The 121,896-nt window shown below is 44.0% G+C and overlaps 4 protein-coding genes, 2 long non-coding RNA genes and 1 pseudogene across 9 annotated transcripts; 3 read left to right on the forward strand and 4 right to left on the reverse strand.

Annotated features, from left to right (window-relative positions):
- Positions 1–14,834: 14,834 nt before the first annotated feature.
- On the reverse strand, positions 14,835–24,174 carry LOC121584517. The gene is made up of 4 exons (XR_006003730.1): positions 24,087–24,174; positions 15,997–16,056; positions 15,581–15,658; positions 14,835–15,289 (listed from the first exon to the last, which is right to left on the reverse strand). It is a non-coding gene; the product is annotated as an uncharacterized LOC121584517 (long non-coding RNA).
- A 29,647-nt stretch (positions 24,175–53,821) lies between these two features.
- gal3st1a (galactose-3-O-sulfotransferase 1a) lies at positions 53,822–62,625 on the reverse strand. 4 transcript variants are annotated; one of them, XM_041900437.2, is made up of 3 exons: positions 62,447–62,625; positions 56,135–56,281; positions 53,822–55,558 (listed from the first exon to the last, which is right to left on the reverse strand). In XM_041900437.2, the coding sequence occupies exons 2-3, from the start codon at positions 56,260–56,262 to the stop codon at positions 54,403–54,405; spliced, it is 1,284 nt and encodes a 427-aa protein (XP_041756371.2). In that variant the 5' UTR covers positions 56,263–56,281; positions 62,447–62,625; the 3' UTR covers positions 53,822–54,402. The 4 variants fall into 4 exon arrangements, with proteins under 4 accessions (XP_041756371.2, XP_041756370.2, XP_041756372.2 ...); XM_041900436.2 differs by lacking the exon at positions 62,447–62,625 and adding an exon at positions 62,155–62,438; XM_041900438.2 differs by lacking the exon at positions 56,135–56,281 and having other exon boundaries at positions 53,823–55,558.
- Positions 62,626–64,590: 1,965 nt separating this feature from the next.
- On the reverse strand, positions 64,591–81,106 carry LOC121584520 (pescadillo homolog). Its single transcript, XM_041900440.2, has 15 exons — positions 80,952–81,106; positions 80,293–80,372; positions 79,897–80,050; positions 79,638–79,747; positions 79,264–79,435; positions 78,800–78,889; positions 75,990–76,106; positions 75,583–75,660; positions 75,285–75,374; positions 71,645–71,775; positions 70,898–71,023; positions 68,861–69,045; positions 68,448–68,584; positions 68,102–68,287; positions 64,591–65,203 (listed from the first exon to the last, which is right to left on the reverse strand). The coding sequence occupies exons 1-15, from the start codon at positions 80,973–80,975 to the stop codon at positions 65,120–65,122; spliced, it is 1,764 nt and encodes a 587-aa protein (XP_041756374.2). The 5' UTR covers positions 80,976–81,106; the 3' UTR covers positions 64,591–65,119.
- A 5,523-nt stretch (positions 81,107–86,629) lies between these two features.
- p2rx2 (purinergic receptor P2X, ligand-gated ion channel, 2) lies at positions 86,630–94,670 on the forward strand. Its single transcript, XM_041899896.2, has 12 exons — positions 86,630–86,825; positions 89,219–89,354; positions 89,670–89,741; positions 89,977–90,052; positions 90,185–90,281; positions 90,415–90,495; positions 90,780–90,927; positions 92,561–92,691; positions 93,004–93,094; positions 93,226–93,291; positions 93,410–93,487; positions 93,740–94,670. Exons 1-12 carry the CDS (start codon positions 86,686–86,688, stop codon positions 93,845–93,847), a joined length of 1,224 nt encoding a protein of 407 aa, XP_041755830.1. The 5' UTR covers positions 86,630–86,685; the 3' UTR covers positions 93,848–94,670.
- Positions 94,671–98,658: 3,988 nt separating this feature from the next.
- Positions 98,659–116,805, reverse strand: LOC121584288 (annotated as a pseudogene).
- A 61-nt stretch (positions 116,806–116,866) lies between these two features.
- LOC121584067 lies at positions 116,867–118,979 on the forward strand. The gene is made up of 5 exons (XR_006661845.1): positions 116,867–117,108; positions 118,087–118,175; positions 118,419–118,565; positions 118,686–118,831; positions 118,940–118,979. It is a non-coding gene; the product is annotated as an uncharacterized LOC121584067 (long non-coding RNA).
- Positions 118,980–118,984: 5 nt separating this feature from the next.
- On the forward strand, positions 118,985–120,742 carry LOC123492760. The gene is made up of 7 exons (XM_045225952.1): positions 118,985–119,076; positions 119,201–119,294; positions 119,385–119,496; positions 119,585–119,808; positions 119,900–120,071; positions 120,204–120,331; positions 120,458–120,742. The coding sequence occupies exons 1-7, from the start codon at positions 118,985–118,987 to the stop codon at positions 120,740–120,742; spliced, it is 1,107 nt and encodes a 368-aa protein (XP_045081887.1).
- Positions 120,743–121,896: the final 1,154 nt, after the last annotated feature.

Genomic DNA, 121,896 nt, shown 5'->3' on the forward strand with positions numbered 1-121,896 from the left:
GCCGTGGTGACTCCTTGCTGTCCCCAGTCCGCCTGGCCTTGCTGCTATTCCAGTTTAAACTGTTCTGCCTGCGGTTATGGAACCCCTACCTGTCCCAGACCTGCTGTTTTAAACTCTAATGATCGGCTATGAAAAGCCAACTGAGATTTATTCCTGATTATTATTTGACCATGCTTGTCACTTATGAACATTTTTGAACATCTTGGCATGGTTCTGTTATAATCTCCACCCGGCACAGCCAGAAGAGGACTGGCCACCCCTCATAGCCTGGTTCCTCTCTAGGTTTCTTCCTAGGTTTTGCCTTTCTAGGGAGTTTTTCCTAGCCACCGTGCTTCTACACCTGCATTACTAGCTGTTTGGGGTTTTAGGCTGGGTTTCTGTACAGCACTTCGAGATATTAGCTGATGTAAGAAGGGCTATATAAAATAAAATTGATTGATTGATTGAGATGTGAATCGCCACCTGGTTATCAGAAGGGGGAAAGGAGAAAATTAATTGTGTGTCGTCTGCGTAGCAATGATAGGAGAGACCATGTGAGGATATGACAGAGCCAAGTGACTTGGTGTATAGGAGAGGGCCTAGAACTGAGCCCTGGGGGACACCAGTGGTGAGAGCACGTGGTGCGGAGACAGATTCTCGCCACGCCACCTGGTAGGAGCGACCTGTCAGGTAGGATGCAATCCAAGAGTGAGCAGCGCCGGAGATGCCCAACTCGGAGAGGGTGGAGAGGAGGATCTGATGGTTCACAGTATCAAAGGCAGCAGATAGGTCTAGAAGGATAAGAGCAGAGGAGAGAGAGTTAGCTTTGGCAGTGTGGAGAGCCTCTGTGACACAGAGAAGAGCAGTCTCAGTTGAATGACCAGTCTTGAAACCTGACTGGTTGGATCAAGAAGGTCATTCTGAGAGAGATAGCAGGAGAGTTGGCTAGAGACGGCACGCTCAAGAGTTTTGGAGAGAAAAGAAAGAAGGGATACTGGTCTGTAGTTGTTGACATCGGAGGGATTGAGTGTAGGTTTTTTTGAGGAGGGGGTGCAACTCTCGCCCTCTTGAAGACAGAAGGGACATAGCCAGCGGTCAAGGATGAGTTGATGAGCGAGGTGAGGTAAGGGAGAAGGTCTCCGGAAATGGTCTGGAGAAGAGAGGAGGGGATAGTGTCAGTAACCGGCTGAGGTGGATGTGGTGGAGGAGTCACACGCAGGACACAGAAGCTAAGTCAACCGACTTTTACTGCACAAAACAATAAACAAGACACTGACCTCAAACAAAACAGGAGGCGAGTGATACGCACCAGTGCGTAAAATACAATACTCCAAGCGCACGAAAACACACAGTGCGACAGACCAGGAAAATACAAAAAAACGAGCAGCACCAAAATGACAGGCGAACAATAACACACAACACACGACTAACAAAACGAGAAACTTATAGGGGACATCAGCAACCCAAACGGAAACAGGTGTACAATAAAGACAAAACCAACCAAACATCGATAACATACAACGGTGGTAGCTAGTACTCCGGGGACGACGACCGCCGAAGCCTGCCCGAGCAAGGAGGAGGAGCAGCCTCGGCCGAAACCGTGACAGTACCCCCCCCTTGACGCGCGGCTCCAGCCGTGCGCCGACCCCGGCCTCGGGGACGACCAGGAGGACGCGGAGCAGGGAGCGTGGGGTGACCACGGTGGAACTCTGTCAGGAGAGACGGGTCTAGGATGTCCCTCCTCGGCACCCAGCACCGTTCCTCGGGGCCGTACCCCTCCCACTCCACGAGATATTGGAGACCCCCCATCCGATGTCTCGAGTCCAAGATGGACCGAACTGTGTACGCCGGAGCCCCCTCGATGTCCAGTGGGGGCGGAGGAGTCTCTCCTATCTCACCTTTCTTGAGTGGACCAGCTACCACCGGCCTGAGAAGAGACACATGGAACGAGGGGTTAATGCGATAATCATTAGGCAGTTGTAACCTGTAACACACCTCGTTCAATCTCCTCAGGACTTTAAAAGGCCCCACAAACCGCCGACCCAGCTTCCGGCAGGGCAGGCGGAGGGGTAGGTTTCTGGTCGAGAGCCAGACTCGATCTCCAGTTGCGTACACCGGCCCCTCACTGCGGTGGAGATCGGCGCTCGCCTTTTGTCGACGGATGGCCCGCTGCAGATGGACTTGTGCAGCGTTCCACGTCTCCTCCGAGCGCCGTACCCACTCATCCACCGCAGGGGCCTCGATCTGGCTCTGATGCCACGGTGCCAGAACCGGCTGGTACCCTAACACACATTGGAAAGGGGTTAGGTTGGTGGAGGAGTGGCGGAGAGAGTTCTGGGCCATCTCTGCCCAGGGAATATACCTCGCCCACTCCTCCGGCCGGCCCTGGCAATACGACCTCAGAAACCTACCCACATCCTGGTTCACTCGTTCAACCTGCCCATTGCTCTCCGGGTGGTACCCCGAGGTAAGGCTCACCGAGACCCCCAAGCGCTCCATGAACGCCCTCCAGACTCGGGAGGTGAACTGGGGACCTCGATCAGACACTATATCCTCGGGTACCCCCGTAATGCCGGAAGACGTGGGTGAATAGTGCCTCAGCGGTCTGTAGGGCAGTAGGAAGACCCGGCATTGGGAGGAGACGACAGGCCTTAGAGAACCGATCCACAACGACCAGTATGGTGGTATTCCCCTGAGAGGGGGGAAGGTCTGTAACAAAATCCACCGAGAGGTGAGACCAGGGTCGTTGTGGAACGGGCAGGGGTTGTAACTTCCCCCTGGGCAGGTGTCTGGGTGCCTTACACTGGGCGCACACCGAGCAGGAGGAGACATAAACCCTCACATCCCTGGCTAACGTTGGCCACCAGTACTTAGCGCTAAGGCAGTGCACTGTCCGGCCAATACCTGGATGTCCAGAGGAGGGTGACGTGTGAGCCCAATAAATAAGTCGATCCCGAACCTCGAGCGGAACGTACGTCCGACCCACAGGACACTGTGGAGGGCTAGGGTCGGTACGCAACGCCCGCTCGATTTCAGCATCGACCTCCCACACTACCGGTGCCACCAGACAAGACTCCGGTAGTATGGGAGTGGGCTCAATGGACCTCTCCTCTGTGTCATACCGCCGGGACAGGGCGTCTGCCTTACCGTTCTGGGACCCAGGGATGTACGTGATTTTAAATACGAACCGGGCTAGAAACATGTTCCACCGAGCCTGGCGAGGTTTCAGTCTCCTAGCTGCCCGGATGTACTCCAGGTTACGGTGGTCAGTCAAAATGAGGAAAGGGTGTTGAGCCCCCTCAAGCCAATGCCTCCACACCTTTAGGGCCTGTACCACGGCTAACAGCTCCCTGTCCCCTACGTCATCATTTCGCTCCGCCGGGCTGAGCTTTTTGGAGTAAAAAGCACAGGGGCGGAGTTTAGGTGGCGTGCCGGACCGTTGAGATAGCACGGCCCCTATACCGGCCTCAGACGCGTCCACCTCTACCTGAAATGGTAAGGCGGGATCCGGATGCGCTAGCACCGGAGCCGAAGTAAACAGGCCCTTCAGTCTCCCAAAAGCCCAAAACAGTAAACATGCATTGATAAAACCAATGATAGGTGGCGACAACGTTCCCTCTAATTTATTTTTGGCATTTACATTTACATTTAAGTCATTTAGCAGACGCTCTTATCCAGAGCGACTTACAAATTGGTGCATTCAACTTAGGATAGCCAGTGGGACAACCACATATTGATCACAGTAAGTACACTTCTTCAAACAAGCAGCTGTGAGCAAAGTCAGTGCAATCAGGGACAACTACATCTCGATCACAATAAGTACATTTCTTTAAACAAGTCAGTGCTAGCAGGTGAAATAAGTCAGGTGTTAGTTTAGACAAAAGACAGTGGTAGTAAAGGGGGGTAGAAGGATTACTATTATACTATTCCAGGTATTCCTTAAAGAGGTAGGGTTTCAAGTGTCTCCGGAAGGTGGTCAGTGACTCCGCTGTCCTGGCGTCGTGGGGGAGCTTGTTCCACCATTGGGGTGCCAGAGCAGCGAATAGCTTTGACTGGGCTGAGCGGGAACTGTGCTTCCGTAGAGGTAGGGGGCTAGCAGGCCAGAGGTGGATGAACGTAGTGCCCTCGTTTGGGTGTAGGGTCTGATCAGAGCCTGAAGGTAAGGAGGTGCCGTTCCCCTCACAGCTCCATAGGCAAGCACCATGGTTTTGTAGTAGATGCGAGCTTCAACTGGAAGCCAGTGGAGTGTGCGGAGGAGTGGGGTGACGTGAGATAACTTGGGAAGGTTGAACACCAGACGGACTGCAGTGTTCTGGATAAGTTGCAGGGGTTTAATGGCACAGGCAGGGAGCCCAGCCAACAGCGAGTTGCAGTAATCCAGACGGGAGATGACAAGTGCCTGGATTAGGACCTGTGCCGCTTTCTGTGTAAGGTAGGGTCATACTCTGCGAATGTTATAGAGCATGAACCTGCAGGATCGAGTCACCGCTTTGATGTTAGCAGAGAACGACAGGGTATTGTCCAGGGTCACGCCAAGGTTCTTTGCACTCTGGGAGGAGGACACAATGGAGTTGTCAACCGTGATGGCGAGATCATGGAACGGGCAGTCCTTCCCCGGGAGGAAGAGCAGCTCCGTCTTGTCGAGGTTCAGCTTGAGGTGGTGATCCGACATCCACACTGATATGTCTGCCAGACATGCAGAGATGTGAATCGCCACCTGGTTATCAGAAGGGGGAAAGGAGAAAATTAATTGTGTGTCGTCTGCGTAGCAATGATAGGAGAGACCATGTGAGGATATGACAGAGCCAAGTGACTTGGTGTATAGGAGAGGGCCTAGAACTGAGCCCTGGGGGACACCAGTGGTGAGAGCACGTGGTGCGGAGACAGATTCTCGCCACGCCACCTGGTAGGAGCGACCTGTCAGGTAGGACGCAATCCAAGAGTGAGCAGCGCCGGAGATGCCCAACTCGGAGAGGGTGGAGAGGAGGATCTGATGGTTCACAGTATCAAAGGCAGCAGATAGGTCTAGAAGGATAAGAGCAGAGGAGAGAGAGTTAGCTTTGGCAGTGTGGAGAGCCTCCGTGACACAGAGAAGAGCAGTCTCAGTTGAATGACCAGTCTTGAAACCTGACTGGTTGGATCAAGAAGGTCATTCTGAGAGAGATAGCAGGAGAGTTGGCTAGAGACGGCACGCTCAAGAGTTTTGGAGAGAAAAGAAAGAAGGGATACTGGTCTGTAGTTGTTGACATCGGAGGGATTGAGTGTAGGTTTTTTGAGGAGGGGTGCAACTCTCGCCCTCTTGAAGACAGAAGGGACATAGCCAGCGGTCAAGGATGAGTTGATGAGCGAGGTGAGGTAAGGGAGAAGGTCTCCGGAAATGGTCTGGAGAAGAGAGGAGGGGATAGTGTCAGTAACCGGCTGAGGTGGATGTGGTGGAGGAGTCACACGCAGGACACAGAAGCTAAGTCAACCGACTTTTACTGCACAAAACAATAAACAAGACACTGACCTCAAACAAAACAGGAGGCGAGTGATACGCACCAGTGCGTAAAATACAATACTCCAAGCGCACGAAAACACACAGTGCGACAGACCAGGAAAATACAAAACACGAGCAGCACCAAAATGACAGGCGAACAATAACACACAACACACGACTAACAAAACGAGAAACTTATAGGGGACATCAGCAACCCAAACGGAAACAGGTGTACAATAAAGACAAAACCAACCAAACATCGATAACATACAACGGTGGTAGCTAGTACTCCGGGGACGACGACCGCCGAAGCCTGCCCGAGCAAGGAGGAGGAGCAGCCTCGGCCGAAACCGTGACAGTACCCCCCCCTTGACGCGCGGCTCCAGCCGTGCGCCGACCCCGGCCTCGGGGACGACCAGGAGGACGCGGAGCAGGGAGCGTGGGGTGACCACGGTGGAACTCTGTCAGGAGAGACGGGTCTAGGATGTCCCTCCTCGGCACCCAGCACCGTTCCTCGGGGCCGTACCCCTCCCACTCCACGAGATATTGGAGACCCCCCATCCGATGTCTCGAGTCCAAGATGGACCGAACTGTGTACGCCGGAGCCCCCTCGATGTCCAGTGGGGGCGGAGGAGTCTCTCCTATCTCACCTTCCTTGAGTGGACCAGCTACCACCGGCCTGAGAAGAGACACATGGAACGAGGGGTTAATGCGATAATCATTAGGCAGTTGTAACCTGTAACACACCTCATTCAATCTCCTCAGGACTTTAAAAGGCCCCACAAACCGCCGACCCAGCTTCCGGCAGGGCAGGCGGAGGGGTAGGTTTCTGGTCGAGAGCCAGACTCGATCTCCAGTTGCGTACACCGGCCCCTCACTGCGGTGGAGATCGGCGCCGCCTTTTGTCGACGGATGGCCCGCTGCAGATGGACTTGTGCAGCGTTCCACGTCTCCTCCGAGCGCCGTACCCACTCATCCACCGCAGGGGCCTCGATCTGGCTCTGATGCCACGGTGCCAGAACCGGCTGGTACCCTAACACACATTGGAAAGGGGTTAGGTTGGTGGAGGAGTGGCGGAGAGAGTTCTGGGCCATCTCTGCCCAGGGAATATACCTCGCCCACTCCTCCGGCCGGCCCTGGCAATACGACCTCAGAAACCTACCCACATCCTGGTTCACTCGTTCAACCTGCCCATTGCTCTCCGGGTGGTACCCCGAGGTAAGGCTCACCGAGACCCCCAAGCGCTCCATGAACGCCCTCCAGACTCGGGAGGTGAACTGGGGACCTCGATCAGACACTATATCCTCGGGTACCCCGTAATGCCGGAAGACGTGGGTGAATAGTGCCTCAGCGGTCTGTAGGGCAGTAGGAAGACCCGGCATTGGGAGGAGACGACAGGCCTTAGAGAACCGATCCACAACGACCAGTATGGTGGTATTCCCCTGAGAGGGGGGAAGGTCTGTAACAAAATCCACCGAGAGGTGAGACCAGGGTCGTTGTGGAACGGGCAGGGGTTGTAACTTCCCCCTGGGCAGGTGTCTGGGTGCCTTACACTGGGCGCACACCGAGCAGGAGGAGACATAAACCCTCACATCCCTGGCTAACGTTGGCCACCAGTACTTAGCGCTAAGGCAGTGCACTGTCCGGCCAATACCTGGATGTCCAGAGGAGGGTGACGTGTGAGCCCAATAAATAAGTCGATCCCGAACCTCGAGCGGAACGTACGTCCGACCCACAGGACACTGTGGAGGGCTAGGGTCGGTACGCAACGCCCGCTCGATTTCAGCATCGACCTCCCACACTACCTGTGCCACCAGACAAGACTCCGGTAGTATGGGAGTGGGCTCAATGGACCTCTCCTCTGTGTCATACCGCCGGGACAGGGCGTCTGCCTTACCGTTCTGGGACCCAGGGATGTACGTGATTTTAAATACGAACCGGGCTAGAAACATGTTCCACCGAGCCTGGCGAGGGTTCAGTCTCCTAGCTGCCCGGATGTACTCCAGGTTACGGTGGTCAGTCAAAATGAGGAAAGGGTGTTGAGCCCCCTCAAGCCAATGCCTCCACACCTTTAGGGCCTGTACCACGGCTAACAGCTCCCTGTCCCCTACGTCATCATTTCGCTCCGCCGGGCTGAGCTTTTTGGAGTAAAAAGCACAGGGGCGGAGTTTAGGTGGCGTGCCGGACCGTTGAGATAGCACGGCCCCTATACCGGCCTCAGACGCGTCCACCTCTACCTGAAATGGTAAGGCGGGATCCGGATGCGCTAGCACCGGAGCCGAAGTAAACAGGCCCTTCAGTCTCCCAAAAGCCCTGTCCACCTCAGCTGACCACTGCAAGCGCACCGGACCCCCCTTCAGAAGAGACGTTATGGGAGCTGCCACCTGTCCAAAACACCGGATAAACCTCCGGTAGTAATTCGCAAAACCCAAGAACTGCTGCACCTCTTTAACAGTGGTTGGGGTTTGCCAATTACGCACGGCTGACACACGGTCCACCTCCATCTTCACCCCTGACGCGGACAACTGATAACCCAAAAAGGAGACCGACTCCTGGAAAAACAGACATTTCTCTGCCTTGACATACAGGTCGTGCTCCAACAGCCTCCTCAACACTCGGCGCACCAGGGCTACATGCTCGGCTCGGGTAGAAGAGTACACCAGAATGTCATCTATGTACACGACCACACCCTGCCCCTGCATGTCCCGGAAGATCTCATCCACGAAGGATTGGAAAACTGAAGGAGCATTCATCAACCCGTATGGCATGACGAGATACTCGTAATGACCCGAGGTGGTACTAAATGCTGTCTTCCATTCATCGCCCCCCCTAATGCGCACCAAGTTATACGCGCTCCTGAGATCCAGTTTTGTGAAGAAACGCGCTCCGTGCAATGATTCCGTCATAGTCGCAATCAGAGGGAGTGGATAACTGTATTTCACAGTGATCTGATTGAGACTACAGTAATCAATGCACGGGCGCAACCCTCCATCTTTTTTCTTCACAAAAAAGAAGCTCGAGGATGCAGGGGAAGTGGAGGGCCGTATGTATCCTTGTCTCAGAGATTCGGCTATGTAAGTCTCCATAGCCCTCTTCTCCTCTTGAGACAGAGGATACACGTGGCTCCGCGGAAGCGCTGCTCCTGCCTGGAGGTCTATCGCACAATCCCCCTGTCTATGAGGAGGCAACTGCGCCGCCCTCGATTTACTGAACACAAGTGCCAAATCCTCATACTCAGGGGGAATGTGCATTGCGGGCCCCTGGTTTGGACTCTCCACTGAGGTCGCCCCCACGGAAACACCTAGACACCGCCCCTCACACTGGGCAGACCACTCCTTAAGAGCCCTCTGTTGCCACGAAATGGAAGGATTATGGGTACTCAACCAGGGAATTCCCAGCACCACCGGATACGCAGGAGAGTCGATCAGATATAGCTGAATAGTTTCCTCATGACCCCCCTGCGTACACATCCTAAGTGGCGCTGTGACCTCCCTAATGAATCCCGATCCCAATGGACGGCTATCTAGTGCATGAACGGGAAATGGGGCGTCAACAGGGAGGAGGGGAATCCCTAACTCTAAACAAAATTTCTGATCAACAAAATTCCCAGCTGCGCCTGAATCTACTAGCGCCTTATGCTGGGAATGAGGTGCAACCTGTGGAAATCTTACAGGTATACAGAAGTGCACAACAGAGAGCTCTGGGTAAGTGGGATGCCTACTCACCTGGAAGGGCTCCCCAGTGCGTGGCCTGTTGTCCTCTCCCCTAGGAGACCCTCCCCAGCACCTAGCCGCGGTGTGCCCTCCACGGCCACAGTTGGTGCAGGGGACGGCCCCCCTCGGGCTCCTCCTCCTCCTCTCTCTAGCGCCAGCACCCCCGAGCTCCATTGGGCTCGGCTCGGAGGTGCTGGAGGGTGGAATGGACGAACCCCACTCGGAACGTCCGCGGGTGGCCAGCAGGGTGTCCAGCCGGATGGACATGTCCACCAACTGGTCGAACGTGAGGTTGGTATCCCTGCAGGCCAGCTCTCGACGGACGTCCTCCCGTAGACTACAACGGTAGTGGTCGATGAGGGCCCGCTCATTCCACCCTGCATCCGCCGCTAGGGTCCGGAATTCCAGGGCGAACTCCTGTGCGCTCCTCTTCCCCTGTCAGAGGTAGAATAGACGCTCCCCCGCCGCTTCCCCCTCAGGTGGATGGTCGAACACGGCCCTGAAGCGGCGGGAGAATTCCGCGTAGGTGATGGTGGCGGCGTCTATCCCCCTCCATTCAGCGTTGGCCCACTCCAACGCCTTGCCGGTGAGACAGGAGATGAGGGCGGAAACGCTCTCGTGTCCCGAGGGCGCCGGGTGTACGGTGGCCAGGTAGTGCTCCACCTGCAGAAGGAACCCCTGACACCCGGCTGCGGTGCCATCATACGCCCTCGGGAGCGAGAGCCGAATTCCCCTGGATTCCGGAACTTGGATGGCAGGACTGGTCGAAGGTGGAGGTCCGGAAGGTGGAGGTGTGGGTACCCCTCTGTTATCCCATCGGTGGAGCGTGGTGATTACTTCCTGCAGGGCGACCGTGAGCTGTTGTATCCTCTCGTCCTGCCCGCGGACGCGCTCCTCCATAGGATCGTGCGCTGCTGCGGTTCCTGCTGACTCCATGGGGGTGTGTTATTCTGTCAGTAACCGGCTGAGGTGGATGTGGTGGAGGAGTCACACGCAGGACACAGAAGCTAAGTCTACTGACTTTTACTGCACAAAACAATAAACAAGACACTGACCTCAAACAAAACAGGAGGCGAGTGATACGCACCAGTGCGTAAAATACAATACTCCAAGCGCACGAAAACACACAGTGCGACAGACCAGGAAAATACAAAACACGAGCAGCACCAAAATGACAGGCGAACAATAACACACAACACACGACTAACAAAACGAGAAACTTATAGGGGACATCATTAACCCAAACGGAAACAGGTGTACAATAAAGACAAAACCAAACAAACATCGATAACATACAACGGTGGTAGCTAGTACTCCGGGGACGACGACCGCCGAAGCCTGCCCGAGCAAGGAGGAGGAGCAGCCTCGGCCGAAACCGTGACAGATAGGGTCAAGCGGGCAGGTTGTTGGGCGGCCCGCCGTCACAAGTCGCAAGATTTCATCTGGAGAGAGAGGGGAGAAAGAAGTCAAAGCATAGGGTAGGGCAGTGTGAGCAGGACCAGCGGTGTGATTTGACTTAATAAATGAGGATCGGATGTCGTCAACCTTATTTTCAAAATGGTTGACAAAGTCATCCACAGAGAGGGAGGAGGGAGGGGGAGGAGGAGGATTCAGCAGGGAGGAGAAGGTGGCAAAGAGCTTCCTAGGATTAGAGGCAGAGGCTTGAAATATAGAGTGGTAGAAAGTGGCTTTAGCAGCAGAAACAGAGCTTTAGCAGAGGGAAGAGATGATAGGATGGAAGAGGAGAGAGTAAGCGGAGAGAGAGAGAGTGAAGGTTGTGATGGCACATTACCATCTGAGTAGGGGCAGAGTGAGTAGTGTTGGAGGAGAGCGAGAGAGAAAAGGATACAAAGTAGTGGTCGGAGACTTGGAGGGGAGTTGCAGTGAGATTAGTAGAAGAACAGCATCTAGTAAAGATGAGGTCAAGCATATTGCCTGCCTTGTGAGTAGGGGGGACGGTGAGAGGGTGAGGTCAAAAGAGGAAAGGAGTGGAAAGAAGGAGGCAGAGAGAAATGAGTCGAAGACAGGTGTCGGCAGGTTAAAGTCACCCAGAACTGTGAGGGGTGAGCCATCCTCAGGAAAGGAACTTATCAAGGCGTCAAGCTCATTGATGAACTCTCCAAGGGAACCTGGAGGGCGATAAATGACAAGGATGTTAAGCTTGAATGGGCTAGTGACTGTCACAGCATGGAATTCAAATGAGGAGATAGACAGATGGGTCAGGGGGAAAAGAGAGAATGTCCACTTGGGAGAGATGAGGATTCCTGTGCCACCACCGCGCTGACCAGATGCTCTCGGGTATGCGAGAACACATGATCAGACTAGGAAAGAGCAGTAGGAGTAGCAGTGTTTTCTGTGGTAATCCATGTTTCCGGCAGCGCCAAGAAGTCGAGAGACTGGAGGGTAGCGTAGGCTGAGATGAACTCTGCCTTGTTGGCCTCAGAACAGCAGTTTCAGAGTCTGCCGGAGACCTGGAACTCCACGTGGGTCGTGCGCGCAGGGACCACCAGATTAGAGTGGTAGTAGTCACGTGGTGTGAAGCGTTTGTATGGCCTGTGCAGAGAGGAGAGAACAGGGATAGACAGACACATAGTTGACAGGCTACAGAAAAGTCTACAATAATGCAAAAGAAATTAACTAAACATCTGGGGAAGCGAGAGAGCGGGGCCTCCCTCGACTAACTCCCGCAGAACAACTTGGCAGAACTGTCTTTGTTTCAGGGACAGTCTTCATTTTTGGGACAGCTGCCGCAGACAGCTGCCGCTGAACAGAGCAAATTTCAGGTCTGCTGAGTGCAAACTTGAACATTGTGAAAATTCTGTGCAACTTCCAGCGCGTGTTTACTGTGAACACTGAGGCTGTACCCACTTTAAGTTACAGTTTTTTACAGTGGCCAAGTAGGAAATGTGGCTATTTAATCATAATGTAGGCCTACCAGAGTGGCCTACCTTCAAAAACAATGGAGAAAATGCATCTCATAACACTGTAACATAGAAATAGCTGTTATATCATTCAGTCTACAGTAGCCACCAATGTGTGGTCTTCAATGTAGGCCTACATTCCATGAGACTTTTGAAAAAAACATGCAGGGCTTGACATTAACCTGTTTATCCACTTGTCCTTCAGACAAGGAGGTGACTGAAAATGTTGTTGTGTTGTTTGATGCAAGAAACCACTTTACAAAATAAAATGCATTATTATTCCCATACCATTATTACAGAGAATCAGACAAATGATGCTACCCTCTGCATATTGGCTACTTAGCTTATTCAAGCCTGTCTCAAAATACAACACAAGAAAACGCTATTTACCTGATTTGCTTTTCAAAGATGTCTAGAAATTTACACGTTTTGTGCCCTTGTAGGAAGCAATCACTCCCCTATTGCTGACTACAAATGATCTATAACTGGGCTAATAACTCACTAACTAGCAAAGGATATGAACAAAATGTGCACACGTGGCTACATGCAGCTCTTGCTTTGATCTCAAAACAAGCGCATCTACTCACGAACGCTCATGCTGTAAACACAGTCCAGTTCAAAGTAAATGGCACAGATCCAGATATGGCAATGTCTATTTGCATATAGGCTTACTGCAGCTCTGATTGGTTAATGCCGCACGGGACTGTGTAGAGTATGGGCTGAGTCGTGCGTGTCAATGCAATAGAATCTTACTCCGATGCGCTCTGCCTACAACACATCTCTTGCATAGTTCGTTTTGTTTCGGTATGTGGTTAATTTTGCGTTAATTCTTTCACAATTCCCACAGTAAAGGGAAACGTTGATAATGTTAACTAACAGGGAAAACTCTAGAAAGTTGAGTGAAGTTCAATCTTGTGCTTTTCTCCATGGGTTGATATTTCGACTGAGCCGCAGTCCCAGTGAGCTGCGCAGCAGAGGGAGCATTGGGTGGCGACATCAACCATTTATGAGCATCTAGTGCCTTTTGCTTCCCAAAAAAATAAGAAGGCTGTCTCCCACAATGCTTTGGTTCCGACCATAGAGAATGATGGTCGGCCACTAGAGGCCTAAAGTGTCCAAAAGGCTATATTAGCATGGGCAGCGCCATTGAGGGCTTCCATTATTTTAATGTAGTCAAGTAAGTGGGACTTCCAACTTCATTGGCTGATCCCGGCTGATGACCCTGTTGGAGTCATGTCAAGCCGTGTCATCAGGAGGGATCAGCCAATCGTGAAGAAGACAATTGACTACTTAAAAATGGAGATTGCCTCAATGGCGCTGTCCATGCTGTCACAACACTATAATGGCACAGATACAAAGATGAGTCCTCTATCTCTATGGTTCTGACTTCTAGTTGCAGTTGGTGAGGAGCAACTGCAGACATTTCCAGTTGACTGCAGTTGAAAGTTCATGATCTTTGATCACATGGTTGTTGTAAAGGTCATGCAGTCGACATGTAGTTGCGAGTTGGACAAATGTTATACCCATAATGCAGCACACCTAGAAAGGCAATGATCAACATTGGTCAACGTCTTGACAAAGTGTTCCGCTCCAACGTGCCACTGACTTGGAGCTGTGGTTGTCCATGTTGTCCTTAACATCAGGTTTTCTGGCCCTGGGTGTGACTTTGACATGGCCTGTGTGTGACTTTGACATGACCATTATGATGTGTTAGGTCTCTATAGAAACCAATGATGCAGTACAAGTAATAACTTAATGACATTGTGTTTGGGCTCTATTGACAATAGTGTTGCAGTGATAACTTCACAATACCCAGTGAGCAAAACTACATTGAAGTCACATTCATTTTCAGTTCTAAGTGAAAGTTGAAAAAACTTATTTTAAGGAAGTTGAACATTTATTTTCAATCCTACATAATTTCAGTTGTATCTACATGTCAGCGAAGCAAGCATTGTGTCATGTTTATTGCGCCCATCTGTCACTTGCACTTTTGTTAGCCTTTTCAAAAGCTTCAGAACTGGCAATGACCCTGTTCAAAAGTTCCCTGACACAACTAACAGAACAGTTTAACTACAACAAAATTCTCAGTTAAGGTTACAGAAATGTTTTACTTGCTATTACTGTGATATATGTGGTTGTTTATCTGTCTTAGTTGAATTTACTGACTGTAAGTCGCTCTGGATAAAAGTGTCTGCTAAATTACCTAAATGTAAATGCGGATGTAAAAATGAACACTTGCAAAGCACACTGGGTATTATTCTAATGAGCTCCGCCATCAAACAAGACCAGTTTGGGCCAAATCAAGGCTGGTCTGGACCGGACCAAACCTGAACCATTTATAGATGTCTATTTTTGGGACGTAAAAAATGAAGGCCAGGGCAGACAGATCCTTGAATTGCATTTTTCCCCTGTGTGCTGTTTTAAAACCAAACTTGCTGCAACAGAGAGGGAAATTACCCTACCTTGTTTATTTTGTTTTCTCTGGTGATTTCATCCAAACATAGTTTGGCTAGAATGCAGAATGCTTCTTTGTCATAGAAGCACTTATACTCCAATACTTCTTCAAACATTTGTAGGGTGCTCAAAACATTTAAAACATTTATTTTTGGGGCTTATTTTCTCCATTACTGTGAGGAATTTCATAGTCAAACATGAATGTTGCCTTTGGTAGAAACAATGCCTTGAACAGACACCTTCCTGAGGTTCTGACTGTTCAACAGTCAGTAAATGTTAGAGACAGGGTGCACATCAAATAAATATTTATTCATTTGGTTTAAACAAAAACAAAAAACAGAGATTAGCCAGACTCTTCATCATACATGTTTTACGTTTTACAATCAATAATGTGTTATACAGATAGACTGGGAGAAGCCGTGAGACAGAGACCGAGAGAGACAGAGGTAAAGAGCATGGGAGAGGGGAAGACTCAGAGAGAGAGTGACCACAAGATGGACAGAGAGCAGAACGTCAGAGGACGAGTGTGACGATGATGATTAAGAGGTGATAGATGTTGGTTGTAGGGAGAGATTAGGTTTTTACAGAGCTTCAGAGGAAGAGTGTGATGAGAGCTGTAGACGCCATCAGGATGACCACACTGGGACCAATATGCTTTGCACCGTTGCACAGGTCTTCCGCACAACATGAGATTGTTTTTCCACAGTTAGAATCCATTGTACAGGTAGTTTCATTACTCGAAGCTGAAAAATAAATGAATGTTATACCATCATCCCATCATCTTCCGGGTCTTTGTTTAAAATAAAGGTTAAAACAAGGAATAGGACAAAGTCTACATAAGGAAAGTTTTGTTTTGTTTTCAAGTTTATCACTGTACAAACTTCATCACTTTGCAAACTTTGGACTGATACAAAAAAAATTATACTGTATGTCTCTTTGTTACATAAACAAGTCCGCAACATGATAGAAGAGAGATATCCTCACTCATTGATTATTATTATCAATAACATAAATAATGTAATAGTTATTGTTACTTGAACAGTGGTCCGTGGTGTGGAGACAGGTCATTATTAAGCCGGCACAGCCAGAACAGTAGCATTTTAACCCATAAGCTAGAGAGAGAAGAGGTCAGCCACAGGACATAAGGATGTTAGAGATATTGGAGGACAACTTTATCTTTGTGTTTATTTCACCTTTATCTTTAAATAACATTTCCTTTCTCGTTCATCAGCTACTGTATGTAGTCATCATGACTAATTTGTTTGAGTGCGCTAAATTTGTATCAAATGTTTTATTCATTGACCTTGCATTTTTTTGTACTCTTTTATTCACCTAATTACTTTCTTAATGTTGTTGCATTGTCGAGAGGTGAACCTGTAAGCATTTCGTTGCACTGTGTACTCCACGTACATCATGCATATATGACTAATAAACAAACTTGAAGTCTTACCTGCAGAGAACAGCACACAGACGACAGCCAGGGATAAAAAATACTTCATTCTGAGTAAGGCTGTGAGGGTCAGAGAGAGAGAGAGCAAATAAACAAACAAAAAATGTAATGAAAAAATATTATTTACGTTTTTCATACCAATTCTCAATTATTTTTACATCTGTGAGAATTGAGCATGTTTTGTCTGTTTTGGCCAAAAGGTAAAGACCTATTGCCAAAATGCTTAGAGTAGGGCAAGCATTCAATCCAAGGCACATTATAGAGCAGCGTACTATAACAGACTTTTAAAGGTAAATTAGGCTACACTTGATATTTTGTGCCCGTAAATTCGGGATGGAGCCAATGGTTTTTCAATGGGAGTGATCCGTTGCCCGATGTTGGACAACAGAGACTTTTGATGTACAAAAACATACAATTGATGAATGCATATACAGTGGGGGAAAAAAGTATTTAGTCAGCCACCAATTGTGCAAGTTCTCCCACTTAAAAAGATGAGAGAGGCCTGTAATTTTCATCATAGGTACACGTCAACTATGACAGACAAAATGAGTAAAAAAATCTAGAAAATCACATTGTAGGATTTTTAATGAATTTATTTGCTAATTATGGTGGAAAATAAGTATTTGGTCACCTATAAACAAGCAAGATTTCTGGCTCTCACAGACCTGTAACTTCTTCTTTAAGAGGCTCCTCTGTCCTCCACTCGTTACCTGTATTAATGGCACCTGTTTGAAATTGTTATCAGTATAAAAGACACCTGTCCACAACCTCAAACAGTCACACTCCAAACTCCACTATGGCCAAGACCAAAGAGCTGTCAAAGGACATTAGAAACAAAATTGTAGACCTGCACCAGGCTGGGAAGACTGAATCTGCAATAGGTAAGCAGCTTGGTTTGAAGAAATCAACTGTGGGAGCAATTATTAGGAAATGGAAGACATACAAGACCACTGATAATCTCCCTCGATCTGGGGCTCCACGCAAGATCTCACCCCGTGGGGTCAAAATGATCACAAGAACGGTGAGCAAAAATCCCAGAACCACACGGGGGGACCTAGTGAATGACCTGCAGAGAGCTGGGACCAAAGTAACAAAGCCTACCATCAGTAACACACTACGCCGCCAGGGATTCAAATCCTGCAGTGCCAGTACATGTCCAGGCCCGTCTGAAGTTTGCTAGAGTGCATTTGGATGATCCAGAAGAGGATTGGGAGAATGTCATATGGTCAGATGAAACCAAAATATAACTTTTTGGTAAAAACTCAACTCGTCGTGTTTGGAGGACAAAGAATGCTGAGTTGCATCCAAAGAACACCATACCTACTGTGAAGCATTGGGGTGGAAACATCATGCTTTGGGACAGTTTTTCTGCAAAGGGACCAGGACGACTGATCCGTAAAAAGGAAAGAATGAATGGGGCCATGTATCGTGAGATTTTGAGTGAAAACCTCCTTCCATCAGCAAGGGCATTGAAGATGAAACGTGGCTGGGTCTTTCAGCATGACGATGATCCCAAACACACCGCCCGGGCAACGAAGTAGTGGCTTCGTAAGAAGCATTTCAAGGTCCTGGAGTGGCCTAGCCAGTCTCCAGATCTCAACCCCATAGAAAATCTTTGGAGGGAGTTGAAAGTCTGTGTTGCCCAGCGACAGCCCCAAAACATCACTGCTCTAGAGAAGATCTGCATGGAGGAATGGGCCAAAATACCAGCAACAGTGTGTGAAAACCTTGTGAAGACTTACAGAAAACGTTTGACCTGTGTCATTGCCAACAAAGGGTATATAACAAAGTATTGAGCAACTTTTGTTATTGACCAAATACTTATTTTCCACCATAATTTGCAAATAAATTCATAAAAAATCCTACAATGTGATTTTCTGGATTACAGGCCTCTCATCTTTTTAAGTGGGAGAACTTGCACAATTGGTGGCTGACTAAATACTTTTTTTCCCCACTGTACAATTTAATCTGTGTTCAGGCATCTCAGTGTGGCCATAGCCTCAGGCTCAATTGTTGGCTGTCTAATGTGCTGCTCTATAATGCGCCTTGAATTGAATCCCAGCCTAGGTGTTCCATATTTGAACCCAGCCCTTGGACATGCCAATTTAATAAAGGACTGGTGGCACAAAATAATCAAAGTTCTGACTGCACAGAGATGTTTGGGTAAATGGTCACAACGGGGGACCAGTGTGTGTGTGTTTCAGGGGAAGGGGGTGTATCTGAGCTCCATCAGCTAGGACTTGACATTGGTTAATCAAATCTCCCCATTCTTGCTCAATTTTGTGTGCCTTCTCAAACAGCTACAACTGTATATACATTCGCACATCAAGTATTTTCTTGAGTTGGGCTCGGGGATGGAACAACTATTGAACATCTGAGCTTGTGGTTGTTTGTGTATGAGTGTGTGTGTGTATCCCACATCTGTTGTTATGGGGTAACGATGTTAGGGACAATATAGGATCCATCACAATAATTGTTTTCCAAAATAATAATTGCTTGCCAAAAACGTAATTGTTGTAATGGCAATCCTGGTTATAGGTAACAATCCTTTGCATGAACTGCCTATATTATTATAAATATTATTTGTTGATTGTGGAAATAAATTAAGATACCAGTCAAAAGTTTGGACACACCTACTCATTCAAGGGTTTTTCTTTATTTTTACACTTTTTTACACTGTAGAATAATAGTGAAGACATCAAAACTATGAAATAACACATATGGAATCATGTAGTAACCAAAAAAGCGTTAAACAAATCAAAATATATTTTATATTTGAGATTCTTCAAATAGCCACCCTTTGCCTTGATGATATCTCTGCACACTCTTGGCATTCTCTCAACCAGCTTCATTAGGTAGTCACCTGGAATGCATTTCAATTAACAGGTGTGCCTTCTTAAAAGTTAATGTGTGGAATTGATTTCCTTCTTAATGCGTTTGAGCCAATCAGTTGTGTTGTGACAAGGTAGGGGGGTATACAGTGGAGAAGTGGAGAACAATTGGAGGTTTACTTAGTAGCAGTGCAAATATCATGGTACAGCTATATGGACATTCAATCATTATGGTACTTTTTAATGGTACATTTACAAACATATATTATTCCTTCTCTTTTAGGCAGGTAAATACTGATCGTCTTTTCTTATTATCTGCTAAACCATTACAATTATAACTGGCTATACTTATTTTGGGTTTGTTTGTTAACGCGTTTGTTTTTTTATATAAATAAATGTGGGACACAAAGAAAGGCAGTGTAGAACACCATTGGCCAAAATGCAATGCTCCAATAACTTTCAAAAGATTGTTCCGAAGTTTTCCCCCAAAAAATTTATTTTCCTATTAATTAAGTCGCATAAACATTTGTGTATTTTCCTACGAATTAAGTTGCACAAAAATGTGTGTATTTTCACACGAATTAAGCCACACAAAAATGCACGAAATCTGCTGAAATAGTTTTTGTACATATTTGTCACACCCTGGCCTTAGTTATCTTTGTTTTCATTAATAATTTAGTTAGGTCAGGGTGTGACATGGTGAAGTATGTGTTTTGGTTTGTCTAGGGGTTTGTAGGTTTAATGGGGTAATATCTTGTCTAGGTGTTTGTATGTTGATGGCTGCCTAGATTGGTTCTCAATTGGAGACAGCTGTGGTTTATTGTCTCTAATTGGGAGCCATATTTAAGGCAGCCATGGGCATCATGTGTTTGTGGGTAATTGTCTATGTTGAACGTTTGTTGCTTGTCTGTGCACTTACGTTATTTAGCTTCACGGTCGTTTGTTGTTTTGTTAGTTTTGGATAGTGTTCGTTTTTGTGTTTTTTCTCTCTTCCAAAATAAAGAGATGTATTTTGCACACGCTGCGCCTTGGTCCAATATCTCACAAGAAGACCACCGTGACAATATTTGCTCAAATTGAGTGTGAGATTGTGTTGCATATACATGGCGGAGGCTCAATCAAGCTAGTCGTCTTGACTACTTTCTTATGTCATTCTCTACTTTCTTATGTAATTGTTACGGATACAGGTATCCTGTGTCTTTTTGTGTTTTTCCTCTCCTTCTGCCCTAATCACAGGTGTCCTATATGTTCCTGATTGGTGGTCGTCGGGGTGTCTGCTGATTGCTGAGGTGGACCAATCAGTGGACATTCCTCTGCATTGCACCACCTGTTTTTGGTTTTTCAATCACATCCCATTGTTTAAAAGCCGGTCAGTTGTGTTTGTTGTTAGAGAGACTATTTTCCGTATGTGAGTATGGATACTGTGGTGTCCTGTGTTTTGTGTACGCACTCATTTGCTGGTTACTCTGTTTGGTAACTTTGTGTGTTTCTGGGAAAAGGGGAATTTAAGCAAGTTGCCCTTGGGCGTACATTACCCGTAGGAAGAAAACTGTCTAAAAACACTAGTTAGACCTGAGCGGACCACCCACTGTAATTTTTGTATGATTAGCAGTAGCTTAGCAGTTCTTGAGGCAGGCAAGATCAGTTTAGTTTTTTTTTTTACACTATTGTTTCATTCCTTGGGTCCTGCTCAGCCTTTTTCCCAAACCTTTACCGTGTGTTCAAAAATAAACCTTTTATGTTTGACGGTAGTTTATGGTTGTCATGTAGTTTTTGTTCTCACTGTTCCATGTCACGCTTCTAATTTGCATGAATTATGTTACGGGTCTCTTGTCCATCCACCCTAGACGTTTAAAGCCACGGGGTTCGTAACAGTCATTCTCGCTGGCACCAAAAGTTTAAAAAGTGTTGATGGGGGACATATACAGTACCAGTCAAAAGTTTGGACACACCTACTCATTCCAGGGTTTTTCTTTATTTGTACTATTTTCGACATTGTAGAATAATAGTGAAGACATCAAAACTATGAAATAACACATATGGAATCATGTAGTAAACATAAAAAAAAATAAAAAAATCCAAATATATTTTATATTTGAGATTCTTCAAAGTAGCCACCCTTTGCCTTGATGACAGCTTTGTACACTCTTGGCCAGCTTCACCTGGAATGCTTTTCCAACAGTCTTGAAGGAGTTCCCACATATACTGAGCACTTGTTGGCTGCTTTTCCTTCCTTCCTTCGCATTATTGTATGGGAGTTTAGAGGCCAGGCAATTCAATACTCATCTCTAAAACAAAAGCAATTTAGGTAAAAAGAGTTCATATTAACAAAGGAAATAGAAGGACTAACAATACAGATAGAAGAAGAAAAAAATACCATAGAGGCACAGAGTAAGTTAGAGGAAAAAGAAATGGAGGAATTATTCAAGAAAGGTCAAGTGTAATATATTATAAAAAATAAAGCAAACTGGATGGAATTTGTGGAAAAATTTACCAAATTCTTTTTAAATCTTCAACATAGAAATGCTACCAAAAATAATTTACTTAAACTTGTTACAAATGACAGTCACCCATGATTCACCAAACAATATTTTGAAAGAGGAAGCAAAGTATTTTAAGCATATGTTTCATTTCAGTCTCCATCTCCACTAACCGAAGTTAATTGTATGGATTTTTAAAAATATTAATAATATAAAATTAACAGCTGTACAGAAAGACTCATGTGAAGGCCAAATTAGAGAGGAGCAACTTCTTGATGCAATTAAAGCCTTTAAGTCTTGGAAAACTCCAGGGCTGGATGGCATACCAGTTGAGGTAAACCAAACCTTTTATGTACTCAGAGGATCGTTATTAGCATGTTTTAATCACTCCTATAAAAATTATAGATGATCAGATACTCAACAAGAATATCTGATTTCATTATTACTGAAACAGGACCCAAGTGGTAAATACAAAGATCCATTTAAAAAATTGGGAGGCCCCTTACACTTCAGTGTTGTGATGCAAAAAATCTAGCAAAACGCATAGGGCATAGAATTAAAGGTATTGAAGGTATTGTCGGATATTATTCATCCTAATCAGAAAGGTTTTTTACATGGACGATACATTGGAGATAATATAAGACAATACTGGAAACAATAGAATATTATGAAAAATCTGGGAAACCAGGCCTGGTGTTCATTGCTGACTTTGAAAAGGCTTTTGATAAAGTACGACTGGAATTTATATATAAATGCCTGGAAAATTTCAATTTTGGAGAAACTCTTAAATCAAATCAAATGTATTGGTCACATCGTTGTTGGTAATCGAGCCTACTACTGTTGTGTCGTCTGCAAACTTGATGATTGAGGTTAAAGTTATGTATAGTAACCCTAGTTGTTAAATAATGGCTACTTCTCAGATAGTATTAAACTGTCAATAGAAGTAAAACAAGGTTGTCCACTATTGGCATATCTATTTATTATGTCCATCGAAATGTTAGCTATTAAAATCAGATCCAACAATAAAATCAAGGGGCTAGAAATCCAGGGCTTAAAAACAAAGGTGTCATTGTACGCTGATTCATGTTTTCTTTTAAATCCACAATTTGGATCCCTCCACAGCCTCATAGAGGATCTAGATAATTTCTCTAACCTCTCTGGAATACAACCAAATTATGATAAGTGTACTATATTACGTATTGGATCACTAAAAAATACAACTTTTACATTACCGTGTAGTTTACCAATAAAATGGTCTGATGGTGATGTGGACATACTTGGTATGTATATCCCGAAATAAAGAAATGTTCTCACTACAATACATTTGAATAGAAAGTTTGCAAAAATAGATAAGACCTTGTAACCATGGAAAGGAAAATACCTGTCTATTTGTGGAAAAATCACCCTGATTAACTCTTTAGTCATATCCCAGTTTACCTATTTGCTTATGGCCCTGCCTACACCAAGCAACTTGTTTTTTAAATTATATGAGCAAACAATATTCAATTTTATTTGGAACGGCAAGCCAGACAAAATTAAATGGGCCTATTTATGTAATGAATATGATTTCGGAGGGCAGAAATTATTAAATATTAACGCATTAGACCTCTCACTAAAGAATTCAGTCATACAAAATGTATACTTAAATCCGAACTGGTTCTCTAGCAGATTAGTAAGAACATCTCACCCCATGTTCAAGAATGTCCTTTTTCCCTTTATTCAGATTACAACCTCTCACTTTCGGTTATTTGAAAATTAAATAATCTCCAAAATATCGCTATTTTTAAAACTAGCTATAGAAAGTTGGTTGCAATTTCAGTTTAATCCACCAGAAAATAAAGAACAAATAATACAACAAATATTATGGTTAAACTCAAATATACTAATTGATTTAAAAAATATAAATAAAAGGTATAATTTTTCTAAATTATATCATAAATAGGACTTGTGGAGTGGTCACACATGCAGCTAACAAAAAAATATGGAAATGTCTGCTCTACCCAAAATTACAACCAACTAATTGCAGCATTACCGCAAAAATGGAATAGGCAAGTAGAAGGGGAAAAAAGTAAGGAACTTGTCTGTTGGCCGTGCCTTAAAGACCAAAATTGGTTAAAGAAAATTGTGATAAATAAAAAAGTATACCAGTTTCATTTAACAACAAAAAAATTGACAGCTGTGCCATATAGATTCCAAAATAGTTGGAAAGAGATTTTCAATGTACCGATTCCATGGCACATGGTTTATGAACTGATACACAAAACGACGGCAGATTCAAAACTTAGAATTGTTCAGTTTAAATTATTATACAAAATTCTTGCAACCAATAGAATGTTATATACAGTGCATTCGGAAAGTATTCAGACCCCTTGACTTTTTCTACATTTTATTAAATTACAGCCTTATTCTAAAATTGATTAAATAGTTTTTTCCGAACTGTGTGCCAACTGCTTGAACAGACAGTTCGGTACCTTCAGCACAACCTGAGAGTCAAGTTTGATCCTTATCTGTCCTTCGATGCCCATATGAAGCACATACTGTATGTAAAACATCCTTTTTCTAACTAAAGAACATCGCCCAGCTCAAACCATCGCTCTCCCGGCCTGAAGCAGAGAAACTAATCCACACCTTCATTCGCCTGTATTTACTACAGCAACGCTCTGTTTGGGGGCCTTCCAGCTAAATCACCAATAAGTCAGATATTTTTATATTTAGAAAAACATAAAATATATATATATCCAGATTAGTCAAAGAAAAATAGCTAAAAGGAACTTCTTACCCTGTCTTTGAGAGTTGAAAGTAGATTAATCAAAAAAGGTTGTAGGATACGTGTGAGTATAAGTGATGCTGATATTGATGTTAAAATGTTATGATGAATATGCTATAATGGATCGCAAAAGGTCTCTTCTCTTTTATAGTCTAGAAACTATAGACGTCATTAGTCATCAAATTTTGTTTTTCCTTATTTGGGTATTAAACTTTGAACAGGTCTGCTATTGGCTATCAGGTACAGTGTCTTCTGAGACCTGCACCAACAACCACTTCTTCTTCTGTTCACTAAGATTAGGACAAACGTGTGTGCGTGTGTGTGTGTGTGTGTGTGAAAATCCACAAGTTAACAACTGCACTGCTATTTCCTTTTTTCTAACCCACAAAATCAGTTCATTAAGTGTTACCGAGATATGAGAGATGTGTCACGTTCGTCGGGTACAGAGGACCAAGGCGCAGCGTGGAAGGTGAACATATTTTATTAATTTGAATGATAACACGAACAAAAACAACAAACGATAACGTGACGTCCAAAGGTGCAAAACACTAACCTATACAGGAACAAGATCCCACAAACACTGTGGGAAAACTGGCTGCTTAAGTATGGTTCCCAATCAGAGACAACAAGCAACAGCTGATACCCGTTGCCTCTGATTGAGAACCACACTGGCCAACATAGAAATACTAAACTAGAACGAAAACAAACGAAAACTCACACCCTGGCTCAACATACTAGAGTCCCCAGAGCCAGGGCGTGACAGTACCCCCAAAGGCGCGGACTCCGACCGCGCCAACCAAACACCACAGGGGAGGGACCGGGTGGGCACTCCGCCTTGGCGGCGGATCCGGCTCCGGGCATGATCCCCACCCCCTCTAACCCCCCAAAGTACCCCTGGTCCGGTCTGGCCCTGCTGACCGGAGCTGGACTGCACACTGGTGGAGCGGATTGCTCTAGCTCCGGCGTGAAGCAGCTGACCCGTGTCGAACCAGGCACCGGTGGAACAGGCACGGGCTGTGCCGGACTGACGACGCACACCACTGGCTTGGTGTGGAGAGCAGGAACGGGCCGAGCCGGCTGACCAAACGCACCCCTGACTTGGTGCGGGGAGCAGGAGCGGGCCGGACCGGCTGACGGGCGCACCACTGACTTGGTGCGGGAGCAGGAGCGGGCCGGACCGGGCTGACGAGGCGCACCACTGACTTGGTGCGGGGAGCAGGAGCGGGCCGAACCGGGCTGACGACGCGCACCACAGGCTCGATGCGAGGAACAGGAACAGGCCGGACCGTACTGGGGATACACACCACTGGCCCTACGCAGGGATCAGGAACGGGCCGGACCGGACTGGTAACACACCCCAGTACCTCTCGCCGTGCCTCTACACTTTCCCTCTCCTCTGTGACCAGTGGCCCCCTTAACCTGGCGGCCTCCTCTGCAAACCCGCTGGACCGCTCTATCGCGGTCTCCTGCTGCCCCGTCGTCCATGGCATGAGCCCCCCCCTAAAAAATGTCTGGGGGTCTCTCCTCCCCGTGGGCCAAGCCCAGTCGAGGTTGATGTCCTTTAGCGATACCTCTGGCGCTGGCTCCTGGACACGCTGCTTGGTCCAGTGTTGGTGGGATCTTCTGTCACGTTCGTCGGGTACAGAGGACCAAGGCGCAGCGTGGAAGGTGAACATATTTTATTAATTTGAATGATAACACAAACAAAAACAACAAATGATAACGTGACGTCCAAAGGTGCAAAACACTAACCTATACAGGAACAAGATCCCACAAACACTGTGGGAAAACTGGCTGCTTAAGTATGGTTCCCAATCAGAGACAACAAGCAACAGCTGATACCCGTTGCCTCTGATTGAGAACCACACTGGCCAACATAGAAATACTAAACTAGAACGAAAACAAACGAAAACTCACACCCTGGCTCAACATACTAGAGTCCCCAGAGCCAGGGCGTGACAAGATGGTGGTTTGTAGACTTCCTCCACCTGCTTTCCACACACACACACACACACACATTCTCCTCAGCATGAGATATGTGGTTAACCCTTTAACCTTTAACTCACACACCAAGAAAAAATATAATTCAACAGAGGACAGAACATATTTTGGAGACAGATTTGTTCATCAAAATCAATTTGCGGGACAGCAAAAAAGGCAGTTATTTCAAAATATATGGTCCATTATCACTTCTACGTACTCTCTATGTGGTTTTAGACTTTCAAGTTAGGGATGCACAGATATGGAGATTCTGAGCTATATCGATATCCAATATTTACTTCCATTTTATGGCCTTTTTAACCATTCTAGCACAGATAGAAACTGCAACCAAGTTTCTATGTTTATAAAGGCTAATAAGAATATATGTAAAATTACTTGAATATGGGAAAGGGGGAACAAGAGTGACTGAACTGCATCCGAAAAGGTATGTATGTATAAATGGAATGTATTTATTGTAATGTCAGTTGAGTACAGTTACTGCTTTTACTTCCTGCTTTACTGCTATGGGGACCATAGAAATATAAATAGCACCAATGTTCCCTCTAAGCTGCAGGTGTGCAGTACCTCCGAGACTGCTATGCAGCTCCCCTGGGGACTGCCACTCAGTAGAAATATCAGCCCACTGAGAGAAGCACGATACTGAACTTCACTCAACTTTCTAGAGCTTTCCCTGTTAGTTAACACTATTAACGTTTCCCTTTACTGTGGCAATTGTGATCGAATCAAATCAATATTAGCCACTTTCAATGCAACATACCGATACAAAACGGTTACTGCAATGACACTCATAACTGTTTTGAGATCAAAGCGAGAGCTGCATGTAGCCACGTGTGCACATTTTGTTCATATCCTTTGCTAGTTAGTGAGTTATAAGGCCAGTTATAGATAATTTGAAGTCAGCAATAGGGGAGTGATTGCTTCCTACAAGAGCACAAAACGTGTACATTTCTAGCAGTGGAGGCTGGTGGGAGGAGCTATAGGAGGACAGGCTCATTGTAATGGCTGGAATGAAATTAATGGAACGGAGTCAAACGTGATTTGATACTGTTTGATATCGTTCCATTTATTCCATTCCAGCCATTACAATGACCTGTCCTCCTATAGCTCCTCCCACCTGCCTCCACTGATTTCTAGACATCTTCGAAAAGCAAGTCAGGTAAATAGCTTTGTTTTTTTCTTAAAGGGGCAGTGTTGTATTCTGAGACAGGCTTGAATAAGCTAAGTAGCCAATAAGCAGAGGGTAGCATAATTTGTCTGATTCTCTGTAATAATGGTATTGGAATAATAATGCATTTTATTTTGTAAAGTTGTTTCTTGCATCAAACAACAAAACAACATTTTCAGTCACCTCCTTGTGTGAAGGACAAGTGGATAAACAGGTTAATGTCAAGCCCTGCATGTTTTTTTCAAAAGTCTCATGGAATGTAGGCCTACATCGAACACCACACATTGGCTGCTACTGTAGGCTGAATGATAGAACAGCTATTTCCATGTTAAAATGTTATGGGATGCATTTTCTCCATTGTTTTTGATGGTAGGCCACTATGGTAGGCGTAAATTATGATCAAATAGCCACAGTAGCCTACTTGGCCACTGTTAAAACTGTAACTTAAAGCGGCTACAGCCTCAGTGTTCACAATAAACACCTGCTGGAAGTTGCACAGAATTTTCACAATTAACAAGTTTGCGCTCAGCAGACCTGAAATATGCTCAGGAAAAATTGATTAGTACTAGTAATTGTTTCTATGATGCAGACAGAGATGGAGTTATGGGTGGGCCTTAGGGGGCCTGGCCCGCCCTACTGTACCTGTCACGAATTCAGCCGAGGCTGCCCCTCCTCCTTGCTCGGGCAGGCTTCGGCGTTCGTCGTCACCGGAGTACTAGCTGCTACCGATCCATGTTTTTATGTTCTACTTGTTTTGTCTGTATTGGTCTCACCTGTTTCCCATCATGTAATTATGTCTTCCCTATTTAACCCTCTGGCTCACACTGTGTGTTGTGCGTGTTTGTTCATGTTTTGGTTGTCGTATGTGAGCGGATTTGTTCCTCCCTGCGTGGAGGTATGTTCATTAAGATACCTACGAGTAAAGTACGTTTTTTCTATTAGCTCTGTGTCCTGCGCCTGACTTCGTCCTACTGCATTACACTGACGCCTTGACAGTACCTCCTTGCCCATCCAAATACAATATTAAAATATTGATAATTTATTTGACCGAGTGGAGATTATAAGAGTACATGGCCATTAAGGCCAGATCGTTCTTCAAGATGTTCAAACGTTCATAGATTACCAGCAGGGTCAAATAATAATCACTGGTTATAGAGGGTGCAACAGGTCAGCACCTCAGGAGTAAATGTCAGTTGGCTTTTCAAAGCCAAGTATTCAGAGGTCGAGACAGCAGGTGCGGGAGAGAGAGAGAGCGAGAGGGAGAGAAGCAGGTCCGGGACAAGGTAGCACAACCGGTGAACAGGTCAGGGTGACATAGTTGAAGGCAGAACAGCAGAAACTGGATCAGCAGCACGACCAGGTGGACTGGGGAGGGGGACAGCCAGGAGTCGTCAGGCCCGGTAGTCCTGAGGCATGGACTTTCTTTATAGCACTTTGTGACATCTGCTGATGTAAAAAGGGCTTTATAAATACATTTGATTGATTGATTGATTGATTGACTTAGCCACAGAGGAATCGAGGATCATTAGCTTCTATTAAAAAATACCTGTGGATTGTTTCAAATCACAAGCTTGTAGGCCTATGCCAATATGGGCAGCCCGTTGAATATTTTAGATGCAGAAAAGCATCTAAAATATGTATAATTAAACATGTTGAGACAAGAAGGGGAGGTGTGTGTGGCGAAGATATAGGTGTCTCTCTCCAGAATGCATGTGTGCAGCTCTCTAGAATACCTCAGCTGTCTCCCGCCAATTCTTGTGCCTTCATCGTTTCATTGTGTGACTTGTTTGCCCTTAAATTGTTTATTTTTGTCAATTCCCCATTACATACAATGCATTCGGAAAGTATTCAGACCCCTTCCCCACATTTTGTTACATTACAGCCTTATTCTAAAATGGATTAAATAAACAATTTTTCTCATCAATCTACACACAATACCCCATAAGGACAAAGCAAAAACACGTTTTTAGAAATGTTTGCAAATGTATTAAAAATAAAAAACTGAAATATCACATTTACATAAGTATTCAGACCCTTTACTCAGTACTTTGTTGAAGGACCTTTGGCAGCGATTATAGCCACGAGTCTTCTTGGGTATGATGTTACAAGCTTGGCACACCTGTATTTGGGGAGTTTCTCCCATTCTTCTCTGCAGATCCTCTCAAGCTCTGTCAGGTTGGATGGGGAGCGTCGCTGCACAGCTATTTTCATGTCTCTACAGAGATGTTCGATCAGGTTCAAGTCCGGGCTCTGGCTGGGCCACTCAAGGCCATTCAGAGACTTGTCCCGAAGCCACTCCTGAATTGACTTGGCTGTTAGGGCTTAGGGTCGTTGTCCTGTTGGAAGGTGAACCTTCGCCCCAGTCTGATGTCCTGAGCGCTCTGGAGCAGGTTTTCATCAAGGATCTCTCTGTACTTTGGTCCGTTCATCTTTCCCTCGATCTGACACTCTTTCCTCCAGACATGACACTTGGCATTCAGGCCAAAGAGTTCAATCTTGGTTCCATCAGACCAGAGAATCTTGTTTCTCATGGTCTGAGAGTATTTAGGTGCCTTTTGGCAAACTCCAAGCGGGCTGTCATGTGCCTTTTACTGAGGAGCGGCTTCCGTCTGGCCACTCTACCATAAAGGCCAGATTGCTGCAGAGATGGTTGTCCTTCTGGAAGGTTCTCCCATCTCCACAGAGGAACTCTGGAGCTCTGTCAAAGTGACCATCGGGTTCTCGGAGCCGACTAGGTGAAAAATCTGTCGATGTGCCCTTAAGCAAGGCACTTAACCCTAATTGCTCCTGTAAGTCGCTCTGGATAAGAGCGTCTGCTAAATGACTAAAATGTAAAAAATGTAAAATGTTCTTGGTCACCTCCCTGACAAAGGCCCTTCTCCCCCGATTGCTCAGTTTGGCCGGGCGGCCAGCTCTAGGATGAGTCCTGGTGGTTCCAAACTTCTTCCTTTTAAGAATGATGGAGGCCACTGTGTTCTTGGGGACCTTCAATGCTGCAGAAATGGCTTGGTACCCTTCCCCAGATCTGTGCCTCGACACAATCCTGTCTCGGAGCTCTACGGACAATTCCTTCGACCTCATGGTTTGGTTTTTGCTCTGACATGCACTGTCAACTGTGGGACCTTATATAGACAGGTGTGGGCCTTTCCAAATCATGTCCAATCACTTGAATTTACCACAGGTGGACTCCAATAAAGTTGTAGAAAAATCTCAAGGATGATCAATGGAAACAGGATGTACCTGAGCTCAATTTCGAGTCTCATAGCAAAGGGTTTGAATACTTATGTATCACGATCGTCGAAGGAGGAGGACCAAGGCGCAGCGTGGAATGCAAACATACTTATTTTATTAAGTGTACACACGACCAACAAAACAACAAACGATAACGTGATGTCCTCGGTCTAACACAAACCAACACGGAACAAGATCCCACAAACACTGTGGGAAAACTGGCTGCTTAAGTATGGCTCCCAATCAGAGACAACAAGCAACAGCTGATACTCGTTGCCTCTGATTGAGAACCACACTGGCCAACCTAGAAACACAATACTAGAATAGAACGTAGAACCAAAACACATAGACTCTACACACCCTGGCTCAACATATTAGAGTCCCCAGAGCCAGGGTGTGACAGTACCCCCCCAAAGGCGCGGACTGCGACCGCGCCTAAACATAACCGAACAGGGGAGGGCTGGGTGGGCATTCCTCCTCGGAGGCGGTTCCGGCTCCGGGCTTGACCACCACCCTCCAACAATCCCCCCGTAGCGCCCCTGGTCCGGTCTGGCCCCGCTGGCTGGAGCTGGACTGGACATCGGTGGAGCGGATTGCTTAGGCTCCGATGTGGAGCAGCTGACCGGTACCTGACCCGGCACCGGTGACCCAGGCACGGGTTGTGCCGGACTGACGACACGCACCCCTGGCTTGGTGCGTGGAGCAGGAACGGGCCGGACCGGCTGACGACTCGCACCCTGGCTTGGTGCGTGGAGCAGGAACGGGCCGGACCGGACTGACGATGCGCACCCCTGGCTTGGTGCGGGGAGCAGGAACGGGCCGGACTGGGCTGACGACGCGCACCCCTGGCTTGGTGCGTGGAGCAGGAACAGGCCGGGCCGGGCTGGCGACGCGCACCATTGGCTTGGTGCGGGGAGCAGGTACAGGCCGGGCCGGGCTGGCGACGCGCACCCTTGGCTTGGTGCGGGGAGCAGGAACAGGCCGGGCCGGACTGGCGACGCGCACCATTGTCTTGGTGCGGAGAGCAGGAACAGACCGGGCCGGGCTGGCGACGCGCACCATTGGCTTGGTGCGGGGAGCAGGAAATGGCCGGGCCGGGCTGGCGACGCGCACCCCTGGCTTGGTGCGGGGGGCAGGAACAGGCCGGGCCGGGCTGACGATGCGCACCATTAACTTAGTGCGGGGAGCAGGAATGGGTCGGGCCGGACTGGGAACACGCACCATTAACTTAGTGCGGGGAGCAGGAACGGGTCGGGCCGGACTGGGAACACGCACTACTAACTTAGTGCGGGGAGCAGGAACGGGTCGGGCCGGACTGGGAACACGCACTACTAATTTAGTGCGGGGAGCAGGAACAGGCCGGACCGGGCTGGCGACACGCACCCTTAACTTAGTGCGGGGAGCAGGAACGGGTCGGGCCAGACTGGGAACACGCACTACTAACTTAGTGCGGGGAGCAGGAACGGGTCGGGCCGGACTGGGAACACGCACTACTAACTTAGTGCGGGGAGCAGGAATGGGTCGGGCCGGACTGGGCACACGCACTACTAACTTAGTGGGTTTCTTCATAACCCTCCGCTCCCTCAGCTGCCTACTCAGTTCCTCTCGCCTTGCCTCTACTCTCTGCTTCTCCCTTCTAGCCTCCAGTAGCTCCTCCCTCTGACCCACTAACTCCTGCTCTCTCCTTACCAATAGCCCCCTTAACCTGGTGGCCTCCTCACCTAACCTCCTAATACACCCTGTAGCTGCCTCCTGCTGCCCCGTCGCCCATGCCGTGTGCCCCCTCCTAAAAAATTTTTGGGGTTGCCTCTCGTCCGTCCGACGACGACACTGTTGACGCCGTTGCTCCTCTCTCCGGCGCGCCTCCACCGTCTCCTCCCACGGACGGCGATCCATCCCGGCCTGGATTTCCTCCCAGGTCCAGGACCCCTGCCCGTCCAATATCTGCTCCCATGTCCAGGCTGCCTGCTCCTGGACACGCTGCTTGGTCCTGGTTTGGTGGGATCTTCTATCACGATCGTCGAAGGAGGAGGACCAAGGCGCAGCGTGGAATGCAAACATACTTATTTTATTAAGTGTACACACGACCAACAAAACAACAAACGATAACGTGACGTCCTCGGTCTAACACAAACCAACACGGAACAAGATCCCACAAACACTGTGGGAAAACTGGCTGCTTAAGTATGGCTCCCAATCAGAGACAACAAGCAACAGCTGATACTCGTTGCCTCTGATTGAGAACCACACTGGCCAACCTAGAAACACAATACTAGAATAGAACGTAGAACCAAAACACATAGACTCTACACACCCTGGCTCAACATACAGTGGGGAGAACAAGTATTTGATACACTGACGATTTTGCAGGTTTTCCTACTTACAAAGCATGTAGAGTTCTGTAATTTTTATCATAGGTACACTTCAACTGTGCGAGACGGAATCTAAAACAAAAATCCAGAAAATCACATTGTATGATTTTTAAGTAATTAATTTGCATTTTATTGCATGACATAAGTATTTGATACATCAGAAAAGCAGAACTTAATATTTGGTACAGAAACCTTTGTTTGTAATTACAGAGATCATATGTTTCCTGTAGGTCTTGACCAGGTTTGCACACACTGCAGCAGGGATTTTGGCCCACTTCTCCATACAGACCTTCTCCAGATCCTTCAGGTTTCGGGGCTGTCGCTGGGCAATACGGACTTTCAGCTCCCTCCAAAGATTTTCTGTTGGGTTCAGGTCTGGAGACTGGCTAGGCCACTCCAGGACCTTGAGATGCTTCTTACGGAGCCACTCCTTAGTTTCCCTGGCTGTGTGTTTCGGGTCGTTGTCATGCTGGAAGACCCAGCCACGACCCATCTTCAATGCTCTTACTGAGGGAAGGAGGTTGTTGGCCAAGATCTTGCGATACATGGCCCCATCCATCCTCCCGTCAATACGGTGCAGTCATCCTGTCCCCTTTGCAGAAAAGCATCCCCAAAGAATGATGTTTCCACCTACATGCTTCACGATTGGGATGGTGTTCTTGGGGTTGTACTCATCCTTCTTCTTTCTCCAAACTCGGCGAGTGGAGTTTAGACCAAAAAGCTCTATTTTTGTCTCATCAGACCACATGACCTTCTCCCATTCCTCCTCTGGATTATCCAGATGGTCATTGGCAAACTTCAGACGGGCCTGTACATGCGCTGGCTTGAGCAGGGGGACCTTGCGTGCGCTGCAGGATTTTAATCCATGACGGCGTAGTGTGTTACTAATGGTTTTCTTTGAGACTGTGGTCCCAGCTCTCTTCAGGTCATTGACCAGGTCCTGCCGTGTAGTTCTGGGCTGATCCCTCACCTTCCTCATGATCATTGATGCCCCACGAGGTGAGATCTTGCATGGAGCCCCAGACCGAGGGTGATTGACAGTCATCTTGAACTTCTTTCATTTTCTAATAATTGCGCCAACAGTTGTTGCCTTCTCACCAAGCTGCTTGCCTATTGTCCTGTAGCCCATCCCAGCCTTGTGCAGGTCTACAATTTTATCCCTGATGTCCTTACACAGCTCTCTGGTCTTGGCCATTGTGGAGAGGTTGGAGTCTGTTTGATTGAGTGTGTGGACAGGTGTCTTTTATACAGGTAACAAGTTCAAACAGGTGCAGTTAATACAGGTAATGAGTGGAGAACAGGGGGGCTTCTTAAAGAAAAACTAACAGGTCTGTGAGAGCCGGAATTCTTACTGGTTGGTAGGTGATCAAATACTTATGTCATGCAATAAAATGCAAATTAATTACTTAAAAATCATACAATGTGATTTTCTGGATTTTTGTTTTAGATTCCATCTCTCACAGTTGAAGTGTACCTATGATAAAAATTACAGATCTCTACATGCTTTGTAAGTAGGAAAGCCTGCAAAATCGGCAGTGTATCAAATACTTGTTCTCCCCACTGTATTAGAGTCCCCAGAGCCAGGGTGTGACATTATGTAAATAAGGGTTTTCAGTTGTTGTTTTTTATAAATGTGCAAAACAAATCTAAAAACCTGTTTTCGCTTTGTCATTATGGGGTATTGTGTGTAGATTGTTGAGGATTTTTATTTATTTTATCCATTTTAGGATAAGGCTGTAACGTAACAAAAATTGGAAAAAGTGAAGGGATCTGAATACTTTCCGAATGCACTGTATATAATAGGCAGGGAAACTAATTGTCCTCACTTTATGATAGAATATTCCGATTTTTCTAACAAGAACTGAAAACGAAACAAGAACTGAAGCATAGTGTGTGTGTGTGTGTGTGTGTGTGTGTGTGTGTGTGTGTGTGTGTGCAAATCAAATCAAATCAAATTGTATTGGTCACATACACATATTTAGCAGATGTTATTGCAGGTGTAGCGAAATGTGTGTGTGTGTGTGTGTGTGTGTGTGTGTGTGTGACTTGAGGGGGAGAAAGAACCAGAGGAGGCAGCAACAGGCAGGTAGCAGGTAGATGGGGCCCAGGTGGGATTGGGCCAAGCACATCCAGGTGTCAGACCAGGGTGTCCTCAGTCTTGGTCCAAGAGCCTCAGGCACTCTGGAAGGGGAGACAGAGACAGAGACCGTGAAGGAGAAAAGATGAGGGTTAGTGAGAGCATGGCTAAGACCATAGTACATCACATGCACTGGGGGTAGAGAATAATCAATAGTGTTGCTGTGGACACAGGATAATCTGACTGACTAACACACATTTGACCTTGCTGTGATACTGTAGGGCTACATATGTTACTTTTCTAAGTCAATTCAGGTACCCTACATTGTCTTGTGTTTGTGTTAACTATGGCAACCAGCATTGTAGAATGATAATCAACCTCTGTGTCTGTGGATCCTTTCCCCTTAATGTATTTTTCAGGTCAGCCATGCCCAGTCTTTTTAAAGAAACACCATTTATTTCAATCTCTAGTTGAGTAAAATAAATCGTTTTGTTATGGTCACAAGATAATCCAGGAAATTGTAAACAGCGCCACACTCACGCAGAAAACAATGTTCTATTCTCAGCCAGCCATCTTTTCATAGAAAACACAATTTAAATATATCTCTTTGTTATTTATTATATATCTTTGAACAAAATAAGTAGTTTTGTTGTGATCACAAGAAAATCGTAACAAATCAGGTAAAGAGCGCCACAGTCAGGCAGAAAAATCTGAAGGTTCTATCATAATGTGAGAATAATTGGTTCCCCTGTTATACGTAGGCAATAGCTGCTACTTAAAGCGTTGCATGGTCATCTGCTTTCTACATTGGCCGTGCAGAATTTATGGTGATCTGGCCTCTGCAGAAGTCAGGGCATTCATACTTCTTGAGCTTCGCTGAGCAGTGCAGAGCTGTTGTGGAGGAAGTTGTCAAGGAAGTGAATTTCTATTTACACAGGACCTCCCGCTCTCACCTACGGTCAACCAATCATGTCAATGCGGAGCTACAGTTTATGGAGTCCTCCGCATTGTTACAAAATGTAAGATGTGCACGGCGATGCGGTACAGAGCTCCATTTGTCCTTTGCATGCCTCCAGAGGCTCCGCAATTTGCGTCACACAAATGCGCCTCCGACCACATTTTTGGATCAAGCATAAATTGGCTGTTAGAAATACTATAACTGTAAATTAATATATGACATTCACTGCTATAAACATGACAAATAAATCTCAGTGTGAAAAGGCATCCCATGGTCTGTTTTGTCAACGCATTAGGGGTAAGGGAGTGAACGTTGTTTCTATTGAGGGATACCTGGAGGTAATCGGACCTCTTTGAAATGAATATAGATAGCCCTCCCTTGAGGAAAATATATTTTTTACATGTAACCATCCCCTCCAAAATGATCATTAAAACCAAATAGCAGGGGATATTAAATCCCTTTTTAGTAGGCTATCAATGTTGCAGTCGTGATATCTATCAAATCAATCTGATTTTTATAAGGACTGCTTGTATTCATACCATATTCATGTTATCCGCTAGAGGGCGGCATTTACCAATTTAAGCGTTAAGGGCCGTCCACACCAAGGACGATAACTATAACGATACATTATACATAACTATAAAACGTTAGCGAGCATGCACACTAGAGGAAAGTGTATCGCTCTACAGTAGTACACCTGTCAATCAACTGATCAACCCATCCTACTGCACGCTGTATAGGCCTATTATTAAGGTGATAACACAGACCATTCAGTCACAGAACAATGGTTTAGTTATAACAAATCTTTGATTCAGTGCTTCAGGGTGTGTTCATTGTCATGACAACTGCAAATAATACTTAAATGTAGGTTACATGTATTTCAATTAAATGTAGATATTCAACAACAAACGCTGTTTAGCCTGCGTACATCATGTCATTGATTGCCTCTTGGTCAAGTGGTTTGCAAGTGATTTCCATTTTTCTAATGGATGTCAATTCCTTTGGATCTTATTTTTCTCTGTGCTCATCACTGTCTGTCCTGCGCAACTTCATTTGCGTGCGCTATTTATTACAGTAGCACAAGCTAATCAATTCCAGTCTAGAGTGACTGCTTGGTAAATATTTGGTGCATGTGCAGTTTAGAAGGTACTAATTTAGCAAAATCCAAGTAATCTTAACACAAGTGTTCACGTGTGTAGGGAGTAACTTTTATGTATTGTATATGTACAATTTATTTCAGCATATTGATTATGATTTTGTGATGAGGTGATGTCGAAGGAGTCAGAATTGATTAGCTTGAGAGAATTGATTAGCTTGTGCTACTGTAATAAATAGCGCACGCAAATGAAGTTGCGCAGGACAGAGGGTAAATCACAGAATAACAGGCTTTATTCCGTGTTATGCAGAAATGCGTCAAACACTCTAGTGCGCAAAACAGACGCACTGGAAAATACAAGGCACACGGGGAAATATCCCGGCGATACAAAATACACGAAGCGCCACCGAGCTTAGCTATCCTCCACAATAAACCATCACACACAAAGACAAGGGGGCAGAGGGAACACTTATACAGGTACTGATGAGGGGATATGAACCAGGTGTGTGTAATAAACAAGACAAAACAAATGGAATGATGAGCGGCAGTGGCGACGAACGCAGCAGCCTGCCCGAACAAGGAGAGGTGGCAGCTTCGGAGGAAGTCGTGACAGATTTGAACATCTAAAACTCGTGTTTTGACACTCAGCCATAAACCAAAAAGCCACGACAACAGGAAGCAGCAACAGCATCATTTTCAATGTATGTTTTAGCAATATAAATGGAACTTTTAACAATTTTTCTACAGGATTCTACTTTATCAGGTAAAAACTACTGAATGAGCCCCAAAACGTGCTATGATTTATTGATTTCAGTGACATTAGTGAAATCTTGAAAATACGTTTGTCCTGGCTATTAATACAGCAGTGCATTCTGACACCATGGATTGAAATAGATTTCACCTCATTCATATTCTTGGCAGTAATTATATGGGATTAAATATATACCAGGTAAATATAGAGGATCTGCTAAAATAAGGGTATGTTACTAATATCATCTACGTAGGTAGCTAGCTAGCTTCTTTGCAAAAACTAGCCTAGTATTCAAGGCACATTGTAAATATCTGACTGCTAATAGGATAGTATTCTGTACAAGACCGAATGCATAAATAAACCAACAAATATTATTTAAATAAAATATGAAACAGTAAATGAAAATGTTCAATATATATATTCGTTTTGCATCAAGGTAGCTAGCTTGCTGATAGCAAATGTGTCAGCTATAGATGACATGCAGGAGCTTGCTGCGATTTGTAGTCTTGCATCTTGTCTACTTTGATGCTAATTAGCATTTTCGAAGCTGAGAGTAACTAGAGCCGAATATATTGATAAAAGTCACCTTGTCCTACAGATATTTACACGGTTATCAAAACGTCACGCCATGTAAAGCCTACCTGAAACACAGACCTTGTTTAAAGTGGTTCTAAAATCCCCTATGGTAAAAATGGATTGTGAAAACTTTTGGAACAATTTCCGTGTTTGACCGCTAGGTTTTATGGGTGTTATGACAAATCCACTGTTTGGCTCTATATACACTGCTCAAAAAAATAAAGGGAACACTTAAACAACACAATGTAACTCCAAGTCAATCACACTTCTGTGAAATCAAACTGTCCACTTAGGAAGCAACACTGATTGACAATAAATGTCACATGCTGTTGTGCAAATGGAATAGACAACAGGTGGAAATTATAGGCAATTAGCAAGACACCCCCAATAAAGAAGTGGTTCTGCAGGTGGTGACCACAGACCACTTCTCAGTTCCTATGCTTCCTGGCTGATGTTTCGGTCACTTTTGAATGCTGGTGGTGCTTTCACTCTAGTGGTAGCATGAGACGGAGTCTACAACCCACACAAGTGGCTCTGGTAGTGCAGCTCATCCAGGATGGCACATCAATGCAAGCTGTGGCAAGGTTTGCTGTGTCTGTCAGCGTAGTGTCCAGAGCATGGAGGCGCTACCAGGAGACAGGCCAGTACATCAGGAGACGTGGAGGAGGCCGTAGGAGGGCAACAACCCAGCAGCAGGACCGCTACCTCCGCCTTTGTGCAAGGAGGAGCAGGAGGAGCACTGCCAGAGCCCTGCAAAATGACCTCCAGCAGGCCACAAATGTGCATGTGTCTGCTCAAACGGTCAGAAACAGACTCCTGAAGGGTGGTATGAGGGCCCGACGTCCACAGGTGGGGGTTGTGCTTACAGCCCAACACCGTGCAGGACGTTTGGCATTTGCCAGAGAACACCAAGATTGGCAAATTCGCCACTGGCGCCCTGTGCTCTTCACAGATGAAAGCAGGTTCACACTGAGCACATGTGACAGACGTGACAGAGTCTGGAGATGCCATGGAGAACGTTCTGCTGCCTGCAACATCCTCCAGCATGACCGGTTTGGCGGTGGGTCAGTCATGGTGTGGGGTGGCATTTCTTTGGGGGGCCGCACAGCCGCCATGTTCTCGCCAGAGGTAGCCTGACTGCCATTAGGTACCGAGATGAGATCCTCAGACCCCTTGTGAGACCATATGCTGGTGCGGTTGGCCCTGGGTTCCTCCTAATGCAAGACAATGCTAGACCTCATGTGGCTGGAGTGTGTCAGCAGTTCCTGCAAGAGGAAGGCATTGATGCTATGGACTCGCCCGCCCGTTCCCCAGACCTGAATCCAATTGAGCACATCTGGGACATCATGTCTCGCTCCATCCACCAACGCCACGTTGCACCACAGACTGTCCAGGAGTTGCCGGATGCTTTAGTCCAGGTCTGGGAGGAGATCCCTCAGGAGACCATCCGCCACCTCATCAGGAGCATGCCCAGGCGTTGTAGGGAGGTCATACAGGCACGTGGAGGCCACACACACTACTGAGCCTCATTTTGACTTGTTTTAAGGACATTACATCAAAGTTGGATCAGCCTGTAGTGTGGTTTTCCACTTCAATTTTGAGGGTGACTCCAAATCCAGACCTCCATGGGTTGATAAATTTGGATTCCATTGATAATTTTTGTGTGATTTTGTTGTCAGCACATTCAACTATGTAAAGAAAAAAGTATTTAATAAGATTATTTCATTCATTCAGATCTAGGATGTGTTGTTTAAGTGTTCCCTTTATTTTTTTGAGCAGTGTATGTAATATGATTAGGCCCTAGCAGTGTGTTTGTGAAAAATGCTTATAAAGACATATTTCCGTATGAAATTAATTCTTAATCTTTATTTTCAAGGTGATGACTGCACTTTTCTTACACTATAAATACAAAAGAATGTGGACATCCCTTCAAATTAGTGGATTCGGCTATTTCAGCCACACCCGTTGCAAACATGTATATAAAATCAAGCACACATCCATGCCAGGAGAACGCTACCTGCCTGAATGCATAGTGCCAACTGTAAAGTTTGGTGGAGGAGGAATAATAGTCTGGGGCTGTTTTTCATGATTCGGGCTAGGCCTCTTAGTTCCAGTGAAGGGAAATGTTAAAGCTACAGCATACAATTACATTCTAGACGTTTGGGGAAGGCCATTTTCTGTTTCAGCATGACAATGCCCCCGTTCACAAAGCGAGGTCCATACAGAAATGGTTTGTTGAGATTGGTGTGGAAGAACTTGATTGGCCTGCACAGTGCCTTGACCTCAACCCCATTGAACACCTTCAGGATGAATTGGAACACCGACTGCGAGCCAGGTCTAATCGCCCAACATCAGTGCCCGACCTCACTAATGCTCTTGTGGCTGAATGGAAGCATGTCCCCCGCAGCAAAGCCTTCCCAGAAGAGTGGAGGCTGTTATAGCAGCAAAGGTGGGACCAACTCCATATTAATGCCCATGATTTTGGAATTAGATGTTCGACGAGCCGGTGTCCACATACTTTTGGTCATGTAGTGTATCAACACAATGCTGCAATGAATGTAAGTCCACAAAAAATAAAAAATAAATAAGAAACATGGGGGATTCAAACTCATGCCACAAGTGGAAATAGATGTCAGAAACTCAGTGCCTTCCCACTGTGAGCTAACTGTCCAGATACACATTTTCACGTGATGTAGTTTATTGAATTATCAGAACGTGTCAGTGGACTTCTAATAAGTATGCTTTAGTGAGAAAGTGTTGGGATCAGGTACAACTACGTTCTCAGCTGGACGCCCCCAGCACCGTGGCTAATTTTGCCACGTTGGCCTATTAGAAAAGCGAGCAGCTAGCCATGGCCTCTGCGAGATTTGAGCCACATAGAAATGGGGAGTATACCTGTAGCACACTTGAAATTGTTTACCCACCTGCAAAATAAATATTAATGAGCAATTCCCCCCTCCCACAACTTCTCACCTGAATTCATTTTTTATTTATATGAAGGGGTTGGGCAAAGGCTGAAATTGGGGTAGGGAGTTGCCCTTTATGCATGTAGCAGCTATTTCTCAATGCCAGAAACACATATAATAGTAACTGAGACCACCCCAAGAAAACATTCCCAAATTACAAACTCTTATATCAATTTTTATAATACTGTAATATTGTTCTAAAAGTTAGGTTTGAGGTTTTCTCCAAATCATCTCTAACTTCGGAAACAATCCCACAACGGCCTGCGGTCAGCGTCACACAGTGAGGAAATAAAAATCCATGCTCACCATATACTGGTGGGGGTTAAATAAATAATGAATAACTTGTGGGTTAGTATATAATATGGAGCAAGCTAGAAATTACATTTTTATTCATCAACATGGCCAAGCTTTGTGTGGTAGCAGGATGTAGCAACACTTGCTATGCAATTGTGAGTATGCTTCTATGGCCACGCAAATTAAACATTTAGTAAAAAGTGGGATACATTTGTGAGAATGAGACAGGTGAATTGGGCATCTACCTGTCAATCTGCAGGGCACATTTCATCCTTGAGAACCTCCATGGCTATCAACAATGGAAGAAGGGCTTCACCAAAACATTGCTTTTCAAAGTGGATGCTGTTCCTACCAACAACGTGGCTTATAAAGTATCACAAACAGCCAGCAGTACCAGCAGAGACAGAGCATTATTAGGGCTTCACCGGGTAAGTGAAAGAGATAGTTTACTACCTATATGCTAATGTTAGCTAGATATAGAGCTACCACATTTAGCTCACGTCTTCCATCTAAATAACACTGATTAACGCTAAAGTAACCAAATTAACATGTCTGTCAGCTGTTGGTATCTAACTGCTGGTGCTGTCATACTATAGATAATACAAGCCTATGGGAAAATAGTAGTTCTTGTCGCGATGGAGGTCAATGGATCTGGTGGCATTTCAGAGAAAGGAGCCAGGTTTTCTTTAGAGGGTGGATTGTGCATTTTGTTCAATGCTTGGAATCAATGCTGTCACAGTTGGTTCTTGTTGAAGAGGAAACTAGCGTTATCTTGCTATAGCTAGCTATCCTCTTTCTCTGTTTCTGAATTCATTTGTGGCAGTTTTTTTCTAGCTGGCAAAATAAGTTAGCTAGATTTTGTTTGTGTACTTCCAAGTTTGTCACTGGTATTGGCTAGTAAATATCCTAAAGCTAGCCAACTAGATAGTGATAGCCGCAACTAAAACCAGGGAGAGAGGAAGGAGGGAATTCACTTTCTGTTTCATCTGCTGCTGGCTTGATAATGTTTACTCAAATATGTTTTTCCGCATGTAATTGATGAAAAAACAATTCTATAAAGATTGAAATTGTGTCAATATGATGTGAATATTGTAGAAAAATTGTTGGGATTTGTTTTCTAATAATTGGATTGAAGTGATGAATAGCTTAGAAGGAATGCATTAATGAGGAGCATAGGTTTGTACTATACTGATATAAATTGTTTCACATAACAGGCTGTGATTCATGTGTGGAACGTTAGGGGAAGGACAGATAAGACTTGTATTTCTTACAGATACGAACACTGCCTCTTTGTTGTCTGTGAACCGTTGTCTGTGAACCGTCCTTGGATGTAGGAACGCACAGTCTTTTGGGTGCTGACTCTACAGGTTATTATGATAGCAACTTATGCCTGGGAACGGTGGAGCGCCAAGGGGTGGGACTAACCCGTGCGCCAACGGATTGGCTGAGTAAAGTCTAAACCACACTCAGTCCTTTACTCTGATTGGCCAACAGAAGAGGTGGGAACTCTCTGTCAGAGTATTTGAGAAAGTACCTGTAAACAATGGTTTAGTTCTCTGTCTGCCCTGCGTGGTTTTTCAGTGAGCCCGTATACGAACCTTCATACTTATCATACATACATTTTGCATATAATAAATTTAGCTTGGATTGAATATCTCTTGATTATGTTTTCTCTTATTCCAATACCAGATTAGAATTACGCAATTTCTAACAATTGGTGACCCCGACGTGATCTGGTAGCGGATCTTCGCTGGGATCCATCCAGCCTATTGGACATCACTGTCGTCGAACTGTGTGTTTCACAAAGTGCCCGGGCTTCTAAAAACACAGGTAAGCAGACACCCATTGTTAAATAACTAAAGTTCTGCATATTGGCTTTATCCAAATTAATTTTGTGAAACACCTGTTTGATGTAAGTGAACCCTATTGAACTATAAATAACGATTACAGTATACTATTTCGATTTCATAATATACTATGCAAATGTTTGATAATTCTGATGGTTAAACCCATGGAATAGTAAAGGTGGCTGTGTGCCCCATAGTAGAGGTGGCTGTGTGCCCCATAGTAGAGGTGGCTGTGTGCCCCATAGTAGAGGTGGCTGTGTGCCCCATAGTAGAGGTGGCTGTGTGCCCCATAGTAGAGGTGGCTGTGTGCCCCATAGTAGAGGTGGCTGTGTGCCCCATAGTAGAGGTGGCTGTGTGCCCCATTGTATACCTTTGTTATCTGTGTGTCCTAAGAAACTTTAGTTGTGTGACAAAGAATTACGATTGTGTGTCGAGTGTAAGTGTGACATATTTGACTGTGTGATAGGATTATGACTGTGTATTGTGAGTGAGTGTGATAACTGTGTACTATTTTTGCTGAGTGATAACTGTATACTACGTTTAACTGTGTAATAACTGTGTACCATTTTGGCTGAGAATACAAACAATATTTTAAAACAGTAAATAATGAGAATTACAATTAGGAAATAAAGTTTATAAATTCTGCAAACTTTAACAAAAGACACCCATAGGAGGTACTTTAAATAGATGGGCAGTGCGACGCTATGGCACATATCAGTTTAGACTAGATATGACTAGGTTCAAAGGAGACACTTAAAATTCTTGAAGACAGGGGTGACGTATGCATGAGAGTGTGAATGATAAACCTGTATACCTTGATAGAAAACTAATTGGGAATTAAAACGTCTGTGGCTGTCCAAATTGTATATAATTTGGGGATGACTGTTGGGTTTGTGGTTGCTTAAACCATATAACCCGTTAATAACAATTAGGAACATAAAGCTAAAGTGATTAATTGGGTGACTGAACTGAAACGTTTGAGCTGATATGATTGAACTGTGGCATTTGATGTTTGACCTAGCATAACACTGGTTTTGAATAGTTGTGTTGAAACAATTCGGTTTATTATTTGATTCAGTGTTTGTTGTTTGACATAGCATAATACTGGTTCTAGGTGTTTGGGTTGAAGCTTTTTGGTTGATTATTTGATGTAACGTTTGATGTTTGACCCTGCAAAATACTGGTTAAACAATTAGACTGAAATAATTCGGTTTATCGTTTAAATATACACATGCACCAACTTTAACTAATTAGGTGGGAATAATTTGATTTAAATAAATAGATTAAAGTACTTTAAATAAGGACAGAATATTGGAAACACTAACACAAAACACAACTCCTCAAAAGAGCCTACTTCCACAGGAGAGGAAGGAAGAGAGAGTTGCAAGGGGAGGGGCTGGAGACAGGAGAGAGAAGGGGGGTGATTTAGGTTGATACAAACAATTATTGAGGGGGTTAGGACTGGGGATATCTGTATCATGTTTTGTGTGTACTAACATTTTAATGGTATTACTATTACCCATTTCATTACTATTACCTATTTCAGTTTTTAAAACTAAAAATATTAAACCATTAACATTAAAAGCACTTTTTATACAAAATATTGGAGTCAGTAAGGTTTTAAATTACAATTAAGAATAAATAATAAAGTTCTTAAAACGAAAGTATAGATACAACAACATTGGCAAAAATGACAGATAAAGTAATTAAAGTGTTGAAATCCACCCTCGAGATAAATGGGGGATAAGACGGGAAGGAATGGAAGAGGATAGGAGAAAAGTTATACAAAGAATGGATAGCAGATGGATGGATAATGGCAATGAATGGAATCCCAGGGGAAGGAGAACCGAGGACAATACTGACAGCCCTGAAGAAGAGAACAGAGAAGGCAGTAAGTGAGTGGAAAGAGGAAGGAGAGCCCCTCAAAGGGAAGTCCAAAGACGCGATGGAGAAAGCCAGGTTAAAGGAGCGGATTGGTTTGGCTATGTTGGAGAAACTGAAGAAAATGTGGGAAGACAAAGCACCACCCAAGATAACAAATCGGTTGTATCCAGCCCTGCCATCGGCCCCACCACCGTATGAAAACCCTCCAAAAACAATGGCACCAGTGTTGGAACTGACTGGGCAGGTACAGTATCAGCAGAAAGACGGCGTGCTGCAGGATACATGGGTGGGTGAAGAAGAGGTGAATAGACGAAGAAGTGACATCGAACAGATGTTGAAAACCGCACGAGAACTGAAAGAACAGATTTCTCAGCTGAGTAGACTGGATAAAGAGGAAGAAGACTCAGAAGTACAGAGTACCGGGACTTGTGTCGAACCGGAGCAAGTGAGAGAGAGAATGAGGAAATAGGAGGTAGAAGTACAGCCAGTTCAACCATTTATGACAACAATGCCGAATTAAGAAAGGAACTGAAAGTACTGGAAAAGCAGGTGAGAGAAGACAGAAAGGAGCTGGCACTCACATCACTGCAAAGAACACCAGAGCCAAGGGGGGGCCATTGTATTGATTTGGGAGAAGAAGAGGAAGAGTATGAAGACGTAAAGCAGACAAAAATGCTCTATGGAGCTTTTCAAGGAGATATTTGGGATGAGGAAGGGCCTGCACAACGCACACGGGCCAAAACTCAAGGGAGAGGGGGTAACTGTGGGGGTCAGTACCCTCTGAGAGAAACAACAGGGGGAGCTTCAGTATACAAGCCCTGGCCACACAGGGATGTGCAAACTCTGGTTGACAGTTTACCCCAGCCTGAAGAATCAGGACACAGGTGGGTGAAGGCTTTTGAGAGCCTTACTGCAGCAGATGAACTCACCATAGGGGATATGGTGGCAGTGATGAACAGGTGCATGGGAGATCATGAATGCAAAGAGATACTCATACAAGCAGGCCTGAGAGGAATAGTAGGAGCAGCAACTGGTTTTGATCGATACCGAACTGTCATATGGGATGCAGTTAGAAGGAAGTATCCCACTCAGGCAAGGCCAGATCTCATGAGAACACTGACGCTGATTGATGATGAAACCATACCAGCCTACATGAAGAGGGCAAAGTGCCTCTGGAGACAAGCATGGAATGAAGAGCCCACCAAAAATACAATGAGTCACCTCTTCCTTGCAAACTGCCTGGGGGGACTCCCAGACCAGGCCCGGGTAGAGTGTGAAAAGGTTGTGGCACTCACAGCAAAATCCATCCCAGAGTTCACAGAGATAGCCCAACATCATGTGGAGCGATGGAGGGAAGGCAAGAGGAAGGAGGAAGATGAACTAAAACAGCTACAGAAGAAAGTTTTGAAAAAACAACTAGCTGAAGACAAAACAGGCAAACAGATGGTTGTGACCAGTACCCCGAATCCACAGGGTGTGCCAGGTGTTGATCCAGCTGCAGCCGCGGCTGCTGCAGTAGTACAGGCAATGGCTGGGATGATGGCACCCCAGATGATGGCTCCTGTGGGGCCAAATGGGTATTTCTCTGTCGGGATGTACACAGAACCAGATTTACCCCAACATCCTGGCTACGTACCCCGTCACAGGAGGTGTTTCAACTGTGGCAAGGACGGACACATGGCTAGAGACTGTCAGTCACAACCCTCAAACTTCAAACAACCAAGAGGACGAGGTTATGGAGGACAGCAAGAAGGGGGTGGGCCCAGATACCCAGGTCAAAGGCCAACCTGGCAAGGCACCCAACAATTCCAACCACGACACTTCCAACCAGCACCCCAATATCCTGGAGGGTCAAATATCCAGCCACAGCAACTACCCAACCCTGAAATGCTGCCAAGTATGTCATGGATGGCAATGCAACACCCCAACGAGGACCCCCAATGAAGCTGCCCAGAAACCCAATATAACCACACCACCAACATCTACTCATTTCCACCAGGGTTAGAACCGGTAGTGTAATGTTTAATTGGAGGAGGCTATTTGTGGTTGTTGTTTTTCAAATTGGGTTTTTCAAACAAAAAACAACACACCTAGTATGATGTTTATAAAGCCTTGTTGTTTCAATTTTGGGGGGTTTTCAGCAGGTCAAGGGTGATAGGTAGGATTAAATAATAACTATATATGAAGGAGAGGACAAAATACTTTTAAAAAAAGATTAGAAATTGAGAGCTGAACATGTATGTGTGAAGATAATTTATTAACCACACCTGTATGTCAGAGGTTTTGTGCCCCACAGGTGAACTAAAGGAGAAGGTGACCCACTCTATCTAACCAGGAGACTGAAGCAGGCCTGGCGGGAAGGGCCCTACCAAGTACTGCCTTTGCCAGCAGAATAGCTGAGAGATCCATCTGGGTGCATGTCACTCACTGCAAAAAGGTAAACCCAGCTACACCTGACGAACAAACACAGAGTTAGGAGAAAGAACCGATCACCACTAGGGCTCGGGGGTTGGCTCCTTAACGAAGATTCCCTTACCCTGTCTGATCATCCCTGTGTGAGTTCGATAGAAGGTGAAGCAATGGGTTGGCCTCTGGCGTCTGACATGTTCTCAGGGCGAGGGTGGGGATTCACAGGTCTCCCGACGGTAGGTAGCTGTCTGATTGTGGGGGCCATATTCCTAACACACAGACCCTCCTGATCAGCCAGAAGTAGTAGGGAAAGGGGAAGTACTAGGGACTTTAGGGAAGGACATCACCATATGTATGTCACCATGTACATCCTGGGACTATGTAGTTGCTTATACCAAGCGGGGGGGGGATATGTCAATCTCCATACACAGTTTAGGGACAGGTGTAGTATTGTGAAAGTAGGGAATTATCAGAAATGGCAGTGTACTGTCTGAAAGTAGGTACTGTCTGAAAGTCTGAATTATGCTAAAACAGATTACAGACCTGACAAGTGAGATATCCTCTTCAACTGGGGCACCCTATAGAGTAAACCTCTCTGAGGGAGGTAGTGAGACAGTGCAAACTATAGACCTGAAGGAAGTAGTACAGATGGAGACGGAGTAAATAGATTTTAACCTGTGGTTGGAATGGATTCAGTATACGGTCTAAAGAGGACTGTTGTACCTGTAGGACAGCCAAACCAGGGTTCACAACTACTCCGTTCCCCTTGACAGGCTTTAACTCTCTGTCAGGTTTATCCTCCATGCAAGCCACCTGGGAATGTGGTGAAAGAGTCTTGTAGTAACTTGCACTATCTGTATCCCCCGATAACAAAGTCATCCCGACCTGGGTTGCCTCAGTTTGAAATCACAGGGGATTCTAATTGTTTTTCTAGGACTAGTAAGATAGGATACAGGGTAGGGCCTCTTAGCTCCTGCTACCACACAGAGAATATCACAACTAAAAGAGACCATGACTAATCTCTCCTCTTTGTTGCAGCCAGAGGATTTTAGGAACCAAAACCAGGCCCGTGCTGACATCTGATGGATGTGTGGTGATAACTGATTGTGAACTCACCTACATATGTAAACAATCAAACGTGTCAGAGACTGGTGAGTTGTCACGTAGAAAGTAGGACCTCCTCCCGGGATCCTTTGATGAAAGGATATATATATATTGATGGGATAGGAGTACCTCGAGGGGTTCCAGAACAATTCAAAGCTAGGAATCAGATCGCAGCTGGGTTTGAATCAAGTATTTTCTGGTGGTCAACAATTAATACAAATGTAGATTGGATAAATTATATTTAATATAACCAGCAAAAGATTTATAAACCACACTCGTGATGCAATAAAGGGATTAGCTGAGCAGACAGCGGCAACTAGCTTAATGACATGGCAGAATAGAATAGCTTTAGATATGCTTTTGGCTGAGCGGGACGGGGTTTGTGTTCTGTTTGGATATATGTGCTGTACTTTCATCTCCAACAACACAGCACCGGACGGGTCCGTGACCAAAGCGCTTGAGGGACTCACCACGCTGGCGAACGAACTGGCTGAGAACTCTGGTATTGATAGCTCGATAAACGGTTGGTTTGATAACATATTTGGTAAATGGAAAACTATTGTTGTAACAATTCTGGGTGAAGTTATAGCTTCTATGGGTATACTTGTTCTTTGTGGATGTTGTCTTATTTCCTGTGTCTGAGGGTTGGTGAGAAAAGGAGATGGAGAAGGTGGTTTCCAAACAGATGGTGAGATACGGCCCAATCCCGGACTCCGACCTAAGGAATGAAGGATATGACCTACCAAAATTTACTTCCCTGTTGGTGTTTTATGTTTTAATAATCTTATGTTTTGTGTTCTATTAATCCTGTGTTTTATGCTTTATTAATCAAGTTAACCATTGGGAATGTTTGTCTTTCCTTATGTGAAGGTTTGAAGTGCCTGGGTGACTTGTAGCCAACCGTTTGCAAGTTGGGTGTAGATGGAAGGACTGAAGGCCTTTTATTATCAAATTGTCTATTAATAAAAGTGTGATTCTATTTGTTTGTATTGTATTTTAATGAGCGACACCCTAGAGGGTGTCAAAAGGGGGATTGTTGGGATTTGTTTTCTAATAATTGGATTGAAGTGATGAATAGCTTAGAAGGAATGCATTAATGAGGAGCATAGGTTTGTACTATACTGATATAAATTGTTTCACATAACAGGCTGTGATTCATGTGTGGAACGTTAGGGTAAGGACAGATAAGACTTGTATTTCTTACAGATACGAACACTGCCTCTTTGTTGTCTGTGAACCGTTGTCTGTGAACCGTCCTTGGATGTAGGAACGTACAGTCTTTTGGGTGCTGACTCTACAGGTTATTATGATAGCAACTTATGCCTGGGAACGGTGGAGCGCCAAGGGGTGGGACTAACCCATGCGCCAACGGATTGGCTGAGTAAAGTCTAAACCACACTCAGTCCTTTACTCTGATTGGCCAACAGAAGAGGTGGGAACTCTCTGTCAGAGTATTTGAGAAAGTACCTGTAAACAATGGTTTAGTTCTCTGTCTGCCCTGCGTGGTTTTTCAGTGAGCCCGTATACGAACCTTCATACTTATCATACATACATTTTGCATATAATAAATTTAGCTTGGATTGAATATCTCTTGATTATGTTTTCTCTTATTCCAATACCAGATTTGAATTACGCAATTTCTAACAAAATCCTCACAGCCGTTTTCCATACTAAAACGTGAAGTTGTACAGTAGGCTCACGGTGTGAGTCAAAAATTACGATCTTGCCTTCGTGCCTTTCCGGCAGTCTTCATGGTTTTTATATGCGGAGAGCATACATTTTGTAATTGTAAACTAACAAATAATTGTTCAAGTTAGAACCCATATACACTCAATAAAAATAGGAGCGCAACATGTAAAGTGCTGGTCCCATGTTTCATGAGCTGAAATAAAAGATAACAGATATTTTCCATACACACAAAAAGCTTATTTCTCTCAAATTCTGTGCACACATTTGTTTACATCCCTGTTAGTGAGCATTACTCCTTTGCCAAGATAATCCATCCAACTGACAGGTGTGGCATATCAAGAAGCTGATTAAACATCATGATCATTACACAGGTGCACCTTGTGCTGGGGACAATAAAAGGCCACTCTAAAATGTGCAGTTATGTCACACAACACAATGCCACAGATGTCTCAAGTTTTGAGGGAGCGTGCAATTGGCATGCTGACTGCAGGAATGTCCACCAGAGCTGTTGCCAGAAAACATAATGTTCATTTCTCTACCATAAGCCGCCTCCAATGCCATTTGAAAATTTGACAGTATGTCCAACCGGCCTTACAACCACAGACCACGTGTATGGTGTTGTGTGGGCAAGCGGTTTGCTGATGTCAATGTTCTGAGTGTCCCGTGGTGGTTGGGTTATGGTATGGGCAGGCAGGCATAAGCTACGGACAATGAACACAATTGCATTTGAATGCACAGATACCGTGATGAGATCCTGAGGCCCATTGTCATGCTATTCATTCGCCGCCATCACCTCATGTTTCAGCATGATAATGTACGGCCAAAGATCGGTACACAATTCCTGGAAGCTGAAAAATTCCCAGTTCTTCCATGGCCTGCACACTCTCCAGACATGTCACCCATTGAGCATGTTTGAATGCGTGTACGACAGCGTGTTCCAGTTCCCGCCAATATCCAGCAACTTCGCACAGCCATTGAAGAGGAGTGCGACAACATTCCACAGGCCACAATCAACAGCCTGATCAACTCTATGCGAAGGAGATGTGTTGCACTGCATGAGGCAAATGGTGGTCACACCAGATACTGACTGTTTTTCTGATCCACGCCCCTACCTTTTTTTAAGGTATCTGTGACCAACAGATGCATATTTGTATTCCCAGTCATGTGAAATCCATAGATTAGGGCCTAATGCATTTCGTTAAATTTACTGATTTCCTTATATGAACTGTAACTCAGTAAAATCTTTGAAATTGTTGCTTGTTGCATTTATATTATTGTTCAGTTAATATACACTGAGTGTACAAAACACTATGAACATTATGCTCGTTCCATGACATAGACTGACCAGGTGTATCCAGGTGTATCCAGGTGAAAGCTATGATCCCTGATTGATGTCACTTGTTAAATCCACTTCAATCAGTGTAGATGGAGGGGAGGAGACAGGTTAAAGAAGGATTTTTAAGCCTTGAGACAATTGAGACATGGATTGTGTATGTGTGCCATTCAGAGGGTGAATGGGCAAGACACCATATTTAAGTGCCTTTGAACGGGGTATGGTTGTAGGTGCCAGGCCCAGGCGCACTGGTTTGTGTCAAGAACTGCAACGTTGCTGGGTTTTTCACGCCAGTTTCCTGTGTGTATCAAGAATGGTCCACCACCCAAAGGACATCCAGCCAACTTGACACAACTGTGGGAAGCATTGGAGTCAACATGGGCCAGCATCCCTGTGGAATGCTTTCGACACCTTGTAGAGTCCATGCTCCAACGAATTGAGGCTGTTCTGAGGGCAAAAGTGGGGGTGCAACTCAATATTAGGAAGGTGTTCTTAATGTTTTGTACACTCAGTGTACAGCACCAACTACATAAATATATGTTAGGGTCCATTATCTGCTACCTGGACTTTAAAGGTTGACTTTGGGCATGTAAAACTGTCCAACTCCTCTTTCTAAATTTTCTAACAGAAATGGGGTGTGCCTTTTGGTGATTCATCGATGTCTCATTCTGGTCATGCGCGCTGTGCCACGCCGCGACCGACGTAGCTAGTTCGTTAGCTAAGCTAGCCACTTGTAGCTAGCCAATAACTCCTCCAGCATGTGTTGACATCATTTCACAAGATTTGTTTTTGGACCAAAGCTGTAGAGATCGGTAAGAAATGGTACTTCTGTAGCCAAATATCTTATTCATCAATTTCTTTGTATTTAAGCATTAAATTACCTGGTATGATGGTGCATTGATCAATTATACAGTTTAAAGACAACCTAAAGACAGAAAAAAACGCAAAGTTCCTGGGGGTGACATTCCAGCAAGATATGAAATTGACAATACACATTCAAAACCTCGAAACCGAAGGATAAATAAGAATAAAGCATCTAAAAGCCCTGTGGGAGGAGTCCTGGAGCAACTACAATACTGAAAGTGTACCGGAGCTAAATCAGGCCTGTTATCGAGAACTCCTCCCCAGCCTGGAAAACGTCATCAGCCAAACTCAAAAACAAACAAACTACCAGTCATGCAGAACACCGCAATAAGAGCAGCCTACCGCCTCCCAAGCAACTTACCTGTTACCTACCTCCATGATATCTCTGGCATGAAAACCATCACTGAATGCCTGGACCTGTTAGGAAAACAATACATTTCCAAAGCAAAAAATAACCCATCAGTAAAGAAAACAATTGAAGAAGCATTAATTACAAGGACACTCCTCTCTTCACCCTACTGGACACCTGACCTACAAGAAAACCCAACTATACCCCTTAGTTATCCTAAATCGAGTCCATACCCAAACCCCCCGTATCCCTTACCCTAAACAAGGTTCCTATCTAAGCCCCCACCCACCAGACACCTTCCCTGACCCAGGCTCAGATCTAAACACTCAACCTTAAACTCAACACATGAAAGCCAAATGAAACCCATCAAGAAGAAAAGAAGCAAGACAATTCACACACAAAGGGGCTGTAGCCAAAACATTTTTAAATGAAGAAAAAATCTTATATTTCTACCTTTTATCTTATCCTATACTCTTCTACTTACAATAATTTTGTATGTCTTTTATTTACTTATTGCCCACACCTGTTTCCCTTGCCAACCACGCTCCTCCCCCTCCACGAAGCCGACCAATCAAAGACATAAGCAGTGGATAGAAAATAGCCTTTTACATGGGCAGCCTATTTCTGATCTTTTTTCTACAAATGTTCTACTAATTGGTCTACTACTTTTTTATTTACAGAATAATCACAGAAAAATGTAATGTTATCAAGAAAAAGTTATGTTATCTGTTCAACAATTACGTTATCTGGTGATGTATAACATTATCCAGAAAAAAGTAGTACATTATTAAAAGTTATTACATAATCTGGTGTTATTAGCATGACTTCTAAAATGGGTGTAAAATAGAGATATTGTGATTTCTAGATATCTGTCTTGAAAAGTAAAGCAAAATGCACATCAAGACATTAACTTAACTTTGCGAACAACCTTGATAAAGCAAATCAACAGACATCTTTTTAATTTAGTCTTTATTTCAAAAATACTCTAAGATTGGCAGGGCTGAGGGTATAAAGGGTATTCAGTATGCTATACCTATAAACACAAACACGTTTTAAAGAGGTATGCTTATCTTCAGATTCTAACGCAAACGTTGCGGTTCTCAAGCACCTGTCAGGTACATTACATACTACAAACATGTACTGTATTTAAGGCAAACAAGTCAATACTGCTGACACAGAGGAAGAGTTCATCATGCGATGATTGAGGAGGCTATGCAAAACAAAACCCCCTATGATCTTATGCAGGCATTCAGGCCATGGAGGTCATATGCGATCCAATAGGGGCTCTCACACAAGCAGGCACACAGCCACAGCCATGCTCTCTTGGCCCCTCTTGCTCGTGTCTCTCTAGTGACCCTCTAGTCACCAGTTGATAACGTCTCTCACATGACCCCACAGTTTAGTGATCCAAAGGTTGACCCCCAGCTCTGTCAGGTACTGCAGCTCTGGGGTGAGCATCTTAAGGCACAGCTTGCGGTGGGCCTTGTCCACATTCTTTTTCAGGTTGTAGCCCATGATAGACTTCTCCCCGATGGGCTGCCAGGGCTGCATGGCTGTCTCCTGGATGCTCCCTGCGTCCACAGCATGGCCTCCCTCGATACAGACGGCCGCCATCTCTGCGTTCCTCCTCTGGAGCTCCGCCACATCGTCGGCCATCCGCTGGCGTCCGTATGCCTCCACCTTCCTCCAGAAAGTGGCGTTGAAGTGTTGGTAAAGCCTCCAGTCCACGGCGTTCCACTCCAGGGCCTTGGCCCTCAGCTCCGGGGTCAGTTTGGACACGGTGGAGCCCTTCCGGGCGTTGAGCTTGAAGAAGAGCAGGTCGTCCATTTCCCAGCAGAGGGCATCCTTGAGCAGCATGAGGGACTCGTCAAAGTGCTCCACCAACATGACCAGCTGGAAGCGGCCTGCGATGGCCCGGATGCCCTCCTCCACCCGCGGGTCGCCTAGCTCCAGAGTGTTGTCCTGCCCAAAGTCGAAGAACAGCAGATTCTTGAGGTAGAAGGAGTTGAAGCCATTGGGGTCAAAGTAGTGGCGGGGGTCGCGCAGGAACTCCCCCACCTTGTCCTCGCCTGGTATTTTCCAGGTCATGGGCACCAGGCGGCCAAAGTAGTGGAAGGAGGATTCAAAGAGCTCAGACGGGTCTCTGAGGATGGTGATGTAGGAGGTGTCTGTAGGGAGCACCTTGGCCACCTCGGGTGCATTGAAGCGCATGTGGTTGCAGATGATATTGAAGCACATGCCAGGCCTGTAGTCCTTGACCTGGGAGCTCTGGAATGGAGAGGGGTAGAAGAAGTCGTTACGGCTGTTTGGGAAGGCAAACTTGAGCCGGTGCTTTTCTCCAAATCGGAAGAGGATGTTGAGGAGCGTGCTGCTGGCTGTCTTGTGGGTTTTCATGAACATGATGTCCACTTTGGGAGTGCAGATGCCTGTCTGCCCCGCTGCATGGTGGGAGCTGTTTGTGATAAGTCTGGTGTGGGCTTGAGCAGGTCGATGGGCACAGGAGTAAGGCACTGGACCCCTATGGAGAGTAAGCGTACAAATACAACACATTATGAAATTACCAACATTATAGACTGATTTACTATTATGCAATGTTGTAGAAGACTGCAAAACTCCTTTTGCCTCTCATAGTACAGTAGATTACTACAATCATTAATATGGCAAATAAAGTTATCTGTATCATCTGTGGGCTATATCATATACAGTGCATTCAGAAAGTATTCAGACCCCTTCCTTTTTTCCACATCTTGTTACGTTACAGCCTTATTCTAAAATGAATTAAATTGCCCCCCCCCCATCATCAATCTACACACAATACCCCATAATAACAAACCGAAAACTGGTTTTTAGACATTTCCACAAAAAAATAGAAAAACCTGTTTTCGCGTTGTCAATATGGGGTATTGTGTGTAGATTGATGAGGGAAAAAAGTAATTTTATCCATTTTAGAATAAGGCTGCAACGTAATTTTTTTTTGGGAAAAGTCAAGGGGTCTGAATACTTTCAGAATGCACTGTATAATGCTACTGAATGTTGTTGATGCGTTATCTACTGCAAAGGATGCCCAACCATTGCACCAACATCCCCTGCTTACTCAGGCAGGTTGAATTGGGCCTGTGGCCCAGAAAGGCAGTAGAGCAGGATCATACAGCTAGTGAGTAGGGTACCCAGGACAAGGCCTTTGCACAACGACCTCCATTGCCTCCCCTGTTTGCCAACCATGGTTCCAAATAGAAGTTATCTGAAGGAAAAATAAGTTGAAGTTATCCAGTGTACCAAAACAATGGACTGGCAGTCCTGAAATCTTCTAAGATTATGGTTCATCGATGACCTCAACTTTATAATTGACATGGATTGTGCTAGTCCCTTGGATCCACTGTCTCCTGTGGCCAATTATTTGGGAACACACCCAGCAGCTCAGTCAGATGGCTGTTTCCAATCAGGACATTGTGTGCCTCCGGTAATGGAACAACTCTTAGACATCCACTCTGTTCAATACGTTTTGGTTATCTCTAGGCTTAATTGAAATTTGGGTAACACTTTACTTGACACCCAGCACCTAACACGTTATGACACGGTCATAACCATGTCATAATGTCACAACAGTTGACATAACTTGTCATAACCTGTCATAATATGGTCATAACACTGTCATGACCCATATATTTACACCTGTTGTGATAAAACATAACACAATATTATTTTATGGCTGGTTATGACACCTACATAAGAGCGTCAAACCCACATTTATTCAAATGTGTTTTTTCCCTGCAAATAAGTTTCCTTTCATTTGAAAGTTTGTTTCTTAATTCCTTTGTTGTTGTTGTAATGAATTCTTCACAGTCATGTTTTTTTCATCAAATTTTAAAAGCTTGTAGAAAATACATTTTATGACACTGTCAAGAAGAATTAGGACCATCCTGTGTCACTTTACTTGGACTAAGAAAATACACTTTATGACACTGTCAAGAAGTATTATGACCATCAGAATCATATAAGCCAGATAGGCCTATCACGTACATGCCCTTATGTCAGTCATCAGTCACAAAGAGGGTGTCTTGTCCTGCTCCTGAAATCTGCTCCTGCATTCATCCCAGTCATCAGCAACAGAGCAGTCGGGTAGGTGCATGTATGACATCAATGTACACCCAATTACAATGATAATTTAATATGGTCAATTACGGAAAATGTTATATAACATAAACAAACAGTTGACAAGTAGGCTATGGTGTAATGGAATGTTTTGCCTTGTGTGGTAGGTTTCGTGGGTTTTGACAATCTTATGTAGGGGTCATTACCAGCCATAAAAGAACACTATATATGTCACAACAGGTCTACATATGTGTCATGACAGTGTTATGACCATATTATGACAGGTTATGACCATGTCATAACGTGTTATGACGCCGGATGTCAAGTAAATTGTTACCGAAATATCTCATCATGTTATGTGCTATTGTTAGATCATTGTGTTTCAATGACATACATTTCTCAAGCAATATTGTTGTTTTGCCAATGTATTCACTTAAAGTGTGCATTGCATAACTTCACATCAACTACTAGGTTTATATTGAACAAATAAAAAACAAAAACAAAATAAAGTGCATTCCATGATAATTTCAACACACATACTGCATTTTTTATACAATTCCTAGAAAACTGCCCAATGGTAAATTGTCCAAAGAATGTGCATGTCCCAGCACCTAATCATGAAAGCTATAGACTCAAGAGTTTATGATAATCTAAGTTGGCATTTTTATACATAGAGAGACTTAATTGTAAGACAATATAAAGGCTTAAACATACTTACAACAAGTTATAAGCATTATACCTGCATGCTTTAAGTAACGTGTTACCGCTGTGCCTTTACTCTGAACAGTGCACAGTGAAGCTACGCTACAGCATGGCCTGATAAACCCTGAGTTTCTGTGTCATCTATCCCTTAGATTAATAATGCATTGTGCTGGAAAGTGATCCAGTCTGGGTCTGCAGCTATTCACCCTGCAGTCTGTAATCAGATCGGACTGCACAGGCTGCGTTTACACAAGCAGACCAATTCTGATATTTTTTCCACTAATTGGTCTTTTGACAAATCAGATCAGATCTTTTCACATCAGATCTTTTTCAGAGATGATCTGATTGATCAAAAGACCAATTAGTGAAAAAAATATCAAAATTGGGCTGTCTGTGTAAACGCAGCAACAGTGACCCAGAAGCTAAGTCAGCATTCAGTAGATAACATGGGTCACCCTGTTTCCACCTGTAGCAGGGTGGAGAAACTATACTAAAGACAAACCAAATAAAGAAAAGCTCTATCAAAATACTCTTGACTTCACAGAAAGCTCCCAAATCTTTGTTTAAGTTTGAGGTTTCTCCTCAAAACTCCTCCCCGAAAAGATCAAAGACAAGTTTCCTCAATTTTGAAATCTCCTGGGAACAATTGGGTCTAACATCAGCTAGAATCACCCTTCCAATTTTGCAGACATTTGTGTGATAAATGTTTTGTCTGATGGAAAAGAAAAAGTTTTGTCACTGATAATAGCTGTGATGAAGTAGAAAGTGGGGCTATGTCTTCTGCTCCTTTGTCTGGGAGCTCCATGAAGGGGCCGTAATGGAGGTACGTGAGGGGGCATTCTACCTGCCCTCAGAGCCAGCCCAGGCACTGGGATATATTGGGAACTTTGCATGGAGCTGTTTAACCTGCAAATGGACCTTGGTATAGATGTGTGCTTCGTTAGGCTGAGTGCTTCCTCTGCCCCTGGGAGGGATGTACCTGGAATTAAACCTGAGGGGCCCCCAGGGGACTGCGTTTAACACCTGCTGGCAATTTCTGAACCCGAATGATGTCAGCACTTCAGATAAAGATCGCTGTGAAAAATATAGTGGGGTCCGAAATTATTGACACCCTTGATAAAGATGAGCAAAAATGACTGTATAAAATAAATAATTCAAATACTGAGCTATATTGTATGCTCAAAAAAATTAGGGAATGATATTACTTTATACTACACTGAACAAAAATATAAACGCAACATGTGGAGTGTTGATCCCATGTTTCATGAGTTGAATTAAACGATCCCGGGAATTTTCCATAAGCACAAAGAGCTTATTTCTTTCAGATTTTGTGCACAAATTTGTTTACATCCCTTTTAGTGAGCATTTCTCCATTGCCAAGATAATCCATCCACCTGACAGGTGTGGCATATCAAGAAGCTGATTAAACAGCATGATCATTACACAGGTGCACCTTGTGCTGGGGACATTAAAAGGCCACTCTAAAATGTGCAGTTTTGTCACACAACACAATACCACAGATGTCTCAAGTTTTGAGGGAGTGTGCAATTGGCATGCTGACTGCAGGAATGTCCACCAGAGCTGTTGCCAGATAGTAAAATGTTAATTTCTCTACCATAAGCTGCCTCCAACATCGTTTTAGAGAATTTGGCAGTACGTCCAACCGGCCTCACAACCGCCAACCACGTGTAACCATGCCAGCCCAGGACCTCCACATCTGGGTTCTTCACCTGTGGGATCGTCTGAAACCAGCCACCTGGACAGCTGATAAAACTGTGGGTTTGCACAACCGAAGAATTTCTGCACAAACTGTCAGAAACCATCTCAGGGAAGCTCATCTGCGTGCTCGTCATCCTCACCAGGATCTTGACCTGACTGCAGTTCGGCGTTGTAACTGACTTCAGTGGGAAAATGTTCACCTTCGATGGCCACTGGCACGCTGGAGAAGTGTGCTATTCACGAATTCATCCTGGTTTCAACTGTACCGGGCAGATGGCAGACAGCGTGTATGGCGTCGTGTGAGCGAGCGGTTTGCTGATGTCAACGTTGTGAACAGAGTGCCCCATCGTGGCGGTGGGGTTATGGTCTGGGCAGGCATAAGCTACGGACAATGAACACAATTGCATTTTATCGATGGCAATTTGAATGCACAGAGATACTGTGACGAGATCCTGAGGCCCATTGTCGTGCCATTCCTCCGCCGCCATCACCTTATGTTTTAGCATGATAATGCACGGCCCCCTGTCGCAAGGATCTGTACACAATTCCTGGAAGCTGAAAATGTCCCAGTTCTTCCATGGCATGCATACTCACCAGACATGTCACCCAATGAGCATGTTTGGGATGCTCTGGATTGATGTGTACGCCAGCATGTTCCAGTTCCTGCCAATATTCAGCAACTTCGCACAGTAATTGAAGAGGAGTGGGACAACATTCCACAGGCCACAATCGACAGCCTGACCAACTCTATGCAAAGGAGATGTGTCGTGCTGCATGAGGCAAATGGTGGTCACACCAGATACTGACTTTTTTTTTTTTAAGGTATCTGTGACCAACAGGTGCATATCTGTATTCCCAGTCATGTGAAATCCATAGATTCATAGATTGGGGCCTAATGAATTTATCAGTAAAATCTTTGAAATTGTTGCGTTTTATATATTTTTCTGTGTAATACAATTGCTCAGAGAAATAGATTTTGTTTAATAACAAGTAATACTTTTTTTCTCTCAAAAAGGTAGGTTTCAAAATTATTGACACCCCTGTTTTCAATACCTTTCAATACCTTTTAATACCTCACCTTTGCGAGGATAACAGCACTGAGCCTTTTTCTAAATTGTTTTATGAGTTGGAGAACACATTGGGAGGGATCTTAGACCATTCCTTCATACAAAATCTTCCAGATCCTTGATATCCTTCACATGCACGTATGGACTGCCATCTTCAATTCAAACCACAGGTTTTCAATGGGTTTCAAATCCGGAGACTGAGATGGTCATTGCAAAATTATGATTTTGCGGCCAATTAACAATTTCTTTGTGGGTTTTGATATGTGTTTGGGATTATTGTCTTGCTGGAAGATCCACTTGAGGTGAAGTTTCAGCCTCCTGGCAGAGGCAACCAGGTTTTTGGCAAAAATGGCCTGGTACTGGGTAAAGGTCATGATACTGTTGACCTTAACAAGGGCACCAGGAACAGTGGAAGCAAAATAGCCCCATATCAAAGATTCACCACCAAATTTGACAGTAGCTATGGGATTATTTTATGTTTATGCATTCTCATTTCGACACCAAACCCACCACTGGTGTGCTTGGCCAAAGAGCTCTATTTTCATGTTATCTACCAAAGCACTGGTTCCAATTCCAATCCATGCCAATGCCATTTAGCAAACTCCAGGCATTTACATTTGTTGGATGACATGAACATAGAGCTCTTTGGCCACACACACACAGACAAACACGCACACGCACACACACCCACACCCTTTAAACCCTGTATGCTCCTTTGAGACCCGTCACTGAGAGCTCTTCTTCTAGCCATGGTAGCCAAAATAATGGGCAACTGGGCATTTTTATACATGATCCTAAGCATGATGGGATATGAATTACTTAATTAACTCAGAAACCACACCCGTGTGGAAGCACCTGCTTTCAATATACTTTGTATCCCTCATTTACTCAAGCGTTTCCGTTATATTGGAAGTTACCTGTAGCCCAGTATTTGAATTATTTATTTTATACAGTCATTTCTGCTCTTTATCAAGGGTCTCAATCATTTCGGACCCCACTGTATACTGTAATGGCATTTTATTGTTTGTTGGGCAGGTGTCTGTTAATGTGTAATGTTTTATTGTATCTACTGTCTAAGTATGGTCTGATATGGATAGGTGCTAAGAAGTTATGCTTACAATACCATTCAAATCGAATTGTAAGGTGAAGGTCAATGGTAAAAGTCACACTCTCCACAAATTGCATAAGCAGTAATGTATCCATTATCTAATGATGTCATAACCTTCAGTCACATAAGCACATATTGACATACGGGACAATGAACCCCAAATAGAGACATTCAGGAAAGCATTCGATGTGAGGGCGAAGTCACTATGCACTCCATCACATTGGCAATGCCCAAAGAACTTGTCTGAATGAAACAAAATTAGCTGCTCTATCGCATGGCAGAAACAATTTTTTCAGCTCACATTTCAGAGCTCATAAACTTGAGATAAAAATATGTCTAATCATTCTATTAAACCGTTTGTCAAAGAATAAGACCAAAAAACTATATAAATTACATTTTCAAATTATCCTCAAGTGAAACACTTACCCTGTTGTGCATTAATCCCGCAACTGCAGTGAGATGAAAAATGCAACTGAAGTTAAAACCTAGGACAGTTGTTTCTCCTCAGAGAGCATAGCAGTGAGTCTCAGAGGAGCTGTCCGGTCCACTGGTGGCTTGTGCCTGCTCTTGTTGGGTCACACATGCCGTCACAACCCCACCACATGGTCAAGTACTTTCCTTATCATTACATATGTTATGCCCAACTCTCCAAAGCCCATTCATCTGGCAGGTGCTCTCTCTCTCTCTCTTTCTTTCTCTCTCTGTAGATTATACACACCTGATTCTTCTGCTCCACTTCCGACTCTGAAAGTGATCCAGCTGAATAGAGCTCCACAGGGAGGTTCATACAGCCATCTGTGACGTCAGGCTCCCTGTCAGAGGACTTGTGAGAGAGAGAGAGAGAGAGAGAGAGAGAAACACAAAGGGAAAGAGAGAGAGAAACACAAAGGGAAAGAGAGAGAGGGAACGCGAGAGGGAAAGAGAGAGAGGGAACGAGAGAGGGAAGGAGAGAGAGGGAATGCGAGAGGGAACGAGAGAGAGGGAACGCGAGAGGGAAAGAGAGAGGGAACGCGAGAGGGAAAGAGAGAGGGAACGAGAGAGGGAACACGAGAGGGAACGCGAGAGGGAAAGAGGGGGAACACGAGAGGGAAAGAGAGAGAGGGAAAGTGAGTGGAAAAGAGAGAGAGGGAATGCGAGGGAACGAGAGAGGGAACGCGAGAGGGAATGAGAGAGAGGGAACGCGAGAGATATAGAGATGGAGAGGAAGAGATGAAGAGAAAGAGAGGGGGCAGGGTATGGGCTATACAGAAGGCTATTGAGAGCAGACACTAGTCTGAGCTGCAAGCTGATAGGAGGGGTAGCAAATAGTATAAAAAGAACAAATGCAGAGAGCCAAGGCACAAAGACCTCGATTGTGCCAACTTCTCCAAGCCTGCTGTCTCACAACAGTACTGTTCAAACGTTTTTTTTAGCAAGCTTTGCATATACTGTAGACCATTTTTCATGAAAATTGGATGAATAGAATAATATTAAGTTATAAGGCATGCGAACCCATGGATTATCGTAAATAACACACAGCTAAGGGCTGTTATTAGGCATGACGCGACGCAGACAATAGATTATTGTCCAAATAAACTGAAAAGACATGGGTATTGCATTTCATGTGGTCTTTGTTTTGTGGCGAATACAGTACATAATACATTCTAGCCACAATCCTTAATTAACTTCATGCTGAGGGACGGCTGGAGAAATGTTACCATTCTCAAATTAAAGGACCAACAGCCTATTTATATTTTGAAACTATACATTATGGATTGTGCTTCTAAAAGCTTTTTCTATTCATTATGCATTTTCAGTTTCAAATAGAGGGCCGATTACCTGTCAGACTAAACCTACTTCTGGACTAAAAAGCACTTTCAATGGAAATTTGCCTAGCTAGTCCTTTGGACCCGTGAGAATATGGAACACTGTATTTTGTACCACTACCGTCCATTCAGCAGCAGTACGATGTCAATAGAGAACGACCATACGAGCCAGGGATTGAGGAGTCCATTTGGCTCTGGGAGACGGGATGTGACAATATGTGGTCATACAGCACTGACCATTACAGTAAGGGAGGTGGGCACTATCTACCCTTTCTGCACACTGTAGCCCTTCAATCCAGAGAGATCATACTGATCGTCCCACCCACCCACCAACCAGTCTGAACACAAGCCTTTTGTTGAGCGTGGGGCACCCTGGCGGGCACACGCTCCAAGTGCCAGGCTGAGACTCGGACTGGGCGGGCATGTGTGGAATGCAGATGAGGCATGCTGGTGAGTGGGGAGGTCGGGGGTCAGTCAGTGAATAAGGAGATTGAATAGCGGGAGGGAGGGCATGACTGGCCTGGTCTCTGGCCCACTGAGATCACAGCATCAGAGGGCAGTCCCTTGTAATCACCACCCACAGGCCAGGACAGTGGACCACACTCAGCCCCCACCACATGCCTAATTTACCCAAAGCGGGCCAACCCAAACTGTGCTTTCACATCATGGTTTCAGCAATCAGGCCAGCTCAGGAGAGTGGAAAAAGCTAGAGTGGTAACATGGCACCCTCAGCCTCTGTCCACGCCACAGTCCTCATGATGTGGCGTCAGATTCCACCTCTTTGGTATCAGAGTTGGTCTGACGGTGCCACCACCAGCATATTTGAAACCCAGAAGGCTGCTATCTGTCATTCACAGACAGCACCAATACATTATTTGACTCCCAGTGAGTGGTACAGTGAATAGAAGGAAGTCATTAACTACAATAGGACACAGACTTAAACTTCCATAATGGAAAGTCTTGAGAAAAGGTTGTAATGTGACAGAAAATAAGAAAATACATTAAGTTCACATGGGTAACTCAGCATTACCCTATGCATCGCAAAGAAGTGGGCCACTTTAAACAAAACAATTTATTAGAATTACACATCAAGCAAAAAGTGTCCTACCTCTTTAAAAGTATACAAAAAAAGTCTAGGCTTCATACAAAGTTAATTTCACTGATGACAGTGGGGCTTGTCGTTCATGTTATTAGAGTCATTAACAGTAAATTGACAAGTTCTTCTACTTAAGTACACAGAACCCCATTTAATTACATATTCAATATATTAAAATGGGGTGAATCAGTGGAAAAATCTTTCTTGTATAGAGTAGACCAGAATATCAGAGTTCACACAAATAAGAACAAAGCAGAAATTCACCTCACAATGGTTGACGAGGCAGGGTGGATAATATTTTGCAACAATGTGACTCCTCCAGCATTTCTACCTGCCAACATTCGTGACAAATGATACTAACACTGATCTCAATCTCCATGGGACCAATTCATACTATTTTTTCATAATAAACCCATGAGTTTCATGAGATTGATGATTGACAACCATACAAATCAAAAGCATTCCTTGATGAATATCCACTGTTAGGTGGCTACAGTTTCTTGGCCTTTTTCTGCTTCTTCTCTGCCTTGCTGGCGTCTTCGTGGGCCTTTCTCTTGGCAGCCAGTTTGTTTGCCTGCGAAGGGAAATCCGATTGAGTTAATGAACAGTGGAGTGACTCTAGAATTCCTGGGTGTGCAACCAAGGTCACATGCCCTTTAAAGGATTTGATAGATTGTAAATTACTGTTTTATATTACCTTTACCATTTTATATCATTATATATTTTTATTGTGAATAGATTGTTTTTATATCCTTAGAGATAAAAAGTACTGTTAGGCAATGTTCCCTCAATTTTTTTTAGGCACTGAGCAAATTTCAGGTCTGCCGAGCGCAAACCTGAACATTGAAAATTCTGTGCGACTTCTGGCGCACGTTTACTGTTGACACTGAGGCTGTACCCGCTTTAAGTTACAGTTTTAACAGTGGTCAAGTAGGCTACTGTGGCTATTTGATCATAATGTTGGCTTACCATAAAAATAAAAAAATGGAGAAAATGCATCCCATAACATTTTAACATGGAAATAGCAGTTCTATCATTCAGCCTACAGTAGCAATGTGTGGTGTTCAATGTAGGCCTACAGTCTGAGACTTTTGAAAAAAGCATGCAGGGCTTGACATTAACCAGCTTTTCCACTTGTCCTTCAGACGAGGAGGTGACTGAATGTTGTTGTTGTGTTTGATGCAAGAAACAACTTTACCAAATAAAATGCATCATTATTCCCATACCATTACTACAGAGAATCAGAAGAATTATGCTACCTTCTGCCTACTTAGCGTAATCAAGCCTGTCTCAAAATACAACACTACCCCTTTAAGACAAAAAAATAGCTATTTATTTGACTCACTTTTCAAAGGGCTAGAAATGCACACGTTTATGCTCTTGTAGGAAGCAATCACTCCCCCATTGCTGACTACAAATTATCAATAACTGGGCTAATAACTCACTAACTAGCAAAGGATATGAACAATTGTGCACGTGGCTACATGCAGCTCTCGCTTTGATCTCAAAACAAGCGCATCTACTTGAGACCGCTCATGCTTTAAACACAGTCCAGTTCAAAGTGAATGGCACAGATCCATATATGGCAATTTGCATATGGGCCTAATGCCGCTCTGATTGGTACCTACAAGAAAATCTCTCGCACAGTTAGTTTTGCATAGTTCATTTTGTTTCAGTATGGTTACATTGAAAGTGGCTAATATCGCATTGATTCAAGCAAAATTCCCACAGTAGAGCGAAACGTTGATAGTGTGAACTATCAATTCTAGAAAGTTGAGTGAAGTTCAATCTCGTGCTCTGCACGGGCTGATATTTCTTCTGCACGGCAGTCCGAGAGGAGCTGCGCACGCAGCTTAGAGGGAACATTGCTGTTAGGTTCAAACTCTGTATCAGAAGACTTATGGACTGTAGTAATGTGTACTCCCAATAACTCAAGGCCTCTCCTTACTTTTTATTTGTAATTTTTGTTTTTACCCGTTTTTCTCCCCAATTTTGTGGTATCCAATTGGTAGTTACAGTCTTGTCCCATCGCTGCAACTCCCCTACGGACACAGGAGAGGCGAAGGTCGAGAGCCATGCGTCCTCCGAAACAAAAACCAACCTAGACGCACTGCTTCTTGACACAATGCCCGCTTAACCCGGAAGTCAGCCGCACCAATGTATCGGAGGAAACACCGTAAATCTGGCGACCGTGCTGCGCCTGGCCCGCCACAGGAGTCGCTAGTGCGCGATGGGACAAGAACATCCCTGCCGGCCAAACCCTCCCCTAACCTGGACGACGCTGGGCCAATTGTGCGCCACCCCATGGGTCTCCCGGTCGCGGCCGGCTGCGACAGAGCCGTGGCACAGCTAGCACTGCAATGCAGTGCCTTAGACCACTGCGCCACTCGGGAGGCAAGGCCTCTCCTTACTGATAAGAAGTCCTGTGATATGCACAGAGAAATCCTGGGTGATGGAAAAGTACATATTTGTGGAAGGGAGGGGGTGAGCGCTAAGGGTATAAGTAGACACTGCACTGTATTGAACGTGTGTATTCAGTTGTTACATCTTCGTTGAGTAAACATTTGAATAGTCACTTGGGAGTTTGGGCTCTTTTGTATGATAAATATGCGACTCGATCGGTAAGCTGTGCTGCGCTGCGCAGGCTACACAAAGAAGCAGCACAGCTGCTAGGGGAAACCGCTCGAGTCGCACAAATGGAATATAATGTTGCGGATAAAATGTTGTGTGTACAACATCTAAAGAACTGCATCATTATACTGAGAGCTTTGCCGTTTCTAAAATGACGTATTTGGGTGTTTTTGGAGCCTTTGTTCATGTTTTTCCGTAGCCCCAATACTGAAGAATGAGCAAAGAGGAAGTCTATTGCGTGTGGGGTAAGTTTCTCAAAACCAGGCGAAATCGCTAATATTTTTTTTTTTAACTGTCTGGACTCTTCGATAACATGACATTTACATAAAAATGTTGATTTGCTTAAAATAAAATAAGTGTGCAAGCTTTCCAGGGCACGGCTATTCAAACCCTGTTAAACATCATTCCTACAGCTCAATAGGTAGGTCCTAGGCACAGAGAGAGCTGCCTGCTGGAAAGTACACTGCCAGTTTACCCAAAATGCCCAATCGGGTCTGATTCTCTACCTCCCAGTGGAGGCTGCTGAGGGGAGGACGGCTCATAATAATGGCTGGAATGGAGTCAATGTAATGGAATCAACCACATGGAAACCACGTTTGACGTGTTTAATACCATTCCATTGACTCCATTCCAGCCATTATTATGAGCTGTCCTCCACTGCTAGCTCCATGTATATTAATATGGCTGGTTGTGAGACTGGCTCAGTACTGATGGGTCTGACCGCTACATGGCGTGTCTATCTAGTCATCTACACCCACGTACAGACTGGAGATGGAACGCAGTGAGGGAGGCTTGTGAGGTGCCATGCCAGTTAGGCAGGTGTGGAGTGGAGGGGCCTCACCTCTCGGGTCGTCCTCTTCTTGCCAAACATGATCTTGTCGTACAGGTACTTCTCCTTCTTCTTCATCATCATGATGGCCAGACGCTTCTCCTCCGCCTTCTCCTCCTGCTCCAGGCGCACCTTGTTCCCCACGGAACCAGTTTCCCAGGGTCTCACCTTGCCAGGGGTCACCTTCACTGCCAGAGTCTGCTGGGACAGGAGAGATACATCTTAGTGTGTGTCCAAAATGCCACCCTATTCCCATTGTGCACTACGCCAATGCCTTATGATAACAGTGTTGTTTTATGTTGGATGAAATAGGCCATTCAGATGGTCAAACGTGTAGAGACTGCTACAATTATCTCACCTTGCCATGGGATCGCTGATCCTCCATCTTCTTCAGATTCTTCTCCTCAGTCAACTCGTCATCGTCCACCTCATCATTGTCCTCTTCTTCCTCCTCCTCCTCCTCATCATCATCTTCCTCCTCCTCCTCCTCTTGTACTGAGATTAACATTTTAAAAAATGGTTGAATATTTTAGTTATACACAACATACATCATGCAGGCCCAACAGAAACATGTGAATATTCATCATGCAGGCCCAACAGAAACATGTGAATATTCATCATGCAGGCCCAACAGAAACATGTGAATATTCATCATGCAGGCCCAACAGAAACATGTGAATATTCATCATGCAGGCCCAACAGAAACATGTGAATATTCATCATGCAGGCCCAACAGAAACATGTGAAGCCATGGAGATGCTCAGCTCTTACCAAGCTTCTCGCCGCGCTGCAGGGCCATGAGCTTCAGCTTCTCCGGGGGCACGTAGTCGCCGTCCTTCTCCTCCACGAAGGGCGACAGGTGGGGCGGCAGCGTCACCCCCAGGAAGTAGTCCTCCACGGGCAGGCGCATCTTGGCGTTGACCGAGTCAAACACCCACTGGGGCTGGATGTAGTACCTGGAACAGAACACGACCATCAGACACACCAGCCTGTCTCCTTTACGGACAAGGTTTCTACACAGATACATATCAAACTGGGTTCAAATAATAGTTGTCTTCTTTCAAATACTTGTCTGGAGTACCAGATGGGTGGGGTTTGCACCTTTGGGACTATTCCATTGTGCCAGGTTGGATCCATTGGGATATTTATGCACAGTCAGTTAAGTCAACCCACCATTGAAAGTAGCATTTCAACATTCCATAAAGATTTGAGACCATTTACACATTAGCAAGTTGTGGATGTGTCGTATGCATTGATCACAACAGTCGAATGTAAACACAACATCCAAATGAATGTGGGCAGGAGTTAGCAGGCCCATAATAGAGGCATTATGTACCCTGTGTACAGCTAAGCTCTATGAAGAGGCATAAAGGAAGAGGACATGGTCTGTCACGCGTGACTCTGCCGCCCGCCCCCACCCACCCCGATAACAGGGGGCTTTGAGCGACCAGAGCAGGAAGAGCCCTCTGAAAGGGGGCATTGTGGGGATGAGCTGAGCCCATCTCTGTGGGGGGACTGAAGGAGGAGAACCCCCCCCCCACCAGAGTGAGCGTTAGCAGCCGGGCAAGCAAACAGAAAGCCTCTGGTCCCTTCGGTCTGTAAGTAGCCTTGGAAAATAGCTTGGCTGAATAGAAATTTGGTGATTTGAACGAGAGGGGTGGGGTTGTATCAGGGCCGGCGTTATGGCCTGCCCTACCGTACCTCCTTGCCCGTCCAAATAAAATATTGAAATATTGATCATGTATTTGACCGAGACGCGACAGAAAGAAGCATAAATCTCAGTTAAAGCATCCGAGCCAGCGAAACAGCGCCCCTCTGTCTCAGTATGTGTAGACCATGTGTCTGATGCTGTTTTGGACCAAAAGAGTATGGCATGTCATACTATTTCTGGCCAGACAGCATCAGATACATGGGCTACATATAGAGGGGCACTGTTTCGCTCGCTCGGGTGCTTTCTCCGGTGATATAGTTTCAGCAGAGAGGAAGAGGCGAAGCGAGAGGGCTCACTCTCGCCAAAATCTGTCCAGTATAAGCCCAATGCTAGTTGATATAATTTTGCACTTTTGCTAGCAATGGGCTGGACCAAGTGATGATTTGATACAATGTTGCACTTCACTAGCAATAGCTCAAGTCAAGACAGATAGAAAGGGAGGCAGACAGGCAGAATAGAGAATTTATCAACATATTTTCTACTGTTTGTATTTGTCGGCTTTAGGACTATGTATTTTACTTGGAAGTTATAGGCCTACTGCTGCAGCTCTGAGTTCTATGCTCTCATTTCTTTAGTCACCAGTGGATCAAAGTGGATCAATGTCCATATGGCAGAGGCTAGTGCTCTCGCCATAGTTGAATTTGAACTTTTAGATGTTTATCATTTTACTTCAGATTTCTATGATTAACCACGTGGCAATGATTTTGAGAAACGTTATTATTGAAATAAAACTGTTCCACGAAAATACACATAAAATTAATCATAACTGGCATGCAGCTCGGTAGAAATGGTAGGATAAATTGTCAGCTTCCCAAACTTGAAACTCACAAGCTGCCTATGGTCTTCACTATTACGTCCATAAAAAATATATGTAAACGCGCAAGCGAGTGCCAATATAGGAGGTCTCTTGAAAAAAGACGACCCCCTTATTGGAAATGAAATGCCCATCCAACTGATCGTTCTGGTGCCGGGTCTGGGTTGTATCCCGTTAAAAAAAATATATATCATTCATGTCAAGATCTTTTATGAATTGCAAGACATTTGCAACAGCTGTAATGACTGCAAATAAACTGGTAGATCCGTCGGGCCCTGTTCACCTGTTGATGTACTGCTTGTCTATGTCGGGCCTGTCCACAATCTGATGGGTAATGGTCTCGTCAGTCATGTCGTAGGTACCACCGATGCAGAGGGACTTGTCCCATGACACCTCGGCACCAAAACACCTGTCAGACAGAGAGGGATGGAGATCAATAAAAATAAACAATGGTTCACTTCACTCTGCATCAAAGCTCTTCTTTGAGGTGCGTGTGGCATGGAACCAGTCCCTAAAACCTTCAGCTTGCTTTTACTCAAAGCAAGGTGCCATAACATGATCGAGCAGCCCAGACTGGCTGGGGTGTGTGCAATGATTTATAGATACACACACTAGAGGACAGATAGGGGGCGCTGTGTTGAAGCCACCTTGCCTCCATCTTGGCACTCCCCCACCATTGTAAGCAATTTATTTTATGCTATAGAAATGCATTTATTAATGTCTACATTCGTTTGCGACATTTATTCTATTAGACATCTTAATGCATACTTTTACATTATATTACGCGAGCTAAACATTAATATAAAAACTTTTTCCTTAAAGCATACTTTTGAGATTACTAATGTTACTGTACCACTACAACAACAAAAAATAAATGTAATTGGAATACTGTAGAATTCCATTCATTCCTATGGAGGACTGCTCCTACTGGGGAGGAGGTTTCAAAGCCTCTCGATGGCCAATACATAGCATCAGCAATCCAGGGTTTATATACAACATTGGGTGTGTGTGGTAGTGGGCTGGTTCTCACCTCAGGATAAAAGCCAGTGACTCTCTGGGAACTTCCCTGTTCAGGAAGAATTTGAGCCCCTCGAAAAGCCTCTTCTGGGCTTCCTGCTCTTTCTGTTCCTTCTCTCTGGCCTCCATGTTCTCCAGGTCCTCCTGGGGAGTGGGATTGGTTTCTTCATGTTGTTTACAAACACCTCATCCCTCTAAACCATAGAGGTGTGCTCCCCAGTTTATTCCATTCCAGCCATTACAATGAGCCCGTCCTCCTATAGCTCCACTGCTGTAAACATCACACCCACTCAGAGCAGGGTAAGAAATAGTTGCCTATAAACTGAAAATGTATCGTAGGTCTATCAAACATGTTGCAATAAACAGTACAGGGATGGAATGATGAAACGCTAGCAATTATTGTAGTATTAGATGGAATATAGATTTACCAGATAGGGCCTATGCATTTAAACATGTGAAAGCAACAGCAAACATTTCAACAAGAGAAAAGAAAAAGCACTCTCCACTGGCGGAAGTTTGGAGAGTGTAAGTGAAGAGCCGCGCCACAGTAATAATTCATTTTAACAACAAATTCCAAATGAAAGCTTCATATGTAAATTATCAATGTCAAGCAATTGTTACATACCAAAAGAACAGTAGGCCTATGCTAGTAATTGTTGCCCCATTGCTGTTGAGCTTGCAAAGTAAACCGTTAATATTCTTGATCAACATTTTTTGGAGCTGCTTATTTATCATGGCAATCCTCCTCTCCCTACAATTTGCCGTCTGCACCCGCCGATCCTATAGCTGTAGAGCAAAGCAATCTGTTCGCTAGCTCACCCGACCAGTGTTGATTGACAGTTTGCTGGTCCAATCAGAGTGCGCATTTCACTAGCCAATCTGTTGCAGTTTTTTTTTTAAGGCGATGCTCCGGCTACTGTCTCTGGCTGCGTGTAGCGTAATCCATGTAGACTCTGTGCCACAAAATGAGTGACAAAACCTGGCCAGATAATTTCAAGTCATCAGTCTCAAGTCAAAGTAGAGTCCCGAGTCAAGTCTCAAGTTATTTTATTTGTGACTCGAGTCAGACTTGAGTCCAAGTCATGTGCCTCGAGTCCACAACTCTGCTATTGTCCCACAACTGTCCCAGAGTGTTTAGAATAGGCTATTTATTTCTCGACAAGCTGACCAATAGAATAGGTAAACTTTTCTACTATAGGGGATAGTCGATTGACATAGGCTAGTGATTTTGCTGTTCATTACTCGTCTTGTTGGCTGAGGAAAATTAAATGTGGACAGTTATTTTAACATCTTCAAAGTGCACATCAGAATTTGGTAAGAAGGACCGCACATCGTTACATCCTCAACTTGCATGTTCTGTTAATATGAATTACCATAATGTAAATGTGATTGTCATTCTGAGCACCGTGGGTGGACGCCCTAATCAGGTTTCGCACCCAATGCATATTGGTCCGGCAGATTTCTCAAATGTCCGGTAAATTAAAATGTTGCAGGTCAAATGTTCGGCGCCACATTTCGAACGGAAACCCTGGTTCACAGGTAGCCATTGTTATGTAAATGAAACTGAAAAGTACCCAGGGCCTTGTCTTGGCTCCAGGTTAGAGCAGGTCCGCAGGAGCCATGGCCCAGAGAGACACGGGTGCCAGTCCGCGTAGATGGAAACAGAGAAACACCAGGCTAAATCCTCATTGGAAATGCACCATAATAAGGTGAATGCTTTGGTGGAACTTTTCCTTTCTTTTTCATGTAGCTCTTTAGCAATCATTTAAATGCCTAGTACACAATACATTGGAAAGAATGACCCCTTCTCTGTTGACCTAACATTGATTTATAAGGACATCAACATCAAATATCGGGGATGACTTTTGTATCAGAACTATTCATTTAAGATGAGTGGACATTACAAATAGTTCCTCCACCCACGTCCTGAAGATTTGGGAAAGAAAGTGATTTCTAAATGGAAACAATGAAAGGTGAATGTGGGAGGCATTGGTTCGAACACACCCCTGACCACCTGGTACAGTGGGGGAAAAAAGTATTTAGTCAGCCACCAATTGTGCAAGTTCTCCCACTTAAAAAGATGAGAGAGGCCTGTAATTTTCATCATAGGTACACGTCAACTATGACAGACAAAATGAGAAAAAAAAATCCAGAAAATCACATTGTAGGATTTTTAATGAATTTATTTGCAAATTATGGTGGAAAATAAGTATTTGGTCACCTACAAACAAGCAACATTTCTGGCTCTCACAGACCTGTAACTTCTTCTTTAAGAGGCTCCTCTGTCCTCCACTCGTTACCTGTATTAATGGCACCTGTTTGAAATTGTTATCAGTATAAAATACACCTGTCCACAACCTCAAACAGTCACACTCCAAACTCCACTATGGCCAAGACCAAAGAGCTGTCAAAGGACACCAGAAACAAAATTGTATACCTGCACCAGGCTGGGAAGACTGAATCTGCAATAGGTAAGCAGCTTGGTTTGAAGAAATCAACTGTGGGAGCAATTATTAGGAAATGGAAGACATACAAGACCACTGATAATCTCCCTCGATCTGGGGCTCCACGCAAGATCTCACCCCGTGGGGTCAAAATGATCACAAGAATGGTGAGCAAAAATCCCAGAACCACACAGGGGGACCTAGTGAATGACCTGCAGAGAGCTGGGACCAAAGTAACAAAGCCTACCATCAGTAAAACACTACGCCGCCAGGGACTCAAATCCTGCAGTGCCAGACATGTCCCCCTGCTTAAGCCAGTACATGTCCAGGCCCGTCTGAAGTTTGCTAGAGTGCATTTGGATGATCCAGAAGAGGATTGGGAGAATGTCATATGGTCAGGTGAAACCAAAATATAACTTTTTGGTAAAAACTCAACTCGTCGTGTTTGGAGGACAAAGAATGATGAGTTGCATCCAAAGAACACCATACCTACTGTGAAGCATGGGGGTGGAAACATCATGCTTTGGGGCTGTTTTTTCTACAAAGGGACCAGGACGACTGATCCGTGTAAAGGAAAGAATGAATGGGGCCATGTATCGTGAGATTTTGAGTGAAAACCTCCTTCCATCAGCAAGGGCATTGAAGATGAAACGTGGCTGGGTCTTTCAGCATGACAATGATCCCAAAACACACTGCCCGGGCATCGAAGGAGTGGCTTCGTAGAAGCATTTCAAGGTCCTGGAGTGGCCTAGCCAGTCTCCAGATCTCAACCCCATAGAAAATCTTTGGAGGGAGTTGAAAGTCCATGTTGCCCAGCGACAGCCTCAAAACATCACTGCTCTAGAGGAGATCTGCATGGAGGAATGGGCCAAAATACCAGCAACAGTGTGTGAAAACCTTGTGAAGACTTACAGAAAACGTTTGACCTATGTCATTGCCAACAAAGGGTATATAACAAAGTATTGAGAAACTTTTGTTATTGACCAAATACTTATTTTCCACCATAATTTGCAAATAAATTCATAAAAAAATCCTACAATGTGATTTTCTGGATTTTTTTTTCTCATTTTGTCTGTCATAATTGATGTGTACCTATGATGAAAATTACAGGCCTCTCTCATCTTTTTAAGTGGGAGAACTTGCACAATTGGTGGCTGACTAAATATTTTTTCCCCCACTGTAGCTAGTTTATTCAGTGTGTCTCCTTACCCCGTCGGCAGGGAACTGGTCGAGCTGGTTCTCCTCCTCCTCTGCAGTGGCAACCACACGCGCCAGACTGGCACTCAGGGCAGACAGTTTCTGTGGAGAGCATGAAACGCACCTGTTCAGTGTTCCACACACCGCTTACAAACTACACATCTCTACTGCCAGAGGCCCATCAAGGTAGGGCAGGTAGCCCACAACAATGAAGAGAGGGCTGGCTGTCCTGTCGTACATATACAGGAATCATCAAGCTAATATAACGTTGACTCATTTATTAATATCATAACAGTGATGAAAGGCCCACCTCCAAGTAGCTCTCAGAGTCCATGGCATAATCCTCTTCGTGCTCTGCCTTTAGCTCTGACTCAGCTTTGCTGTCCAGCTGGAGGGAGGATTGGAGTTAGCAACAGCTCAGACACACAACAATTAGCAGGCCAATGATCTCTGTACACTACAAGACAAGACATGTTCATCAACAGAAGGAACATGATTATTTAAATTTAAAAAGCACCGCTTATGATGTGCAATGGCTGAAATGGTTATCTGGGATCATATTTATTAGTGCACACTGTAGCAAAAGGTTTTGCAACAGGAAACAAAAACAAGCATTTGTTATTGGACAGGTTAAGGTAGCCACTCCCTGTTTCAGTCTGTTTTCTTTCCTTGGTGCCTAATGAACACAACCCAGGTTCAGGCCAGGTGCTGGGGTACCTTGGGCGGGTAGACCAGGTTAAGGGTCTGGTAGAGGCGGAAGTTGATGAAGCCAAAGAGGGTGGTGTACATCTCTGTGAAGGTGGCCATTACTCTATAGTCCACATCTGTTGGGTGCTGGGGGAGAAAGGACAGACAGATTATTATTATTAGTCTGAAAGCTTTTATTGTAGAGTCAATGTTGAGTCCCCATCAACTGCTTGTCAAGCTCCTATAATTTAAACACAATTAACAGCATCAACGTAAAGTCTTTAACCCCCTAATGTCGATGTCTGCACCCCGCAGAAATCTAATTAACATAAAATATATCCCCATAAAAATCCCTAAATTTAAGGTAGAGATGTTTTTTTGCATTGGATCCGTGCCAATCCACCGCATCCGTCTAGAACTTCCGCATCTGCAGTGAAAGAGCTAGAGCAGTGTTTTGTCATACCACATCTTCTCACAAAATCGTCTGTAGCGTCCGAACGGTTTGGCCTAAAACCTATTATGACCCACAATGGTGTTCTCCGTTTTGCTTCCTGGGACTCGTCTGAGTCGGTACAGCCGATCTGACAACTTCTGTCTGTAGCATCCGAACAGTTTGGGCTAAAAACTAATATGACCCCTCTGTGTAAAGGTGAGACTCACGAACATGTTGGTTGTTTTGCTCTAGGACGCCCACAGGCCTCACAAGACTTGTCTGAAGGTCCCCGGGACCAATCAAAAAAGTTAATGGAAGTATATATGGAGACTGTTTAGTGACAAAAATAAGGGGTTAAATACATGTCCCAAACATTTTTCCTGATCTTTCTTATACCGCTCAGATATAGGATAGACACTTCAGAACAAACTTTCTTGGGGGGGGGACTGATGTTTGTTCCATGTAGTGAATCTGTTATTCAATGTGTTTTTTAAGGGCTAATCAAAGCAAGGACAAATAAAAATGTTGATCAATAAATGTTTTAAAAAATTGTTTTAAAGTATACTTCTAGGGGGCTTAAAATTCTAAATGAATTAGCAAAATGATACTTGGTATGACGTTCTTAAAACAATTCCATATAGCTTAGTAGTACCCCCTCCCTCCCTCCCCGACTTAGACAGGGCTTAGACTCTTATGGGTTAACTTGCCTTAATAAAGAGCAAATGGCAGTATTAGTTCTAAGAGCACTTAAGCATTTCACCACTAAAGGGCTGTTTATAACAATGTCCTATCAACCATTTACAAAGTTGTCACAAACCTGACTTTCCCTGAAACGTGAGCCTGGTTGTCTTTCAAAAGAACCTCATCACTATCTTCTGCAAACAGTCCATCATTAACCTTAAGTCAAGCTCTCTAATCAATTGAAACTTAAATCTCCAGGCCCCAAGAAAGAGATTTGGCAAATATACAGTGCATTCGGAAAGTATTCAGACCCCTTGACTTTTTCCACATTTTGTAATTTTACAGCCTTATTCTAAAATGGATTATATAAATAAAAATCCTCATAAATCTACACACAATACCCCATAATGACAAAGCGAAAACAGGATTTGAATGTTTTGTTAATTTATAAAATAAATAAAAAATACCTCATTTACATAAGTATTCAGACCCTTTGCTATGGGCCTCGAAATAGAGCTCAAGTGCATCCTGTTTCCATTGATCATCCTTCATATGTTTCTACAACTTGATTGGAGTCCACCTGTGGTAAATTCAATTCATTGGACATGATTTGGAAAGGCACACACCTTTCTATATAAGGTCCCACAGTTGACAGTGCATGTCGGAGCAAAAACCAAGCCATGAGGTCGAAGGAATTGTCAGAGTTCAGAGACAGGATTGTGTCGAGGCACAGATCTGGGGATGGGTACCAAAATATGTCTGCAGCATTGAAGGTCCCCAAGAACACAGTGGCCTCCATCATTCTTAAACGGAAGAAGTTTGGAACCACCTAGACTCTTCCTAAGCTGGCCGCCCGGCCAAACTGAGCAATCGGGGGAGAAGGGCCTTGGTCAGGGAGGTGACCAAGAACCTGATGGTCACTGACAGAGCTCCAGAGTTCCTCTGTGGAGATGAGAGAACCTTCCAGAAGGACAATCATCTCTGCAGCACTCCACCAATCAGGCCTTTATGCCAGACGGAAGCCACTCCTCAGTAAAAGGCACATGACAGCCCGCTTGGAGTTTGCCAAAAGGCACCTAAAGGACTCTCAGACCATGAGAAACAAGATTATCTCGTCTAATGAAACCAAGATTGAACTCTTTGGCCTGAATGCCAAGCGTTACGTCTGGAGGAAACCTGGCACCATCCCTTTGGTGAAGCATGGTGATGTCACGTAGGTTGACACATTGCTATGTTTTCATTTATAAAGCCCTTTTACAAAAAGTCCCACTATACCTAACATCTTTACTAAACTTTAGACATACGAGTTACCACACCCAGTCTCACGGATGGTTAACTCTGGAAAGTCCTTTGGTCTCTACTGAGTTAGGTAAATCAGCTTTTAGTTGTTTTCTTGCACCTTATCTGTGGAACAATCTTCAAAATGATCATACATTTGATGTTCTGGTGCCTCTAGGGCAATTCATAAGGCTGATTGAGGACCTTATTACTGATTAATGCGTTTGTTTTTTATGACCATGTTGTTCTTTCTGCTTGCATTTTGTATTTATATTGATGTGTGTATTTTCTGTAATTTGTAATTCAGGGCTCATCTATAAAAAAATACATTGGTCTACCTGATACAATAATGGTTAAATAAAAAAAATACTGAATTGGGCCTTCAACACAGTGACTGAATACATTTGAAATGGCTCTTTGAGCTGCTATGATGTCACTCAGCACTTACATCATGGGCAAACTGGTAGGGCACGATCCAGGTGATGAGCTGTCCAAGAACCTCTGCCTGATAGTAAATCCCCTTGATGGAGATGAAAACCTGCCAGGGAAAGCAAAACAACATCAAGTGTGCTGCAACTAGATAATATAATAAGCCATTTAGCATATTAACTATCAGTTATTCTCTTGCCAAATAGCATGCATCTCATTCTGACATATCCAATGTGGACTAGTAACCACCTAAAAAGAAAATCACTTTCACAACACTTAAAATTATAGGCTTCTGACACTGCTAAGTATACGTGTATATAAAATTGTAATGACAAATCCATTTCAGAGGCTATTGTACCTGTAACAGTCCGTATCATTACTTAATAAATAATGCCTGCACTTTGTCTATCCACAACCTGGAGATTTTCATTGAGGACCAACTCTTTATGTTAGTGAGGACACGTCTGCACTCATCCTTCCTACCTTCCGGAGAGAGCGAGATGTGACTATGTAGTTCATCCACTCTACAGTGAGGCGTCGGCATAGCGTGATGGTCTGGACGTGGCACTTTCCCGTGCGGGCAAAGGTGGAGAACAGGAAGCACATGGAGAGGGCGTCGTCGATGTCACGGAGGGCATCGATGAATGTGGGGTACCTGGCACACAAATAGAGTCAAACACAATCCTCAGATAAACACACATGTAGGACATCCTTTACCAATGTTATGCTGACATGAGCAATAAACAGGGCCCAACACCACAGAGATCCTATTACATTATTATTTTCTATAGGTAATTATATGCTCAACACTGCCGTCTGCTGTTTGCAATTGGCGCTGCAGTGGATTGAGACCTCACCTCTCCTTGATGATGTGGTCCAGTTTATAGCCAGGCTTGTTATCTCTCAGTCTCTCCACCCCAGTCCATTCTGCCTTTCCATAGGCCTTCCTCAGTTTACGCACAAACACCTACCAAAGACAGAACAAGAAAAGCCAGCATTACTAGATTTTCACCTTGATTTGAAAATGGTTGACTGGAAAATGTAAATAACAGTAAAAACACACAAAATGTAACAATATCTGTATCTCGTAGTCAAATCAATAGTATAAAACATTACCTTGTACTCTCTAAATTTTCTAACAATGGGCTCGTGCAGGAGGAACCGGATGTCTTTGAGCAGGTAGAATGTACGGGGGGCCGTGGAACCCTTGTTCACCTTCTTCTTGTGCTTGGGTTCATGAGGGTAGATGCCTTTCAGAATGCACAGGCGTCTGTGTGGAACAGTGGATGAACATGCAGAGACTGTCAATTTGGCATTGCAGAAACTGATACCAAAGGCAAGCATGTGATTATATCCACAGCCAGAGTACAGGGCCGTATTCACTAGGCACCAAAGGGAAGAAAACGGACTGAAACAGGGAGGGACAACAACAATAAATACGACCAACAACAACACTAATACGATCAATAATAAATACGACCCTGGTTGCGGTGGGTCTGTAGTACTAAGTACCTGAAATCTGCCAGGCTCAGCTGCAGCTTCTTGCGGGCTTTGTTCCTTGTGATGTAGTTGGTGGCAGAGCCCCTCTCATACTAACACAAGACACATGGGTTTACAGTTACTCACAAGACTTGAAGAAAGTCAGACAAATGTGTGAGGTATTGGAGAAACCTATTTTTTAGTTAGTGTATGCCATTCTTATTACTAGAAAACGTGTAACTAGACTTAAGAGTAAAAAGCTTGATGCTGACAATGTTCTGCAAAACCATTATCAGTATTTAGTACTCTCTCTACTGCCAATTTTATGCACCAGGCAGGTGAAGATGTAGCAGCTAGGCTAACGTTACCTAGCTAGCTAGCAGGGATGAAAACACAATATGCATCAACAGCACAAGATTCCAAGACTAGACAGACATGGAAATACAATAGTTGAGTAGCTAGGTACATAGAAGTGTATCACACTAGCTAGCGATTACACAATTAGCTAGATTATTAACGTTAGATAGATGATATGTTATAGCTGACTAGCTAGTAATGGCTAGCTAGCTAAACCTTTTCGGCCTAAACTCATAATTCTGTGCTTAGAGAAACAGCCTGAGCTTGCTAACTTTAGCAGTACGTAGCTAACTAAATTGTTGGATAATTAATCCGACAAACAGTGACATCCTTACCTTCTTTTTCTGTAGACCCCCCATTTACAAAAGATCTGTTCGTGTTATTCTGTAAATGTCTTAGATGTGTAAGTCTACTTCTGTAAACAATCATGTAAACACAAGCGCCAAGAAAGACCACGGTGGCTGATGCACGTGTTGTGTGACAAGCATATCTGGTGACATGCGCGGAATGAGCTAACAGGACCCCGACACCTCAAGCGGTCATTTTTAGGCCTGAATATAATTATAGTTTTAAAGCAATTCAACCATTAAAAGGTAAACCAGTCAATGTTTAAACACCGTATATCTATTAAATAGCAGCGAGCTGAATTTCTGAAGGATTCATTCATAATTCATTCAAAAACGCACAGACGCACGCAAGCACACACACATTGATTTGCATTGTTACTCTACAATATATGCACGGTTGAGGAAGAGCGGCAAGTAAGCGTTTCACTGTTCAGTTTAGACCCGCAGTAACCTGTGCACATGACAAATAAACTTGGATTTGATTTTGATTTCACACACAGAGAGAGTAGGTACACCTATAGCTCATCTCTTGGCAGTAGTACTGTAGACTACTTTATCACTGACCTCAACCCAGAGTCTCTCAGAGCGTTCAGTCAGCCCACTGACACCCCTATCAGACCACAGCAAAATCACAGTCAACTTGAACAGAGCAATACTCAATCATGAGGCATCAAAGCCAAAGGAACTGAATAATATTAAGAAATGCTATAGATGGAAGGAAAGTAGTGTCGAAACCTACCAAAAAACAATTAGGCAACAACAAATTAAATCCCTTTTAGACAACTTCCTGGACAAACTTGGCAGTAGAAAACCTAAAGAGTATATTTGACCTCTCAGCTTCCCTATCAAATCTAAAAATCTCTAACAGAAAACCGAAGAAAAGTAACAACAGTGACAAATGGTTTGATGAAGAATGCAAAAACCTAAGAAAGAAATTGAGAAACCTATCCAACCAAAAACATAGAGACCCGGAAAACCTGAGCCTACTCATTTACATTTACATTTACATTTTAGTCATTTAGCAGACGCTCTTATCCAGAGCGACTTACAGTTGGTGAGTGCATGCATAATTTTATTTTTCATACTGGCCCCCCGTGGGAATCAAACCCACAACCCTGGCATTGCAAACGCCATGCTCTACCAACTGAGCTACATCCCTGCCGGCCATTCCCTCCCCTACCCTGTTCGACGCTGGGCCAATTGTGCGCCGCCCCATGGGTCTCCCGGTCGCGGCCGGCTATGACAGAGCCTGAATTCGAACCAGGATCTCTAGTAGCACAGCTAGCACTGCGATGCAGTGCCTTAGACCACTGCGCCACTATGGTGAATCACTAAAACAATACAGAAATATACTACGGAAAAAGAAGGAACAGCATGTCAGAAATCAGCTCAATGTAATTGAAGAATCCATAGACTCTAACCACTTCTGGGAAAATTGGAAAACACTAAACAAACAACAACACGAAGAGCTATCTATCCAAAACGGAGATGTATGGGTAAACCACTTCTCCAATCTTTTTGGCCCTATAACAAAGAACAAACAGCAAAAAAATATGGAAATCTTAGAATCAACTATTAAAGACTACCAGAACCCACTGGATTCTCCAATTACATTGAATGAACTACAGGACAAAATACAAACCCTCCAACCCAAAAAGGCCTGTGGTGTTGATGGTATCCTCAATGAAATGATAAAATATACAGACCACAAATTCCAATTGGTTATACTTAAACTCTTTAACATCATCCTTAGCTCTGGCATCTTCCCAAATATTTGGAACCAAGGACTGATCACCCCAATCCACAAAAGTGGAGACAAATTTGACCCCAATAACTACCGTGGAATATGCGTCAACAGCAACCTTGGGAAAATCCTCTGCATTATCATTAACAGCAGACTAGTTAATTTCCTCAGTGAAAACAATGTACTGAGCAAATGTCAAATTGGCTTTTAACCAAATTACCGTACAACAGACCACGTATTCACCCTGCACACCCTAATTGACAAACAAACAAACCAAAACAAAGGCAAAGTCTTCTCATGCTTTGTTGATTTCAAAAAAGCTTTTGACTCAATTTGGTATGAGGGTCTGCTATACAAATTGATGGAAAGTGGGGTTGGGGGGAAAACATACGACATTATAAAACCCATGTACACAAACAACAAGTGTGCGGTTAAAATTGGCAAAAAACACACACATTTCTTTCCACAGGGCCGTGGGGTGAGACAGGGATGCAGTTTAAGCCTCACCCTCTTCAACATATATATCAACGAATTGGCGAAGGCACTAGAACAGTCTGCAGCACCCGGCCTCACCCTACTACAATCTGAAGTCAAATGTCTACTGTTTGCTGATGATCTGGTGCTTCTGTCACCAACCAACGAGGGCCTACAGCAGCACCTAAACTCAGCAAAAAAAGAAACGTCCCTTTTTCAGGACCCTGTCTTTCAAAGATAATTTGTAAAAATCCAAATAACTTCACAGATCTTCATTGTAAAGTGTTTAAACACTGTTTCCCTTGCTTGTTCAATGAACCATAAACAATTAATGAACATGCACCGGTGGAACGGTCGTTAAGGTACTAACAGCTTACAGACGGTAGGCAATTAAGGTCACAGTTATGAAAACGTAAGACACTAAAGAGGCCTTTCTACTGACTCTGAAAAACACAAAAAGAAAGATGCCCAGGGTCCCTGCTCATCTACGTGAACGTGCCTTAGGCATGCTGCAAGGAGGCATGAGGACTGCAGATGTGGCCAGGGCAATAAATTGCAATGTCCGTACTGTGAGACGCCTAAGACAGCGCTACAGGGAGACAGGACGGACAGCTGATTGTCCTCGCAGTGGCAGACCACGTGTAACAACACCTGCACAGGATCGGTACATCCGAACATCACACCTGCGGGACAGGTACAGGATGGCAACAACAACTGCCCGAGTTACACCAGGAACGCACAATCCCTCCATCGGTGCTCAGACTGTCCGCAATAGGCTGAGAGAGGCTGGACTGAGGGCTTGTAGGCCTGTTGTAAGGCAGGTCCTCACCAGACATCACCAGCAACAACGCTGCCTATGGGCACAAACCCACCATCGCTGGACCAGACAGGACTGGCAAAAAGTGATCTTCACTGATGAGTCGCGGTTTTGTCTCACCAGGGGTGATGGTCGGATTCGCGTTTATCGTCGAAGGAATTAGTGTTACACCGAGGCCTGTACTCTGGAGCGGGATCGATTTGGAGGTGGAGGGTCCATCATGGTCTGGGGCGGTGTGTCACAGCATCATCGGACTGAGCTTGTTGTCATTGCAGGCAATCTCAACGCTGTGCGTTACAGGGAAGACATCCTCCTCCCTCATGTGGTACCCTTCCTGCACGCTCATCCTGACATGACCCTCCAGCATGACAATGCCACCAGCCATACTGCTCGTTCTGTGCGTGATTCCCTGCAAGACAGGAATGTCAGTGTTCTGCCATGGCCAACGAAGAGCCCGGATCTCAATCCCATTGAGCATGTCTGGGACCTATTGGATCGGAGGGTGAGGGCTAGGGCCATTCCCCCCAGAAATGTCTGGGAACTTGCAGGTGCCTTGGTGGAAGAGTGGGGTAACATCTGACAGCAAGAACTGGCAAATCTGGTGCAGTCCATGAGGAGGAGATGCACTGCAGTACTTAATGCAGCTGGTGGCCACACCAGATTCTGACTGTTACTTTTGATTTTGACCCCCTTTGTTCAGGGACACATTATTCAATTTCTGTTAGTCACATGTCTGTGGAACTTGTTCAGTTTATGTCTCAGTTGTTGAATCTTGTTATGTTCATACAAATATTTACACATGTTAAGTTTGCTGAAAATAAACGCAGTTGACAGTGAGAGGACATTTCTTTTTTTTGCTGAGTTTAGATCTTCTGCACAGATTCTGTCAGACCTGGGCCCTGACAGTAAATCTCAGTAAGACAAAAATAATGGTGTTCCAAAAAAGGTCCAGTTGCCAGGACCACAAATACAAATTCCATCTAGACACCGTTGCCCTAGAGCACACAAAAAACTATACATACCTCGGCCTAAACATCTGCGCCACAGGTAACTTCCACAAAGCTGTGAACGATCTGAGAGACAAGGCAAGAAGGGCCTTCTATGTCATCAAAAGGGACATAAAATTTGACATACCAATTAGGATCTGGCTAAAAACACTTGAATCAGTTATAGAACCCATTGCCCTTCATGGTTGTGAGGTCTGGGGTCCGCTCACCAACCAAGAATTCACAAAATGGGACAAACACCAAATTGAGACTCTGCATGCAGAATTCTGCAAAAATATCCTCAGTGTACAACGACAAACACCAAATAATGCATGCAGAGCAGAATTAGGCCGATACCCGCTAATTATCAAAATCCAGAAAAGAGCCGTTAAATTCTATAACCACTTAAAAGGAAGCGATTCCCAAACTTTCAAAGAGATTAACTTGGAGAAGAGTCCCCTAAGTAAGCTGGTCCTGTGGCTCTGTTCACAAACACAAACATACCCCACAGAGCCCCAGGACAACAACAACAACACAATTAGACCCAACCAAATCATGAGAAAACAAAAAGATAATTACTTGACACATTGGAAAGAATTAACAAAAAAACAGAGCAAACTAGAATGCTATTTGGCTCTAAACAGAGAGTACACAGTGGCAGAATACCTGACCACTGCGACTGACCCAAACTTAAGGAAAGCTTTGACTATGTACAGACTCAGCGAGCATAGCCTTGCTATTGAGAAAGGCTGCCGTAGGCAGACCTGGCTCTCAAGAGAAGACAGGCTATGTGCACACTGCCCACAAAATGAGGTGGAAACTGAGCTGCACTTCCTAACCTCCTGCCAAATGTATGACCATATTAGAGATACATATTTCCCTCAGATTACAGAGATCCACAAAGAATTCGAAAACAAACCCAATTTTGATAAACTCCCTTATCTACTGCGTGAAAAACCACAGTGTGCCATCACAGCAGCAATGACCTGTTGCAACAAGAAAAGGGCAACCAGTGAAGAACAAACACCATTGTAAATACAACCCATATTTATGTTTATTTATTTTCTCATTTGTACTTTAACTATTTGCACATTGTTCCAACACTGTATATACATAATATGACATTTGAAATATCTTTATTCTTTTGGAACTTCTGAGTGTAATGTTTACTGTTAATATTTATTGTTTATTTCTTTTTTGTTTACTATCTACTTCACTTGCTTTGGCAATGTTAACATACGTTTCCCATGCCAATTAAGCCCTTAAATTGAATTGAGAGAGAGAGAGAGAGAGAGAGAGAGAGAGAGAGAGAGAGAGAGAGAGAGAGAGAGAGAGAGAGAGAGAGAGAGAGAGAGAGAGAGAGAGAGAGAGAGAAGTGTTCCTATCAGCTACCAGCAGAAATAAAATGTGTGTTTTTTGTGTAGGTCTGAATAAAGAAAACAAACACTATATTTAATCTTTACCATGAAAAATCAACCAAATTAGTGAATCACATTTTATCTTGAATTTATCCATGCAATTCATTTTTGAGAACAGCACAACAGGGGATGAGGCAGGGGGCGTTAGAGAGAGAGAGAGAGAGAGAGAGAGGGTGGCTGACTGACTGACTGACTGACTCATTACACAAGCTTGGAAGTATCTGCGAACAAGTCACTCAGGACCTCACATCTGAACAGACAGCTGATAAACTCAGAAATCATAATGGGACTGCTTGAGTTTATAAAGGATTATTTTATTGGTTTCTGGGACTATGAGACCCCGAAGGTAATGGTGGTTAAAAACAAAAAACTTGGAGTCATATATAGGGGGGTTCAGGTTTTTGTGATCACCTATTTCATCTGGTAAGCACTGGCCTCCTGTTTATGCATGCATTAAAAAATAGATAGACAAAAATGTGATTTGAATTAGTGTTGTTTTTGTGTGTAACTATCCTGACTTTTTCTGTGATAGAGTATTTCTGTTGCATTATCTGTGACCTGCCTTAGATAATGCAGATATTTTGCCAAACAAGGCAACGTTAAGTCTGGTATTGGAAAGCATAAGAAGAAAAGAAAGGTACCTTAAAAAAAATATAGGTTGGCTTGTAAGGTCAGATCGAATGTTCTGTCAGTGTACCCATATTATTGCTTTCAATAGCTTTACAAGCCACTGTGATGTGAAATGAGTCATTCGCTGAGAATAGCCCCTTTGTGGTGAGGAAATGCATTTCACTCGCAATTAAATGCATCGATGGTAACCACATACAGTGGGGAGAACAAGTATTTGATACACTGCCGATTTTGCAGGTTTTCCTACTTACAAAACATGTAGAGGTCTGTAATTTTTATCACATGTACACTTCAACTGTGAGAGACGGAATCTAAAACAAAGATCCAGAAAATCACATTGTATGATTTTTAAGTAATTAATTTGCATTTTATTGCATGACATAAGTATTTGATCACCTACCAACCATTAAGAATTCGGGCCCTCACAGACCTGTTAGTTTTTCTTAAAGAGCCCTCCTGTTCTCCACTCATTACCTGTATTAACTGCACCTGTTTGAACTCGGTACCTGTATAAAAGACACCTTCGTCCACACTCAATCAAACAGACTCCAACCTCTCCACAATGGCCAAGACCAGAGAGCTGTGTAAGGACATCAGAGATAAAATTGTAGACCTGCACAAGGCTGGGATGGGCTACAGGACAATAGGCAAGCAGCTTGGTGAGAAGGCAACAACAGTTCGCGCAATTATTAGAAAATGGAAGTTCAAGATGACGGTCAATCACCCCTTGGTCTGGGGCTCCATGCAAGATCTCACCTCGTGGGGTATCAATGATCATGAGGAAGGTGAGGGATCAGCCCAGAACTACATGGCAGGACCTGGTCAATGACCTGAAGAGAGCTGGGACCACAGTCTCAAAGAAAACCATTAGTAACACACTACGCCGTCATGGATTAAAATCCTGCAGCGCATGCAAGGTCCCCCTGCTCAAGCCAGCGCACGTCCAGGCCCGTCTGATGTTTGCCAATGACCATCTGGATGATCCAGAGGAGGAATGGAAGAAGGTCATGTGGTCTGATGAGACAAAAATAGAGCTTTTGGTCTAAACTCCACTCTCGTGTTTGGAGGAAGAAGAAGGATGAGTACAACCCCAAGAACACCATCCCAACCGTGAAGCATGAAGGTGGAAACATCATTCTTTGGGGATGCTTTTCTGCAAAGGGGACAGGATGACTGCACCGTATTGAGGGAGGATGGATGGGGCCATGTATCTTAAGATCTTGGCCAACAACCTCCTTCCCTCAGTAAGAGCATTGAAGATGGGTCGTGGCTGGGTCTTCCAGCATGACAACGACCCGAAACACACAGCCAGGGCAACTAAGGAGTGGCTCCGTAAGAAGCATCTCAAGGTCCTGGAGTGGCCTAGCCAGTCTCCAGACCTGAACCCAATAGAAAGTATTTGGAGGGAGCTGAAAGTCCGTATTGCCCAGCGACAGCCCCGAAACCTGAAGGATCTGGAGAAGGTCTGTATGGAGGAGTGGGCCAAAATCCCTGCTGCAGTGTCTGCAAACCTGGTCAAGACCTACAGGAAACGTATGATCTCTGTAATTGCAAACAAAGGTTTCTGTACCAAATATTAAGTTCTGCTTTTCTGATGTATCAAATACTTATGTCATGCAATAAAATGCAAATTAATTACTTAAAAATCATACAATGTGATTTTCTGGATCTTTGTTTTAGATTCCGTCTCTCACAGTTGAAGTGTACATATGATAAAAATTACAGACCTCTACATGCTTTGTAAGTAGGAAAACCTTCAAAATCGGCAGAGTATCAAATACTTGTTCTCCCCACTGTACAGGTTAATGTCGTCAAGCGGGACAGCTGTATTCTAATTGGCCATTACTGACCACCATCATTGTGTAATGTGATCCAAATAGGCCAATTTTCATAGATTTTGTTTTTTTTAATGGTCCTTTAGAGGAAGATGTCTCTCTGTCTACTGTACTGATAAACATTATATTTCAGCATTGGATTTTCAAACATTTCAAATAAAGTTGATCATTTTTAAGTATCCTTCAAAATCTATATATCATAACCCATAAGAGATCTGAATTGATATCTTCATTGTCTGAATAAGCACAAGCATGGCAATGCAGTAAAGTGCAATTAAAATCACCCTGGAGGGATTGAATTTGTCCTCAGAACAGAAGTTAATCTGCATCTGTCATATCGCCCTACTACAGGTATGTCTTTATCAGTCAGAAAGCCTATCAGGACAGTGAGACGAGGCCAGAGAGCTCAGTCTACACTAAAATGAAAGGCACAGCACTGCAGGGGGACCACGTTCTGGACATGGTGGAATATGTCCGACCCTCAGAGGTAAGCCCACTTGAGAGCATCAATTTCGCTCAGTCCCAAGATCACTGATAGAGCAACCTGACTGATCTATAAATAATAGTAGATATTTTAGGATAAAGGGTGATTTGTAGATCAGTCAGCTTGCAGTCACCGACTGCAATGCAGTCCATTCTGAACATGCACTTTGTCTCTTTGTTCATAAAGCAAGGATTATAGGTCAAATAGATGTCCTATAGAAGATGCAATTTGTAGCTAGCTACTGTATGTTTTTAACATGTAGCCAATGTGATTACCAACATATACTGTATATTCTTCTGTGTGGCATTGCACCTGCAGGGCGGTGACGTGATCAGCACAATACTGAGACGAGTCGTCACACACAACCAGAGGCAAGGCACGTGTGCTGAGGTGAGAGGTCACAACCATTCCCCACACTCATGTGTTCTCCTGAAACCAAATATGAGCTAAATAAAAACTGCAGTCGTTTTCACATGATCAATACTAGGGCTTTATATTGAGTTGTGTGCTTTGCTCCATACCCTACTATTGCAACTAGCACTGTCTCCTGGAAAAGATACCATCACAGAGAAGGAAAGCCAGTTAATGCTGCCGTCTGAACTATGATGTTTTCTTTTTTTCTTAGCATTTTACCGTTCCCAATGCCAACTGCTCAAAGGACTCGGACTGCATCTCAGGAGAAGTGGACTTCGATGGCAATGGTACGCACTGTAAAGGAGGGGATGAAGTGAAAAGTCTCACTAAGCCAGATGTTCTATGAGTCTGTCTGTCTGTCTGTCTGTCAGTATATGGTTTTTCCAGCTAATGCATTTAGTCTGATGTGTTTCCTGTAGGACAGAGAACTGGGCGCTGTGTTCCCTATTACAACCAGACCTTCAAGACCTGTGAGATTCAGACCTGGTGTCCTATTGAGGACTATGCGGCAATACGGTAAGGGTCAATATCAATATTACATTTTAAATAGGAGGTAGTCAAAAACAGAACTACTGTCTCCCTAATCTGGAATAATTCACTTGTAAAATAATTGTAGCACAAGGGTCTAAGCTGTTGTTGTCTCCTCCAGGGAGCCGGCGTTAGAAGAGGCCATCAATTTCACTGTTTACATCAAGAATGCCATCCATTTCCCCAAATTTAAAGTGCTGAGGTATAGTATGAACCTCAACAACACACACACACACATGCATGTACACAGACACACAGTCACACACACATCAACCTCAACAACACACAGAATGCAAAACCCATGCACGCACCCACTCACACACACACACACACACACGCACCTCAGGCTGCAATACAAGTTCAATGCACTGACAAGGAGCCATAAGTAGGTGATTTAAAGAACTGTATGATATAGGAAACTGTATCCCCGTCAAATATGCAGTCTCAACTGTTTCTACAAGCAATCTTCTCTTATCTTTTTGGCAGAGGAAACATCAAACCAAACAAACGAAATGGGCAGAAATATCTGAATAAGTGTCATTACAATGAGGAGAAACACCCCTACTGCCCCATCTTCCGGCTGGGTTACATCGCAGAACAGGCCAGGGAGAAGTTCAGCGAGCTCTGCAGGACTGTACGTTTACACCCGCAATATACATACAGTGGCTTGTGAAAGTATTCAACCCCCTTGGCATTTTTCCTATTTTGTTGCCTTACAACCTGGAATTAAAATTGATTTTTTGGGGGTTTGTATCATTTGATTTACACAACATGCCTACCACTTTGAAGATGCAAAACATTTTCTATTGCGAAACAAACAAGAAATAAGACAAAAAAACAGAAAACTTGAGCGTGCATAACTATTCACCCCCCCAATGTCAATACTTTGTAGAGACATCATTTGCAGCAATTACAGCTGCAAGTCTCTTGGGGTATGTCTCTATAAGCTTGGCACATCTAGCCACTTGGATTGTTGCCCATTCTTCAAGGCAAAACTGCTCCAGCTCCTTCAAGTTGGATGGGTTCCGCTGGTGTAGAGCAATCTTTAAATCATACCACAGATTCTCAATTGGATTGAGGTCTGGGCTTTGACTAGGCCATTCCAAGACATTTAAATGTTTCCCCTTAAACCACTCGAGTGTTGCTTTAGCAGTATGCTTAGGGTCATTATCCTGCTGGAAGGTGAACCTCCGTCCCAGTCTCAAATCTCTGGAAGACTGAAACAGGTTTCCCTCAAGAATTTCTCTGTATTTAGCGCCATCCATCATTCCTTCAATTCTGACCAGTTTCCCAGTCCCTGCCGATGAAAAACATCCCCACAGCATGATGCTGCCACCACCATGCTTCACTGTGGGGATGGTGTTCTCGGGGTGATGAGAGGTGTTGGGTTTGCGCCAGACATAGTGTTTTCCTTGAAGGCCAAAAAGCTCAATTTTAGTCTCATCTGACCACAGTACCTTATTCCATATGTTTGGGGAGTCTCCCACATGCCTTTTGGCGAACACCAAATGTGTTTGCAATGGCTTTTTTCTGGCCACTCTTCCGTAAAGCCCAGCTCTGTGGAGTGTATGGCTTAAAGTGGTCCTATGGACAGATACTCCAATCTCCGCTGTGGAGCTTTGCAGCTCCTTCAGGGTTATCTTTGGTCTCTTTGTTGCCTCTCTGATTAATGCCCTCCTTGCCTGGTCCATGAGTTTTGGTGGGCGGCCCTCTCTTGGCAGGTTTGTTGTGGTGCCATATTCTTTCCATTTTCTAATAATGGATTTCATGGTGCTCCGTGGGATGTTCAAAGTTTCTGATATTTTTTTTATAACCCAACCCTGATTTTTTTTTCATTTCACTTCACCAATTTGGACTATTTGGTGTATGTCCATTACATGAAATCCAAATAAAAATCAATTTAAATTACAGGTTGTAATGCAACAAAATAGGAAAAACGCCAAGGGGGATGAATACTTTTGCAAGGCACTGTACATACAGTCAAAATGTATATCCCATTTTACAAATCATATTAAGTATAGAGAACACGTATTATTCAGGGCTCACAGGACACACAAAGACACAATCTTCCATCTAGGTCTAATGTCTCTAACAATATGTGTGTCTCTAATATTTCTGAATCTGACAGTGATTACTGATAACGGAAATAATAGATAATGGCAATAAAAAATAAAAAAGACAATCAACAATAGTGAGGAATGTGAAGTTGTGTTGGATAGAGCACTGTAATGGTTTAGTTAGAGAGCTAATGGATTGTATCCTGTCAGGGGGGAGTGATTGGGGTCTTCATTAACTGGAAGTGTGACCTTGACCTGGACCCCTCGGAGTGTAAACCCACATACTCATTTCGTCGCCTGGACCTTCGGAAGAACCTGCCCAGCTCTGGTTACAACTTCAGGTGAGCCTCTTCATAGCATCTTGTGAATGCTTGGGTCGTATTCATTAGTGCACACCACAGCAAATGTTTTGCAACAGAAACCGGAAACAAGTGTTTCTTATTGGACAAGTTCAAGTGGTTCCTCCCTGTTTTAGTCAGCTTTCTTCCGTTTGGTGCTTAGTGAATACGACCATCTCTTTACTCTTGCCATCTCATTTACATGACCTACTGTAATATTTTGAGACTATTTCTGCTGTATCTTGGTAATGAAGAGGCATGGAGGACTCTTTCCCCCTTTTTCTATGGTTGTTTGACTTTGACAATTCTGTTTAGATTTGCCAAGTATTACAGCAAAGATGGAGAAGAGTTCCGGACACTTATCAAGGCCTTTGGGATTCGTCTTGATGTCATAGTTCATGGACATGTAAGAAGTTGCTCCTTTAACCTCCTTCATCAGTACTCAATTCATCAATAACCAGTTGATCAGAACAATTAGTTAGTGACATACGGTTATGCACTTAGTCAATGTCATACTCTGTAATAATTCATCTCCAGGCTGGACGATTCAGCATCATCCCAACTATCATCAACACAGTGACAGCCATGACATCAGTTGGAATAGTGAGTTTGATTCAGCACTCTTGTGGTATGAGTTGATATCTGTTTGTACAGTACCAGCTTCCAGTAATGGTTGTGCCAACTCCTACTCATTCATTGACGTTACTTTTATTCATTCCAGTGTTCCATTATCTGTGACTGGATCATGCTCACTTTCATTGACAAGAACGCTATCTACAGTGGCAGAAAGTTTGATGATGTAAGAAAAAAACATTTTGATTCTATACATATATTCATGATCATATTTATTTTATTCTGTTAACCATTTTCTGCTATATCATAGCCCTTATCATTGATTGCACATCCAGTTAGGTAATGTAGCTCCCAAAGAATATAGGAGTTTAATGTGTAAAATTATTCATATAATATAGTATTTCAGTCTTAGTCCCTATCTGTGAGTTAGCATTCTTCCAAAGAAATGTTATGTTATTCTGACTGTATATTTCTACAGGACAGTAAAGTGCCCAACCCCAGCCAGACCCTCACAATTCCCACAGAATTCAACATCATCAGCTATGGCTCCACCCACTCAGACCTGTCAGAGGGAGTGGCCCTGTGACGTCCCCCCCAACAGTGCCCTCTGGCCACATCAGTCTTTGGCCACATGCATGGATGATGCTCTTCCTCAGACACCTGACTGCTGATCAGACGGACGGGACAGACAGACGGCCTTTCCCCCCAAGCAGTCTCAGATGTCCTCAGAGAGACCTCCTTGATGGGCAACCTATGTCCCTGCGGGATTTAACTGAAAGACAGCTAAGACCACTAAGACATCCTACTTAGTTAGAGTGCCACCAGTTCTTTCACTAAAAGCAATCTCCTATGATGGGTTAGTGTACATTTTTCATGAAAATTCCTGTTGATTCAGGAATTGAATTAGACTCCAATGGAGAGATTCCATGTCCAGTTCAACTGACAGGGACTGAAATGGTACTGACCCCAACTGAATCTCAAATAATTGCAAATTATCGGAATTTAATCCAACCCATAAAACTAAACTAAATAATTGAATCACAATCAGCTAAACATGTTGGAGTACATTATACTGAGAACCCTCTTTCTACAGTCTACCCTGAACCAGGTCAATAACTGTATAAGCTATAAAATACATGCAAACACAACAATAAATGTCTAGCATCATCAACTTATAACTTGTGATCTCTGCCAGTCAATAATATACTGTAAAAAGATCAGATTGGAAGAAATAAAGAAACAATATTTTGGTAGATCAGTTTTCTGGTTTGAAAACACAAAACTACGCATTTCAAACAATGGATGAATCAAAAAGATGATGATAGGCAATTTCAGTATATTATGTTCAGGGACAATAGTCTCTGGGACTCCTATATTCCCTCCTTCAATGTTCATGTAGAATACTGATGCTGAGCGAGAGGCCTAAGAGGAGAGCTACTCTCAGAGAGAGTAATTAAATAATGATGACATTTCCCACAAAATGGTTTCTATAACAAGATTGTGGGGAAGTGTGAATCCATCTGGACTCGTAGTGAAGAATAGAAACATCGATATCGAAAAGGACTTATGTCTTAGGTCTACTGGATCAGTGACTGTCTTGTGCAGAGGAGGCTGGTGGGGGGAGCTATAGGAGGAAGGGCTCATTGTAATGGCTGGTATGAATGAATGGAACGAAGTCAAACATGTCCCACTGGGCAAAGACGTCAATTCAATGTCTATTCCACGTTGGTTCAATGTAATTTCATTGAAATGACGTGGAAACAATGTTGATTCAACCAGTGTGTGCCCAGTGTGGTGGTTTCCATATGTTTAAAGTGTTTGACACTGTTCCATTTATTCCATTCCAGCCATTAAAATGAGCCTGTCCTCCTATAGTTCCTCCCATCAGCCTCCTCTGGTCTTGTGCAATAGATGGACCACTGTTGTCTGTTGACAGCCACAATGACTATGGTAAGGAATATGGTAAGTATATTGGGCTCTGTACAGTAAGTACTTCACTCAATCATTTGAGACAAGCTATCTGTCGGCAGGGAACCCAATACAACCAATCTAATTGTAAGACTCAGCTCCAGTGTAGATGTGAAATCAGATTACTGGTCTGAGAGAGAAATGCCCATCAGTAAGCAAAGTGAGTTCTCTGGGACAATGAGGTTATCCTGATGGAGGTTGATGGGTTAAGATCACTTTGATCTAGACTTGGAGATGCCATAACCAGTGGCTTTTTTCTTTACAGATGACCACAACAAAGAGACCCAGGGATGAATGTGCACTCTTCCTCATCATCATCACTCTAGATAGGCTAAATCAACAAATTCTAAAGCCAAGCACTTCTGCACTAAACTGTAATTTCAACTCCTGGAAACTCATGCTCAACATCAGCAGTATAGTAATGATAAAGCGCAGGTCTTGGAGCAGCAGGCTCTGATAGCTTTCTATGTTCTGATTCCACAGAAACTCAAATGCATCCACAGAAACTCAAAATCCTAACATGGCTGAGCCTCTCACATTAAACGACGGCCTTTCCTGTATATTTTTTTGTCTTGCCAATGAAGTGGTGCACACACTAAACGATGTGGCACAGGGGTGTCACACACTACAAGATTCTTCACTTGGTCGTGAGGATTGTCGATACCACACTGTCTTGCGAAAACGATGATGCGATTAGATTTAACATAGCTACAGCAAGCTGTGGCTCAAAGCTGCCTCAAACGTTTTCAGTCAGACATTCACGCTTGCCATACAGAGTTGAAATGTCTAGACAATATTTATAATTCAATTGAATAACATTGAATTGAATAACAGCTGTGAAATAAATTTTCCTTAACCAATAATATTGCATTTTCTGCTGTTTGAAGCTGATGTACAAAACCAAATGTAAAAGACGCAAAAACGAAACTTAATGGGAAGCATAGAAATAGCACACATAGAAAAGTCTAAGAAGCGGTAGATCTGTTCTATGTGAATTTGGTCTGGTCGCCCAAAAAGTTACATATTGCCACTTTAAAGGCAAGGACAGACAAATACTAGTAGTAGTAATCGATCCTGCTCTAGAGTCTACACATTCTGGAAGATGCGAATCAATGTCATCGCTGTTCTCAAAATTTGTCTTTGCACATCTTACACTACAAGAGCATTGTAGATTTTGTGCGGATAAAACCAAAATATCGGGACGTCTGGGACAGCTCAAAGACAAGATCCGTAGCCCTTGGATTGCGTCTCTGACCAGCTCACATTAAACAAGCGTCAGTGACGGCTGCGCACACCGAGGAGGCAACGACATTGGGATTTTGGCAGCTCTCAAAAACTTGTCTGGAACAGCTAAAACGGGGCCAAAATCATGTTTTGCCATTCATATATTAATGTGTTATTGAATGCGTTTCTATGGGCTATAGTAGTAAAGGGCAAATTCAATCATGTATTTAAAAAGAATCTTTATACCTACAGGGTCCTAAAATTCAAAATTTAATAGCTAAACGGTCCATAGTCTGACCATCTTAAAACAATTCAATTTGTTAGCTTGTATTGTTTTTGACTGTGCCTGTCTGTTTTGCCATTTATTCATGTGTTATTGAATGCGTTTCTCTGGGCTATGGTAGAAAATGGCAAATTCAATATTGAATAATGTTTTGTTTGTTTTCCTTTATACCTACAGGGGTCCTAAAATTCAAAATCAAATAGCTAAATGATCCATGGTATGACCATCTTAAAACAATTCCATATGTTAGCTTGTGTGATTAAAAATACACTTGAAATAAAGCTAGATTTGATTTAATACAATGCAGCTGCATCTTGTTCTAATGGCAGACAGGCAGAGAGACATGACTTGCAGGACTCATTGTTAGCTAATTTCCAGGGAGATCATGGTCCTGAAAGCCCTCAGACCGAGAGGATAAATGGGTGAGAAGAATGTAGTCCGAGGCAAAATCAGTGCGTAAAAACCATTAAATAAAAGCTCAGACTATTCCTTTGAGCCACATTAGCATCCGATTCCAGAGGAAGCGGCACCACAGGATGTTTAGGACTGATGGGGGTTCCATATCTCAGCACTCAGCACTCAATCAATGACTTACTTACCATGGCTGGGGCAACGATAAACAAGACAGATATATGCGATTGAAAGGGTTTCAGAGAAGAAAAAAAAAAAAAAGACTTCCCTTCGGTAAATGTGCAATGAAAAAAGAAACTGTCGGTTATGTCATTTACAAAAAGTTATTATTGACAGTTTGGCCTATATTTTTTGTCATCAATGATATTTCCTATACAAAGGCAAAACACACCATATCTACAATTTTGGCTGGAGACTAGTAAAGACTGGAAAGCTGATTGATGCGATTGGCAACTCATTTACGTTTACAGTACATGGGTGGTCAAGAAATGTCGTTGTTTATATGTTGTTTTTACAGCTAGCTACTGTATAGAAAAGCATAGAGGAATAAAGATGCATGATCATCATGATCATCAAAAAAAATGCTTGCTTCCGTTTTCAGTTGCAAAACTTTTTGATATGGTGTGCCCTAATGAATACAACCCTGGTAACTGACTGATCTCTAGACACAGCCACAAAAGCCAATTAGCTTAGACACAGATTGTGGATCATCATGTCACTGTTTGGCAAACTGGCTAATTTGTGAGTCAATGGTCCCTTCCAGGAAGTTCATGTTGTAGTGTGCAGCGATGTACCAGAACAGTTTGATCTGCTCTGAGAAACTCTGTGGAGTTAGTTTGCAATTTCGTCATGTAAAAATGGGCACTTTCCAGCCCTAACGCCAGATTCGGCAATTTACCTGTCTTATATCAGCTCGCTTGCGCTCAGATGGGGTGGACATTTTTGAGGTGTGTCCTTAAAAACATGATCCACAGTGCTAATTTCAGGCAGCGCTGAGAGGGATATTTAAGACCAACCAAAAGCTGATTTGAGCCATTACGCAGTTCATTATGGTATGAATGTTGACAGCGGAAACAGCCTATCCAGCCATGACGCACACTGTCCATATGCGCATGGAACAATTTATAACGGACTAACATTGGAATTGGAGTTAATTCCAAGGCAATACATGAAAGACCTTGAATACACAACCTGAAGCAACCACATATTTCGCCATGGAGCACGTTCTGATTGGCCAGTGAGGGGCCAAGCCTCGACACACCCACAACTTGTTTATTCGTCAAAACTAAGGCCTTTCTCGACAGCGCCAATAATTGTGATAGTACAAATATTTCTGACACACCCCTGAACCACCTGCGCTTAGATTTACCATTGCGTTAGATTTGTTCAAATAGAGCCCATGGTCAGAGAACACAATTTCCTGAGAACTGGTTTCACTGAATAGCTATCGATTCAAAAGAGCCTGCTGCAAGTTGGCATTGGTTCAAGTGAACCTGGGTCATGACTTATGTTCATTTGGCGCCAAACAGAAAACGAACTGAAAAAGGGAGAACACACCCACAAACATGAGCACACAACCACACTCAGACACACACACCACAGGAGGTTGGTGGCACCTTAATTGGGGAGAACAGGCTGATGGTAATGACTGGAGCAGAATTAGTGGAATGGTATCAAATACATCAAACACATGGTCTCCAGGTGTTTGATGCCATTCCATTTGCTCAGTTTCGGCCATTATCCTGTGACACACACACACAGCTGCTCAAGACATAATGATGGATGCGGTGTCCTGAGTGGCGCAGTGGTCTAAGGCACTGCACCGCAGTGCTAACTGTGCCACTAGATCCTGGTTCGTATCCAGGCTCTGTCGCAGCCGGCCGCGACCAGGAGACTCATGGGCGGTGCACAATTGGCCCAGCATCGTCCAGGGTAGGGGAGGGAATGGCCGGCAGGGATGTAGCTTAGTTGATAGAGCATGGCGTTTGCAACGCCAGGGTTGTGGGTTCGATTCCCACGGGGGGCCAGCCAGTATAAAAAAATATGTTTTCACTAACTGTAAGTCGCTCTGGATAAGAGCGTCTGCTAAATGACTAAAATGTAAATGTAAAATGTAATGCATAGCTTGAAGGAAACTATACTTGAAATGATGATATACAGTTGAAGTTGGAAGTTTACATACACCTTAGCCAAATACATTTAAACTCAGTTTTTCACAAATCCTGACGTTTAATCCCAGTAAAAATACCCTGTTTTAGGTCAGTTAGGATCACCACTTTATTTTAAGAATGTGAAATGTCAGAATAATAGTAGAGAGAATGATTTATTTCAGCTTTTATTTATTTCATCACATTCCCAGTGGGTCAGAAGTTTACATACACTCAAATAGTATTTGGTAGCATTGCCTTTAAATTGTTTAACTTGGGTCAAACGTTTCGGGTAGCCTTCCACAAGCTTCCCACAATAAGTTGGGTGAATTTTGGCCCATTCCTCCTGACAGAGCTGGTGTAACTGAGTCAGGTTTGTAGGCCTCCTTGCTCGCACATGCTTTTTCAGTTCTGCCCACAAAGTTTCTATAGGATTGAGGTCAGGGCTTTGTGATGGCCACTCCAATACCTTGACTTTGTTGTCCTTAAGCCATTTTGCCACAACTTTGGAAGTATGCTTGGGGTCATTGTCCATTTGGAAGACCCATTTGCGACCAAGCTTTAACTTCCTGACTGATGTCTTGAGATGTTGCTTCAATATATCCACATAATTTTCCTTCCTCATGATGCCATCTATTTTGTGAAGTGCAGCAGTCCCTCCTGCAGCAAAGCACCCCCACAGCATGATGCTGCCACCCCCGTGCTTCACTGTTGGGATGGTGTTCTTCGGCTTGCAAGCACCCCCCTTTTCCTCAAAACATAACGATGGTCATTATGGCCGAACAGTTCTATTTTGGTTTCATCAGACCAGAGGACATTTCTCCAAAAAGTACGATCTTTGTCCCCATGTGCAGTTGCAAACCGTAGTCTGGCTTTTTTATGGCGATTTTGGAGCAGTGGCTTCTTCCTTGCTGAGCGGCCTTTCAGGTTATGTCGATAGAGGACTCTCGTTTTACTGGGGATATAGATACTTTTGTACCTGTTTCCTCCAGCATCTTCACAAGGTCCTTTGCTGTTGTTCTGGGATTGATTCGCACTTTTCGCACCAAAGTACTTTAATTTCTAGGAGACAGAACGCGTTTCCTTCCTGAGCGGTATGACGGCTGCGTGGTCCCATGGTGTTTATACTTGCGTACTATTGTTTGTACAGATGAACATGGTACCTTCAGGTGTTTGGAAATTGCTCCCAAGGATGAACCAGACTTGTGGAGGTCTACAATTTTTTGTCTGAGGTCTTGGCTGATTTCTTTTGATTTACCCATGATGTCAAGCAAAGAGGCACTGAGTTTGAAGGTAGGCCTTGAAATACATCCACAGGTACACCTCCAATTGACTCCAATGATGTCAATTAGCCTATCCAAAGCTTCTAAAGCCATGACATCATTTTCTGGAATTTTCCAAGCTGTTTAAAAGCACAGTCAACTTAGTGTATGTAAACTTCTGACCCACTGGAATTGTGATACAGTGAATTATAAGTGAAATAATCTGTCTGTAAACAATTGTTGGAAAAATTACTTGTGTCATGCACAAAGTAGATGTCCTAACTGACTTGCCAAAACTATAGTTTGTTAACAAGAAATTTGTGGAGTGGTTGAAAAACGAGTTTTAATGACTCCAACCTAAGTGTATGTAAACCTCCGACTTCAACTGTATGTACCTTTTACTCCACACATTTTCCCTGACACCCAAAAGTAGTCCTTACATTTTGAATGCTTAGCGGGACAGAAAATGGTCCAATTCACACACTTATCAAAAGAACAACCCTAGTCATCACTACTGCCTCTGATCTGGCGGACTCACTAAACACACATGCTTCATTTGTAAATGATGTCTGAGTGTTGGAGTGTGCCCCTGGCTATCCCTAAATAAATAAAAAACTGAAAATTGTGCCATCTGGTTTGCGTAATATAAGGAATTTTAAATTATTCATACTTTTACTTTTTACCTTTTGATAGGTAAGTATATTTGAGCAATTACATTTACTTTTGATACTTACGTATATTTAAAAGCAAATACTTTTAGACTTTACTCAAGTAGTAATTTACTGGGTGACTAACTTTTACTTGAGTCATTTTCTATTAAGGTATCTTTACTTTTACTCAAGTATGAAAATTAGGTACTTTTTCCACCGCTGCCTGTCACCTTCTTCTGGATCTTCTGGGCTATGCTGAATAAGTTCTGGGTCAGCATGCTGAACACATACTCCTGGGAGAAGGAGATCATACCTGTGGGGGTCGGAGGAGAGACAGCTTATTTTCATCTGCAGTCTGGTAGGCTAGATGGGGGGGGAGACTATTGAAGGTTATAGCTGGCTAATAATCAGGTAATGCTGGGTTCTCCAGTGTAGGCCAGCTAGGGGAGACTTTTGAACGCTGCAGCTAGCTAGTAGTCACAGGGAGTAGGTTGTGGATCTAAAGCCTATTTGGAGATGAGACACAAACCCAGATCACCTTAGAGATCTGCTGTGGTGACTCTTCAGTTTTTTCATAAATATAACTTGTGGCTTTGTGGTACCTCTTTCTCTCGTTACTTATCGGGAAGAGCGCTGGAGTCTCCTGCTGCTTGCTGGGAAGCCTGGCTTCCCCCAGCTCTTAATGGGTGTGGCTCCTGGGGCTTTGCGTCTTAACTCCTCCCGCATGCTGTGGTAAACGGCAGCGATGTAGGCTGAGAGGAAACAGAGGAGACATGATAAAAGGACGGCTGGATGAGTGCAGGAAATCAGGGAGCTGTGCTCACGCACCCACTCCATTTAATTCTGGATCAAACACTGCACACATGATATAGGATTTCTGACAGGAGGCGGTCTGGGGCAGACACTGCATGATAGTCCAGCTGCTCTCCATCAGCTCCTCCACCTCATCATCTCCATCCTCCTCCTCATCGTCAGCTTCCTCCTCTCTACCCCCTTTCCTTTCTTCTTCTGGGCTGTCCCGTTCTGAAAGTCTATGCAGGTGGTGAGTGTCATTTTTACCCCTGCCTTTTTAATTTCTTATGAGACATGGGAAACACATAAAAAGCAGGGCCAGTAGAACTAGAATGTACCTCTCCATACAGGACGCTGGAGGGCAGCGTCCTGTAAGGATCTCCCAGCAGTGGGAGAAGGAGTGAGAGGGAATGGAAGATTTCCCGGGAGTGAATACTACAAGGAAAATGATTGAGGATATTTTTGTCAGAGAAAGTCAAAAAATAAAACATTGTCATATAAAACAAAACCTTGCCTATTAATTTATGGTTAGTGCTTGTTCCCTTTACCCCATGTGATCTAGCTCTAACCCTTATTTATTAAAGCATTCATGAACTAGACAGGGCTTGCCATCACTCGGCAACCGTGCATCACTGCTTTATAAGCACCATTTGTTTATTAGTCAAAAATATTATTGGCTTTGATATTTACATAGCCAGCATATTGATATGTTATAAAACAGCAAAGTTCTAGAGAGATAGTAGTACATTGGGAGGGTAGCAACGTAGCCAATGGCGTCGTCTATCTTTCTCTTCTTGGTACACAGCAGGATGCGGTTAAAGTTCCCGTACACCACGGTGGAGCCCAGCCACCAGTCAGAGCAGAGAGAGAGAAAGAAAGAGAGAGACACACACAAAGAGACAGAGAGAGAGAAAGAGAGACACACAGAGAGACAGAGACGGACAGAGAAACAGCAAGAGAGGTTTGATTTTTGATTTTATTAGGATCTCGTTTAGTCCTCATTTGGACTAATCTTCCAAGAGTCCTTAAACATTAAAATACAATCACATTTTCACATAACACACTGTTACAAACAGACATAATACACTGACATATTGACCAGATAAATACTCTAACGGTCTGAAATGATAGACAACCTTCCAATTTATTATATTTAAATGGTTCTAAAGTACTGTTTGAATTTATGTATTGAAGGGATTCTGGTTTGCTCAGATAAATTATTCAATTTCTTTATTGCTCTGAATCAAAATGTAATTTAGCCTATTTCTCTTGTCTGTCTGGATAACACATAGATGGTGGACAATCTATTCCTAGTATTTACTGAATGTCTGAATGTCTTACCAACTGAATATTGTTGTGAATGTTATTTGGCAGTTTTAAATGGTGTACAGTGCCTTGCAAAAGTATTCATCCCCCTTTGCGTTTTTCCTATTTTGTTGCATTAAAACCTGTAATTTAAATGGATTTTTATTTGGATTTCATGTAATGGACATACACAAAATAGTCCAAATTGGTGAAGTGAAATTTAAAAAATAACTTGTTTCCAAAAATTTGAATAAATAAATAACGGAAAAGTGGTCCCCTAAATAAGATCTAGTGCAACCAATTACCATCAGAAGTCACATAATTAGTTAAATAAAGTCCACCTGTGTGCAATCTAAGTGTCACATGATCTGTCACATGATCTCAGTATATATATATATATATACACCTGTTCTGAAAGGCCCCAGAGTCTGCAACACCACTAAACAAGGGGCACCACCAAGCAAGCGGCACCATGAAGACCAAGGAGCTCTCCAAACAGGTCAGGGACAAAGTTGTGGAGAAGTACTGATCAGGGTTGGGTTATAAAAAAATATCCGAAACTTTGAACATCCCACGGAGCACCATTAAATCCATTATTACAAAATGGAAAGAATATAGCACCACAACAAACCTGCCAAGAGAGGGCCGCCCACCAAAACTCACGGACCAGGCAAGGAGGGCATTAATCAGAGAGGCAACAAAGAGACCAAAGATAACCCTGAAGGAGCTGCAAAGCTCCACAACGGAGATTGGAGTATCTGTCCATAGGACCACTTTAAGCCGTACACGCCACAGAGCTGGGCTTTACGGAAGAGTGGCCAGAAAAAAGCCATTGCTTAAAGAAAAAAATAAGCAAATACATTTGGTGTTCGCCAAAAGGCATGTGGGAGACTCCCCAAACATATGGAAGAAGGTACTCTGGTCAGATGAGACTAAAATTGAGCTTTTTGGCCATCAAGGAAAACGCTATGTCTGGCGCAAACCCAACACCTCTCATCACCCTGAGAACACCATCCCCACAGTGGAGCATGGTGGTGGCAGCATCATGCTGTGGGGATGTTTTTCAATCGGCAGGGACTGGGAAACTGGTCAGAATTGAAGGAATGATGGATGGCGCTAAATACAGGGAAATTCTTGAGGGAAACCTGTTTCAGTCTTCCAGAGATTTGAGACTGGGATGGAGGTTCACCTTCCAGCAGGACAATGACCCTAAGCATACTGCTAAAGCAACACTCGAGTGGTTTAAGGGGAAACATTTAAATGTCTTGGAATGGCCTAGTCTAAGCCCAGACCTCAATCCAATTGAGAATCTGTGGTATGACTTAAAGATTGCTGTACACCAGTGGAACCCATCCAACTTGAAGGAGCTAGAGCAGTTTTGCCTTGAAGAATGGGCAAAAATTCCAGTGACTAGATGTGCCAAGCTTATAGAGACATACACCAAGAGACTTGCAGCTGTAACTGCTAAAAGGTGGCTCTACAAAGTATTGACTTTGGGGGGATGAATAGTTATGCACGCTCAAGTTCTGTTTTTTTGTCTTATTTCATGTTTGTTTCACAAGAAAAATTATTTTGCATCTTCAAAGTGGTAGGCATGTTGTGTAAATCAAATGATACAAACCCCCCAAAAATCCATTTAAATTCCAGGTTGTAAGGCAACAAAATAGGAAAAATGCCAAGGGGGGTGAATACTTTTGCAAGCCACTGTACATTGTGAAATAAAATAAACATGTTTTTTAAAATTATCTTATTGATTGATGACCAACCAAGAGCATTGTGCATGACTACAACAGAATAACCATATCTCCACCTTAAAACAATCCTTGCTGCTTTGTTCTGTGCAATCTGCTTCCAGTTCTGTGGTTTAGACTGTTCTAGGTGTAGAGAGCCAGCAGACAGACGGTGTGCTGTGTTACCCACCCGAGCATGTCGAAGGCCTGGGACAGGCAGCTGTCCAGGTTGAGGTAGTGGTGGACCATGCGACGGGCACCGTGGCGCTGCCAGTTAGCATGTTGTAGCTGATCTCGTCCACCACATGCACTGGCACCATCAGGAACTCCTCCAGCACCAGCATGCCTGCCACTGCCGCCGCAGCTCCCAGTTGGACTGAACTACGATCAGGGTGAGCCTGCGACGCTCCTCCTGGAGACAGGGAGAAGAGAGAGAGGACAATGGTCAATAGTGTTACAAGGGTTGTGTTCATTAGGCACCAAACGGAAGAAAACGGTCTGAAACAGGGAGGGACTACCTGCACTGTTGCAGAACACAACCCTGCACTATCCTGACTAACATTCTTAATCTGTGTTAGGCAGATATAACTACAGATATAACTATAACTTTAAAGCAACACATCAGAGAACAAGCTACAGAGAGCGACATAGTGACAGAATCATGCAGTGACAGAGGGCTGCAGTGGATGGAGGTACCTTGTAGTTGAGCAGTATGCGCTTCAGGGCGCGGTGGATGGCCTTGACGTCGTTCTCAGCCCACACCTCAAAGTAGGGCTGGGAATTGCCAGGGACCTCACAAGCACGATATTATCACCATTGTGATACTCACGATTCTATATGTATTGTGATTCAATACTGTGATATTATTGCAATTCAATGATCCAAACATATTGTTCATCATATGTCTGCTGCAGAGGGACAAGAGAGAGACATGAGAAAACGACTTTTGATTAGTCATGGAAATAAAAGTGCTGAAACTAATTGGCTCCCTATTTAAAAAGAAGATGGATAACAAGCTATGAAGGAAAAATACTTTTGGTGCAGGTACAGCAAACTAGCACAAAAATAATATTGTGATATTGTCAAAATGATACGATATATCTCCAAAAATAATATCCCCATATGTAACTGTGTCTATTTTTCCACTACCTCAAAGGTGCGTTTCTCAGGGGGCAGGAGCTCCTCGCTGGTCTTCTCCAGCAGGGCCTTGCGCTCTGTCCCGTACAGCGTGCTCAGGTCAGGTATCTGGTTACTACTGGTTACTACTAACCTACGGTAGGAAGGGGAAGAAGACAAAGGGAAAATGACTTAAAATAATTCTGACTTCACGTGTTTTGTAGCATTACAAGGGCAATGTCAACTATTTTAAGGGGAGATCAGTGATGTGTATGCTGTTTGGGTACAGAGTAGATGTGGGTGTGGTCTTACTGTGTCCAGGACAAAGACGCTGGCCTTGCACTGTGAGGGGATGAACAGGCCGAGCAGGGCTTTGTGGCCCTGGCTGTAGTGATACAGGTAGATGTGTCAGACGCTCCCTGAGGAAGACACAACACAATGACACAGATTCAACGCTCAACTTCCATCACATTCCGCATCAGGGGTCACATTCATTAGGCACCAAATGGAATAAAATGGTACGTTTAGGGTTATTTACAGAACATTATAGTACATACATTAAATGTGAAGTCACACAATAACTTAGACAGGCGAAGAAAGATTCCAAATAGATCTCACATATACGGAGGACGCATTGGGAAATAGTAGAGTGCCCTAACAAACATGACCCACTCTACAACTCATACCACACTCACTGGCATACACATGGAGACTAACGCTCAAACACAGCCATTGATTATATTACCCTAACTATGAAATGTTAACATGTTCTCATCTAAACCGAGACACAGAACACTGGATCTGGGAATAAAGCACAATCCTTTAACCCCAGTAACTGCTCCTTATACACATACATTTACATTTACATTTTAGTCATTTAGCAGACGCTCTTATCCAGAGCGACTTACAGTTAGTGAATACATATTTTTTTATACTGGCCCCCCGTGGGAATCGAACCCACAACCCTGGCGTTGCAAACGCCATGCTCTATCAACTGAGCTACATCCCTGCCGGCCATTCCCTCCCCTACCCTGGACGACGCTGGGCCAATTGTGCGCCGCCCATGAGTCTCCCGGTCGCGGCCGGCTGCGACAGAGCCACATCAAAGCACTGTGGAGGAACAAGACAGATGGTCTCCTATCCTAACCCCTAGGTACCTGCGTCTCGTAGACTTCTCATTGTCTGAGGCCGAGAGGTCTGCTGCGTTGATCTCGTTGATGTCCTCTGAGACACAGTACTGGTGCAGGTAGTACACCATGTTGGAGCGTGGAAGCAGACAGTTCACCTGCACAAAACAAACACCAAAGTTCTCAGTCATCTAATAATGATAATAATAACAATGATGAAAATACTAATAATAGTAATAACTTTAAAGTGCTTTTAATTACAAAGAATATCAAAGCAACAAAATTAAGTCATTCAATTAAAAGATAACAACATATCATTCATGAGTAGGTGGGCGGTCATTAGAGGGCCGAGTAGGTCAGGAAGCTTGAGCGGTCAGTGGAGGGAGCTCGTCATAGATCTATCAATCAATCGATCCATCATGAGATGAAATGTGATGTACCTTCTTGTATGTAGCTCCATCCTCCTACTTGGGGATCTTCTGGTTGACGTAGAACACCTGTGGGATGTTGAGCTTTATGCAGTGCAGGTCACTGCCGATCATAGCCCAGCGCTTATACAGCCCAGGGTGACTGGTCTCTGCAATCTGGGGGAGGGAGGAAATGAAAAGGACATCCAGTCACTCACACACACAAACACTTCTGGGTTTAGGGCTGTTGTTCAATAGAAGAGCATTAACAAGATACAGTATATATATACACTGCTCAAAAAAATAAAGGGAACACTTAAACAACACATCCTAGATCTGAATGAATGAAATAATCTTATTAAATACTTTTTTCTTTACATAGTTGAATGTGCTGACAACAATATCACACAAAAATTATCAATGGAAATCAAATGTATCAACCCATGGAGGTCTGGATTTGGAGTCACCCTCAAAATTAAAGTGGAAAACCACACTACAGGCTGATCCAACTTTGATGTAATGTCCTTAAAACAAGTCAAAATGAGGCTCAGTAGTGTGTGTGGCCTCCAAGTGCCTGTATGACCTCCCTACAACACCTGGGCATGCTCCTGATGAGGTGGCGGATGGTCTCCTGAGGGATCTCCTCCCAGACCTGGACTAAAGCATCCGCCAACTCCTGGACAGTCTGTGGTGCAACGTGGCGTTGGTGGATGGAGCGAGACATGATGTCACAGATGTGCTCAATTGGATTCAGGTCTGGGGAACGGGCGGGCCAGTCCATAGCATCAATGCCTTCCTCTTGCAGGAACTGCTGACACACTCCAGCCACATGAGGTCTAGCATTGTCTTGCATTAGGAGGAACCCAGGGCCAACCGCACCAGCATATGGTCTCACAAGGGGTCTGAGGATCTCATCTCGGTACCTAATGGCAGTCAGGCTACCTCTGGCGAGCACATGGAGGGCTGTGCGGCCCCACAAAGAAATGCCACCCCACACCATGACTGACCCACCGCCAAACCGGTCATGCTGGAGGATGTTGCAGGCAGCAGAACGTTCTCCACGGCGTCTCCAGACTCTGTCACGTCTGTCACATGTGCTCAGTGTGAACCTGCTTTCATCTGTGAAGAGCACAGGGCGCCAGTCGCGAATTTGCCAATCTTGGTGTTCTCTGGCAAATGCCAAACGTCCTGCACGGTGTTGGGCTGTAAGCACAACCCCCACCTGTGGACGTCGGTTCCTCATACCACCCTCATGGAGTCTGTTTCTGACCGTTTGAGCAGACACATGCACATTTGTGGCCTGCTGGAGGTCATTTTGCAGGGCTCTGGCAGTGCTCCTCCTGCTCCTCCTTGCACAAAGGCGGAGGTAGCGGTCCTGCTGCTGGGTTGTTGCCCTCCTACGGCCTCCTCCACGTCTCCTGATGTACTGGCCTGTCTCCTGGTAGCGCCTCCATGCTCTGGACACTACGCTGACAGACACAGCAAACCTTCTTGCCACAGCTCGCATTGATGTGCCATCCTGGATGAGCTGCACTACCTGAGCCACTTGTGTGGGTTGTAGACTCCGTCTCATGCTACCACTAGAGTGAAAGCACCGCCAGCATTCAAAAGTGACCAAAACATCAGCCAGGAAGCATAGGAACTGAGAAGTGGTCTGTGGTCACCACCTGCAGAACCACTTCTTTATTGGGGGTGTCTTGCTAATTGCCTATAATTTCCACCTGTTGTCTATTCCATTTGCACAACAGCATGTGAAATGTATTGTAAATCAGTGTTGCTTCCTAAGTGGACAGTTTGATTTCACAGAAGTGTGATTGACTTGGAGTTACATTGTGTTGTTTAAGTGTTCCCTTTATTGTTTTGAGCAGTGTATATATATATATATATATATATATATATATATATATATATATATATATATATATATATATATACAGTGGGGAAAAAAAGTATTTAGTCAGCTACCAATTGTGCAAGTTCTCCCACTTAAAAAGATGAGAGAGGCCTGTAATTTTCATCATAGGTACACATCAACTATGACAGACAAAATGAGGAAAAAAAATATCCAGAAAATCACATTGTAGGATTTTTAATGAATTTATTTGCAAATTATGGTGGAAAATAAGTATTTGGTCACCTACAAACAAGCAAGATTTCTGGCTCTCACAGACCTGTAACTTCTTCTTTAAGAGGCTCCTCTGTCCTCCACTCGTTACCTGTATTAATGGCACCTGTTTGAACTTGTTATCAGTATAAAAGACACCTGTCCACAACCTCAAACAGTCACACTCCAAACTCCACTATGGCCAAGACTGAAGAGCTGTCAAAGGACACCAGAAACAAAATTGTAGACCTGCACCAGGCTGGGAAGACTGAATCTGCAATAGGTTAGCAGCTTGGTTTGAAGAAATCAACTGTGGGAGCAATTATTAGGAAATGGAAGACATACAAGACCACTGATAATCTCCCTCGATCTGGGGCTCCACGCAAGATCTCACCCCGTGGGGTCAAAATGATCACAACAACGGTGAGCAAAAATCCCAGAACCACACGGGGGGGCCTAGTGAATGACCTGCAGAGAGCTGGGACCAAAGTAACAAAGCCTACCATCAGTAAAACACTACGCCGCCAGGGACTCAAATCCTGCAGTGCCAGACGTGTCCCCCTGCTTAAGCCAGTACATGTCCAGGCCCGTCTGAAGTTTGCTAGAGTGCATTTGGATGATCCAGAAGAGGATTGGGAGAATGTCATATGGTCAGATGAAACCAAAATAGAACTTTTTTGGTAAAAACTCAACTCGTCGTGTTTGGAGGACAAAGAATGCTGAGTTGCATCCAAAGAACACCATACCTACTGTGAATCATGGGGGGTGGAAACATCATGCTTTGGGGCTGTTTTTTCTGCAAAGGGACCAGGACGACTGATCCGTGTAAAGGAAAGAATGAATAGGGCCATGTATCGTGAGATTTTGAGTGAAAACCTCCTTCCATCAGCAAGGGCATTGAAGATGAAACGTGGCTGGGTCTTTCAGCATGACAATGATCCCAAACACACCGCCCGGGCAACGAAGGAGTGGCTTAGTAAGAAGCATTTCAAGGTCCTGGAGTGGCCTAGCCAGTCTCCAGATCTCAACCCCCATAGAAAATCTTTGGAGGGAGTTGAAAGTCCGTGTTGCCCAGCGACAGCCCCAAAACATCACTGCTCTAGAGGAGATCTGCATGGAGGAATGGGCCAAAATACCAGCAACAGTGTGTGAAAACCTTGTGAAGACTTACAGAAAACGTTTGACCTGTGTCATTGCCAACAAAGGGTATATAACAAATGTGACGTCACGAGAGGCTACACAGCTTTCAGCGGGATTGCTCAAGTAGTGCAAGGAGACAAGGTTCAAACAAAACAAGGATTTTATTATAGGTCTTGGGAAATTAACGAAAATATAACAAAATTCTGTTCTCTTGTGGCTCTTTAAGGGTTAACAGTTCAGGGATGTCTCTTCCACATCCAAAGTCATAATTCTCACTCGCTCAGATAACTTTTCCCCAGCCTTACTGTAGTCCACGTTGCAGCTAGTGGCCAACCCAGCAAAAAGTCCTTCCAAATGTCTCTCACGTATTTCCACAGGTGCATATATCCAAAGGTGAGTATTTCCCAAAGGTAAGTATCTCCAAATCCTTATATTCCTCATGGAAGTGGACGTGCAGCACTCTTGTCCTCCAGAGAGCCCAGGTTGGAGACTGTGTCTCTTCCCTTCCCAAACCTTCAGCTCATCAGCTCCTCATTTGTTTCAGCTGCGTGGGAAGATTGGCCATAGAGGGGTGGAGTTCCCGACCATACCAGCAGATGGAGCCATAGCTGTCTGGGTTTGCAGCCACCTCAGGGGGATGTAACGTCCCTCCAGGACACAGCCTCTCGTGACATCACACATCCCCCTCCTCGGGACCGACGTCCTCGTCGGGGTAAAGGCAGCGAAGAAGGCATCACGCCGGGAGAGGGCGTCCGCATTGCCGTGGTGCTTGCCAGACTGCTCTCTCTTCAACTCCTCCAACTCTAGGACCAGGGACTCAGCCTCCTGTTGTCTCTCCTTGAGTTTCTTACTGAACGCATCAGCCTTGGTTTTAGCAGAGTTTAGCTTCTGTTGAGCAGCTTTCAGTTCCTTCTCTCTCTCTGCCTCCGCATTCTTCATCTTGTTCTCCAACACCTTGTACTTCTCCTCTGCCTTCTTCTGGACCTCCTTACTACTGCGCAGGGTCTCCTCACACTCCCTCGATGGTCCTGCGCAGCCTCTCCAGCTCCTCCTGTTGCTTAGGGAAGGAGCTCTGTTGGAGTTTAGCCTGGAGGATATCTAACTCTTCTGTCTTCATGTCTAACTGTTGCTTTAACAAACGATACCTCTCAGCGGTCCCCTTCAGACCAGACAGTTCTTTGTCCAGATTCTGTACCTCCGTCTCTGTGTCGGTCTGGGCACCTGCCATCCCTATCAGAGCCCGGGCGGGAGTGAGTAACTCGGAGGATTGCACCGGAGCCTTCCCAGGATGAGTCTTGCCTCTCCGTTTCCGAGGTACTCGGGTTATCCTCTCCTGAGACTCTCTCCAGAGTGGGTAAAAGGCTGGGCAGTCTCGTCCAATTAGGACAGGGACGGGGAGGGAATCAACCACCCCCGCCGTCGTGTGTATGGTTCCCCGTGTGCTGGTCATTGTAAGTTCAGTAATGGGGTATTCTCTGGTGTCCCCATGGACACAGGAAACTGGGAGGACTTTCCCCGGGGGTCAGACACGTTGGGCCCACCAAATCCTTACGCACCAGGGTGGCCCGGCTACCAGAATCCAGTAAGGCCTCCACATCATGGTGATTCACAGTTACCGGGCAGGTGGGGGGTCGATCTGGGCCGCCATCTACGACTCCCAAGAGCGAGGCAAAACGGTGTGTGGGTGCTGAGCTGGAGGACTCCGCAGTGGGCATAGGTTCATCGGCTGGTTTCCCACACTGCCAGGAGATATGTCCCATCTCCCCACACCGGTAACACTGTCGAGTTTCCCCCTCCTGGTGTACTCTTCTTGGACCCGCCTGGTTTCTGGCTCCCCTGGAGCCGGGATAAGTCCTGACGTGGCTGGGTTCGAGACCTTGGGGGTCCTTTGGACGGGTTCTTCCCATTTGTGGTGGGGCCGCCCTCCTGGGGTCTTTTTCGGGAAGCATTCAGCATCTCCGCTGTGGCCTGGTACTTTTCCACAGCTTCCACGGTCAGATCAGCCGTGGTCAAGGCCTGTTGACTGATGAACCGTTTTGCCTCATAAGGCAGGGCGCGTAGGTAACGATCCACCACAACGGCCTCCACCACCGCCGCTGCTGTATTCCTCTGCGGATCCAGCCATTTCCTTGCGATTCGGACAAGTTCATGCATCTGCGCCCGAGGAGGTTGGTCTGGTTGGAAGGTCCAGCCGTGAAAGCGCTGGGCCATACCAAACTTTGTGAGTCCATATCTGCTGAGGATCTCAGACTTCAGGGCATCATAGTCAGTAACCTGGTCAGGGCCCAGGTCCCGGACAGCATTCAGCGATTCCCGGTTAGAAAGGGGGCTAACAGACCAACCCACTGTTGCTTGGGCCAGGCTTCCCTAGTGGCCGTGGCCTCAAATGCATGCAGGTATGCCTCAATGTCATCGGTAGCTCCCATCTTAGATATAAAGTCACTTGCCTTTATTGGGCGGGTATTTTGGACAACCCTCTGTCTCTGCAACTGCAATTCCTCTGCCTTCAGAAGGTTGGCTTTCTTTTGCTCCTCCAAGAGAGCCACGTTTGCTTGCATCTGGGCTTGCTGGCCAGCAACAAGGGCTTTCAATATGTCCTCCATTTCAGTCGGCGGGGAGCCTACGGCCAACTTGGAAAACTGGGTGATCAAACCTTCGGTATCCTCCTCTGACATGCACTATTAACGCTTGAGCGTGCCCGTATTCTCCACCATCTGTGACGTCACGAGAGGCTACACAGCTTTCAGCGGGATTGCTCAAGTAGTGCAAGGAGACAAGGTTCAAACAAAACAAGGATTTTATTATAGGTCTTGGGAAATTAACGAAAATATAACAAAATTCTGTTCTCTTGTGGCTCTTTAAGGGTTAACAGTTCAGGGATGTCTCTTCCACATCCAAAGTCATAATTCTCACTCCGCTCAGATAACTTTTCCCCAGCCTTACTGTAGTCCACGTTGCAGCTAGTGGCCAACCCAGCAAAAAGTCCTTCCAAATGTCTCTCACGTATTTCCACAGGTGCATATATCCAAAGGTGAGTATTTCCCAAAGGTAAGTATCTCCAAATCCTTATATTCCTCATGGAAGTGGACGTGCAGCACTCTTGTCCTCCAGAGAGCCCAGGTTGGAGACTGTGTCTCTTCCCTTCCCAAACCTTCAGCTCATCAGCTCCTCATTTGTTTCAGCTGCGTGGGAAGATTGGCCATAGAGGGGTGGAGTTCCCGACCATACCAGCAGATGGAGCCATAGCTGTCTGGGTTTGCAGCCACCTCAGGGGGATGTAACGTCCCTCCAGGACACAGCCTCTCGTGACATCACACAAAGTATTGAGAAACTTTTGTTATTGACCAAATACTTATTTTCCACCATAATTTGCAAATAAATTCATTAAAAATCCTACAATGTGATTTTCTGGATTTTTTTCCCTCATTTTGTCTGTCATAGTTGACGTGTACCTATGATGAAAATTACAGGCCTCTCTCATCTTTTTAAGTGGGAGAACTTGCACAATTGGTGGCTGACTAAATACTTTTTTCCCTCACTGATATATATATATATATATATATATATATATATATATATATATATGTCTTCTCTTTGTTCTATACAGTTCACATTTATTTAGCATTGTTGAGTTCTGAAAACAGCCTATGGACACCATTAAACTATTCTCAAACAAAAGGCAATGGGATTTTGAGTTTCAGTTAGTATGGACACAGTTTAAGCCTAGTCCATGACAAAGAACCACTTTCAACAGTCTCCATTGAACAGCATGCTTTTTAGTCCAGGACTAGGCTTGATCTGTGTCCCGGAAACCTGCCCTAACTAAATGTGTTATTTGACCCCTAGGTCTAACCTAACCCACCTGTACAATCTGCCAGGGCATGTCTAGGATGCTGTGTGGCGGGGGATGCTGCCCAGGCATGTGGCGGGGCCGCGTCCCGGATCACCCCTCCACCCACGGGCTATGCCTCGCAGTCCACCAGGCACAGCCTCTTCCAGCACTCCTTCCTCTGAATAATCACTTGAGTCCAACAAAATGGAATATAACGTTGCAGATAAAGTTTAGAATTACACAATTTCATGTGTACAACATCTAAAGACCTGCATCATTATACTGAGAGCTTTGCCGTTTCTAAAATGACTTATTTGGGTGTTTTTGGAGCCTTTGTTCATGTTTTTCCGTAGCCCCAATACTGAAGAATGAGCAAAGAGGAAGTATATTGTTGGTGGGGTAAGTTTCTCAAAACCAGGTGAAATCTAAAAAAAAGTTTCTGGACACTTCTACAACATGCCATATACATCAAAAAGTATGATTTGGTAAAATAAAAGTTAACCTGTCCTGTAACTAACTGTGTCTCTGGAAATAACACCTCACCATTGTTTGTTATTAGCAATAAGCAACACTATGCTAAAATGAGCTGAAGACAAAATCTAAAATGATGAGCCTTGACTGTCAGCCTGCCTGCCTCAGCTCTCTGTGACCAGATGGTGAAGGACGCCGGGCTGAGCTGGCGCTACATCATCTCCCCGTACCTCTGGCTTGCGGGAGATGATGTAGCACCAGCTCAGCCCGGCGTCCTTCACCATCTGGTCTCCCAGGAACTCAGCCAGCCGCTTGGCCGTGCTGATGGTGTTGGACTTCTGCTCGCTGTAGTCCTCCAGCTTCCGCGACATGGAGCGGTTCTCCGAGATGAGCTCCAACAGCTCTGCGTCCGCCATTTTGGCAGCCTGGGCAAAATACAAACCCATCAGGGCACAAGGTTGTAGAACATTCATATATTTTTACGTATGGGACCACCCATATGTAAAAATGTATGCACACATGACTGTAAGTCTATTTGGATAAAAGCGTCTGCTAAATGGCATATTATTATTATTATTATATAAATATATAATGTAGAACAAACATGCCTCTCTGACATGTAGCATCCAATGATGGCTCACGTCAGCGCTCTAATATTGACATTTATATCTGCAACTTTCTAAAACATTTGCCTACTGAACGTGGTCCTGTTGATGTAACTTTTTACATTCAATCTGACATGGGGGAATGTCGAGCCAATAGTCTGCCACCTTGGCCACCGAGTCATAGACCTCCTCCAGAGTGGTGCCTTTGAGGAAGGTCTCGAACGCAGACGACTGGAACATCTCGATAAGCTGCAGCTCTCCTCTCCTCTTCACCTCAATGCCCTTCAGCTCAGCCAGAGCTGGAACACAGCGTACCTGAACACAGGACAATCTTGTTATTATTCATGCTATTATCAGGAGAATGTTATTATCATATTATTAATGTTATCAGGATAATGCAATTATGTTATTATCAATGTTATTATCAGGAGAATGTTATGTTATTATCAATGTTATAATCAATGTTTTTATCAGGATAATGTTATTATCAATGTTATTATCTGCAGAATGTTATCATCAGCTAAACAAAATCTCAATGCTGCCAACCGGCCTATATGGTAAATACAGAATTTAATATTTTCCCACATGGTCCACTAAGGACAACCGACATTCGCCATATTCTCTCATCGACTGTATACAGTATCGACTGTATGTACCTTTTCTTCAGCTTCTTCCCTTCCTCCTCGGAGGCGGGCAGGATCATGACCAAGTAGGGCCCGTCCACCTAGTAGAAGATGCTGTTCTCCGCCCGCGTCTCGTAGGTCAGTGAGGTGGGGTCCACCAGTTCCTGGTCGTTCGTGAAGCCCTCCTTCACCATCATGTTAAGCATGGCTCCCGGGTAGGAGATGGTCACCTTGGGCTTATTCTCGTTGCTCGTCTTCACCACAAAGTTCTCGGGGAAGGTGTTGGGCAGGACGCACCATATAATGTCTGTGTCCATCTCCAGAGGCCTCCTGAAGTGCCACAGACAAGTATGGTAACATAACAGTGGTCAAATTGGCATCAAAAGCCACGGAGAATACACAGTAAAAAATGGGGTGTTAATATTTCAGAGTAAAGTTATTTTAACCCAGATAGAGTATTTTCAACATTTTTGAGAGTAAAGTTGCTCTATCAGTGGAGTTAAAAGTGAGTGTAAAAATCTGCAGATACGCAGTGACAATTTCAACTCTACAGCAGTGATGAATACCCGCCACTCTGCTTTGCTGAAGTTTGGCACGTACGTTGGTGGAGGAAGATTGCGAAGGAGTAGCTAGGCCACAGATATTGCTAGGTAAGTTACATCCCCGTTTTTTCAACACCAAACCGGTATTTTTAACTTTACATAATTTTAGAGTTGTGCTGATGTCAAGGTCATATTTTAAGTTACGAGTTCCATGCGGCGGTCCCCCTTGCAGTGAGCTCGTCATCAGCCAGCTAAATTAGCTTGTAAGTTCAGATGGTTGACAGTAATAACTGTTATATGATATACCCATGGAATATGTTTGATATTTTTGTGAATGGCTTGCTGTTTCATATGGCTAAAAAAATAGGTAACGTTAACTTAGCTAATCAGTTCGTTTGAAGGACACCACCGTTTGGCATGAGCGCAGATTGTGCTTGTCATGCGGTTAGCTAGCTTGCAATCAGTATCGGTAACTGTCTTTCTTTGTGTTGCAATATTTTCACGAATGAAGTTTGTCAGAATGGTAAATACGTAAAATAACGTTCGCTAACAACAAAACATTTATACAGATAGTATTGTTAGCTAACGTTATTGTATAGCTTCCCAGGCTTCCTTACACTAACGTTAACTGTTTTTTATAAAGCTATATATAACGGTAATGTTAGCATGCTTCTGATAGTTAGCCAGCTAATGTTGGTGTTATAAAACGATAACTTAGATCACTGATTTGCATGACGGGTTTGTTTAACATTGCTTAACCATTTTAATGGTTAGCTACTGTTCGAACTAAAATGGCTAATGAGCTAGCTAACTTTGACACATAGCTAGTTATTTGGTAGCTAATGGGACAATGTGCCTCTAAACTTGAACTAGCCTACACCCATTTGCTGCAGAAAATGGCAGCTTAACGTTATATTCAACCAGCACAACTTTGTCTACTTCAGCCTTTGTAATTGCAGTGTAACGTCTAAGTAATGCATAGTGCATTGCGTAGCTAGTACTACTGAGATAAATGGATAGTTAGCTAACGCTTAGTTGAACCAGCACTAAATGATGATTTTGAATATATATTTTCTTTGTTAACAGAGGCAAAATGCTGTTGCGTGTTCAGCTCGGGGAAGAGCAGAAATACGTCAAGCTGTCTGAGCTGACATTCAATGCTTTCTTGAAAGAAGGTAGGTATAATAGGTTAAAGCAATACATATCACCCTAATGACAAAATAATACAGCATTAAGCTATTATCTTATGATATCTATTTAGGTCTATAGTCATTTCTGCTGTGCTTTATATTTTCAGTAACATAAAATCAGGTGCAGATCCTTGTCTTTCATCATTTTGTGAACACATGAGGCAACCTTAAGTATGAACTTGGATTCTTGTGAGAAGGGAATGCATGTTTTTCTTCTTTTTTTAACAGTGTGTCTAAAATTCAACATACCAGAAAGCAGAAAGCCAGACATTAAGGTGTATGACCAGTCTGACACAGAAGTTGACTCAGATGTTTTTGAAGAATTAGTAAAGGAGTCACCTGGAACTTTCAGAATCATGCTGGGCAATGGACTTGGTATTCATTCATTCAATTAGTTTTTTAGTTTAAAGGCCAGAATGAGAACCTTTATTGTCTTAAAAATAACAGTTTATTGTAATATGTTTCTATGTTTTGCACAAATTTCATAATGAACAGATACCTCTCATTCATCATCATGCTCGGGTACATCTGATGACACCATCATTCTGAATTTCACTGTGTGTGACGATGTTGAAGAAGTAGCGGCTGGCGAAGGAAGCCAGCCTAAAAGGCCATGCCACATAAACTATGAGGCAAAAGCAGTAAGTGGTGAACATTGCTGTTAAGTCCAATCTGAATGTTGTTTCATCATGTGACAGCATTACATATTGTTTTACAATTACGGAAAGCACATTTCTTTCCACCTATAGCTGATTGAAAAAATCCTAACATCAAAGCCTGGTGGTGAACACATTATGCAAGAGTATGGAAAAACCAAATCTCTGACAGATGCCACCAGAAGACAGATGATCAACATACTTGCTGCTGAGATGACAGAAACACATGGGTAAGCATTAAGCATATAGATGGGCTGTAAAGAAACATTGTTATTATTTTCCGGTTATTAATTATGTAAAATGTGTTGTGCAATATCTATTCAGTGTGATGTTAACTTTGAATTCATATGCTAGGACATCCCCCCCCAAAAGTGTCAGAGTGATGTATGCACAGGGGATAGTAGCTTTGTTTCCCTATCTAGAAGACCCATACTCACAACATGGATATGTAAGTAAATGGGTTATTGCAACATTATGCACATATTCACTCTATGAAATGGGAATAGTACTCCTTTATAATTTATTTATAATAATATAGGATCATTACTACGATCCGGAGAGTGGTTCCGGATACCTTGCATGGCGATTGAAGACCATACAAAGAAAAACAGCAGAGGAAAGAGGTGCCTCAGTCAGCAAATCTCCTAAAGGTATGTTTTCTGATCAGTGACATGTAATTATAATGGTGACCTGTGAATTGTACAGAAAGGATTTCTTAACACTGTATTTTGTCTTAAGTTGGTGGGCCAGGCCGTGATCGTCAGCCCTTCACCTATGACAGAGAGCCATCTGATGAGGATGTGGAAGCAGCTATTGCTGTTTTGAGACACTCTGCTGATGAAAACACTGTCCGTGAGAAGATGAAAATGACCTTCATATATCGGCAAGCAATGGTCAACGATGAAGCCAAATCATCAGATGTCTTCTCGGTCTTCCCAAGATTTCTGGACACACCAGGACTGGTATGACAACTTAATTCACTGCATCACCAAAAATATCCAATGAAGAATAAGGTAACACTCATTATTTCTGTCTTTGTGTGTTACATTGCAGATAGAACAAGATTTCAGACTTCTGTTTGGTGAGGCCACAGCCAACAAATTCTTGGAGAAGTGGCCAACCACTTTCAAAGCAAAAGTAATAAAGGAAAGCCATGGACTTGTATCCACCACAGAACTCTTGGATTTGATGCGCAATGCTGAGTCAGCTGCTGAAGTTGAGAATGGTATGAATGAACTGTTTTACTTTTATGTGGATAATGTAGGTGTGCATTATATGTCCATAATGGTGCAAGTTGTGAATAAGAATGTTATGCTACGGCACAATGTTAACCAGGTTTTTATTTACTTATTTGTAGGCTGGGACAGTGACATGTCTGCCATCTTGCTGCTGCTACATTTGCTACCACCATCTGCACAAGGTAGAAAGAGGCCGGGAAAGATGTCTGCATATCAAGCTGTAGATCAGCTCATCAGATTTCAAAAGGTATGCTTAACAGTTGTTTAAAATATATATTCCATCATCTCAATCTTGTGCACAGTTTGAGGTGATCTTATCTATTGTCAGAGGTTAGTCACCAAAACAATTCTGTTGAATGTGTTTTTTTTGTAGGTTGGAACCAGTGTGCAGCAGCATCTTGACAACATCACCCAAAGCAGTCAGCCCTACCTTCTCGCCCAGGGATCCACACAGAGCAGCATTCACTCCTACTTCATTGTGGTTGACAAGCATGCTCTTCCATGCAAGGCAACAGGTTCAGTAGGAGCTTTTGACGAAGTCTTTAAAGCCCATTACGTATTTGGTACGTCATACAGTTCTTCCTTGAGCAGCTTTTTCACTTTTGTGCAAACAACCATCTATAACATCGACATGGGGGGAAACAAAGGAGACTCCTAGAGTTGCTGAGTTGCGAGCAAGAATGGTGCGTTAGTTGAGATAAAACTATGAAGTGTTTTCTTTGCAAAAGTGACCATGGAAGTCCAAACAACCTTGTTAAGCACCTTAAGATAATTCATGGGCCATGTACAGGCAGGACTCTTTTTCTGAAATGTGGTCAAGAAGGATGCTCACGTTCTTTTGGTAGCTTTTCTGGTTTTAGAAAACATCTTAACAAGTGCCACGGAGAAAGTTTAGTAGATTCTATAGAAGATGATCTTTCAGACCCTCAAAGTACCGGTCAACACCAGTAATATTTCTCATGTTGAAGTGTCGACTGAATGTTTAGAGGCTGAGTCAGAGTTATCTTCGCCATACATTGTAAATAGTTGTGCAGCTGTTATTTCTGATCTAAAGGCAGCAGGTGTTGGTCAAAGTACAGTAAATACTGTAGTGATTTCCATGGAAGAGATTGTTCAAGATATTCATCAGCATCCTAAAGAAACAGTGATAAAGCATGTATTTAGTAATGAAAGAGAAACAGAAATGTGCAAGAAAGTTGAGGCGTGTTTTGAGGGGTTAGAGAATCCTTTCACAGTTCTAAATTCGGAATACAAGCGATAAAAAATTTATGACTGCCAAGTGGGAAATAGTAGAACCAGTTGAATGTGTGATTGGTTCAAGATTTGACACAAGACGAAATAAAAAGACTGGAACATATGATCAGGTAGTAGTTCAAGATAAATTCATGTATATTCCAATTTTATCTACACTGCAGTCAATATTTAAAAGTCAGTATTTTGCAGAAATGTTGCAAAGCTCAGCTACCAGCAACTCTAGACTGAGAGATATTTGTGATGGATCTTTTTTTTAAAGTCACCCCCTGTTCTCAACTGAGAAGCAGACAATACAGGTCCAGATGTTCTATGATGATTTTGAGGTCGCCAACCCATTGGGTTCCAAGCGAGGTATTCATAAATTGGGTGGAGTATATTTTACTTTAAGAAACTTCTCTCCAAAATGGAATTCTTTTTGGCTAACATACACCTGTGCGCCTTATTTCATACTCAAGATGTTAAACGATATGGTTTTAGTGAAATTTTTGCTCCCATTGTTCGAGACATTAAAGTGTTAGAGAGCGATGGTATTGAGATTCCATTATACAGTGGTTATGT

This window comes from Coregonus clupeaformis, chromosome 16, assembly GCF_020615455.1.
Source record: "Coregonus clupeaformis isolate EN_2021a chromosome 16, ASM2061545v1, whole genome shotgun sequence".
Taxonomy (NCBI): Eukaryota; Metazoa; Chordata; class Actinopteri; order Salmoniformes; family Salmonidae; genus Coregonus; species Coregonus clupeaformis.

Excerpts from the sequence above, each read along its gene's own strand:
- LOC123492760 (XM_045225952.1), top strand. The coding sequence starts at position 118,985 with ATGCAAGAGTATGGAAAAACCAAATCTCTGACAGATGCCACCAGAAGA. Across the intron at positions 119,809-119,899 it reads TTCTGGACACACCAGGACTG|ATAGAACAAGATTTCAGACT; the intron begins GTATGACAACTT and ends GTTACATTGCAG. Across the intron at positions 120,332-120,457 it reads AGCTCATCAGATTTCAAAAG|GTTGGAACCAGTGTGCAGCA; the intron begins GTATGCTTAACA and ends TTTTTTTTGTAG.
- LOC121584520 (XM_041900440.2), bottom strand. The coding sequence starts at position 80,975 with ATGGGGGGTCTACAGAAAAAGAAG. Across the intron at positions 80,373-80,951 it reads GGGGTCTACAGAAAAAGAAG|TATGAGAGGGGCTCTGCCAC; the intron begins GTAAGGATGTCA and ends GTCTTGTGTTAG. Across the intron at positions 80,051-80,292 it reads CTGAGCCTGGCAGATTTCAG|ACGCCTGTGCATTCTGAAAG; the intron begins GTACTTAGTACT and ends TGTTCCACACAG.
- p2rx2 (XM_041899896.2), top strand. The coding sequence starts at position 86,686 with ATGGGACTGCTTGAGTTTATAAAGGATTATTTTATTGGTTTCTGGGAC. Across the intron at positions 86,826-89,218 it reads GTGATCACCTATTTCATCTG|GTATGTCTTTATCAGTCAGA; the intron begins GTAAGCACTGGC and ends GCCCTACTACAG. Across the intron at positions 90,928-92,560 it reads TCAGCGAGCTCTGCAGGACT|GGGGGAGTGATTGGGGTCTT; the intron begins GTACGTTTACAC and ends GTATCCTGTCAG.
- gal3st1a (XM_041900437.2), bottom strand. The coding sequence starts at position 56,262 with ATGGTTGGCAAACAGGGGAGGCAATGGAGGTCGTTGTGCAAAGGCCTT. Across the intron at positions 55,559-56,134 it reads GCCCAATTCAACCTGCCTGA|GGGTCCAGTGCCTTACTCCT; the intron begins GTAAGCAGGGGA and ends TACTCTCCATAG.